Raw genomic sequence first — 131,577 nt, 5'->3', positions numbered from 1 at the left:
AGTTTTTCTATAAAAACAGGCCAAGCGACCAAAATTTCATGTCTAAAAAACACACATATTCTTCAAAAGTAAGCCAAAAAACATCTATCTCATAAAAAAAATTTGTAATTTGACTAAGAACATTGATGTGTGCTTATTAATAGTGATTTTTATAGATAAACATGCGTTTTGTTAAGCCAACAAAATTTTTTTTGCAAAAATCTGCTTGAGCCATCTTTTACCTATGATGGTACCCTACTTTCATGCAAAAAATCAAAAAAAATTAATGATCCAATTTTTCACCAAAGTCCAAAAAACCTGTTTTTTAGCCGCGTTTTGGTCCAAATTTGCCCAAAAATATTTTGTTTTCGAAAATCGGGCTCCGTCACATTCGAGGGTTTCTAGTTTGTTTGTTTTTTTGTTTTTTTTTAACATTATTATTTCCTTGATCTCCAAAAATATTGGTTCTTCTTACAAGAAAAGTGTTATATAATGTATATGCTGTGTGTATAAAATATATAAATAACTAACAACTCGAACAGATACGGTAAGAAGGACTCATCGGAGGAAATAAGGAAAACTAAGTGAAGCTCGGAATCAGAATACTGAGATATGGCGTTTGGAAGTTTGTTCGATTAGTAATAATTAAACTGGATAACGGCTTGTTCGCAAGATAGTCGTCCTAGATAAATTATGGCAGACAGTAAGAAATAAATAAACTATTCTTAGATAAATAATATCTCGTAAATATATTATGATTTTATATAGGCCGAGGACTAGGCATAGAAACAAGATTGTGAGAAGTGTGAAAAAAAAAAACTATTATAGTTAATTCGATGAGGCGTTTGAGTTGAGGAATGTGATACGTCGCTAATAGAATTAATTGCTAATTATTTAAAAAAAAAAGAAAAGCTGAGGATATGTACGAAAATGCAAGAGGAGTATGCTGTCCCAGCCTTATTGTTAAAAATATATATAGATATAGATATATTAAGCATAAATGTAAATAAATTTTAAACTAATTTAAAGCTCAATGTGTCAAAACCTAAGGTAAGCTTCAATGAAAAGGAAAGGATGAAGTTAGGTTAGGATCTTGAAGTGGTAAACATTAGAATTCGTAACACTGTCAAGAATATAGTTATTGAGAATACTTAGGTAACTTCGAATAGGTGATTACTGTATTGAAAAATTTCAAAGATCAAATTGAATTCAATGATTTAGCTAATGCCCTATCAAAATAAAATTTCCAAGCTAGATTTGCAAAGCTATCTTTTGATTCGATATGCTTTATGTTAATAGGTAAATCATTAAAACATGTAGCACCCTCGTGCTCAAAGGTACCAGCCACACGATTTCTGTTTTCAACATCATGCAGAATAATGTTTTCAGAACGCAGCTCTCTGTCAGGGTTGGTTACTTTGGATAGGCGTAGGTAAGATGGCCAATCGGGGTTATGGAGTGCGCTGTGTACGGTTTTTGCCATGGTGAAGTCGATCATTTCGGTGACGGGTAGCCATTTCAGCTCGATAACATCTTTGATGGAGGCGTGGCGCTTCAGCACAAACCAGCCGCGGCGTTCTGAACTTTCTGCAAACGTTTTAGTTGGTATTTTGCAGCATCTGAAAGTAGCACAGATCCATACATTAATTTGCTGAGGACCAAAGACTCCACTAGCATTTTACGTTGGTGCCAGGTTGTGATGTTTTGAAACTGTTTCAAGTTACGAAGTTTAGCAAAACAGCACTTTAGCGTCTGATTAACATGCTCAGTCCAATCAAGATGCTCGTTGAATTTGACGCCGAGAATCTTGAAGTTCTGGACTCTTTCGATGTCTTGGCCGGCACTTTTTATCTCGGTGACCAAGTCAGCAAGCGAGTGGCGTTGTGCTAGCTGTCTGGTTGAAAATACAGTCATTTTTGTTTTCTTAGCATTCAAACAGAGATTATTTCGGTCCGACCACTGGTTAATGTTATCGATCTCTATCTGTACGGATTCGATGGTATTCTGTATCTCTTTGATTTTTGTGTGACGTAGTAGTGTTGTATCGTCAGCGTAGAGAAGATAAGTACTCTGACCATTAGTGTTTATTGTGGTAATGTATAAGTTAAACAGAATAGGGCCGATTATACTGCCCTGTGGAACACCAAACTGAACGTTTAACTTGTTAGACGATTTGTCGTCGATCTGAGCGTACTGATTACGGTTGGACAGATAATCACCGATAAGAAACAAGACTTGTCGGGAGAAGCCAAGATTGTTGAGATGCTCCAGTAGAATACGATAATCAACTGTATCAAAAGCTTTCGAGAAATCGGCAAAAATCGATAAGGTCACTTCACTTCTACTCATAGCAGTTTTAATATCATCTTTCAGTTTAAGTAGAACAGTTGTGGTTGAATGAGATTTTCGGAAACCGGATTGACTGTCGAGGTAAATAGATTTCGTTTCAATGTGGTCTGTAAGTTGTTGAAGAATAACTCTTTCGAAAACCTTGGATAGGATTGGTAGGATGCTGATGGGTCTGTAGTCGACTAGTGATTGGGGATCGTTGATTTTGGGTACAGGACAGATTCGGCTAATTTTCCAGTCGTCTGGAAAAGTTGACGTTGTTATACAGCTGTTGATGATGTGAGTCAGGGGTGATGCGAGGTATTCTGACACTGGTTTGACGAACTTTGATGGGATATTGTCTGGGCCGGTTGAGCAGTCCGATCTCAGTTTTTGGATGGCTTTAAGTACTTCGTCATGAGTCGCATGGCGAAGATGGAAGTTATCTGGATGATCAGGTAACTTGCGAATAAAGGATTGTGAGAGCTCTCCAGCATTCTTCCCCGTCGTGCGAGCAGCAGTTGAATTGAGGAATTTGTTGATTTCGTCTGGATCGATACTCATACGTTTCAAGCGAGGGTGAAGAATTTTATTGATGACATTCCATGATTCTGAGGAAGTTTTATTTGCGAGAAGGTTTTTTAGAAACTTTTTCTTTGCATCTCGGATATTTGATTTGAGATCGTTTCTTGTCTTTCGGAGCTGCTCCAGCTGTACGTCGTTTCGATCGTTTTTCAGACTCACTCGAAGTTCTTCTTTCTGACGCTGCAGGTTTCGTACATCTAGATCTTTCATCCACGGAGATGACGGGCGTGTCAATTTAACTTTTCGTATAGGTGCATGGCGGTCAATACACTCAGTGATTAGTTTATTGAGTGCACTGACCTTATCTGAGGTGTTGTCAAAAGCGTACGCGATGTTCAATGGAAGCTCACGAAAATCGTTAACATAGCTTTCAAGTACAAGGCTTCGCTCGTCTCTAATGTATTTGTGTCGAGGTTCGTATCGAGGTTTATTGATTTTTAATATACAAAATGGAGAGTCATGATCGGATATTTCGTCACAGAAGACAACGTCACTCGCGATCAATTTCGTATCAGTGTTGGTAATGACGTGGTCAATGAGAGTTCTCGACTTTCTCGTGGGTTCGGATACTAGTTGTTTGAGATTGAGCGTGCCCAAGTTATTGTTGTAGGCTTCGTGCTCAGGTGAGGGTACAAGCAGATCGATGTTCAAGTCTCCTGTGATGATTATTGGACCGTGGTGAACGATTGTCGCTTGGGAAATCAGTGACTCGAATTTAACTAACCAATCTAGCTTATCACGAGACTTGCTGCTGGGCTGATAAACAATACCGATTAGGACATTGGAAAGTCGATTCTTACCGGTAAGTTCAATCCACTGATGCTCAATGGTTGTGTCGAAAGATTCGATATCCTTTCGGGCTTTGTGTAGGATGTTTGATTTGATGCAATAGCCGACACCACCTCCACGTTTAGCGTCACGATTTCGAAAGTCTTTTTCGTAGCCTGCGATTTCATAGTGAGACAGCAAGTTTTTATTGTCTTTTAACCAGGTTTCGGACATGGTGATTATATCGAACTGGTGTGTGGATAGATATGATTCGAATTCGGCGAAGGTAGATTTCATTGATTGGGTGTTCAGATGCGCTATGGAGAGGTGCTTTCGATGTTGGTCGAGCAGAGCTACAGAGGGAGGTGTAGTGCCGTTGGTTAGATCGGGCACTGTAAAATCCAAATCAGACAAGTTTCGAATATTGAAGAAGGGCTGGATGGTTAACGTACACGTGTGACAGGTCCATAGATACGGAACACGGGCATTATCTATTCGAACATTCTTACCGGCGCATTTATGGTGAAGCTGTTCTTTGCACGATACACACTCAAGCCGTTTCGAGTTTATTCTTACTGTTTTGTTGCATGAGGCGCATAAGATGGGTCCAGGATTGATTTCGACATCTCCACACAGTAACAGTCTGTTATAACAGCAATGGTTTGCATAATACGTGATTGGAGCTGAGTAGAAAGTTCTTTTGGATGTGTACAGTGCGTACTCTCGTTGTTTTTGTTGAATAGCACACGAGTCAGTCAATGTAAACTACAGAATCAGGAGCAAAAAGTTCATTTTTTCCATTTCCTGTTGATGTTTAGTATGGAAAATACACCAAAAGATGCAGAATCTGTTCGAGAATCTTTTTGATTCAAAAATGCGATGATTTTCTTCTTTTTCTCGACTTAAACAGCAAAAAACTAATTAAAAACTTCACACTTTCTTTTGACGTTAGAAAAAAACGTCCGTTACGCGCGAAGCCGTTGCATTGAGTTATGCTTCTTTGTGAAAAAAATCATAAAGAATGAGAGAGCCAATCTCGAGAAAAGCTAATAACTAAGTAATTGATAATGTGCTAATAAAAAAATATCGAATTTGGCCAGTTTTTCTATAAAAACACGCCAAGCGACCAAAATTTCATGTCTATAAACACACATATTCTTCAAAAGTAAGCCAAAAAACATCTATCTCTTAAAAAAATTTAGTAATTTGACGAAGAACATTGATGTGTGCTTATTAATAGTGATTTTTATAGATAAACATGCGTTTTGTTAAGCCAACAAAATTTTTTTTGCAAAAATCTGCTTGAGCCATCTTTTACCTATGATGGTACCCTACTTTCGTGCAAAAAATCAAAAAAAATGATCCAATTTTTCACTCGCTTGTTTTCGAAGGCTCAAACATAGTTTTACTCCGCTCAAAAATGACTTTCTGACGATAATATCTTACTCTTGGCTAACCCATTTGTGGATAATAAGTTTTGGCTGGACTAAAAAAGTTTAAGTTTAAGTTTAATTCTATCAACTAAAAGCAACAGCCTTTCCAATTACTTTCTGAACACTTTTATGTCAAACAGATGGCTCGACCTATTCCCCTAACAAATAGGCGTTGATTTAGCTCTATTCGTCATAGGGGGGGGATGGGCTGTTTCTGTTCGGAGGTCAAACTATTAGTGATAGCTCCTGAAATAATAGAGCCTTTTGCATGAAATTTTCTGTAAATTCTAAACTTTTATTTAGCTTCAAAATAAAAAAGAATTTGACACCTAAAAATTTTCACACCTTGAGCATGATGACATTTGTGACATTAAGGTGTCAGAAAAATTGACACGTTTCCAATACAAACTTATTTTTTATGTCAAATATATCGTTTTAAACCGTAATTTTTTGAATATTTAGGAACTTTTTTTCGAAAGTCTTTATTATAATACAATAGCTATTTATGAGAAGAAAGAAAATTTTCGGTTTTTGCTTACTTTGAGAATGATGAGTGACGTCATCAAAAAAATTTTTGTCAAAAATTATCTTATATGACAAAGAATCATGTGTGCAAAATTTCATTCAAAAAGACCAACTAGATCAAAAGTTAAGGGGTGGTACAGGAAAAGCCCCCCCCCTTTTTCTGAACCGCCCCTAAAAGCCTAGTATGAATAGGGTTAAAAGGATTAGATTTCTGTAAACATAAAAGAGCTATATCTTTTGCAAGAGAAGTTTTTGTTAGTGGAAAATTTTTGTTCAGAGGTCATTCCTTGTTAGTATATGATGTAATTTAGGCATTTTCCACAAATATGAAAAAATGTCAATTTCCTCTTTAAAATGATGCAAAATAAGATAATTAAGAAAGTAGTATTTTCAAACCTTGCTTTGTTTACGGATTCGTAGTCTGTTGCAACACGAAGGGTCGGTTTTAATTCTTTATATCTTTGTTTTAAAACTTCTTCTGTACAACGAAATGGCCCCTATGTAGAATCAACAGAATGAAAAGCAAGTAAGATATCTTAAAGGTTGTAAATGAAGTAAAAATCTCAAAAACATACTAGAGGCACACTCTTTGGACATTGCAAGATAAAGATAATCCGTCTTATTCAAAAAGATCCTAAGGCTCCAACAGTCACTAAAAAATGAACTTTTACCTGCGGCTTTGATTTAAGAGGTGGGAGCGGGGGATGATCACAGGACGCTTGTTGGCCGTTTGTATCATTTGAATCTAAACTTGTTGGAATTCCATTAGCAGTTTTCAAAAACTTCAATCGTTTCTCTTTTTGAATATTTTGTCTCTCCTGTCGGCTTAAAGGAGGAAGACTTTTGATGACATCTTCTATTCCAATGTTTGATTTGTTGAACGAGTTATAAACCCCTGGACAAACTTGTGTACTGAGCAGATAGTGTCGTCTTCGATTCTTCATTATTTCCGCGCTCTAATGAGTAACAGTTAAGTAGACTAGCAAATACCGCTTAACTCTTCGAACCTATTTTTTAGAAGTGGAAGCATCTTTGAGGGAGGTTTTAAAGTCTAAAGAATAAAAGGTAGTATGACCACCCAATGTACATATATTATAGGTAATTGGACATGCTTTGCAAAATTTTGGTTCAGCTTGGAATTTTAAAGGTCGTTACGTGAGTTTGGCTAAGATCACTAATAGCAGTGGGCTATGAAGACTTTTTTTCAAAATTAAGTTTGCATAATTTTTTTTGGTGGGTTGGGACCCAAATAACATAAATCTAAGATATTTTTTGACTTTTAAATTTTTAACGGTTCTCCGGCCTTCTTTATGCCCGAAATGGGCCAATTTCGAGCATTTTTGCCTGGATAAAAAATCTAAAATCTGTTCTGTTGCTGCTACAAGCCTCAAATTAGGCTTAAAATATTCCTGAGAAAAAAGTAGGATTGGAATGTAACAATTATATACCTCTACCTTAAATATAAAATTTAAAAATTTAGGTATTTAGGCCAAAATTGACCGAAAACAGGGAAAACAGGGTTTTGCCTCGGAATAAAACCTAAAATCTGTTCTGATGATGCTATAAACCTCAACTTAGGCTTAAAATGTTCTTTGGAAAAAAGTAGGATGAGAATTTTGATAATTATATACCTCTACCATATATATAAAATTCAAAGAATTAGGTATTTAGGCCAAAATTGACCGAAATCGGGGATAAACGGGGTTAATTGCCTGGAAATAAAACCTAAAATCTGTTCTGTTGGTAACATGCTTGATGGTGGGCATTGCTATTAATAATGTTTTTGAATGAAAAAACAATTAATTATAAGAAAAAAGTCCAATGAAAATCCAGAAAACGGCGATTTCCGGCAATTTTTTTTCTCAAAAATCGGACTCAGCCATGTTTTGGGCATTGTTATTACGCATTTTTGAGCAAAAAATCAGAAAAAACTAATGATAAAATCTCGAGAAAATGCCAAAAACCCAGTTTTTCCGGCATATTTCCGGCCGGAAATGAATTTTTTTTCAAAAATCGGGCTTCGTCACAATTTAGGTATTGACATTTTGCATCAGTGTGCAAAATTTTATGAAAAAATATAAAGCACAGCTCAAGAAATTCAAGAAATACCGTTTTTCCGGCGCAAATCGGCTGTTCCGGCGATTTTTAGAAAGTTCCGGCTTCAAAAATCAGTTTTATTGACAATTGAGTCATGCTTTATCGTGGACATTGCTATTAATAAAGTTTTTGTGTGAAAAAACAACGAAATATAAGGAAAAAGTCCGATGAAAATCTGCAAAAACGGCGATTTCCGGCATATTTCCGGCATTTTCGACCGGAAAAGATTTTTTCTCAAAATCAGACTCGGCCAAGTTTTGAAAATTGCTAATACGCATCTTTGTGCAAAAAATCAGAAAAAACTAATGATGAAATCTTGAGAAAATGCCAAAAAACCGGTTTTTCCGGCATATTTCCGACATTTTCGGCCGGAAATGGTTTTTTTTCGAAAATCGGGCTCCGTCACATTATGGCCATTGCCATTTTGCATCTTTGTGCAAAAAGCAAAAAATCAGAAAAACTAACGAGCCAATCTCGAGAAAAGCTGGTAACAGACGGACGGACGGACGGACGGACGGACGGACGAACAGACAGAGGTTAATTCATAGGACCTCCACCGGGGCACCCGGAGGTAGGTCCAACAAAATGAAGATTCGTCTCATTTGTGTTTGCATATAATAGAATCAACACAAACTGTGAACTGTCAATGTTAAAAAATTAACTAAAATGATAACCCCGTTTTTCCCTGTTTTCGGTCAATTTGGGCCTATATACCTAAATTTTAAAATTTTATATTTATATGGTAGATGTATATAATTGTTACATTCCTATCCTACTTTTTTCCAAGGAATATTTCAAGCCCAATTTAAGGGTGGTAGCACCAACAAAACAGATTCTAGCTTTTTTATCCAGGCAAAAATGCCTGAAATTAAAGGCCAGAGAACCGTCAAAAATTGAAAAAAATCAAAAAATATCTTAGATTTATGTTATTTGGGTTCCAACCCACCAAAAAAAATTATGTAATTATGCAAACTTAATTTTGAAAAAAAGTCTCTATATGTTCTATAGCCCACTGCTAGTACTAACGATTGGCTCGTTCGACTTCAACATAACTATTACACTGACACTACTACTATTACCACTACTATTATGATCGTATTCACCTTGTAGGTGTTTTTTTTTTCGTGGTTTGTATTTTACAGACAAGTTCGCTTTTTACCGAAAATGCTCACATTCAGCATAACTGGTGGTCAGATTTTACTTAAATTTTGTAGTAGATAATCTAGTTTTTAGAAATCTTATATTCAATTGAGGACTGGTAATAAGATATGAAAGTGTCAGTATTGAAAAATTAATTTTATTTCTTCAACTATCATTACAAGTGGATACCCCTTAAAACCACATACCCCTTAAAACCTACAAAGTGGGATTTTGGGCTTTCTTAACCACCAAACTTAATTTAATATTGTTTAAATTTCGCGTGTTACAAAATTTCGCGGGTACTTAATTTCGCGATTTTTAAGTCAAATTTCACGAAGTTTAATACCGGCTTTATGGCAACTCCTGAACTTGGGCACAGGATGTACCGTTTAAATTAAAAAAAAAAAATCGCAAAACCTTTTTAATACTTATTTCTTATTTCCGTTTTTCCATAGGATAGCATAGTGCTACATTAGTGTTCCATTGAGTTATAAGTGGGGGGGGGGGCGTACAGTATTTCGGAAATCGTACCTCAAAACACCTGTCTAAGTCTCAGAGGAAAGTTAAAAGAAACATTCTATACCTTTAAAGTTTTCAAAAGTATTTATTTTGAAGGTACAATCAGTGCAAGTATTATGATGCTGATTGGATCCGTGCTCCTGTCCTAAATTTCCTGTAAAGTTGGAAAGTCAAGACTTTTAGCTACCTTGTGTTTCATTTCTTTCCATAAAAAATAACAAGGCATCTTTTCGAAAGTTGAATGTATTTGAAGACATTTTCGCGAAGGGGTCTGCTGCTAAGGCCTGACAAAACTTTTTATTGGTCAAAGACTGACGTTACAGGCAAAACTGTAAACTAAAGGCAAACAATGGGTAAAAGATTGACGGTTTTTAAAACTCGTGTTCAAAGGAAACGATTGATACCATCGCATAGAGCATGAAATCCTGAGCAAAAAAGTATACTACAACAAGTCTCATACTCAAATACGGCCATTTTAAGTTTGAAATACTGACAGTGAAAACGATTGACGTCAAATTTTTTCTTGGGAAAGGTGTATTGCATTATGGGCATGAAATCCTGAAAAATACCAATATTGTTTTGGGAATGGATGTCCAGCAAGTATTTGATCAAATGAGTCATGGTTTAGGACCTGAATTCCAATTTCACAGCTTCAGTAAGTTGCGAGCAAGGGGTCAGTGTTCGTTGGTTTTAAGGTACATTTTGATTTTAACGTACAGTTGTAGGTTTTAAGGGGTACATAGTTCACCTCCTCGCTAAAAACTGAAGACTGATTTCTAAAAACATCACTGCTAGGGAAGAAAACCATAAACAGCGTACTTTCAACACAAAAAAAGTTTCAGCCTCAAATCCCACCTAAATCTTAAGATAGAGGTACCTCTATTCTTTGTAGGTTTTAAGGGGTATATATTTTATAATCTTAATTTGATATTGAACAGTTTTCAATAAGACACACATTACCATTTCTTGCTCCTTTCCTTTCTTTTCTTCCTTTTCTTTATTCATCAGTCCAGTCTGTTGTAGTTGCACTCTTAGGTAAAGAACAAATAGTAAACATATTGTCAATCAGTGTTAATCAGTCTCAGAAAAAAGGATATTGACATTACATAACTTTCAAAAACAAAGTGTTCTCAAGACGAGACCAATCTGATAACTCATTTTACTGACCCGGCAAACTCTAGAAATTGAAAAAAATAAAATTAAAAATCTTTTTGGACAAGCAAAAATGTTCAAAGATACCTTATTCTTTCATTTTTTAAAACTAGTGCATCCAAGTAAGTCTTTCTAGTGTAAAAATTGAATCTATATTTTCGAGCGTAATAACCTCTCCATTTGGCTTGAATCTAAAAACAACAAACAAATATTTTTCAACAAATTCAATTCTAACATATTCTATATAGCGCTATAACTTTTGAGAAGAATATCTCGACATTTTTTGGAAATTACAAAGAATAAAAACGAACTGTCTTTGTTTTGATTCTAGAAAATTAATTTTTAGTTCATACTAGTCGTCCCGGAGTTGTCCAGGACGACCCTTTACCACGGATAATTAAGCTAGAACGAACGGACGGACGACCAGACGGACGTTAAAGGTTAATTTATAATAATGATACAAAGTCTTTCTCTTCTTTATGTTACAGACAATTAATTTAAAACATTTCTCGATGTTAAAAATTTTGGCTTCATGCTGTAGTGCTTTGTTTATAAGCAACTGTTATGTTTTTTTTCTGAGACTTGGTCGCGTTATCATTTTTTCATGAATTTCAGACTAAGATGTTCTTTCAATGTTCTATTATGCCTATATTATACACTTTACTTTACTTTACTTGGCAGGGGCTTAAAATTCTCTCAGCCATTTCTATAATCATAGGCTGGGATTTTCTAATTTATTCCTTAGATTTTCGCCACAATTGAGTCTCGCCTTCATAAAGGGGATCTAAGGGCAATATTTTTATTATAAACTATTATTGGAAACTTTATATTGTGGGGATTTAAATGAGCTATTATTATATTAAAAACCTTAACTCAATAGGAAATCATATCCCTTTAACCCTATTCGGCCTAGCTGTTTCTGTTCGGAGGTCAAATTATTGATAGTAGCTCCTGAAATAATAGAGCTTTTGCCAAGAAAATTTCTGTAAATTCCTAACTTTTACCTAGCTTCAAAATGAAAAAAATTTGAAAACTAAAAATTTTCAAACCTTGAGCATGATGACATTTCTGACAGGTGTCACTTTTCCAATAAAATTTATTTTTAATGTCAAATATATCGTTTAAACCGTAATTTATTGAATATTTAGGATAAAATAAGCATTCTAAATTCAGGCAACTTTTTTCTAAAACGTTTGTTAGAATACAATAGCTTTTTATAAGAATAAAGTAAACTTTCGGTTTTTGCTCACTTTGGGCATGATAAGTGACGTCATCTAAAAAGTTTTTGTCAAAGGTTACCTTATGTGACAAGGAACTTGTGTGCCAAATTTCATCCAAAAAGACGCACTAAATCAAAAGTTAAGGGCTGGTACAGGAAAAGCCCCCCTAGTTCTGAACCGCCCGTAAAAGCCTAGTATGAATAAGGTTGAAGATTTGTGCGTGTGACGTCATTGTTGGACTTTCAAAATTATCAGATTTGTCTGCTGAACAAGATTTTCTCTCTTTTTTCTAAACTTTGAGCGAGCTATCAAGGAATTTTTCTTGTATCCAATAGAAAAAAATAAAAAAATAAAAAAATATATTGTTAACATGCATCTATCTTTGCATGTTAGCATTCAAGAAGACTGATGTGAAGTCATCATTAATTTTTGAGTCCTTTTTGTGTGTCCTGCTACCCCGTATACAAAGTAGGGCTCAAAATCAAAACTGATAGCTTGCATTTCAAAACGTTGATAATGTCACTATATTTCTCCTCTGTTTTCTTTGAGATTTTGTCAGCCATGTGTTTGTGAAACATAGAACACTCTTTGGCCATCACTCCTGTTACTGCGAATACCAATGGTGTGAAGGTTCTGTGTTCTATGTTCATAATCCGATGGTTGTAATGTCTCTTTTTCTCGCGTTCATGCTTCTCTAATGTTTTCATGGTGTCGTTGTTCACTTGTGACTTAGAGTTTGTGTTGGTGACTCTAACGTCGAAGTAGGCATTCTGCCCTGGACGCCAGACGCCTCTCGCTCTGATGTCTGGTCTGGCGTTTTCACCCGCAAGTCCATCTACGAGTTCTTCTTCGACTGGTTGAAGCACTGGTTCGGCTTCGACATCTTTATGGGCCTCTGCAAGAAGGTCAGCCTCAAAGTCACGGATGGTGTTGTGTCGAATGATAACGAATCCCCCTTTCTTACACTTCAAAGCATGGTTTACGTCAAATTTCTGTCCACATGGACAATGTGATGGCAGACCACGAAGTTCTTTGCCATAACGCATTTTAAGCGCATCTCTGAACTCTCCCTTGTTTAGCGAGAAGCCATATGCTGATAGAGGGAGTACACATAGCCACGATGATACACCTGGTATCCTTGCATCACTAACTGCTTTCTTCATTTCTGTGGATAGATGTTGATCTAAGTGTTCACATTTCTCCTTCAAAATCTTTTCCTTTTCAGTTTTCTTTTCGTTTTTGATGTTCTTGACTGTTTGAGGGTCGGGTAACGTTTCAACCTGTTCAACGATTACTGTTTTTAATGGAACTGATATTGACAGTGAATTCTCCAGTTGGGTTTCACATGTTTCTGATATGATGGGTATACCAAGTCCTCCTTTCTTAATTGGCAGTGAATACAGACGTCTCTCTTGTTCTGTTACAATGGAATCGAGTAAGTTCGGTATGAAATTTTGTGTGATTATGTCATCCAAGGGTTTGATAAAGTTTTTCATGTCTGGTATGGTTCTCAAGAAATACGTATATTTATGGATTTCGCCATGACAGAAAGCAGCATACGCGGCATGAGGTTGGGTTTTCGCATATTCACATAATTTCTCCATCTCCTGACACCAGATCTTAACTTTCTCTGTAACATACTGTTCTCTAAACTCTTCACTCCCCAAAGCAGCTCCAAGATGCCTCTTCCCTTCCGTTGTGAACTTTATTGCTGTATCATGAAATATCATTTTAGTGTTTTCAAGCTGGCTGTTATCTTTAATAATCAACCAGCTCTTACTTTCATTTACAAAGTAACCATACTTTTTTCCTTCACTAATTACTTTTTCACACCAGAATTTCAGTTCTATCAGATTTCCTGCTCCGGTGATATCATCTGCTAATGCAACATTTTTTATGCTCGGTATTGTCTGTCTTAAACGTTCTATTATGGGTGCTATTCCGATCGCGTAGAAAGACATTGCCAAATTGTCACTTTGGGTTGTTCCTTCCACTGACATGATGTCTTTGGTACCATAAATGATCATTCTGACAGGAATTCGGTATGTGTTCATGAGAATAAACGAGAACTGTGGGCAAAGAATACGCATGTTATGCAAAGCAGCATTTCTATTAAGCGAGTTGAATGCATTGCTTGCATCTACTAGAATAATTGCATCAGTATCGTCTTGCTCGAAAATTTCTCTCATAGAATGTATTGCTGCCTCTGCTCCTGATTGCAAACCTGTAGCTACCTGGAGTGGGCCAGCACAGTCCTGTCTGTCATCTTTTAGCACCCAGCCAACACATTTTCCTACTATTCTCCTGAGGATTTCTCCAACTCCAATCGGCCGGACACCTGGGTTTTTGTCAAGAGGAATTAATCTGCATGCTACATATGATTCCAAACTGTGTGGGTCAATGCATTTGGTGGCTATGAGTCTTGCTAGCTTTGCAATCTGATTTCTGAGCTCTTTGTTTTCCTTCTTAAATTTTTTACTAGTAAGAAGGTGACGATAAAGTTCGGCATCCATGTGGGATGGTCCTCCAGCACCTTTTGTTAGAGTGATGGCTTTTAACACTATATACTTTCATCAATTTCGTCAAAATAAGATGGTAAAACCTTATTTATCGGTCCTTCATACAGGGTTTCATTCGGTATCTTTTGGGTGGCAGGGTGTTTTGCTTGAAGATCTCGAATAACTTGCTCATTCACTTCGTGTACTCCTATTTCCTCCTGTGATAGCATCTTAAGGGCTGCACCCACTTTTCCTTTTAACATTAGATTTGAAAAGATTTTTGCTTTGTCCTTGTTTTGGGAGTGTTTAGATTTTTGCAGTCTCTTTTGAATTTCCTGACCTCTCGGATGAGGTCTTCAAGATTTCCCATCTTCCATAATTTAAGTCTATTTGCAAGCTTTTCAGAGTGATCCCCTTCGATTACTAGTTTTCGATGGCTTTTGTAGTAGTAGGGCAGGAGAATCATAAAAACTTTCAATGCGATGGAGCTCAAATCCTCTTCGGTATTAAAAATTTCTAACCAGTGTGTGAGTTCTGATATAAAATCCTTTCCTGCTTTACAAGTAGGGAGCTTGAAGAGGTTTTTCCTCCGTTGTATTATTGTTTCGTATGTGTTATTAGATTTTTCAATGAAATCTGTTGTTTTAAGTCGTAAATAATTTTGTTGGGGTTGATGATCCCTGATGGGTTATAGTTTTCAAGGTTTGCGACCCAATCATCTTCACGTACTATCTCTATCTCGTCTGTTTCTATGAGCATATCTAGAATATCAATGTCATCTGGGTTATCATCAGAGTTTGGGTAGTCATCAACAAGGGTATCAGTATTTGCAGCAGGGGTGACGATGGCGGTATTTACAGCAGAGGTATCGGTATTTACAGCAGGGATATCAGTATTTACAGTTTCATCAAGGGTATCGGTATTTACAGCAGGGATATCAGTATTTACAGTTTCATCAAGGGTATCGGTATTTACAGCTACAGGTCCATTGTTTATGTTTCTTTCCTCTGAAGGGTCCTTATTTACAATGAGTGTTTTGTTTTTTGTCGTCGTTTCGTATTAACACCGGTTATATTTACGTATGTGAGATTCGAATTCTGTTTCATGTTGAAATAGATTGCCACAATCTTTGCAATCGAAGTCGAATAATTTTCTGTCATGGTAGAGTCAGTGTCTTTGATAATGATAACATGGAATTTTTAACGTGTTAAAGCTTGATGCAATGGCCTTTTTCAAGTTCGTTGTTCTAATTACATTTTTCTCAAAACATTTCTACGACTACACGCTTTTTTTATAAGAATGGTGTAATTTATCCATTTCATCATGGATATTCTTAACTTTGTTGGGAAAGTCATCCAAAAATATTCGTACATCATTCTTAGGTTAGGATCCTGATTCAGACTAGATTTAACATTTAGTACATACGTCTCAAGCATAAAATCGCATTTTTGTGAAAGGAGTGAGCCTTACTTGGGGGTAATTGACAACTTATAATTGAAAATGCTCTAAAAATGGCATTCTTAGCTTGAGTAGCAAAATTCCATGATGGTGATATTCTTAGCATTATTCTTAACTTTTTGGCCATTTTCATCATGGACATTCTTATAAAGTGTATTCTTATAAAAAAAAGCGTGTAATCAGCCTCGTGAGGTGAAAGAAACTACTTCGGCGCTTGAAAACAAGGAATCGGACGAAATTGACACGGCAGAAATGATGGATATTACTACAGAGAATGTCTACAGTCCAAGGAATTTACTGAGAAAGACTACGAAAGCAGCGACTATCTAGAGATGACTTTTGAGACCGACGAACTGGTGAAGAAAAAACCAAAAGAAAAATTTCTTAAAAGTAAAGCAAATGAAAATTTATAGAGGGCATAAATTGGAAAAGTTAGTGGAAAAGAAAGTCGTATCGCATGCTCTGGAACAAAGAGGTGAAGAACAGTGGCACTCAAAACCGCAAAAAACAAAGATCAAAATAAAGTAAATCAAAAAATGAAAAGTGGCGAGCAAACCAAGTAGCATTGAAAAAGGACGATCCTGGAGATGGTACTATTTGAAAAAATAAGGAAAGGATAAAGAAGATTCAAGAAACAAGTAAATCTATAAAGATCTAAATATCAGTAAGACGATGAAACATGAAAGTACAAAGACTTCAATTCTAAGGGTTTAAGAAGCTGATTTATTTGATGAGAGAAAAAGATGCTCTCCGGCAGAACATTCACCGCTTAGAGAAAAAAGAAGAAAGGGTGAAGATCATATGATTTATAAAAAATCATTTCCTTTTCTTTTGAATAGTGGACACTCTTGAGTCTTGACGTTCTTGCATTTCTTCACGCGTTTTAATTTTTAACCACGTTGTGTTTTGTTAAAGTTTGATTATGTACAGATCGTCTCAAATATTTCAATTATTTTAATTATTTAAGAAACATTGACATCAGTTATGAATGAAGGACGAATAAAATGTAATCAATCATGTTTTACAAATGTTTGTGATGGGAAGTCTGTCCATACGCTTTTATTATAAAAATATGAGTTTTTTTGCTTTTCGTACAAATGTACAGATGTTAAAGCAGCATGGACCAGCTAGAAGCAGTTGGGGTACGACTCCGAGAGTCACTCTATCTAAAGAATCCATTAAGCGCCAAACCCCTATCTATATAGCGAAGAAGATATTTCAAACGCGAGTGGGTGGAAAGAATAAAGGCACTATTTATGCGATTAAAACAAAGATTGAAAATGTCTATAGGCTTTCACTTTGGGGAGTGCAAGCTTGTGATGGGTTAGCTGATACCATAAAAAATAGATGTCTATTCTAGGCTTCTTAGCTAGGAGTTGAAATTGTTGTCCAGGAAATGAAAGGTTTCGCAGATCTCGATAATTATGATACTGAAAAGATAAAAACGGTGATAAGCAGACAAGTTGAGACAATCTACAGTCAACTTTGCCTGGAAGTTGTAAAGGACAAGTGACGAAAAGCATTAAAGCTCGAATTCAACGAAAAATTCACTTGCCTTGGAGAAATTGAAGAGAATAGATTTTACTAAATCTGAAATTGAGAGCATCAAGAAAAGATATACCAGCACGCAAGAAAAGGAGTTCTGTGTACTGTGTACTGTTGAAGGAAAATGACTATGATATTCTTTGTATTGTTGAAAGAGAATTAGACTGATATATTTTTTACTTTTTAAGAAAGATATTGTTGAGGATGAATGAGACTGATATATTTTGCACTTTTTCAGGAAGATGAGACTGGATATTCCTTGTATTTATGAGGAAGATGAGACTGATATTCTTTGCACTTTTTTCTTTCAGGAAGATGAGATTGGCATTCTTTGCACTTTTTCAGGAAGATGAGACTGATAATCTTTGTATTTTAGAAGGAAGATGAAACTGATAGCCTTTGTACTTTTGCAGGAAGATAACACGGGTATTCTTTGTATTGTTGAAGTTGTTTTTTGTATATTTTCACATTTCCGACATTCTCTGCATGTTTGAAGGAACGTGAATGCAATTATTGTTTTATGACATCATCAGCGCGTCACGTGACCAGAGAAAGGTAAAAGAAAAATTGAAAACAGCAATTTTTTGCCATTCAATGATAATTTTTTTTATGAAAGAATGGTTTAAACCAATTCATTCTTCTGATAAATGTTTAGCACAACAGTATCTACTAACTGAAAAAAGAATTGTTTAAAATTAGCCCTCATAGAAAAATCATAATGTTTGAAAGAAGTTGTAAAAAATCCCATTTTCGGCCTTACAGATTTTGCCTCCAAAAATTTTTGTAAATACTTTTGTTAACAAAACTTTTTATTCGAACAAGCTTTTTGTACGCGGTCTTTTGCACACGACGCACTATCTTATCTTCTTTGAAAGCTACTTAAAGATTTCTCTTTATTTCCCGCCAAAACATCACAATTTGAAAAAGAAAACGGGGACAGCAGTGCGGTCCTCTGGGAAATAACGATGTGTATAAAGGGACTGCAGTGCAGTATTGTATTTTACTTTGTATAATACTTAATGCAATACAAACTCTGATGTTCTATTTACTTCTTTACTCTTTACTACCTGGGTAGTTAAAACTGGTAAAATTAGCAAATTTTAGCTATTTTTGTAATTCTTTTAAATTTTGGATGACTTTTCTGAAAAAATCTGAAAATTTTTATAATTTGAAAAAATTTTCTGTTGGAAAGTTGTTTGCTGCAAACAAAAAATTCTCGAAATTTTTTGTCAATATAAAAAAGACTTCTAAGGGCAAAACATTAATTTTTGCACTAAGTGAAAAATGTGTCACAGAAATACCTCAAGTGGATAAATTTTGGCAGGGATTAAATTTGGCGAATTAAAAAAATTAAATCCTCGCCAAAATTTCAAAAATCGGCCATTCGCTAAATTAAATCCCCGCCAAATTTAACAAAAAGAGTATTATGTGAAAAATCACACCTTTTTAGTATATTTTATAGTAATTTTCATCCATTTAAGTGTTTCCAAATTCCCAATTCGCCAAATTAAATCCCCGCCAAATTTCACAAAATTGATCAATCGCCAAATTAAATCCACGCCAAATTTAATCCACTTAAAGTAATCATTTTTTAGCTTTTTTTGCAACTTCAGTCCGAAAAGCAACCAAAAAATAGGTGGTCTCCATGACAAATTGTCCCAAAACCTTTTACTACCAGGGTAGTAAAATACCTCTTCCAAGAGTCTGGGTGGTGGTATGTAAAAATTCGTAAAAATCCTTTTACTACTCATATTATGTCTGAGATTTTACTACCGACCCCCCCCCCTGTGCAAACATGGACTTAAAGGAAGAACACCTGATGCAATACATAAACTCGGTATACAAAGACCTGATGTTTTGTTTATGAAAATAACATTGATTTTTCATGTATTTTTTAAGGAGAGAGCACGTTATCTTTGTATTTTTGAAGGAAAATGACTTATATTCTATGTATCTTGATGTTCTTACACAATCTTTGTATCCTTAGTGTATTAATATGAAAGATCTTTTATCATTAGTAGGAAAATAAGTAGTTCTTTTTATCATTTTGTCCCAGCCTTAGTGCTGGTCATCGAGAGGCTAGATCTGTTGAGAGGCATTCCTTGGGTTCAGTACAAAATTTAGATTTTATGTCGACGGATACTGAAAAAGAGTTCATGGATAATTAAAAAGAAATCCTGAATATCCAATGGGTGTAGAGTGGAATTTAAGGGAGTCTGCTAAATGACGTGCCCTCATTCTTTTTAGCGTGCTTTCGTGCCCTACGTGTCTGACGTGCCCAACGTGCCTACTTGCTCACCTACTTGTTTCCATGTAATTCTATTGTTTATAAAGAAGTTTCATATCAAATCAAAACAAGAAATATTTCCTTCACAAATGATAAAATAATTATTGATGTTCTCAAAAGATTATAAAGTGCTTTATCTCAGATAACATCAAGCAACACAAGTCCCCAAGAATTTCAAAATTCGTTTATGTACTCTCGGGTACCTAATAGCCGGGGGGGTTGGAATAAGCAGGGGGGTTGGAAAAAATCTCAAAATTTAATAAGCGGGGGGGTTGGAATAAGAATGTCCTGGGTGGAAAATTTTCGAAAAATTAATTAGCGGGGGGGGACGGCTATTAGGTACCCGAGAGTAATTGCTAGTATTGGCAGGAATATTCCTAAGATGACGAAGGTTCAAAGCTACGGATTACAGAGTATATCCAAGCTGAACTCGACTGAGAGTAACAATGCAGTAACCAAATTGGCTAGACAACCTTTAATTTTCGTTACTCTCGGGTACCTAATAGCCGCCCCCCACCCCCCGCTAATCAATTTTTCGAAGATTTTCCACCCAGGACATTCTTATTTTTACCCCCCCCCCCCGCTTATTAATTTCTGGGAAAATGTTTTTGAAAGTTCCCTTTTTTGTCCCAATTCTGCTGTATAGACCTTTTTTCAAAGAGGACGTCCTGTTGAATAATTTTGTATTCCAGCCATAAAAACAATGATAGAGCCATGCATAATTACTATATCATGTTTATTGTATACATTATGCATGGTTTTATCATTGTTTTTCTGCTGGACTACATAATTATTCAACAGGGTGGCCTCTTTGAAAAAAGGTCTATTAGCCTCCTTTAAAATAATTTGCCACCCAGGACATTTTTATTCCAACCCCCCCCCCACTTATTAAGTTTTGAGATTTTTTCCAGCCCCCCCCCCCTCTAATTCCAATCCCCCCGGTTATTAGGTACCCGAGAGTAGGTGGTCTTTAGTTGGATTTTAGTATTATACTAGCCGTCACCCGGCGTCGCACCCGCTGAGTAGAGTGTTGTGTTATCGAACACATCAAAAGGCCTTGGGATAGTGCATTATATCCTTTTATTTTAAGCTCTTATTGCCAGAAATATTAGCCAAAAAGGGGAAATATCTGAAATGAAAGAATGACAAAAAGGAACAAAGTTGTCATGCCAGGCCAGGAAATCACTTGAAAAAATTGTCAATCGACACCAAAGTTTTCTTCATTTTTTAAATGCATATGTGGAAGAAAATGTCAAGTTTTAAACGCACGTAGAAAACAATCTACAAATTCACAACCAAAGTTTTCCACGTTTTAAATGCACGGGGAAGAAAATCTCCAAATTCACAACAAAAGTTTCCATGTTTAAAACGCACGTGGAAAAAAAATCTCCACGACCAAAGTTTTCCACATTTTAAATGCACGGGAAAGAAAATCTCCAAGTACCAAGTTCAAGACAATGATTCCAATTGTTTAATTCCATATTCAATACAATCAAAATTTTAAGAGTTAACATTCTTCATATTGGCCAACAAGGTGTTCCGGTTATATCAGCTTAAAAAGTTTGAAATTACAGTTCTGTGAACCGCAACAGAATTTTCCCCACAAAAAGAGTTTTCACCAACTGTCACTAACCAGTTAATTCATTGTTGTATATAAAAACACCATGGGAAATTCAATCATTAACCAGTCAATTTTGCTCCATGTTTAAATTTTTAGCTAAAAATCACCAACAATATCGCCATCTGACCATTGCGCATTGGGTGGTGCATACCATAAAAGTGAGTTCAAACTTTTTTGATGTCGCAAGTATTTTTTTTCAGGTATAACATGGTCAGATTTATCCACAATATCACTTTAGGTAAATATACAGGCAAAGTTGAAGTTAGCTTGTTGGTTGTGAAAGGTGACAAAATGTCCTGTTTTTCCAAGACCATCAAGATAAGAGATTGTATCTCTCACACCAAGAGTATGTAAACGAAACATCAAATCCAGACAATCGTACAAAAAACATGATCCAATTCAACTCCATGAAAGCATAAAAACCAAAGAAAAATAGCGAAAGAGCAACATTTGTAGTCTATTTTTTGCCTCCATCTTTGTTATGACTGTTAAAAAGCAGTATCAACATATATCCGATCAACAATACGCTTTCGGACCTCCAAAGATTTGAGTTAATGAATGGCGTATTAAAAAATACACGATTTGTCTTTTGCACCGAGTAGGCTTTTAAATCGAAATATGAAAAAAGTCCGTAGTGGAACATACGCGAATGTCTGCTACGAAGAAGGTCAAATTAGTGGCAAAACGATGGAGCGTTTGACGTCACTCGCTCGTTATTTGTTAATCCCATCAGGCGATAGGCGGTTAAGTAGTCGGCAGGCGTTCTCTAATTCTCTAATCGGCGTCTGGTCATTTTGAATGAAAACAAAAAGTCAAAAAGTTATCAGTGAAACTTATCTTGACATGTTATTACAGAACGTATGATTGATAAACTTGGTGGAGTTATCAAAACAAATTTGTTGTCAAAGAGATTTAACCTTTAACAGTAAGTGAACATACAGGCCAGATATAAACAGTCCCATGTTTCGACTAATGTGCATTGGGGTAAACTAAATGGCAAAAAATCCCTCTAGATCATATTTTTTGATTTTGCTCCAATCAACTGTGTATCTCGAAGGAATATGTCTCGCTTGCAATAAAATAGTAAACTTTTTTCATTATTTCAAATTATACACTACATATCAAATAAGTTGAAAATGATTGTCAACAACAACAAAGTGCTCTACCAGAAGCCTTATAACAAAACAAGTGATACTTTTATGGACCTACCTGGTTATGCATTTAAACTCTAGTTTAGACGGCTCACCTTTCGCCCTGCCTATTCTAATTGTAAGAGTAGGCACAAAGCGGGCAGTTAAATTCTTTGCTTCAAAAAAGTTGAAAGAAGATATTCCATTGACGTCAAAAGAGGGCAATGCATTGACTTTAGACAGCTCACTTTATGCTCACCTTAATTGGTCAGCCTAAGCTGAGCATTCAAATAGGTAAAATTTTCTTCCATCATCATCATCACCATCATCATAAGACGGCAAAAAAAAAATCCGATTTCCCGATATTTGCACGGATTTCTTTTCGAGTAAACACCGGGATAAAAAACGCGCGCGATTGCATCAGCCATTGGGATTATTGCATCAGCTTCTTTTATCTCCCGAATAATGCGCTATCTCTGTATTCATGATAGCATGATTTTCTGCTAAAAATGTATTAGCTTCCCAATAAGTTGCCACTACAGTTGTGAAAATTAAAAGAAAGATCTGGCTGGCTTCTTGCTGGAATGAGAATTTGTACACTTTTTTCAATCATCAAGGTGAGATTTCTTTCCTGCCTTTAACAGTGTACTGGCTTTTTATTAGTGTTTAAAAAAAGATAGCAGCAATTGTAATTTTACCTCAGTTGCATAAGCTACAAAGAAAAGATAGCATAAGCTTGTCTGTGTTCAATATCAGACAAGCAGCTACAAAACCCAGAGGTTGCATGCGAGCTCCTTGCATCCTCTTACAAAGCTTATTAAACCTACTTAACTTGCTTAACCTGCTTAACCTTGAACCTATTATATCTACTGAACTTACTGTATATATACAAACTATTATTGAATCAAATTAAATTGACTATTATAATATTGAATTGTGCGAAGGGAAATCCGCACGTCTTGAAACTTGTGCGAAGGGTAATCCGCACGTCTTGAAACTTGTGCGAAGGGAAATCCGCACCTAGAAACTTGTGCGAAGGAAAATCCGCACCTAGAAACTTGTGCGAAGGAAAATCCGTACCTATACAAATATTCATATACTTCTTTATAAAACGTTCCACGTTACTTTTGCTAAAGCTTACAGAACTGCAATATGATATCTATAGAGGCATATCGTGTGTGTATAGGAAGTTTTGCTCTAACAGCTCAGAGAAATGTGAAAGGTATTTCTAAATCTATTAAAATTGGTTCTAACCTTTCAGACAATGCTTTTACTAAACTATTGAAACCAATCAGATTTTTAGCCCTTTTTGCACTTCTTTTCTTTGCAATTCCAAAGTCGTATGAGACAACTTTTTTTCAGACACACCTAGATTTTGTCCATCTTTCAAAAAATGGTATTTTTTTTCAATATCCAAATGCAGTGTTTAATTCAGGAGATCCAAACCTTATTTTTCTCAAAGTTAACTATACCCTTCTATTATCAGGTGATATTGAACTAAACCCAGGTCCAAGAACAACTAAAGAAAACAAAAGTGATCAAGGGTCTGCTACGTACATTGATTTTACAGACATGACCAATTATCAAGTATCTAAGGCTGTTTTAGGTTCCTTTAACCAGGCTAACATAGATTTATTTGGGCAAACCGCAGGAACACAATGTAGTGCAAATTCTTTGTATGCGATATTCTGGTCTCATTTTCGACGTGTTTCTATTTGGAAAACTACAGACCTAGATAGAATTTTAATTGAAGGTGATAGGTTGTATAAGTTGTTGAATACAAATGATTATTTATCTGTCGATGAAATGCCACGATTTATCGAAACTAATGGTATTATCACTGAACTTGACTTTTTAAATTTAGAGACTGGCGAAGCTAAACTAATTGATGACTACCCCACGCTTCAAATTCCACTGAGTACTACTCAAAGTCCTGAATTTAATACCTTAATGATTATTGGTGGTTTTACTATAGCTATTATGAAAAGGTCCCAATGTTTCTTTGTCTTTGATTCACACAGCCGGGACAGCCGTGGATTACTAGTTGAAAATGGAGATGGAGCTTCGTGCCTTTTAAAGTTTGATAATATTTTTGAACTTGAAAAATATGTTAAGTTTTTTTATTTAGAGTTTCGGGAAAAAGAATTTCAACATTTTCAAATCCAATTTATTCAAATTAATGAACCAAGTGAAGAGCTAAAAAGGATTCTTCAACTAAGTTATTCTCGATTTGTAAAGAAAAATTCCAGTGCGACACCTAAAAAACGTAAAAATAATTGTGCTGATGGAAATACTAGAAAGCGACAAAAAACACGTCAGCAAAGCAATCAAGCCTATTATGAAAAAAACAAAGAAAAAATAAACAAAAACAATAAAGCCTATTATGAACAAAACAAAGAAAAAATAAATGAAAACAATAAAGCCTATCATGAACAAAACAAAGAAAAAATAAATGAAAACAATAAAGCCTATCATGAACAAAACAAAGAAAAGATAAGTGAAAACAATAAAGCCTATTATGAACAAAACAAAGAAAAAATAAATGAAAACAATAAAGCCTATCATGAACAAAACAAAGAAAAAATAAATGAAAACAATAAAGCCTATCATGAACAAAACAAAGAAAAAATAAATGAAAACAATAAAGCCTATCATGAACAAAACAAAGAAAAGATAAATGAAAACAATAAAGCCTATCATGAACAAAACAAAGAAAAGATAAATGAAAACAAAAAAGCTTATCATGAACAAAACAAAGAAAAGATAAGTGAAAATAAAAGAGTTTACTACAAAAGAAATAAGGACACTCTAAAAGAGAAGCAAAAAATTAATGCTCAAAAAAAAAAATCTGCTAAGCAGTCTGATGACCCAGTGAAAAGATTCCAAAAAATTATATATGAAGGTCCTTTTTACATATGCGTTTCTTGCCACAGATGTCTATATCGACGTTCAGTTGCTAAATTTTCTCCTGAAAAATACAACATGCCAGAAGACGATTATTGTTTAGAAGTAATTTCTTTCGATGGGAAACTGTATATTTGCAAAACGTGCCACAATAAGCTCAAAAAAGATAATTTACCATGTCAGTCAGTTAAAAACAAACTAAGCCTTGATGAACTACCAACTGAATTCAGTACTCTTCGCAGACTTGAAAAGGTTTTAATTTCTCGTAGAATTTTATTTAAGAAAATTGCAATAATGCCAAAAGGTCAGTTTCCCAAGTTAAAGGGTCAATTTGTAATGTTCCAATTGACATAGAAGATATTGCTAATACCCTGCCAAGAAAAACTAGTGATAATGGTCTTGTCATAGTTAAACTTAAAAGAAAATTAGAATATAAGGGACATGTAATTTTTGAGGCAATTAGGCCTGATTTTGTTCAGCAAATGTTAAATTATTTAAAAGATAACAATCCTCTTTATCAAGACATAGTGATTGATGTCAGTAACATTTCTGATGATGAAACTATGGTAGGAAATAATACAGATGTTACTAACATTAATACAGCCAGCAATGATAACGAAGAAATTTCTGATGAGGGAAGCAGAACACAAAACGATACTTCAGTTTTAGAACTTGAGACAACAGCAAACCCACTTGATGTGTTTCGCTCAAGTGCAAATGAAACAACTCTTATGTCCCATACTCCCACTGAAACAGAAATAGATAATGAAATTTTAACATTAGCACCTGGTCAGGGGAAAAAACCAATTTCTATTTTGAATGATGAAAATTGTGAAATGCTTGCCCATCCTCATTTGTTTCCCAAAGGTAAATTTGGATTCAACGTTCAACGCAATGTTAAATTGAGTCCCTCAAAGTACTTTAACCAACGATTATTGAACTATACTCAAAAATTTGCCTCTGATCCAGACTACATATTTTTTGCTAACTCTGTGATTCAACAAGTCTCTTTGACCAGTCAAATAAATGTTGCCATGAGAAAAGTTGCAGCCTCTAATTTAAATGCGGGAATGTTAAGTCAAAATTTCAAAGAAACAGTGAAACAATTTATTGCAAATGACAAAGCCTTTGCTTTTATGAGTACAGTTAAAGGAACTCCAGCATATTGGAAAAAATTTCAGCAAGAAGTTTTGGCAATGGTTAAACAATTAGGGCCACCAACTTTCTTTTTGACTTTAAGCTGTGCTGATCTAAGATGGAATGAATTGATCTCCATAATTTACAAACTCAAGGGTCAAAATGTTACTAACGAATTTATTGAGAATCTTTCTTATCATGAAAGGTGTGATTTGTTAAATAGCAATCCTGTTCTAGTAGCAAGGCATTTTCAATATAGAGTTGAAGTATTTTTTAAAGAAATTGTTTTAGATGGTCCACTTGGCAAAACAACTTATTATGCTATTCGGGTTGAATTTCAAGTACGTGGAAGCCCTCATATTCATTCTTTTCTTTGGATTTTGAATGCGCCAACATTAACTCCGGAAACAAAATCTGAATACGTAGAATTTGTTGATAAAATAATTAAAGTTTGTTTACCATCACAACAAGAAGATCCAGAATTGTTTAACCTTGTAAAAACCTATCAATTACATCGTCATTCGAAAACTTGTCGTAAATATAAAAATACGCCTTGTAGATTTCATTTCGGCAAATTTTTTTCTGAGAGAACCATTGTTTCAGAGCCTTTGCCACAAGAATTGCCACAAGAGCAAAAACGAACAATACTGTCACTGAGAAAAGAAGTATTAAGTAAAGTAAGGACATATATAAATGAAAATCTTAATCCAAGTAAAAGAAATTTTTTTAACCCAGATGCTGAAAATTTCAGTCCTGTTCCAACCATAGATGAAATACTTAATGAATTAGATATTCCCAAGAATGATTATGAATATGCTCTGTCAGTATCTGAAGATGATGATTTTCACCTATATTTGAAGCGTGATTCAAATGCGTGTTTTGTAAACAATTATTTTACTGAGGGTCTGAAAGCTTGGCAAGCAAATCTGGATATTCAACCAGTATTTAATTATTACAAGGCTGTTACTTACATGTGTGCATATCTGTCGAAAACTGAAGATGAAGTGTCTCATGCTATGAACCAAGCTGTTCAAGAAGCATTCGAAAACGATTTAGATAAATATCAGCAAATGAAATCTATTGCGCATGCTTATGTTTCAAAACGGGAAGTATCGGTGCAAGAAGCTGTATATCTTAGCATGCCTGAATTATGGCTAAGAAAAGTATTTCCAGGTGTAACTTTTGCAAACACCAATGTACCAGAGAAAAGATTTAGAATGTGCCTTAGTGAAAATGAAATAAGTGAGCTTCCTGAAGATAGTACCTCGATATTCAAAAAGAATATGCTAGACCGATATTGTGATAGACCAACCAACAACTATGCTAATGGAATTTATGTGTCTGTTTCAAACATGTGTTATGCTGAATTTTTGAGGTTTTATAGTATCATGTATGTAGAGAATAAAGAAAATGATTGCCAGCCCAATGAACTTGTAGATGATCTAGTTGAATCAAATCATCCAACAAATGGGTACCCAAATATTGTTCCACTCTTGTCCAGTCGAGATAAACTAAAATGTCGTAAAGTTCCATTAGTACTCCGTCTTCATGAGCCAAATAGAAACAAGCACCCCGAAGATTATGCTCATCATCTGTTAATGTTATATTATCCTTTTCGTAATGAAAATGAGTTACTCTCTCAGGAACACAATTCTTACACACAGAAACTATTTGAACCAGGTGTTGTAGAAATGATTGAAAGGAACAGAGCTTTGATCCAACCATATTCTGGTTTAGTAGATGATGCATTAGTAAGGTTTAGAACTGACATCACGCTCAATATGAATGACTTTGAACAGCAGGAAAATGATGAAACAAATGCTGAGCTTGAAAGTAATACTGCAAATAATAATGATGAATCAGATGATGAAGCTAATGAAGACACAGTACCATTTAGGGCAGCAATACCAATGGAATCTATTTTGCTTCCTGATAATGAAATAAATACTCGTATAAGATCTCTTAATCCTCAACAGAGAGAAATTTTTGATGTAATACACAAGTGGGGAAGAAATTTTGTAAAAAACCTGTCTTCTAAAGATCCTAAAATTGTAGAGCCATTCCATATTTTCTTAACCGGTGGCGGAGGCGTGGGAAAAAGCCATTTACTTACAACAATTTATCACTCATTGTCCAAACTTTTAATGTACAGAGGAGGAGAACCTACTAAACAAAGGATTCTTGTGCTTGCCCCAACAGGTGTAGCAGCGATCAATGTCAATGGAACCACAATTCACACTGGTTTGATTATTCCTACAAAAAAGCTATTTCCCTTGAATGCTATGTCAAAACAAAATTTGCAAAAAAAACTTGCTTGCGTTGAGATTATAATGATAGATGAAATTTCAATGGTACCTAGTCGCTTATTTCGAAATATTGATTCAAGGTTACGTGAAATATTCAGTTCTGATAAACCTTTTGGTGGAAAATCGGTCTTACTTTGTGGTGATTTGTATCAACTCCCACCAATTTATAGAGATCCAATTTACAAAGCTGATTGTTCATCTATGCAAAGTATTGTCGGATTTGAATTATGGAGAAGTTTCCAAATGGCAGAATTGACTGAGGTCATGAGACAGAGAGATGATATTGATTTTGTAGATCTATTAAATCAAGTACGTTTAGGTGAACTTGATGAAGAAAAAGAAGAACTTTTAAAATCTAGATTCATTACAAAAGACAGTCCAGACTACCCTGCTAATATAACTCATATTTATGCAGAAAATAAGCCAGTAGATTTATACAATTTGCAAATGCTTGAAAAATTACCGACTGAAAAGCATCTGATTCTTGCACAAGATGAGGTACCAAAAAATCTGACAAGAAGTGATTTGAATTTTATTGAAAATGCTAAAGCAAGAGATACAGGTGGTCTAGCTCGTATTATTGAAATGAAAGTAGGTGCTCGTGTTTTGATATCAAAAAATATTGACATTGCTGATAGATTAGTCAATGGACAAGTTGGAACAGTTATGAGATTCAAATTTGATTGCAATAATAAAATATCTGGTTTCTATGTAAAACTTGATGATGTCACTGCAGGTAAAAAAGGATCCAATTTGGATAGTGTATGTAGAGAAAACAATTGGACTTTGATCGAAAGAGCAGAATCTACCTTTGCGACTAGAAAAAATAAGCAAAAGTCACCTATGGTTAGAAGAACTCAATTTCCACTGATACTATCGTATGCATGTACTAGTCACAAAGTCCAAGGGCTAACACTTCAATCAGCAGTCGTAAGCTTTGAATTATTTGGTCAAAGATATTTCAATGAAGGTCAAATGTATGTTAATTTGTCAAGGGTAACTGACATAAACGGACTATTCTTAATTGGTGAATATAGTAGAAATGCTATCAGAGTCAACACTGAAGCAGGGCTTGAATATGAACGTTTGAGAAGAAATTGTTGTTTGCAAAAGGTTCAAACTTTTTCATCTGTTTCTACCTCTCCCAAGCATTTAAATATCTCCCTTCTTAATATTCGCTCGATGAATAAACATGCTGTTGACCTAAAAAAATCTGAAAATTTAATGAACAGTGACTTGTTATGCCTTACTGAAACTCAGCTATCACCTACAAGTGATACTAGTGGAATTGATCAAACATTAAATGGTTTTAATATTGAGTATAACAACAATTCAATTAATCGCTTTCAAAACACTGCATGTTGCACAAATTCTTCAATTCAAATTTTAGAGTGTAATAAAGCAGCAGGTTACACATTGATAAAATTCAAAAAAGAGACGTTTAGTAGTCGACCTATTAGCCTGTTAATCTTGTACAGACCACCTAATTCTTCAAGAAACACTTTTCGTGAAGAACTATTGCAACTGACAAGTTATGATGATGTAGACATTATTGTGGGAGATTTCAATATTGATGCACTAGATCCAACAAATCAAGACCTAAACGAAATACTTTCTTCATTCAAAATGATAGTGAATGAACCAACTCATCTTGCTGGTGGCCTTCTGGACCATGTTTATATAAAAACAAGTTTTATTAGCCAGAGAGAAGTGAATTGCTTTATAAAGGATATTTATTTCTCCGACCATGATGGAGTTTGTTTCACTATTATGAGTGATTCTTAAATTGTTTTAACTGCTTGGACTGCTTGAACTGCTTGATATGGGGGAGGGGGGTGTACAGTTTGGAGGGTGGGATACATAAGGGATACAAAATTCTTCAAGAGCAAAGTTTCTAATATTCATTATAAAGTCGATTCAGTACATTTATAAATAAATAAATCACAGCTTATTCTGGTGAATTTTGAATCCCTTACGTATCTATCTTAGAAGAAAAAAATCAAAACTGACAATAAGGAATTTGTCTTAAAAAGGTTTTTAGTGCCTTTAAAAGGAAAGAAACTTTCTTGTAAATTTTAATCTTTTGGATGGTTATGGATTTCTTTAAAACGTCACTTGTCACTTTTGAGTGGACACGATACTAGTTGCAAAAGACATTTTCCTCAGTCACATAATTTTTTATAATTTTATGTACAGTATTTTAAAAATGTGGATTTTAAGAATTTTTTTTTATCAAATTGGAATATTAATTTTGTACATTCTTTATATATATTTTTAGTTAAAATTTGAATTATGATATGCATTAGCTTTTTAATTTATTTTTTGAAAATTCTTTTGACACTTTAGTATTTTAAAATTGTGGATTTTAAGAATTTTTTTTATCAAATTGGAATATTAATTTTGTACATTCTTTATATATTTTTTTAATTAGAATTTGAATTATGATATGCATTAACTTTTAAATTTTTTTTTTGAAAATTCTTTTTACACTTTTTATAGTATTTTTTAATCAACTCATCAATTTATACAAAATTTATAGAGTTACAAAATTAACAAAATGAACAATACAAATAAAAACCCTGGACTAAAACTATGTTGAACTGGACTGGAATGTTATTTGCGTGTTAATCGTTCTGCTGTAACTAAAATTATATGCTTGGCTGGAGAAAATATATGGGCATTTGTATGATATGATGCTGGTAATTTGTTAATGGTTTTGTTGTAGTATTAATTCCTGTTACGTAATAGTGTTGGTAGAATGAGGCAACCTAAAAGAAAAGAAACAAATTTTTGATTCATTGGCAACTTGGAATAAACATTGATTTCACACCACCAAATTCAGCAACTCTAGATGCTACAAAAGTCACAAAAACAAGAGGTTAGTAAGACTTGATAAACTTTGAGAGAATACTACTCGAGTACTATACTTCAAAGTCACAATTTATGATTCTCTACTTAAAAAAAATTGACAAATAGGTATATTCTTAACAATGGTTGGTATTTTTACAGACAATTGGTATAAAATCTATTGAAGTGGTTATCAATTTCTGAAAAGAAGTAATTTATCACACGTTTTCTCTGAAAAGAAAATACAAATAAATACATCGGGGTGTTTAGTGTTTTTTAATTTTATATTTTACTCTGTTATTTTAGATATCAATCAACGATCAACTGCCATTTGGCTGTCATGACTCGTAAACAATTGTCACTGTGTTACTCCGAACTCAAAGTCGATCCTACAAAAGTACATTCAGGTAATTTAATTAAACCTTACAAAATATTTAAAAACCTGAAGGCTTTTCTATTTTCTTACATAAACTGTCACATTTGCCTACATTTGCTGAATGTCACGACATTCACCAAATAACTTGGAAAGTTTATATCATCAGCTTTTATTTTTATTTTTTGTTTTCTCTACTAGATTATATACGATCAACAGTAGTTTCATATTGTATTCAATCAATCGGTATGCTGTTCATTGTCAAATTGTCGTCAAAGAAAAACCAACGACTGACGACCATTTAAATTTTGTTCATAATAGAGTTATTTGTTGCTGATTTTGAAATTCATAACGTTTCTTCGCTCAGTGAATGAAAGTGATCAAAATGATATCATAAGTGTTATCTATCAGTATCTATACTTGTCTATTAACCATTTCGTATTACATTGTTTTGTTTTGCTTGATTATTGCAAAGATGCTGCTGGGATAAATATAATGAACTATTATTTGAAAAAAAACTATTTCTATTTGTAAAAGTAAATGGTCAGTCTATGTGACCTGTCAATTGAATTTTTGATTGAATCTTTGTATAAGTTTATAACAGGACATATCTAAAATTTTGTGATTTGTCCCTAAATTTTTACTTTATCTTCAAAATATTAAAAGTTGAATTTAAATGCTTTAGATACGGAATGTTAATTTTCTATTCAATCTTACTACTAGGAGTTTTGCGTAACCTGGAGAAACATTTAGGCAAAGTGATTTTCTAGCTCAATTAAGTTTTCCAATTTTGCTTAATTCTTTATGCATCTAGTCCTTCCTTCTATCGCAGCTATTTAACTTCTTTACAAACTATCCAACTAATAATCTAACTATATTGGCTGACCTTCCAGCCTCGGCTGGTTTATTCACAATTAGAAAAGGCAGGACGAAAAGTGGGCCGTCTAAACTAGAGCTAACACATTTATAATTGATATCTACGTTACGTGACCATTAAACAATCGTTTCTTATAAAAAAAAGTTTAGAAACCAAAATTTAATGCTCTTGAAATATTCTTTCATATTCAAGACTTCGTGAGCAAAAAAAAACATCTATCTCATCAAAAAATTAATGATCCAATTTTTCACAAGTCCAAAAAACCCGTTTTTTAGACGTTTTTTGGCCCAAATTGGCCCAAAAAAATTGTTTTTCGAAAATCGGGCTCCGTCACATTTTGGCCACCACCATTTTGCACATTTGTACTAAAAATCAAAAGATTCCTATGATTCAATCCTGAGAAAAGTTTGTAACAGACGAACGGACGAACAAACACAGGTTAATTTATAGGACCTCCATCGGGGTAGGTCCAACAACCATTGAATTTCATATCAAAATAAACATCAACCTGAAAACGGTAGATTTCCTAGACCTAACGCTTGACTTACCTACCGGAACTTACCGACCTTACAAGAAGCCAAACGATACACTTCAATATATCCACACATCTTCCAACCACCCTAGTAATATTATCAAGCAACTATCACTATCGATCAACAAAAGATTGTCGAAAAACTCATGAAGTGAAATCATTTTCAAACAGGCGAAACCACAGTACGAGCAAGCCCTCAAAATGAGTGGTTATATAAAAGTACCCAACTGTCATTTAACGACAACGACAACAACATTGACAATACACTGCCAGAACGCCGCAATAGAAAACGTAAAATTCTTTGGTTCAACCCACCGTTTTCCAAGAATGTTTCAACCAACGTGGGTAAGACATTTTTGAAATTGATTGCCAAGCACTTCACCAAAGAAAACAAAGTTTTTAACAAAAAAAACGTAAAAGTTAGCTATTCTTGCAGTGAAAATGTTTACCGCACATAACAAAAAGTTATTATCGAAGAAGGATACCATATCAGAGCTTTGTAATTGTCGCGACAAGAAATCATGTCCGTTAGACAACAATCACGGTCCCAAACCAAGATAAGAAAGTCTACATTGGTCTCGCAGAACAAGAATTTAAGCAACAATATTACGGCCACAACCTATCAATTAACAACGCGAAATACACAAATAAAACAACTCTTTCTACCTATGTCTGGGATTTAAAAGAGAAGAATGATTGGGGCCCCGATTGGGGTACCCTACCTTTTAGGAACACCCCTTTTTATATATCCGTTTGCTACCTTTTTATAAAGTATAACTTAATTTATCTCCTTTTCGGTGTACGACTTTCTTGGGTGCTTGAAATACCCAAATACTGTAATTCACGAGATTGGGTTTACACAAGGCAAATTCATACTTTTTATAATACCATTCGTAAAAATGTAGTAAAAAAGTATCGCCTAATTCAAATGTAAATAAAATCATTTGTTTTTCTGTCGACTTTTACAAAATTTATTGCAAAGTTTTCCTGTGAATTTTAAGTTTTCTTCTTTTTTGATAGATTTACAGGAAAAACTATTCCATTTTGGTTAAAAAGTGTGTTTAATATGTATCTTCGAAAACCCGCTAAGGGTCATAATCTAATTTTATTCTTCCTCTAAGCTACTAAGGAAGCCTAATTACAAAAATACCAGATTTGTTCAAGAAAAAAATATTGAGGCATGTCAAAATTCGAGGGGCAGTGGTGCAACTAGGTTTTGTGAATATGGACGGAAACCTTAGGATTAGATGGTCATTTGAACAAAATCCCTCTTACTGGCAAGAGGGAAATGATATATTTGTATCTCAACTGGACGGATATCCGTCTACAGAGGGAAAAGTTGCAGCACTGGAGGGCACGTCGAGATTTGAGGGCACGTCAAATTTCGGAGGGCACGGAAGCACATGATCACGTCTAGGCACACGAGCACGTAGGCACGTTGGACACGTAAGGCACGCAAGCGCGTAGGCACATTGGACAAGTAAGGCACACAAGCACGAAAAAACATCAAACAAGCTACATGCTGAATGGACCTACCTGAAGATTGATGTAATAAGACAATTGAAAAATGACAACAATAGTATGAAAATGCAGAATGATACAAGAACAACTCGAGAAATTCATGAAATCCGGCGATTCTCGGCTGTTCTGGTGATTTTTTTCCAAAGTCAGTTTCATTGAAAATTGAACCATGCTTAGTCGTGGACATTCTTATAAATAATGTTTTTGTTTGAAAAAAAACAAAGACATAAAACGAAAAAATCCAATTAAAATCTGCAAAAACGGCTTTTTTGGCCGGAAAATTTTTTTTCTCAAAAATCGAACTCGGTCATGTTTTGAGCATTGCGAATATGCATCATTCTGCAAAAAAATCAGAGAAAAATTAGGATGAAAATTCGAGAAAATGTCAAACAACCGGTTTTCCGGCATATTTCCGGCATTTTTGGCCGGAAAAAAATGTTTTTTCGAAAATCGGGCTCCGTCACATTTTAGTTATTGTCATTTTGCATCAGTGTGCAAAATTTCATTAAAAGATATAAAGTACGGCTCGAGAAATTCAAGAAATACTGTCTTTCCGGCGAAAATAGGTTGTTCCGGCGATTTTTGAATAGTTCCGGCTTCAAAAATCAATTTTATTGGTCCAGCGCGCAGCAGAATGGACCTTTAAAAAGCAACTGATCGAAAAGATTTTGTCTTTGTCGGGGCCTGTGCGCGCAATAAATTAACAAGTCCAACCGCCGATCTAGAATTTTTGCCCCGCCTACCCGCGCGATGTTTGACCTATGTTTTGGATTGAATTGGTAGTAGAGTCAAATTTCCCGGTTAGATTAAAGGGTTGTTTCAGGTAGGGTCAGGTAGGGTTAGGGCTAAGATTGGGGATGGGGATGGGAGATGGCAGATTTGTAAATCAGTTCTTTTTTATTTAACTTTGTATTTTAATGACCAGCCGGGTCATACATTTGAGGGCTATGCATGTTAGCCTCCACTGATCCACAACAATTATGTTCGATTGAGCTTCGATTATGTTCGATAAATTTAATTTCAATTAGGGCGAGGGGAATTAATTAACCGGTTTACCGTCGATCACCCGCATGACTTCGAGCTGTCGCTTAAAAAAGTTCTTTATTTCAATGAAAGTTCATTATTTCCTTTTCTTTTCAAATTTCCATGGCAGACACATTTCTATTCAAAAAATAGAAGAAGATGTGGAGCGAAAGTGAACATCTGGACTAAAAAAGATGAGGCATTTTTAAATGAACTTTTTCCAGCTTTTTCTTGTGTGTTTCAGGTAGGGTCAGGTAGGGTTAGGGCTAAGATTGGGGATGGGGATGGGAGTTAACCCCTGGTTAGGGTTTTAGCCCCCGGGTAGAGTTTGGAGTAAATACCATGTTTATAAGGAACTTTTAACTCCTTAATGCAGTTGTGACTCGATGGCCGAGTGGTTGAGGCGCTGGCGTTCTGATCATAGGTGCTTTATATATAGTGGGTTCGAACCCCATCAGCAAAATCCAGAAAAACGGCGATTTCCGGCATATTTCCGGCATTTTCGGCCGAAAAAAAAATATTCTCAAAAATCGGACTCGGCCATGTTTTGGGCATTGTTAATACGCATCTTTGAGCAAAAAATCAGAAAAAACTAATGATAAAATCTCGAGAAAGTGCCAAAAAAACAGTTTTTCCGGGATATTTTTTTTCCGAAAATCGGGCTCCGTCACATATTGGGCATTGCCATTTTGCATCATTGTGCCAAAAATCAGAAAAAGCTAATGAGCCAATCCTGAGAAAAGCTGGTAACAGACGGACGGACGGACGGACGGACATCGGTTAATTTATAGGACCTCCGAGGTAGGTCGAAAAGTGAGGGCACGTCATTTAGACTCAATTTAAGGATAGCAATTGGGTCTGAAGTACAATGAATCTAGGGGTCTAGAAGAGAATGCCTGGATGGTTAGGGTTTGGAACTGAGTTAATAGAAATCCGGGTACAGGAAGAAATATAATACCTGGATAACCAGGAGGTACGGGACAAAATGCTAAAGAGGGAAAGCTCGTAATGAAAGCTCCCCTTATTTCAACAAGCTTGGTGTCAAAGCGAGAAAAAAAAAAGTCATTCGTGTTGATTTTTTATTGTGTTAATTTGAGCCCTTAATAGTAGGGGGAAATTTGTAAAATCGCTCGATTTTTTTAGTCAAAGCACTTGTTGTACATAGGACCTCAAAAAACAAATTTCCCTCTACTATAATACTCGCCTACTTCATTGATCTTGGTTTTCATCAAAACCACGTCAGCTCAACGTGAAGAAATAATTTACCTTAGTTGCCATCTGGTCGTAAAACAAGGTCATCACTCCATTCATTCGTTTCTGTTAGGAAGATGAAATATGGAGTAGACATTATGAGATTGTTGTTGCGATCACAATAATGAGACATCAAATTAATTCATTTGAACTGAACGTCGACCTCCAGGACTAACCAAGAATGATGATCACTGCACTGCGCTTATTCATAAAGGTCAATACAAACATGTAAAAATATTAGATCAAAGAGACGATAAATATTAAGAAAATTTACCCTCACTGCTTCCCTATAATACTTTCTTCCAACATAAGCTCTGTATGTCTTCTGGATAATGGTAGCGCATTCGTGTTGATTTCTAGTAGAAAGATTTCCTTCTTATCAATCAAATCTTATAAGTTACGTCAGACACTAGTCAAACAAATTCGAAACAATTAGACAACGAACCAAAAAAAACGTCTAAATTATCATATACAGGCAATATATTATTGAAGTGGAACATTTTAATAGCAAGCGAATCTTTTTTTTGCCTTATTCTGGTATTCTACCTTCAAATAAAGGATTCTAGAAGAAAGGAAAGAAGAAGATTCTAGTGAAATTTAAAAGAAAAGTTCTGCATTTTGAGTTGGGTATGTGTGAACTTTTTATCATTTTCAATGGGGCCACTTTTTAACTAACATTCCAGTGGGGTGAGTGATTTGTCCTGTGGGCGGAAAAATGGACCATTGTTGGAAAAACCTTTAACAGGGCTTGCCACTGAGGCAGGAGTGTTATGTGGTAGGCTCGCAGGGGTTTCACGGCTCATGGAGGAGAGGAATCGTGCCTGTTTTCGGGCGGAATGGTGGAATTTGACGTCAACTTGGACAAAATTTCGGAAATTATGTCCTTGATTCATTGTTTTTAAATATTTTTTTTAAAATTGGTAGTTTTAGTTTTGTTAAAAGTTAAATGTGTAACGACCTTAACGTTGAAGTGATCCGAATTTATGGTTGGTGTGTTTGATAGTCAAAAATCATGTGCATCAAAAGAAAGTCTAAAATATTTATGTTAGTGTGTGCGGGCTTATTTATAATTTGAGAAAGGTTGAGCTGGAATCCACTTAAGGTAATCTGTAAAAAATGTGATTTTCAGTTGTCAAAATATCTTATATATAAAGAACACAAGATGGTGTGGTTAGAGGATATAAAATATAAAAATTGTTATTGTAGGTGAGTTATTGGTTGGTGTATTGGGGGAATGTTTTCCTGTAGGCGATGTTGTTTGCTGTATAGCCTGGACATTTCTTGTGTTTGTTGAAATGCTTTGGAGAAATGGGTGTGTTGTGGTGGTTTGAGACTTTTTGTGTTTAGCCCTGATTTAGAAGATTTTCTAGACCAATTGAAAAATTAAAAATATGAAACAATTAAAAACACGTCCGTGATTGAGCTAGAAAAAGATTTTTATATTTAATTCTATCTATGGGCAAAAAATATTGTAAATTCATAGTAGCTTGATTTTAGTTTTTTATCATAATTTCTTTCCATTTCCCCAGATAACATCAAGACTGAAAAACTTTTTCCATCTTCATTTCCTTTTGGAGTTTTACAAAAAAAATTTTTGACAGTACAATTTTGTAGATAGCAGAGTTCTTCTTTGAAGTAATTTCATTTAGTTATTCTTTCAAATTTAGAGGCAGTTCTTATATATTTCACCTTTTTTTCAAATTGTAAATGACATGGTATTAAAAATATTTTTACAATGCTTGCGCTTTTAATTTCCCAATTTTCTTTTGATTTGATTCAAGAAAATTTCTGAAATATTAATTAAATTATGAATTTTTAATTGCATTGAATTGCGATGGTACTAATGCTCTGGTTTATATCTGTTTTTTTTATAAAGTTTTTTTTTTTAAGCCAGCGTTTTGTATGGCTTAAAAAAGTTTAAACTTTAAACTCGATTGGCGTTAACTTTGACAATGCTTGGGCAACTGCTTTGGCATTATTTCAAAAGCCTAATTTTTTTCCAAAAGCGTTCAGATTGTTTTAGGACGGATAGATCTTTTGTTAGTTAGGATGTCATGCTGAATAATTAAAAAAATACAGCATCAAAAAATAATAATGATTGTGTTATTGTTTAGTGATGGAATTTTTAATTATTTAAACATGAAATCCTGATTAGAAGGTCTATTGGTGACCGTGACCAGAATCTTGTAAAGAACCAAACCCAAAGCATATTATTGGTGAACCTATTTTTAGATTTAAAACAGTTGTTTACAGTTGTTTGACATTTTTTCAGTGCTCATTTTGATAAATTTGATATTTATACCTGATATAACGCTGCACCTGAATTTTGCGAAACCAGCTATGTATCTTAACGGCAGCATCTCTTTCTTTTTTTCTTTCCAACTCCACAATACTGAAAATAAATGCAAAAGAATGATATGATGAACACTTGATCAATCAATAAATTGAGCCTACCTTAAAACCGTGATTATCAATTTATATACCTACCGTGAAGTTGGGTAACTTGCATCAGTGGAGGGAAACTTGCATAGCCATCAAATGCCAAAGCAGAAAGCAGCAAAAAATCAACAACAAAAAACCAAAGTAGCAAAATTTGAAAACAAATATAACAGTGCAAGAACTACCCAGCTTTGCTCTCAGTGCTCTACTCTACCATTTTAGAATCTCATATTTTCTGTGCGAGTGGTATGTTGGCGAGTTACTCGTCAACAGAATCGCGGTTAAATAAAACAGCGTGGTTGGACAAGAAAAAATTATGCAAAATTATGAATTTTAAGATAGCGGGAATTCAGACATTTCTTGATGGCTGCTGGATCTCAAATTTAATAATGATGTCAAACATAATTATGCATGATATCACTTATGATTAGCAGATATCTGTTTTACAACCTGCAGATTTGTAAATCAGTTTTTTTTATTTAACTTTATATTTTAATGACCAGCCGGCTCATACATTTGAGGGCTATGCATGTTAGCCTCCACTGATTCACAACAAATACGTTCAATTGATTGTTAATTATGTTCGATCGAGCTTCGATTATGTTCGATAAATTTGATTTCAAATTAGGGCGAGGGGAATTAATTAACCGGTTTACCGTCGACCACCCGCATGACTTCGAAAAGTTCATTATTTCAATGAAAGTTCATTATTTTGTTTTCTTTTCAAATTTCCTGTTCCATCATCTGAAATCGCCTATCATAAAACCTTCCATATACACCATTCCCTCCACCATCTTTGAATTTCTAGCGCATCGCAATTGAAAAATTCAATGTTGAAGACATCCGTAGTCACGTGATCGAAAATCTCGTCTTTTGATTGGAAGATCGGAAATATTAATTTAGAAAAAGTTTGAGTGAGCAGAAAGAAAATTAAATAAAAATGGCAGACACATTTCTATTCAAGATGTGGAGCGAAAGTGAACCTCTGGACTAAAACAGATGAGGCATTAAATGGCATGAGGCATTTTCTTGTGTACTGATATTGAAAAATAATGATTAATGAATAATGAAATTTCTTTGAATTAAATGTTTTTTCCAGCATTATGGTAAAACCAGTTCATTAGTTCCCCTCGCCTAAGTTGGCCCACTCTTTTAGAGCTTAAGTGTGGACGGCCGCCAGCAATACGCGCGTACGCTAAAAGTAAATCAGATAGGAGCGAGTGTATAAGCACCACACAGAGATTGATTAAAGCAAGCGAATATAATTGAATCAATCGAACGTAATCGAGCATAATCGAGCGTAATTAAAGCAATCGGACGGCAAATCCTGGGTAATATTTGATAAAGATACGATTATATATTTGACTTAATCGAATTGCAATTATTCAATTGCCTTTGATTGCGTTCAATTGATTTGGGGCTCGCTTCGTTCGATTGATACTGTCCGGACATGGTGGCTGGAGAGAGCAACAAAATAATGTGCGGCCATTTGTTTTGCACATGTAACGGGAAAGGTGTATCGATTGAAATATATATTAAGTTGAAGATTCTTGTTTAAAGGATTCGCTCTTAAGACTAAACACTGCTAAAATAATGTTTTTCGGGAAAAAATGTTGATTGTCCAGACGGTGTCAATCGAACAATTTTAAACAAAAATCACAATCGAACCAATCAAACGTAATGGATCGTGATCAAATAATTTTGCAATTCGATTGTTGAACGTAATCGAATCTCAAGCGAAGCCAATTCCTGGGTAATATTCGATTGTGTTCGATTGCGTTCGAGTAAGGTTAGATTGGTGCGATTGATTGTTGGCTATATGTTCAATTGGTTTGATTGATTGTCAATCACATTCGACTAATCTTATCGAAGATTAGGTGTCACTCACATATCGATTCTTCCCACAACTAACATCACATTGACGCGAAGGGGTGGGGGTTAGAGTCTGTGCGTGATGCTTAGAAATTTCACCAGAAATATCCATTTTTAATACGTTTATTTCGTGACAAATATTACTTTCCATATTTCTTTTCCTCCTTTTATATACCTAAGTATTCGTTCGCTTCGCTATTTTACAGAACAATTTTAACCAAAACAAACGTCCCGATGTTTATGTCTCGAGTTCCTTTTGTTTAGACGGTCTGCGCGTCCCTTGAATTTCGGCGACGGTCGGTCTTTTTGTGAAATGTCGCTATTCTGTTGGTAATGATTACGGAGATAATTAATTCCGGCAACTTTCCAAAAAAGTTTAGAAATTATCTCCATTATTTTTAAAATGTAAGCTGCCTGAGCAAGTTGTAGCGAAATTAAAGATGACTGACGAAACAACGATGAAAGTGAAGGAGAAAATTTAAAGAGTTTCATCGATTTTTGATAATTTTTAAACTTTGACGTTAAGAGGTGATGGGGGGTTTTCAAATTAGCGTCAATTTGACGTTAGTCTTGGGAAGAATCTATATGAGTGACCCCTTACGATTATATTGTTCGTTCGATGAGTTTGATTAAGATTAAATCAAATTTGATCATTCTGTTAGAGCTTTTTAGCGTGGGCAACCGAGCGCTTAGGCATTGTACGAAAGCAAATAAAATGTAATACAATTGAATCAATCGAACGTAATCGAACATATTCGAATACAATCGAACGTAATCGAAGCAATAGAACGGCAAATCCTGGGTAATATTCAATTGCAATTCGATTGCATTCAACAATCGAGTGATAACTATTCGATTGTGTTCAATTACGTTCAATTGATTCGACGTTCGATTCGTTCAATTGACATTGTCTGGATATGTTGATATGTTGAAAACTTTAGTTTAGGCAGTTTAGACTTAAACTTGTATATCAAGATTACGGGATTTCAAGTACGGGCCGATTTTACTTTTGTTTTCTCAAGCCAACATCTTAGCAATGGGGTGCTCGTCGATAGCTACAAGGGTTTGTGCAAAAAAGCCAGACAAAGAAAATTTTCCAAATCCCCTATTTGGATTGAACCCGCAATAAAAAATGAAACTTTTCATGTTTCACTTTTACGCACGTCAATTCTTCAAAATGAAAATATTTAAGATTTAAAGTTCTTCTTTTATTCAATGATTTTTTATGGCACTTTGTTGACAATCTAACTCTCGCATCAAATTCCCGCTTTCTTCAGTAAATTGAAGATGAGAAAAACCTCAACCTTAGGATTACAAATTGAAACAAAAATATCAAGGGATGGATTTTATAGTCGTGCACTGGAGAGGCCACAGGTGCCAAAAGAAGGGCCGTGTGAAATACGGCAATCTCATCGGTGGAAATTTGATAAACAACTGAGAAGTTGCGCCGGGAGGAAGCAATCAGTACAAGAGACCACTTTCGTTTTTGTTGCAGATTTCGATATATTATAAACTTCTCTCGCAGGGTGAATTGCACCAAATCTGTACCATGGGTTAGTAAACAAGACAACTGTCTTCAAATTTCCATAGAGGTAGATGTGTTAGGTATTAGAACTTGATTTGTTGTGGATATTGCACTGTGGCAGAAGGTATCAGTCAGGACTAAAGTCATTTTTGATACTTTGTTTCGTTTTTGAAATTTTAGCAAAAATCTGTGACGGACGGGACGTTCCGTCCGTCACGCGTATGCCTGTCTTCTATTCCCTTTAATTATATATTAGACTTTCTAGAGTCTTGTCAATTTTATGTAAGAGTGTTATTCTATTATGGAAGTATATGATTTGAAAATTTTCAGCTATTTTCTTGAACCAAACTTGAGTTATAACTGAAAATGTTTAGGTACCCCTCAAGAAAATAGGTACCCCCTGAATTTTAGGTACCCCCAAACAACAGACGTTAGTAGGTACCCCCTGTGAATGGAACCCCCTGTGACTTGAGTAAATCTTCAGGTACCCCCAAAATTTCATGAAATTAAGCTTCCAAATATATTTCCAATATAACCATCTTCCACGAAAATAAAAACATCACTTCCAGCATTATATTGACACTTTTGGAAAACTTTCATGTGGCAAAAGGAAATTCTAACATGTTCTTGTAATATTTACATTATTTGTTCACCTATTTTTTACTGTTGTATACTAATGATTTGAATTTCTTTTATTTAAACACACATAAGTATAGTTTTTCAACAAGCTCTCAATTACCAGGTCAAAAATCATGATACACAGAGTGGAACAAGTAAAGGAGAACTTCATTAATGAACAATTGTTTTTCTGTATATGTCAAGAAATGAAAAATTTGTATATTTTCATAATTAAAAAGAATAATGATAGTTAGATAAAAGCAAGATATAAGATATAGTTCCCCAGCCCCCAGACCTTACTTACTGTATAAAAGTTAGATACCCCCAGAGACCATACGTACCCCCTGGAATTAAAAAAAAATCCAACCCCAAGACTTTTTCAGGAAGATTTTGGTTGTAGTAGCCCCCCCCCCCCCCCGGAACTGTATGTTCTGAGGATGCATTTTTGTATTTTGAATATTCTCCTATCAAGATGTGACCAAATAGTGCAGAAAACTGTAAAGATTTTGATTTAGTCTTTCCTCTAAGAAGCTTTGAACACCAAATTTTGCTATGAAAACAACAAAATTGTGTCCCATCCGTCAAACATTTTCATTTATAACTCAAGTTTGGTTCAAGAAAATGGCTTGTAATTTGCAAAGCACATATTTCCATTATAGAGTAACATTTCTACATAAAATTGACAAGAATTTAGAAAAGTCTAATTAAAAATTGAGTGGTAGGAAGACAGGCATGTGCGTGGCGGACGGAACGTCCCATCCGTCACAGATTTTTGCTAGTATTTAAAAGACGAAACAAAATATTAAAAAATGACTAAGTCCCGACTGATACTTTCTGCCACAGTCAGTCGGAACCACTACATAGAAATGGCAACTATTGCCTTAACGGGAAATATTTTCCGAACGGGAAGGTGAAAAACTTCTAGTTGTGACCGAATGTGACCTCTGCGCACTTCGGAAATGGTAGCGGTAGGTAAATAAATGATGCCTATTGTAAAAGAGGGTGAATAAATACCTATCACCAGGTAGTTAAGAAATCCACCGGGTAATCGCTTTTTAATTCTACTTTCCCCATTCCCAATTAAAAACTTCCCTATTGGGAAACTTTTTCTCGATCGGGAAACAAAAATCTGCTTTGTTTAAAAAATTCTATTTCCCGTTTGGGAATAATGAAAAGTTCTCAACCAAAACGGGAAACAGAAAAGTGATGATTCCTTTTTGGGTTATATTTACCTTCCTGTTCGGGAAATACTTCCCGTTAAGGCAATAGCTATAATTTCTATGTAGTGGTTCCGACTGACAGTACCAAATCCACAAAAACTTAAGCTCTAATACCTCACGTATCCCATTCTATAGTAATTTGAATACAATTTGCCTTGTTTACAAAACCACATTACAGATTTGGCGCAATTCACCCTCACAGAGATTACTTGTCAGTGTGTTGTTTCAACTTGTAAGCATTGTATTGTTGTAAAGGGAAAGATAAAAGAGATAAGACTAGCCTAGTTTCTAATCCTGATATAGGAGTTTAAAGCTTAGACCAGACGGTACTTCAGTGAGGCTGGAACTTCAATTTTTGAGGATTACGATTTTACCAGTTTTTTAGCAATTTTTGCTAACCCAAATCTCGCAACCTCTTTACCTTAAGAAAGATCAAAATTAGAGTTTTTCAGCATTCCAAAAAAATATAGCATATAGCAGAAATTTTTTCATCTTCACAGGATCAATTCTCAACAACAAAATACATCTTTTGGTCTTTGGGTTTGTTTGTGACTTTTTTCCTTAAAAGAATATCGATCACTTTCCTTTTCCCCTTGAGCGCGCAGGAAAAAAATGATTGGCTGACGTTTTCGCGCGGGCGAATAATAGAACCCACAATAGAATGATCCAAACACGGAGGTATTCCAAATGATAAACTATGTAGTTCTGTAAGTGTTTATTTTCTGATGAGAGATACAAATAGTATATTGAATAGTATTAACTTATTTATTTAAGTATTTTTGAGCGCAAATTTAAATATATGGTTAAATAAAAAACAAATGATATCAGTTCTCACAAGTGTTTCAACCGGTATTCCAACGAAGCCATATTTTGGTTTGTACAGAGGGTGCTACTTAGTTTCCACCCCATTTTGCGCCCACGATAGAATGGTCCAAACACGGGGTATTTCAAATGATAAGCTTGTTGTTCTGTAAAAGTGTTTATTTTCTGAGAGATACAAATATAGTATATTGAATATTATCAACTTATTTATTTAAGTATTTTTGAGCACAAATTTAAATATATGGTTAAATAAAAAACAAATGATAAATGTTCTGTTTATTCATCAAACCCCCAGGAAAAGTTTTTTTGCCGACTTAGCTATTTTACAAATAAGAAGAAGAAGAACTCCCATAGGAATTCCGATACCTAACCTGATTGGTTAATTTCGGAACGGCAGTCAGGCACATCCTGGCAAATGAACGGGGTATTTTTCACTTGCAAGGGGTCGAAAACAAAAGTGATGTAATAGCACTGAATACCCCACGCAATTGAACCGGGTTGGAAATATTTTACTTCATTTCAAAGAACTACATAGATGAAATTTTTTTTCCATGGGTCAATTTTGTCTTCGAAGATTGAAGAAACTTTTAACGAAAAAATAAAGTTCCCAGTTTTCTTCCTTTTTTCCTTTTTTCAGTTTGAAGTTCATTTTTATTCATTTTCACGTTTTTTGCCTGAGACTTCCTATCTCATTTACACTGGGTGACGAATACCCCATGCAAATGCTCACCCCGTTCATTTACCAGGATGTGCCTGACTGAACGGCTTCAAGAAAGTCATAATGGCAGATAATTTTAAAAGTTTCTGAGGAAATATGTGTGTAATTTATCGATGTTGATGGCTTGTTGATTCTTTAAAGAAAAAATATAACAGGTATAGCTTTTTCTAATCCTGGAATATCGAGGTTCCAGCTACAATGTACTTACTAATCGTACGTTCGATTGTGATCCAAGTAATCAATAATGATCAAATAATCGAAGGTGATCAGTGTGATCTTTAAGAATATATTTATTTGTTAATAGTCAAAATAGTTATTTATATTCTATTATCCTATTATTTTTTAAATTATTTTATATAGTAGGTCCACATCAATGCTTGTAGCAATGCCTAAATTTTAGACCTTCTTGACCAAATAAATTTTACATTACATTACATTACAGTGACCACTAATCGATTAGACCTTTTTTCAACGTCCTGTTGAATAATTATGTAGTCCAGCCATAAAAACAATGATAGAGCCATGCATAATTACTGTATCATGCATATTGTAATAATTATGCATGGTTTTATCATTGTTTTTCTGCTGGACTTCATAATTATTCAACAGGGGAGGGTGGCCTCACGTGCGTTTGCGTAGGGTAAAATGGCGAAATGCGAAAATCGAATTTGGCAAAAAAATTTTGAAAAATGACCCTACAAGATTTGACTATATCTTTTTATTCCATGAAGAGATTACTTTCATAAATAAAAAATGTATTAACAATGAATGGGTAATTTTTCTAGAAATCCAAACATAAATTGCATAGCTTTTACCAAAAAATAGCACTTTAGGATCAGAAACAGTCAAAAACCAGCTTTTTCCAATTTTCTTCGAGTTACAGGAATTATTTTCCTGGTTTGTTTTGATCTGATATTTTTAGTAGGGGTGGCCAACATGGTTCCCTTGCTAATATCAGGGGGGCCTGAGACGGGGGTAAGAGAATTAAAGTTTCTAAGTAAAATCTTAATTATCACCCAAAAAAGTGCCTATTTTATGTCCATATCTTTTAAATAGATTGTCCCAGCCTTATCCCTCTTTCAGTAAAGCTTCCTATAACTTTTTTCCTTCAGAAAAACCAAAAATATTGTCCATAATTGCTTGCTTTCAGTTCCTGTAGCCAGTAGTGTGATCCCCTGTATATCTATTTGTGACCCCCTGTATTTCGCGTGGGTTTTTTAATAGAGATGTCACATGACTCAAATCCTGCAGTCTTGTTGGACTAGAGAAAGCGAAAGTGAAATCGCGCGATTGGATGAAAAAAGACCGCGGGAGCTGGAAACGAATGGAATTCTCTAGAATTCTCATTCGAAAACAAAATGGCGGCGAGAAAAGCACTTTTTTTGCTTTGGACGAAAGGTTGTAAATTCTGGTTGATTTTAAGGTTTTATCTTATCTTATCTCATTTACTTTAATTAGTAGAGGCTTCTTCAATGTTTGGGGAAGGTAAGTCTATAAAAGTTAATTGTTTTTTGGTGGAAAAAAGTGTTTAAAAAAGCATTTTTTGTGCTCAAGGTTTATTTTTCTTCGCAAATTTTTGTCTTCAATCTTAAATAGACGAATGAGTATTTGACTGATGGTTATGATTTTTTCACAGAACATAGTAAAACTATTCAGGAAATTAGACCTTTTTACAGAATTTCAAAAAATCTGTTAGTTCTGGAGATATATTGAAAAGTTTAGACATGGGTAGTTCGCGTTCGTGTATCGCGTTCCCAAACAAACGCACGTGGCCTCTTGCTTTGAAAAAAGGTCTATTCTATCGGTGATCAAATACTCACTCAACTCCAAATCATGGCATTTTCATCGACCATTGTCGATTTGTTCGATCGTTACGATTACTTTCAATCATATTGAATACAGTACCGTAAGTTGGTCTAATGTCGACATCCGTCTTCTAATTTCGACATCCTTCTTTATAGATAGGAATAATAAGAAGGTCAAAATCACTGATAGACTATATCTCATCGCGCTAATCAAAGTCAATCAGCGATTCCGACCTTCCTCAGTTTCTATTGTTCCTATCTCTAAAGAAGGGTGTCGAAATTAGAAGACGGATGTCGACATTAGACCAACTTACGGTACCTTCGATTGTGTCGGAAATGTTTCCTGTCCTGTAGCAAGTACGGTCTGGCTTAGACTGTTTTAGACCATGTCAAAATGTCAGGAAAGAAACTTTAAAGAAGAGAAAATTACTCACTTTTTTGTTCGAAATATTTGGCAGCAATTACCTCCTGACTTTGCCTTTAAGTGTAAGAGGGAAGCCATTGTCTACCTTCACCTCTACAAGTTCACAAATTTGTTTTTTATACATATTGCCATCGCGACTCTTGATCTTCGTTTACGCATTCGTTTCCAGCTGAAGTGTACGAGACTTTTTCTGAACTACTGATTGGGTTATTTGACCTACTACCATAATATTATGTAGTGGCTCGCTCTAGTTTGACCCGACTGAATATTCTATTTGCTGTGATTTCCTTTTGTGTTTATCTAAACCGATTTATCCCGATTCCTTGTTACGCATGCGCAATAGGCAGTAAAAACAAAGCCGAGACGAAACGGGAAGAAAATTAGAATTATTGTAAAAAAAATTGACTAACTGGTCAAGAAAGTTCCATGGTCTTACTGGATGTTTATATCGTGATTTGATGAGTAATATGTAGTGTTATAGCAATGGAAGCATTAATAAATATACTCATCATCCTTACCTTATATTGTTATTTACTATTGGCACAAGAATGTCCGCAGCCAAAAGTTAGAAAGAGAACAATTATCCGTTCTTCTGACTCTATAAGAAATGGTGCAGACCCAATAGGGCAATTTTCTGTTGTGTCTGCTAGGGAATGTTATCAGAAATGCTGTGATAAAGAACTATGTGATGTTGCTGTGATGCATTATAAGCAGCATTATACTGATGATGGCAGGGAAGTGATGGATAAAATATGTTATCTTTTTGATTGTAAAAATCCTTCAGTTTGTTTATTTGACGCACATAGCAGATATGCAATAATTGAAATTCCAAAGTTGTCAAGAAAAACCTCTCCTCAAAAGACGGATATTCAACCAACACAACCTATTGGCAGCACTTCAACATCTAATATTATTGAGCAGCATCATGAAGAAGGTAAGCCTTGTTTTTCCAGTATGTTCTTTGAGGACCCTGTCGAAGCACCGGACTGTCCAGTGTATTTGTCCGGTAGCAAAAAGTATCCTTTCGCTACACCGGACGCAATAAGTCCGGTGTCAGTCCGGTGTTGCATACAGGGAATTTTGGACACCGGACATTTATGAAACAAAAAATTGAGAAACACCGGACGCACCGGACTGGTCATGTCCGGTGTTTTGATTGTCCGGTGGAAAAAATATCCTTCTCCAACACCGGACATACCACTTTCTTAGTAAGTCCGGTGTAGAGATTGTCTGGTGGTAAAAAAAATTCTCATTTTACACACACCGGACTTTCGCGTGTCCGGTGTTCATTAAGTCTGGTGCGTCAGCAGGGTCCTGTTCTTTGCAATCAACCCAGTCACAAAACAGGAAAACCCTAATTGTCAGAGGTGCCAATAGACCTTTTTTCAAAGAGGAATTCCTGTTGAATAATTATGTAGTCCAGCCATAAAAACAATGATAGAGCCATGCATATTTACTGTATCATGCATATTGTATTAATTATGCATGGTTTTATCATTTTTTTTCTGCTGGACTACATAATTATTCAACAGGGTGGCCTCTTTGAAAAAAGGTCTATTCTTGTCTACTGTTCATTTCTACATTGACTTTTCATTTTTGCCTTTACCTACATCAGGACCCTCCCGGCGCTCCGGAAAAAACGTCCGGAGCAAAAAGTGCCGTTTTTTCTGTGCTCCGAAATAACGGAAGATTCCGGAGCACTTCCGGTGTCCGGAGCACGGTTTTTGGCAATTGGTCTGCACCGGAGCTCCGGAACGCTCCAGTTGCATTTCCGCTAGTAAAGTTACTAGCGGAAATGCAACTGGAGCGTTCCGGATATGCACGTGTGCAGTTCTGCACACGTGCATATTGTAAAAAAATCAGCTGACTCATGGTAGTTTCCATATTTCGACCATTGATGCTTTCGAATATAGCTAATGTGATAAATTTGATTTCATCAATGGCTGAACCATCTTCCTCAAATTCTGTAAGTATTTTATTTGACCAAAGTGTCCATCACCTGGAGACAAATATTTTTTTGTAACCATGTTTAAACAGTTTTTTATAACGTGATAAAAATCACTTGCTCCGGAAGCACCGGAAGAGCTCCGGAACTTTCTGGAGAGAAAAATAGTGTTTTTTTAGCTGCTCCGGAAAACTCCGGAAGTTTCCGGAGCGCCGGGAGGGTCCTTTGGCATCCCTCAGTCTAAACTTAAACTCCTATATGTCAGGATTAGAAACTAGGCTAGTCTAACCTCTTTTATCTTTCCCTTTACAACAATACAATGCTGACAAGTTGACTAAATTTAAATATATTGACAAGTAATCTCTCCCTGAGAGAAGTTTATACCGTCAACTGCTCTAACTTAGGACGGTTGGTCGAAACATGGGACTGATTGATATTTGGTCTGTATTTTCACTTACCTTTAAACCTCTTTGACTTGACAACAAATTTGTTTTGATGTTTTGATAACTCCACCAAGTTTATCAATCATACTTCTTCGTTCCTCTGAGAGTGCACAGACACTCGCCGCGTGTGTTCCACTACAGATTTTTGTCATATTTAGATTTAAAAGCCTACTGGGTGCGAAAGAGAAATCGTGAATACGCGGTTCATTAACTCAAATGACTTTGGAGGTTTGGTGAAATGGTGGCCGAATTGCCGTCCTATATTTTGTCAGATAGTTCCAAGTTAGAGCAGTTGACGGTATCTGAATCTGCAACAAAAATGAAAGTGGTCTCTTCTACTGATTGCTTCCCAGCGCTCCTTTGCAGCTGTTTAGCAAATTTCCACCAATGAGATTGCTGCATTTCACACGACCCTTCTTTTGGCACCCATGGCCTCTCAGTGCATTTGTTTCAATCCGTGATCTGTAGCTTAGGTTTTTTCTTATCTTCAATTTACTGAAGAAAGCGGAAATTTGATGCGAGAGTTAGATTGTCAATAATGTGCCGTAAAAAATCATTGAATAAAAGAAGAACTTAAAATCTTAAATATTTTCATTTTGAAGAATAGGTGCAAAAAAGTGAAACATAGAAAAGTTTCATTTTTAATTGCATTAATCAAAATGGGGATTTGGAAACTTTTCTATGTTTAGTTTTTTGCACAAACCCCTATAACTATGGGCGAGCACCCCGTTGCTAAAATGTTGGCGTGAAATCGAAAATGAAACCACTCAAAACCAAAGTAAAATCGGCCCGTACTGTACTCGAAATCTTGTAATCTTGATATACAAGGTTAATTCAATACTGTCCCTCTTCCAATCTTGTCACCCTTTTTTAGAGATAGGAATAATAGGTAGGTCGGAATCGCTGATTGAATGGCTAATTTTCTTTGCTTAGCAATCATGAGGAGTCCATCAGTGATTCCGACCTTTCTATTATTCCTGTCTCTAAAAAAGGGTGACGAGATTAGAAGAGGGATGTCGACAAGTGCTTTGGCTTAAAAAGTCAAAAGATCAACTCAAAAAATCGAACAAATTTCCCCCTACTACAATAACAAAACATAAATCACTTTTGCTTTATAAATGAAGTTTGGAATTTTTGTGGGAAAGGACATTGGTGAATTTCACGTTGAAAAAAACTTACCTAGGTATATTTTTGAAAACAAAAAGTTCAAGAAATGAAAATAAAGGGAAAATGATAATTGAATACTATCCACCGATGACCTGCGGCACTATCATAAGGCTAGAAGCACTTCAGGCTTGAGATGATAATTGACAGATAAAATTTTTTGCAGCCATGCAGGAGCTCGCAGTCGTTTTTTTCTTCTTTTTTTCTATTTCTATTTGGTTAAGTCGCAGGTGGCTTTGAGACCCATTTTTGCAACTATAGACGCTTTCAATTAGCGCCCCGTTAGCACCTTGAACTGACTACCTACATGGCATGGGTTGACCTGGGCGAAGTCTCATTCACTTGTCAAGTGAACCGCTGCGAGTGGGAATCGAACCTCAGTCGCCTCTGCAGCAACCGAGGTCAATGACCTGACTAGTGTGACTAATTGACTGATTCAGATTTTATGGCGATCATTGATTTGTGTGTTTTGGTGGATTAGCTGGTTCCTGCTGAAAAAACAGCCACCACGGCTGACATGTGTGAAACTTTAATTTATTTTTTCTAATTAAATTTCAAAAACCAATTTGTAGTAAAGTCAAGAACTTTCGGAAGCGGTTCAAAAGGGTATTTATTTTTGTGAAAGTATCCTGAAAGTTTTAGCAATTTTTTATACTATTGCTACAAGCAAGGATATATTTTATTTGTTTGTTTGCTGGATAGTGATGTAGGGCTCGCATAATTTGCACTTCCCTATTCTAAATAGGGGGATGCCAACTTTTTGAGGGCCTTTGTAGGGACCAAGATTTGCCAAAAAAAACTGGAAATGTAATGGGTGTCAAAAATTAACATACAATTAACATTGTTAACATACAAAATGGACACTTTGTGACCATTGTGTCGTTATGTTGTGAAATTATTGACTATTGACTGTCATACTTTGTTCTCTTTTTTGTAATATTGATCATTTCTGGGGTGCATTGAGCCATAGTGTCCTTCAGGGTCTCTTCCCCCCCCCCATGCCTAGAATGAAAATTTTCCTTCCCCCCCCCCCTCATTTTTCCCCACCCTGCCTCCCAAAATTTTTCTGTCCCCCCCCCCCTCAAGCATAAAATTAAAAAGCTGTAATTTGATGAACTTAACGCTTATTGTTTTCCCTAAGGTAGTTCTAATTCAAGAGTATATGGAAAGAATGGTTGTTTTTAAACCATAATATTAATAAAACTAAGCATTACGCTATATCATCTCATAAAACCAGATGTTTTTCAATTTTGAATTGATTTTGGTGGGTTCCCCCCCATGCCTAGAATGAAAATTTTCCATTAAAGGACATAAGCTAATGCTCAACTTAAAAAGGAGTAAATATCAACTGAAGATATTTTCTGAGAAATTTTGTGACTTATTGTCAGGTTTTGGTAGACGATGCTATCGTCCGTATAATATATTATTATGATATAACATAGTTTGTATATTATAAAATGTAATATGTTGCGCGGCGGATAGAGTCTGATTCGAAATTATCGAAATTGAAATATCGAAATTGTAATAAGTATATGACAATTTGGGGACCAATTTGATTTGTTGTTTTACGGGCCTGATTGAACCTAAAATTTAGACTAGTACATAGCTTACACTAACATGCCACCGCAGCAATATAATATTTAAAGAATTCTATAATAAATTGTATATTCATAACAATGTCAATTGCAAGATTATAAGAAATGCATGGGGACAAAAAAATAGTAAGTAACTACTGTACACGTTTGGTTAAACGAAGAAATAAAAGATTTTCTTTTTTCCTGAAAATAATAACAATAACACTCCATCTAAATAAATAAAAACGATGGCCTAGTTATAATTAAGGTTTCGACGAAGACATGAAAAAATCTAATTAAAAATAAATGACTCTTAAATTCCACTTAAATTGGCATTCATTTTTGCTATCATGTGGAAACCATATCAGAGTAATTAGACTACTCGAGTACCTAATAAACGTACAGTAGCGAATAAACGTACAGGGTCGAAAATGGAGGCATGCAAACCTAATTGAAGGATCTTTTTAATGAGGTTAGGGGGTAAATATTGGGTAATTTGCTTTCTTTTGACGAGTAGAACAAACCTCAAAAGTCAAAGATGGATATTTATCATTAGAAACAAAAGCAGGCACTTGAAATTGAGGAAAATTTTTGTTAAAATTGAGAGTGGTTTGTACATGGTAGCAAAACAAACTTCCAATTTACATGGAATAGATTTTAAATGTAAGACGGGTTCAAGAAACGAGCTTGTCGGAACAGGTTGACGAGATAAAGCTTTTAATGCTTTAAAGATTGAAACATAAAAAATAATCAGGAATAATTAATTGATTTGATTATTGATTGATTTAATTACTGATTGATTGATTGATTGATTCTCTATTGCTACTTTGCCTAATAAACAATAGTCAAGAGGATACTGCGGATAAAATTTATCAAAAAGTTCTGCGCCATCTTAAATAGGGCGAAATAGAAACCAATCTTAGCTAAGGCCCGGACTCCACTCACCTACGCTTTGATTGTACTTCTCAAGCAAAATCTTTTATGTTGTTGGTCAAAAGAAAAATAAAGATATGCCATTGTGGTCCATTCAGACGTACAGTCGAGAAAAGTTGAAATGCGCCTAATTTTTTTTAGAGTGCATAGTACTTTTTCATGATGCAATCTTTTCTCCAAACTAAAAGCTGATTGAATCCATTAAGATGATCGCAGCGCAGACAATGAAGAGACGTGCCTTCAGGAAGCTAGACTTTTTGAGTTTATAGCTATATACTTTCACTTTATGGTGTTTCTGTATGACTGTCTGTGTGCCTAGTCTAACCACCGTTAAATGCCTTCGGGAAGGTCCCTCCTAACTTGGAAAGCCAGAATTGGAGCTATTTCACCAAACTACTGGAGCGCAAGTTATTACGTAGGCTATCACAACTGAAAAAGGTGAATGTATGCGCCTATACAAACTTTTTTCAGGTTTTCCAAATAGATTTACCACACTGAACAAACAGTGAAAACACTCTAAGTGAGGTAAATCTATTTTGAAGACCAAAAAAAAGTTTGTTTACATCGATTCACATTCAATTTTGGATTCATATGCTACATTCTACTTTTTTGTACTTTGCCGGTATCTTGTTTTACCGTTTCTGTATGACTGTCTGTGTGCCTAGTCTAACCACTGTTAAATGCCTTCGGGAAGGTCCCTCCTAACTTGGAAAGCCAGAATTGGAGCTATTTCACCAAACTACTGGAGCGCAAGTTATTACGTAGGCTATCACAACTGAAAAAGTTGAATGTATGCGCCTATACAAACTTTTTCAGGTTTTCCAAATAGATTTACCACACTGAACAAACAGTGAAAACACTCTAAGTGAGGTAAATCTATTTTGAAGACCAAAAAAAAAAGTTTGTTTACATCGATTCACATTCAATTTTGGATTCATATGCTACATTCTACTTTTTTGTACTTTGCCGGTATCTTGTTTTACCGAGTTAAGAAAGATATTCCCGAGTTACGACCATATAATGGTCTTTAAAGCTTAAGAAGCTCTATAAACAATAAAGGTAGTTATTAATAAAATAACAGACAATATAAATTACAGTTTGATAAGTTTGAACAAAAATATCAACAAAATGTACATTTGAAAACTTGAGCAAATTTCTTTAAAGATTCCCGAAAAAGAATTGAAATCATTGCTGAAATAAACTTCTGACTAAATTACAGTATTTATTCAGTTTTAAAGACAAGAAACAAAATTAGACATACAAAACACTTTTTCTATTCAATGAATCGAATCAGCTCATCATCATAACCAGTCTGCCATTTTGTTTGTTTTGATTTGCAAAAGTAATATTGTAATCCTTGTTATGGTGTAATTATATACTTTTTCTATAATTTGCATTTATAACACTCGCTTCAGCTTTTCAATCCTAAATCAAAACTAATGAAATGCAATATATAATAATGGTAATAGCATATAACGTAATATGAAAATGTGTATAACATTTACCGCTGTATAATTTACCGCCATATTTTTGCGGAACACTTAATTGGCCGGAACATACAATACGAACAAACGCGCGCAAAGATTCGAGATTCCTGTCCAATATCCTTGCGTGAAGCTATGAAGGCCTCCTCACTCGCTACGCTCGTTGCGGGGGCAAAAATCAAAATTAATGTCTATGTCACTCTCATAGGAAAAATCTAAAAAAGTATTTACCTTGATTTTTGGGTGAACTTACCACAGAATTCACTTTTATTTAAAAAGTTGCAATTGTGAAAATGAAATTTGGTAAATTAACCCAAAATATCATGGTGATTTTGAAAAAAAATGCTGTGTGTGACTACTACAGACACTAGTAGACTACTGCTTTATTCAAAATTTTAAAAGTTTCCTCAAGTTTTTCAGAATTTTATGCTCAATTTTTCAATAATACTGTAATTCACCATTCTGTACCTTTATAATCTTTAATTTCACAAGTTTGGTATAATTACTGATTTTTGCTGTTTTTTAGACTGCCTATAAAACAACGACAAATTATATTGGTCTTGCCTGAGCAAGTATATGTAGACAAAAAATCAAAACCAACAATTATGCCATTTATAAAAATTAAAAAGCTTTTGATAGAGAAAAATAATGCATCACACTTACACTTGTAAAAAAACTGTGATTAAAAATGCCCCCCACTCTAATAAAATTTTCCTAGAGCAATCAGACAAAACATGCCACATACACTGAAGGTAAACCTGGCGAATACAAGTTTGTATTTCAAAAAGATGAGTCTTTCAAAATAAAAAGAGCCTTCAAGAGCCTAAAAAGCCTTACTGCTTACCTCTTCTCTTTTTGGACCTACCTTGGAGGTCCTATAAATTAACCGATGTCCGTCCGTCTGTCCGTTCGTCCGTCCGTTCGTCCGTTCGTCCGTCTGTTACCAGCTTTTCTCAGGATTGGCTCATTAGTTTTTTCTAATTTTTGGCACAATGATGCAAAATGGCAATGCCCGAAATGTGACGGAGCCCGATTTTCGAAAAAAAAAATTTTCCGGCCGAAAATGCCGGAAATATGCCGGAAAAACTGGTTTTTTGGTATTTTCTCGAGATTTTATCATTAGTTTTTTCTGATTTTTTGCTCAAAGATGCGTATTAACAATGCCCAAAATATGGCCGAGTCTGATTTTCGAGAAAAAATTTTTTCCGGCTTAAAATGCCGGAGATCGCCGTTTTTCTGGATTTTCATTGGACTTTTTCCTTATAATTGGTTGTTTTTTCATTCAAAAACATTATTAATAGCAATGCCCACCATCAAACATGTTTTAATTTTCAATAAAATTGATTTTTGAAGCCGGAACTATTTAAAAATCGCCGGAACAACCTATTTTCGCCGGAAAGACAGTATTTCTTGAATTTCTCAAGCTGTACTTTATATTTTTTTATGAAATTTTGCACACTGATGCAAAATGACAATACCTAAAATGTGACGGAGACTGATTTTCGAAAAACATTTTTTCCGGCCGAAAATGCCGGAAATATGCCGGAAAAACTGGTTTTTTGGCATTTTCTCGAGATTTCATCATTAGTTTTTTCTGATTTTTTTCACAAAGATGCGTAATAGCAATGCCCAAAACATGGCTGAGTTCGATTTTTGAGAAAAATTCTTTTCTGGCCGAAAATGCCGGAAATATACTGGAAATCGCCGTTTTTGCAGATTTTCATTGGACTTTATCCTGATAATTCTTTGTTTTTCATGCAAAATCATTATTGATAACAATGCCAACCATCAAGTATGGTACAATTGTGAATAAAACTGATTTTTGATGCCGGGACTTTCTTAAAATCGCCGGAACAGCCGAATATCGCCGGAAAAACGGTTTTTCTTGAATTTCTCGAGCTGTACTTTATATTTTATCATGAAATTTTGCACACTGATGTAAAATGGCAATACCTAAAACGTGACGGAGCCTGATTTTGGAAAAAAAATATTTCGGCCAAAAATGCCGATAATATGCCGTCAAAACCGGTTTGTTGCCATTTTGTCGAGATTTCATCAACCGTTTTTCCCGATTTTTGCACAAAGATGTGTATCAGCAATGCCCTAAGTGTGGCCGATTCGGATTTTTGAGAATCATGTTTTTCCGGCCGAAAATCCGGAAGTATGCCGGAAATCGCCGTTTTGCAGATTTGAATTGGGCTTTTTCCATATATTTCTTTGTTTTTCACTTAAAAAATTATTGATAACAATGCAACCATCAAGCATGATTCAATCGTCAATAAGACTTTCGCAATTTTGCAACCGGAACTTTCTATTTCTTTTTTCCCTAAACCCCTCCCCCCCCCCATCAACAATATCAATGATGAAATTTAATGCATTTTCGCTAACCGCTATATTTTCTTAATGATTGTTTTTCTCCTTATTGCTATCTAAGTTTCATCATCAGGTAGGTCCATTCAGCATGTTGCTTGTTATTCTTGAAAAAATATGATACGTGAATCTGAGTTCTGCTTGTTAAAAAAAAATTCTAAACAATTTACATAAAACACCTTTTGCAAAGAAGTTACAAACTAAAGTACTAACTAATAGGAGGCTAAGAGACTCAAATGCTAAAGAATTGCACAAAACATTTCCACACATAGTCTACAGATCAACTTTCTGTCCCTATGTTTTGGTATCATTATTCCATTCGGGTCAATACGTATTAGCAGCAAGAATTGCGGGCGGGATTTACCAGTCAGGCTCGACTGTTTGTTTACATTTGTGCGAACCGGACCGGCCGATCACACCGCTAACCAAAATCCGAAATTTCCGGTTTTTGTCGAGTTGATATAGTCTAAGACAACAGCTACCCCCGAAAAAAACTCCCGTCTTCACGTTTGTTTCTCTTAGATGAAACTTGTCTCGTCTTAGACTATATCATAGTCTAGGTTTTGGTAGAATTATTTGTGTTTTTAGATTTTTTTGAACATCCTTTGCCAGTTGAGCATTTTACGAATATTTTTCATAGAATCCACACAATTTAAAAATTTATTTTTGTTTCTCCTTGTAAAAAATCCTTTTGTACTTAAAATCCTTTGTACGTAAAATATATTCATAGACCGTTCCCAGAGATTCAAGTCCTAATTGCTGCTCAAAATCTTTAAGATATATACTTTAAATGTCCCGTACGTAACAATTTTAGTGCTGTCTTTTTAATGGCATTTCAAAGAAAAGTTACAAATTACCTATCCTAGAGCTATTCATGAAACTTTGTATCATCAAAATCAATTGGAGCTTGAATTAGAAGTTTTAAATGGTTGTTCAAGGGTTTGAACAAAGCCTCGTTTCAGCAGAAATGCTTACTAAGTGATAACTAATCAGAGCCTAACAGGCAAATTTATCTTTGGAAATGAAAATTCTTTGAATAAAAAGTTTTGAAGTGATTCGCACTGATTGGTAAAAAATTTTGATTTTTTTTTGTTACGTATCCCGGGGGGGGGGTACTAGGGTTGGTGAATGAGGGGTATGTGCGGACGGGACCTCCGAAAACCGACCCTTAGAGAGACCAAATTTTAGTGAAGAAGTGACCCTTAGAGAGACTTTTTCGAAAAATTTTCTCTGATTTTCAAAAATTTCCTACCCTTAGTGAGACTTTTTTGTAATTTTTTCTCTCAAAATCAAATTTTTTTTCTAAAAATCGTGATTTCTACCACCCTTAGAGAGACTACTTTGAAATTTCCTAATTTTTGTAACCCATAGAGAGACTTTGAAAGGTGAAAAACCCGACCCTTACCGTCCGCACATACCCAGCACCTATTTTTGCCTAAGTACCCCCCCCCCCCCCGGGTTACGTATGTCTTATGTATGTCTGTATGTATGTCCGTCCGAAAACTTTGGGGCCGCCTGGGGACTTCAAAAATTGTTCGATTTGGTTGAAATTTTGCACACTTGTTCCTTGGGTGAATATCTGGAGGTATTTTTTTCATTTTTCAAAAAACTTTGATTTTTGGGGCCTGGGGACGAGTTTTTCGCCAAAACGAGACTTAAAACTTTGGGGCAGCCTGGAGACTTCAAAATATGTTCGATTTGGCTGAAATTTTGCACACTTGTTCCTTGGGTGAATATCTGGGGATATTTTTTTCATTTTTCAAAATTTTGATTTTTAGGCCTCTTGACAAGTTTTTCGCCAAAACGGGGCTAAAACTTGGGGCAGCCTGGAGAAATTTCAGCCAAAACGGACACAGTTTTAATATTTGCTACCTAATACTAAATATTTGAAATGTTAAAATTGGGCTTTCGAATAACAAAATAACTGAAATGGAGCCAGTGCGGTGCGCACGTTCGACTATGGGATATTAGAGGGCATTTTGTAAAACCGCTCTCACTATAAAATAACCCTTAAAAACAGTGTTTTTCAGCCAAAAACAGCTGTTTTGTCCGGTTTTTGCTCTTTTTGAAGCTCAATATCTCGAGTTAAGTCTGAAATCACCGATACTCGCAATATATCTCTAATCTTAATTTTTTGAGAGCTTTCAAAAAAATACACAACAGGTCTCCGTTTTCTCAAGCTAAAATTTTCATGAATTTTTGACCCTATGATTTTTGCCTAAGACCGTCATATTTGTCCGAAAATCACACCAAAGTTTCCGAAAAAAAAAATTGAAACCTGAGTTATTTTGATTCCCCTACCCCTTAGCTTTCCAAAAATGTATAACAAGTGCTTTGACCAAAACAATCGAGTGACCTCAAAGAAACGAACAAATTCCCCCCTACTAGGACAGCATGTACTTTCAGCTCAGATTTTTTCAAAATCAGGTTCTGTTAATAACTTTGGCTAAAATTTTTAGACAAATAGTATATGCCTACCGCATACAGAAAAGCAAAAAATATAATATTCATAAAGCTATTTATAAAAGAATAATTTTGTGTCTGTTACGTACGAGACATTGACGTAGAACAGTCTCCGATGAGACAAACATCAGGACTTTTTTTCTGTAGTTTTGAAACTTAAACAGGTTAAGTTTCAAAACTACAGAAAAAAAGTCCTGATGTTATAGAGCTATACCACATAGCTCTCAACAAATGATATAGAGAACTTTTAAGCGGATATAGTGCACTTCTAAACGTAACTCGAGTAAATCAACTGGAAATGACGTCAAAACGCAACTCCCGCGTTAATTTTCTCGAAATAGGTTCATGGCTGGAAACACCCCCCCCCCCCTGGCCTGAGGGGGGGCTAAAAGGTCGAGCAGCAATTGGTACCTGATTTTAACCTGTGGCTAGGGGGGGGGGCTAACCATGTTAGGGGTCACCTAAATTCTTTCAGATGGACCTGGAGGCTAGATTCTATGTTTCGTGATTATTTTTCTGAACTTATTTTTCTTTCATCATAAACTTCACTATGGAATGTCTTCTGTCTAAAAAAAGTGTGTTTCTGAGAAAACAGTGTGTGCACTGAGCTATTCCTAAAAATCTGGCATGAACCTTCAGTACTTAGCTTATCTCCTATCTCTTAGGGCATTTATTCTATTTAGCTAAACTAACTGTTGTATTCGTTTGATTGTTTGAAAAGGATTTTTGAAAAAATTTGACGTGTCATTGGCTTAGGGGTCACCTAAAATATTTGGCAATCAGGGGTTACCTAAATCTTAGGGGTCACCTGAATTCTTAGGGGGTACCTAAAACCTGCTGCCAAGCCACGAGGTTGGAAAATTGACTATATCCACTTTAAAGTCCTCCACAGTATATCATTTTTGAGAGCTTTTGTTTGCTATAAGTGGTTTTGGGTTTTATCGACCTTGAAATTTCGTCAAATTTTTGGGATCACGGGGTTTTGCCTCAAACGTCAGTTTTTGAGTCCTACTAAAATATCCTAGGCCTTAGCAGAAACTCCCCCTCGCGAAAAGCTCTTTAAATACTTCATTCTTTGAAATGGACCAGATTTGGTTGCGTCGCATAAAAGATGTCACGAGTCCTAAAACTCTTAAATCCGAACTCCCCCATTCTCGCATGAAGCTTTTTCGCTAGAGACTTTTAAGGTCACGGAAATTCTTTTTCGCACCTTTTCAGCATTGATCTTTCAATTGGCCAATTTTCAGCCTTAGAATTAAAACCGTGAAAACATGTATTCTTTTTGTACCTACCACGTTCGTCCGTTCGTCAATTACCAGCTTTTCTCGGAATTGGCTCATTAGTTTTTTCTGATTTTTTGCACAGTGATGCTAAATGGTGATTCCCAAAAAGTGACGGAGCCCGAAATTTATTTGGGCAAATTTGGGCCAAAAAGTGCCTAAAAATGGGGTTTTTCGGACTTTGTGTGAAATTTATTCATTAGTTTTTTCTAATTTTTGGACAAAGATGGCTGAAGCTGTTTTTCTTGGAAAATATTTTTGGCCGTAAAAATCGGATTTTCTTATTTGGGTAAATTCCTTTTTGCCATATTTTAGGGAAAATGAGCATTTCTCTAAATTGGCTTGGCATTTTTTTCAAATTTTTTGCATAGTGATATAAAATGGTAATATGTAATTTCTGATGGAGCTGGATTTTCGAAAAAATAGTTTTTTTGGCAAATTTGGGCCAAAAAGTACCTAACATGGGTTTTTTGGAAAATCACCTTTTATCGTCAATAGGGAAATCTTGCTAAAGTGTTTATTCACCTAAGTATTTACGACTATTAGTCATACTTCATAAGGTCGATATTAATTTGAGCTGTGATACTCACGGTAATCTATTCAAGCTACACTACACTACACTTTGATTACTCATTCTCTTTTTGGACCTACCTCCGGGTACCCCGGTGGAGGTCCTTTAAATTAACCCATGTCCGTCCGTTCGTTCGTCTGTTGCCAGCTTTTTGCCAGCTTTTCTCAGGATTGTCTCATTAGTTTTTTCTGATTTTTGGCATAAAGATGCAAAATGGCAATGCCCAAAATGTGACGGAGCCCGATTTTCGAAAAAAAAAATTTTCCGGCCGAAAATACCGGAAATATGCCGGAAAAACTGTTTTTTTGGCATTTTCTCGAGATTTTATCATTAGTTTTTTTGGATTTTTTGCTCAAAGATGCGTATTAACAATGCCCAAAACATGGCTGAGTCCAATTTTTGAGAAAAGAATTTTTCCGGTCGAAAATGCCGGAAATATGCCGGAAATCGCCGTTTTTCTAGATTTTCATTGGATTTTTTTCTTATAATTGGTTGTTTTTTCATTCAAAAACATTATTAATAGCAATGGCCACCATCAAGCATGTTTCAATTTTCAAAAAAATTGATTTTTGAAGCCGGAACTATTCAAAAATCGCCGGATCAACCTATTTTCGCCGGAAAGACAGTATTTCTTGAATTTCTCGAGCTGTACTTTATATTTTTTTATGAAATTTTGCACACTGATGCAAGATGACAATACCTAAAATGTGACGGGACCTGATTTTCGAAAAACATTTTTTTCCGGCTGAAAATGCCGGAAATATGCCGGAAAAACCAGTTTTTTGACATTTTCTCTAATATTCGTCCTTAGTTTTTTCTGATTTTTTGCAGAAAGATGCGTATTCGCAATACTCAAAACATGACCGAGTTTTTCTTTGCGAAAAAATTCTTTTCCGGCTGAAAATGCCGGAAATTATGCCGGTAATCGCCGTTTTTGCAGATTTTCATTTGGCTTTTTCCTTAATTCTTTGTTTTTTCACACAAAAACATCATTGATAACAAATCCCACCATTAAGCATGATTCAATTGTCAATAAAACTAATTTTTGCAACCGGAACTTTCTATTTTCCCTACTCCCTTCCCTCTTCCCCCATCAACAATGATAAGATTTAATGTGTTATGCATTTTTGCAAAATGCTATATCGTCTGACTGATTGTTTTCATTTTCCTCCTTACTGCCTTATTATCTAGCTTTCATCATCAGGTAGGTCCATTCAGCATGTTGCTTGTTAATTTCGCCTTAGCGAAAGTATTACGATAGGCATTCAGCGGCGGTGTCCTCGGACGAAAATTTAGAAAACGAAAGTACTTGATACGGTGGACGAACTTACTAAGCTTAATTTACATTTTACATGTTCGTATAACCACGGACGATTTTCGCAGGTTTTCTTTGGATTACGTCATATATCTTTGTGTCTTTAGCTTCACAGTTTGGATTTTTTCTTTATTTTCTTATAAGCATATACTTTATAAGAATCAAATCAATAACTCTTGATAAACGGTGATATACCCTTCGGTAATTAGTTCTTACAAAGTAAACAAGGGATGGCACACAATATGTATGAGCATATTCATTTTTCTTATAAGGATACACTTTATAAGAATCAAATCAATAACTCTTGATAGACTGTGATATACCTTTCGGTAATTAGTTCTTACAAAGTAAACAAGGGATGGCACACAATATGATCATATTTATTTTTCTTATAAGCATACACTTTATAAGAATCAAATCAATAACTCTTCATAGACTGTGATATACCTTTCGGTAATTAGTTCTTACAAAGTAAACAAGAAATGGCGCACAATATGAGCATATTTATTTTTCTTATAAGCATATATTTTATAAGAATCAAATCAATAACTCTTGATAGACTGTGATATACCTTTCGGTAATTAGTTCTTACAAAGTAAACAAGAGATGGCACACAATATGAGCATATTTATTTTTCTTATAAGCATACACTTTATAAGAATCAAATCAATAACTCTTGATAGACTGTGATATACCTTTCGGTAATTAGTTCTTACAAAGTAAACAAGGGATGGCACACAATATGATCATATTTATTTTTCTTATAAGCATATACTTTATAAGAATCAAATCAATAACTCTTGATAGATGGTAATATAGCCTTCGGTAATTAATTCTTACAAAGTAAACAATAGATGGCGGGCAATATGAGCATATTTATTTTTCTTATAAGCATATACTTTATAAGAATCAAATCAGTAACTCTTGATAGACGGTGATACACCCTTCGGTAATTAGTTCTTACAAAGTAAACAATAGATGGCAGGCAATATGAGCATATTTATTTTTCTTATAAGCATATACTTTATAAGAATCAAATCAGTAACTCTTGATAGACGGTGATACACCCTTCGGTAATTAGTTCTTACAAAGTAATCAAGGGATGGCGCGCAATATGAACATATTTACATTATCGGGGAAAGCTTCGTCGGGGAAAAATATTCGTCACTTGCTGGTAGTTGGTAAACGCATTAAGGCCGAGGTAAATTTTCGTCGGGGAAAAATATTCGTCACTTGGCCAAGATTTCGACACTTTTCCCCGACAAAGTTTTCCCTGATGAGGATTTTTTTTCTATAAGAATCAAATTAATAACTCTTTATAGATGGTGATATGCCCTTCAGTTATTAGTTCTTAAGAATTAAACAACCATTGTTCGTAAATTGATCTTATCTTTTTAGCGATTTTGAGCCTCGTTGTTCATATAAAATTGTTTCATCAAGGCTCGATGTAAAATAGACTTCAGATTAGCTTTCATCTCTACTTCTTGTTTTTTCCCATGCAGTTTAAACTTTAGGCGAAATTTTCGACTTCAAGTCGTCTTGTTCTTTTTCTTTTTCAATATATTATCTCATGTAATATTTTCCTTGGAAAATACAAGACATATATAATTTTCCTTGGAGAATACAAGAAATCATTTAATTCATATTTCTCATAAGTAAGAAATGCATTTAATTTCTCAATAACCAGGGGGGGGGTCTTGCAGTTACTCCTTGACACTATGTGGAGTAACTGCAATTTTGGACATATTCTACAGACACCACCACCCTTGCAGTTATTCCATAGTGTACTAACTGATTTTACCCTCAAAATTGGTGTATACCACCCCCAAAAGTGCCAAATTTGGCAATTTTTTCACTGAATTCCTCATTTTTGATACCATTTTACTGGGTTCGTCTTATTAACGACCGTATAAGAGTTAAATATCTCAATTATTTTCCAAGTTTGTTAAAATATCTTTCATGCCTTGATTGAAGAAAAAATTTTGTGATTTTTTTTGACTTTTGAAAAAAATGTTTTGAATTTTTTTACTTCCGGAATTTTTAAAAACCTAAAATTTTAAGTGAAAAATTGAAAAATGTGCTCACTTAGTACACCATATCCTACCAAAATCGACAATTTTGGGCTTAGGCACCACCAATGTTGCAGTTAGTCCACTGGTGGAGTAACTGTTTTCCCAAATTTTGGTTTGTATACCACCACGGTAGTAATTGTCATAGTGTTTATATAATAACTGCATGACCCCCCCCCCCTGCAATAACGACAGCGAGCGAAGCGAGCTTGATTATCATGATAAAGAGCCATCTCGGACGACGCCGGGACGGCTAGTGTAGCATAAGGTTGCTAAAATGATAGCCTGAAAATAAAGATTCCCCAAAAACCGTCCCGTATTATGTTTTCCAAAATGTCCCGTAGGTAACGCGATATCTACTATACGGATACCTTCTGGAAAAAAAAGTTTGACCCGATCTGTCATCCATTTAGGGCACCCTTTAGAAACAAAAACAACTTAGTTTAAACAACGTGAGGCTCAAACCATGGTTTTGTCCACTTTTTTCGCTATTTTACCGGGGGATGGGTAAAAAGAGGGGGTTCATACCCACTGTTAACTATGAGTTGGGCCTCAAAAACCGTTCATCTTGCTGTATTGCACTCTATTTCACTATATCATTCAGGATGTCTTCCGGGTGTGCCAGTTGCAATGTGCTCATCTAATCCTTGCAAAGACAAAATTTGTGAGCAACACACAAATGCAGTTTGTAAGCCGAGCTATTGTGGTGGATGCTTTGCAACGTTTTATGACGCAGAGGGAAATCAGTTAACTTGTTCAGGTATACGTCGTTTGCTCGTTTCAGTTTCTTTCAAATTTTGAGGTGGGCCAAAATATGTAGCCAGAAATTTCCATCCCAGACCCAAATGATTTGACTTCCCTGAATTAAAAGATTTGGATAAAGACTTTTCGGACCTGTGCTGTGGTGTTATCGTTCCTTTTCGTTTGAACATTTTCATCATTATTCAGCATGTACATGTATAATAGTATTTGACTACAGTAGTGTAAATATGATAGTTCTACTCCAGCATGCTCAAACTGAGTGACTCAAGGTGTGAAAAACGACTCAATGTGTGAAAAATGACTCAATGTGTGAAAAACGACTCAATGTGTGAAAAACGACTCAATGTGTGAAAAACGACTCAATGTGTGAAAAACGACTCAATGTTTGAAAAACGACTCAATGCGTGAAAAACGACTCAATGTGTGAAAAACGACTCAATGTGTGAAAAACGACTCAATGTGTGAAAAACGACTCAATGCGTGAAAAACGACTCAATGTGTGAGAAAATAATGCTGAAAATGTGTGAAATCAAATATTCCAAACAAGACAAGTGTGAAAAACGACTCAATGTGTGAAAAATAATGCTGAAATTTTGCTCCCACAAACCTAATTTAAGCTATGGGTAAATATTCTGTCTTTTTCATTAACGAGAAAAATGAGCTTCGTTCGAGTTTGCTCTAAGATCTGGAATACTTGGTTCACTACTAGAGGATTTCTTTACTCCCTTGGATTTATATTTTTTACGCTATCTCTCTGTTAAACAATGGCAACACCAAATCAAAAAAGAAGTTTATCCTGTTCAGATGCTCCAAAGAAGAAACGGTGTTTCAAGAGCAGAATTTCAAGGTGGAAGAATGACCGAACCTTAAATTTCAATGTCGAAAACTACTTTGATCAAGAAGAGGAATTCTTTATCATAACTCAAAAACTTAGTGGGCAACATACCAACTCGATCATTTTCTCTCCTGACAAAGCTGATCTTCTCATCGCTAATGTCACTGGTTATCTTTTGGAATGGAAACGAAAGAAGTTCAAAAATGAAATGCAAAACGTGTTTTTTAAGATCATGCGAGAAAAAGTCTTGCAAGTGCGGCGAGAAATGTGTGAAGGATGTTTGGAGGACTACCCAAGTCAACTTCATCACTACTGTCTCACAACAGGAGACTAAGCAATTTGTAGAAGATGCATTTTCGAATCTCCTTAAAGTGGTCGATGAAGAGGAAGCCAACGAAATTTGCAACAAGACGCTACAGATGAATGGTGAAATCAAATATTCCAAACAAGAACTCTTAGTTGATGAACAATGGGTCAGAAATTTGAAACAATTAATTTTAAAATATTTAAATTGTTAAATTATTTTATTACTCATAATATACCGTTACATAAAATTAGAAAATAAATAAATAAAGCTATAAATGAAATAATCAAATTGTTGTCTTTACATCTGTATTGATCTCTTATAGAAAAATGAATGTCATCAATATAATAAATCAGCGTGTTAATATAATCCACGTGTTCGATTTTCTTTTGTTGGGTACAGTTCTTTACACCTTTTGCTTTCTTTGATTGAATTGAGACCAGTCTCTTTTTATCTTTGTAGTGAGCGTGATGGTACATTGAGTACATCTTCGCTTTTAACTTGATAATACTCTCATTCAGCAAAGCCTTAAAAATAACTCATTTTCGTCTTACTTACATTAAGGCAGCTGAGCTTGATGAAAACCTCAAATAACTTCAATAAAATACCTTGAAGACTTTCAAAAAGCGAACGTTCCCAAATTCATTCTTTACAATTAAAAATAAGACGTCATTGTTTTCTTTAATCTGACTTACTGATTCCTTGGTCATTTTTTTATTACAATACTCCGTTTCATTTATATTTATACATTTCTTCTAGCTTTTGTTAGTGCTAACATCCTTGTCCTGTTACTTTTATTCTTAAACAACGTAGCTGAAACTTAAAGCATCATATATATTATCATGATGTTTCAGTAACCCTACCTTACGCTAAATGCTTGACCTCGGGTGAAATGATTGACCCAAAGAATAAAAGAAATAAAATACAAGTATAATCTAATCAGAGAGCAATATATTCAGAGCTTTAATGAAAATACAAGTGTCCATTACAGAGATCGATTCGTTTCATTCTTTCATTTCATCATTTGAAAATTGAATTATTTGTCGATGAATCAAAAACCGACGTTTTTCAATGGCAAAATCCAATGCTTCCTCAAAGTCCATATCTTCTTCGTCTCTAACTCTTTGCAAAGTTTGCATGATGGCTTTATGAGTTATATTCTTTTTCATTGCCCGGAGAAAAAGGATCTTGTATTTATAAATTTCATTAATTGATAAACCAGTCTCTTCGCATTCGTTGAACATGGTCTCCCAGATATTTATCGTCTCTTCATCACCTTGAGATTGTTCACTGTCATCAGAATCTTCATCATTGGACATTGACTCACTGTCTGGATAATCCTCATCTTCTTCCTCTTCAGATTCTTCAGGGTGGGCTTTTGCAACATGGCGATTGTAGTTGGTTTTTGTGGAAAAGGTCTTTTCGCAATCGTCACATTCGTACATCGTCGCCCTTGGTTTTAAACATTATGAAGAAATGGAATCTTTTCTTGCCAATTTATAGGTCAAATGCAAGAGGAATCCGATAAAGGGTTTCTCTTTAGGATCTTGGATTCTTCTTCTTCAATTGAATACGCTCATGTCTTTTTTTTCTTTTCTTTACAATCGATTTTGGGACTAAGCTAGCTTGATCGTATTCTACTTTTCCTAGTCTATTTTATTAATTATTTTGGGATTATTACCTAGTTTTTGTTTGGGATTACCTTATCCCTATTAAAGATTACCTAATCCCTCTTTGGGATTACCTAATCTAAGGCAATCCTTTTTGAGATCACCTAATCCATGTTTAAGATTACCTAATCTTTAATTGGGATTATACTGAATCCATGTTAATATGTTTTGGAGATCACCTAATCCCTGTTTAAGATTACCTAATCCTTCACTTAATCTCTCTTTGGGATTACCTAATCTCTGTTTGGGTTTACCTAATTCAAGCTAATCCTTATCTCAGATCACCTAACCCCTATTATAAGATTTCCTAACCCCTCTTTGTAATTACCTGATTCAAGTAAATCTTTTAGAGATCACCCAATCCCTTTATTACTAGATTACCTAATCCCTCTTTGGGACCAACTAATCCTCATTTGAGATTATATAATCCCTTGGATTTTTCTTCCAATTCACATCAATAACTGAAATCGCTGGGCGGGGAACGCCTCCGGCGTTCCTTTTTAACAAAAAGGAAAACCTTTGGTAAGTGGTGGTACAGGGAACGCCGGAGGCGTTCCCCGCCCAGCGATTTCAGTTATTGATGTGAATTGGAAGAAAAAATCCAAGGGATTATATAATCTCAAATGAGGATTAGTTGGTCCCAAAGAGGGATTAGGTAATCTAGTAATAAAGGGATTGGGTGATCTCTAAAAGATTTACTTGAATCAGGTAATTACAAAGAGGGGTTAGGAAATCTTATAATAGGGGTTAGGTGATCTGAGATAAGGATTAGCTTGAATTAGGTAAACCCAAACAGAGATTAGGTAATCCCAAAGAGAGATTAAGTGAAGGATTAGGTAATCTTAAACAGGGATTAGGTGATCTCCAAAACATATTAACATGGATTCAGTATAATCCCAATTAAAGATTAGGTAATCTTAAACATGGATTAGGTGATCTCAAAAAGGATTGCCTTAGATTAGGTAATCCCAAAGAGGGATTAGGTAATCTTTAATAGGGATAAGGTAATCCCAAACAAAAACTAGGTAATAATCCCAAAATAATTAATAAAATAGACTAGGAAAGTAGAATACGATCAAGCTAGCTTAGTCCCAAAATCGATTGTAAAGAAAAGAAAAAAAAGACATGAGCGTATTCAATTGAAGAAGAAGAATCCAAGATCCTAAAGAGAAACCCTTTATCGGATTCCTCTTGCATTTGACCTATAAATTGGCAAGAAAAGATTCCATTTCTTCATAATGTTTAAAACCAAGGGCGACGATGTACGAATGTGACGATTGCGAAAAGACCTTTTCCACAAAAAGCAACTACAATCGCCATGTTGCAAAAGCCCACCCTGAAGAATCTGAAGAGGAAGAAGATGAGGATTATCCAGACAGTGAGTCAATGTCCAATGATGAAGATTCTGATGACAGTGAACAATCTCAAGGTGATGAAGAGACGATAAATATCTGGGAGACCATGTTCAACGAATGCGAAGAGACTGGTTTATCAATTAATGAAATTTATAAATACAAGATCCTTTTTCTCCGGGCAATGAAAAAGAATATAACTCATAAAGCCATCATGCAAACTTTGCAAAGAGTTAGAGACGAAGAAGATATGGACTTTGAGGAAGCATTGGATTTTGCCATTGAAAAACGTCGGTTTTTGATTCATCGACAAATAATTCAATTTTCAAATGATGAAATGAAAGAATGAAACGAATCGATCTCTGTAATGGACACTTGTATTTTCATTAAAGCTCTGAATATATTGCTCTCTGATTAGATTATACTTGTATTTTATTTCTTTTATTCTTTGGGTCAATCATTTCACCCGAGGTCAAGCATTTAGCGTAAGGTAGGGTTACTGAAACATCATGATAATATATATGATGCTTTAAGTTTCAGCTACGTTGTTTAAGAATAAAAGTAACAGGACAAGGATGTTAGCACTAACAAAAGCTAGAAGAAATGTATAAATATAAATGAAACGGAGTATTGTAATAAAAAAATGACCAAGGAATCAGTAAGTCAGATTAAAGAAAACAATGACGTCTTATTTTTAATTGTAAAGAATGAATTTGGGAACGTTCGCTTTTTGAAAGTCTTCAAGGTATTTTATTGAAGTTATTTGAGGTTTTCGTCAAGCTCAGCTGCCTTAATGTAAGTAAGACGAAAGTGAGTTATTTTTAAGGCTTTGCTGAATGAGAGTATTATCAAGTTAAAAGCGAAGATGTACTCAATGTACCATCACGCTCACTACAAAGATAAAAAGAGACTGGTCTCAATTCAATCAAAGAAAGCAAAAGGTGTAAAGAACTGTACCCAACAAAAGAAAATCGAACACGTGGATTATATTAACACGCTGATTTATTATATTGATGACATTCATTTTTCTATAAGAGATCAATACAGATGTAAAGACAACAATTTGATTATTTCATTTATAGCTTTATTTATTTATTTTCTAATTTTATGTAACGGTATATTATGAGTAATAAAATAATTTAACAATTTAAATATTTTAAAATTAATTGTTTCAAATTTCTGACCCATTGTTCATCAACTAAGAGTTCTTGTTTGGAATATTTGATTTCACCATTCATCTGTAGCGTCTTGTTGCAAATTTCGTTGGCTTCCTCTTCATCGACCACTTTAAGGAGATTCGAAAATGCATCTTCTACAAATTGCTTAGTCTCTGTTGTGAGACAGTAGTGATGAAGTTGACTTGGGTAGTCCTCCAAACATCCTTCACACATTTCTCGCCGCACTTGCAAGACTTTTTCTCGCATGATCTTAAAAAACACGTTTTGCATTTCATTTTTGAACTTCTTTCGTTTCCATTCCAAAAGATAACCAGTGACATTAGCGATGAGAAGATCAGCTTTGTCAGGAGAGAAAATGATCGAGTTGGTATGTTGCCCACTAAGTTTTTGAGTTATGATAAAGAATTCCTCTTCTTGATCAAAGTAGTTTTCGACATTGAAATTTAAGGTTCGGTCATTCTTCCACCTTGAAATTCTGCTCTTGAAACACCGTTTCTTCTTTGGAGCATCTGAACAGGATAAACTTCTTTTTTGATTTGGTGTTGCCATTGTTTAACAGAGAGATAGCGTAAAAAATATAAATCCAAGGGAGTAAAGAAATCCTCTAGTAGTGAACCAAGTATTCCAGATCTTAGAGCAAACTCGAACGAAGCTCATTTTTCTCGTTAATGAAAAAGACAGAATATTTACCCATAGCTTAAATTAGGTTTGTGGGAGCAAAATTTCAGCATTATTTTTCACACATTGAGTCGTTTTTCACACTTGTCTTGTTTGGAATATTTGATTTCACACATTTTCAGCATTATTTTCTCACACATTGAGTCGTTTTTCACGCATTGAGTCGTTTTTCACACATTGAGTCGTTTTTCACACATAGAGTCGTTTTTCACACATTGAGTCGTTTTTCACGCATTGAGTCGTTTTTCAAACATTGAGTCGTTTTTCACACATTGAGTCGTTTTTCACACATTGAGTCGTTTTTCACACATTGAGTCGTTTTTCACACATTGAGTCATTTTTCACACATTGAGTCGTTTTTCACACCTTGAGTCACTCACTTTGAGCATGCTGGAGTAGAACTATCATATTTACACTACTGACTACCGTTGTCAGGTAGATCATTAGACTGCACGCATCCATCCCCTCTGGTATGTTTTAATATAGGCGATGCGTCGGTATCATGTATAAAATACCGTCCGGAAGTTACCCCAATTTTCGGGTAACCTTCTTCAATTTTCTTTAAAATATTTAGAAACCTAATGATTATATTAACCTCTATCCAGGGGGGTCAAGCAGCTAGTGGATTAGTGCATGACACTCATAGCACTTAGCACTATTGGCAAAATACAGTTATTACAAAAACAGGTGGTCTGCTTGGCGAATAACAGCAAATTTTGTGTACTAAATGCCAAAAATCAAGCTTTTCAGGCAAAAAGACCTACCCCGGTGGAGGTCCTATAAATAAACCTTTGTCCGTTCGTCCGTTCGTTCGTTAGTTATTAGCTTTCCTCGTGATTGGCTCGTTAGTTTTTTATGATTTTTTGCACAAAGATGCATAACTATAAAGCCTCGAATGTGACGGAACTCGATTTTCAAAAAAAAAAATTGGGGGGCAAATTTGGGCCAAAAAACGGCTAAAAAACGGGTTTTTTGGACTTTGTGAAAAATTGGGTAGTTAATTTTTTCTGATTTTTTGCATGAAAGTAGGGTACCATCGTAGGTAAAATATGGCTTAAGCAGATTTTTGCAAAAAAATTTTGTTGGCTCAAAAAAGGCATGTTTATCTATAAGAATCACCATTAATAAGCATACATCAATGTTTTTAGTCAAATTACTCAATTTTTTTTATGAGATAGATGTTTTTTCTGCTCAGGAGGGCTTACTTTTAAAGAATATGTGTGTTTCGACATGAAATTTTGGTTGCTTGGCGTGTTTTTATAGAAAAACTGGCCAAATTCAATATTTTTTTATAAGCACATTATCAATTACTTAGGTATTAGCTTTTCTCGAGATTGGCTCTTCATTCTTTACGATTTTTTGAACAAAGATGCATAACTATAAACCCTCGAATGTGACGAGCCTGATTTTCAAAAAAAAAAAATTTTGGGCAAATTTGGGCCAAAAAACGGCTAAAAAATGTTTTTTTTGGACTTGTTATTCTCTGACTTTTTGCATGAAAGTAGGTAAAAGATGGCTCAAGCAGATTTTTGTAAAAAAAAATTTTTCAGCTCAAAAAACGCATATTTATCTATAAGAATCATTATTAATAAGAATACATCAATGTTCTTAAAATTACTGAATTTTTTGATGAGATATATTTTTTTGCTCTCGAAGTCTTGAATATGAAAGAATATTTCAAGAGCATGAAATTTTGGTTTCTAAACGTGTTTTTTTATAAGAAACAAACGACTAATTTTAATAGATCGTCACTATTTGTGTTCTGAATGATTGTTTAATGGTCACGCTTATGTAGATATCAATTAGATATGTGTTAAATGCATGACCAGGTAGGTCCATAAAAGTATCACTTGTTTTTTCAAAATTCAAAAAAAATTTCAAAAAAATAATTTTCAGATTTGTAAGTAAAAAAACTTCGAATTAATTTACTAATATGTTTTCCCCTTAGTAGTCTGGCCGAAATACAATAAAACAGGGGTGAACGTAGAAAAAAATTCCGCGTAAACTTTCTTGGTACCGTTGGAAGCGGATTTTATGTAGATTATCATACTCAGAGCCTCATGATGAGGCCCTTGGGGAAAACTTTTGGTAAAATCAAGTCTGAAGTATACTTCTTTGCCCCAAAATGTATACGTTTTTGAGCAGTGTACTGGTCATCAGCTACACTAAAAACCTATCAAAGCTATTCGGAGTCTTTGAAAGTCAGCGCTATCCCCATGTGCTTTCGCCTTGCACTTGACCCATTTCATATCATGGATGACACTGTTTAATTGCTTGTGGTTTCCAGAAATGTTTGGTAAATCCCCCCCCCCCAATTTTTGAGACAGGGGTATACATTGAGTGTTTTAAAAGGCACCTACCATTGCAAGGATAGCACTTTTCAAGGCATTCTATATCGAAAATGGGTCCTTAGTCTTTTATTTCACCAATTTTTTTCCCCAAGGGCCTCAATGTGAGGCTCTGAGTATGTTAAACCTCGTAAAATTTCGCCTCCAACGATACCAAGAAAGTTTACGCGGAATTTTTTTCAAGGTCAACTTTTATTTCTGCCACACTATAGGCAAATTGTGAAAAATGCATTGTTCAAAAATGCGATTTTGGGTTATTATGGGGGTGGTTTATTGAAATTTGACCTCAAAATCAGTTAGTACTATTGTGTGCTAAGTGAAAGTGGTGGTGCTCTCTTTCAAAATTATGAAAAGTCAGTTAGTACTTATAGTGTTCTGGAGTACCTGCTTGACCCCCTGCTCTAACCAATAAATTTAATGAAATGAAACCCCGTTGGGGGTTCTTTTAATTTGTTTTAATATTTTAAGGGACTGAAAATATGGGTCGGAAATAATGTTCGATCAGAATCTATTTTGGTCGGACATTTCATCGATTGGGTCATAGTCCGTATAAAAAACCCTGGTCTGGAAGCCTTTTGTTTCTTTCTAATGTTGCGAACTTGAACTTGCGTTGAGAAGTTATCCTGTTTTGCTCACTTTTTGATCATGATGTGATTAACTTTTGAGCCAATCCCAAGAGGAGCATTTGGTAACGTGATCAAAAACTGAGCAAATCGATTTTTATAATCGTTATTAACAAAGGAAAAAGTTAACAAAAAGTTACAACAATAGGCTTCCAAACCAGGGTTTTTAATACGGACTATGATTGAGACATAGGACAATGTTTGATGTCCGATGTCCGTTATTTCAGGCCCTGTAATTATGACATGATGCAAGCCTTAAGCCCTTCATAGCGCCTTGGTTTTTGCTTCAACAATTTTGCTTAAACTTTGAATATGAGATAGAATTTTATCTCGCTGTCGTCGAGGAGCGTATCTTGCTTTTTGCTTACAACTGTTCATATACCAATCTTTCATTACTAAGGTTCCGTTTACAATCAATACCTGAAAACAATATATAAAACTTTGATATATTTGCTACCATGCTATTTCATCAAACCATCTTTAGACGTGCAATCACATCCTCGATAGTATATGCAAGTACTATCATTCCCAAAATTACAAATATTAGATTTCGTTATTGATAGAATTTGATATTTATAAAAACACTGAATCAACTATTTTGAACCTAAAGCTTAACCTTTTGGAACACCTATGAAAAATTCCATAAATTCGCTATAACTTGAGTCGATGTGAACACGATCGAAAATATTGATGTTTGTATAACGAATCGAATGGTTCAATTTTCTATCCCATAAATAGCTAATTTTGCAATCAAAATAACATGAGGGAGACAATCGAAAACCTTTGACAGGTTCATAAGTACTGTCAATGTCTTACATCTGCAATTTTCTTATCATATTCAGGAGGTCGTGCTGAGTGCTTTATCTCTTTCTAAACCCACAAAGGTGTTTGGATGAGTTTTTTGCAATAATTTTCTAAAACCTTTCTTGCAAGACAAGAATCAGACAAATGGGTCTATGTCTTGTTTATCATATGTATGTACAGTCGCCTTCTTATCTTATGGACTAGAATAATATTGGCGGGTTTCAGTTCATCCGGTAATTCAGATAGGTCTACCACACAGTTGTTGACAACAAAAAAGTTTGAAGGAAGTGTTTAAGATTCACTTTTTCAGTATGTCGATAAAAGATTTCAGGGATATTGAATCGAGAAATTAAACTTCGAAAATTTTTTTTTAGTTTTAAAGAAGGAGGAAGTCATAATGGCATCTCCCGATTACGAAGAAACACCTGAGGATACACTTGCTGCGCCTGGAATTTTGAAAGCCACCACCAAGCCAACTGGAGACGACCCTTACTTCAATGGTGAACGCAGAACTTGGGTTGATGGAAAAAAACCTGGAAATTTGATCAATGGTATGAGAATCGAATTCATTTTAAACCAAATAATATTTCAATTGGATCTTCTTAATCGACAATCTTTTTTGCTTACTGATAAAGGTTTTATGCTTGGGTGTCCTTAAATTGTGGACTAATAATGTCATGAAAGAACAGAACAAAATCTTTAACCGCCAGGGCCCGGTTGTTCAAAAGTGGATTAGCGCCGATTAGCACAGAACCGTCGGTTTTTCGAAGAAAATTAGGCTTAAATCTGGATTGTTAACCGGTTACTTTTTTCAAAGCGGGCTACACGGCTTTTTGCGCAATGCAATTGGTTCTTTTCGCTTGACGACGGGCCTACACTGCCCAGAGTTGCCTGTCTTTAGGAAAATTCATTGTGACGTCACTTTCTCAAAGGGAAATTAACAATGCGTTGACATAATTTCTCTCATTTTTTTTTTATCTCTTTTTGCTTATTTTTTTCCCCTTTAATTCATACATCATTTTTTCGGGCTGTACTGAAAATATTGCCCTCGGTCAACGCAACAACCTCGCAAGCTCGGTCGTTACTTGACCTCGGGCAATATTTCTCAGTACAGCCCTCACTAACCGGTCATTATTGTATTATTCATGATATGCACCACTGGAGAGTCTTCTGAGAACTTTTAAAATTTTCCACCTAATAAGTCACTTAAACAATAGAAAAAGTGACGTATTGGGTGGAACAAAAACAGAAAAGTTGCATATTTTTGTGGAGTCATTGCAGTGGTGCATATCACGAATTAAATCCCGATTAAATCGACCAAATTTTAATCCTGCTCTGACCCAGGATTAACGAGGATTAAGAAGCTTTTTCCTACAAAAAAAGTGAAGTCACTGCATTGAAGTGAGAAATTGACGTCAAGATTAATATTTTTGAAGACACGGCAAAATATCCACGATTAGTTAATCTGACGTTCGAGCAACGGAAGTTAATCGCCGGGATTACCTAATCGGAATCTAATCGTGATTAGCGCTAATCGGGATTTAATCTAATCGACTTTTGAACAACCGGGCTGGGGTTGAATCCACCAGGCTGGTGAACGTTCGCCAATAACTCAATGAAAAATATCTGAAATACTCTGAAGTTTTTCGGATTTTATGACCTTATTGTGAGTACATCCGCGAGGAATCCAACAATAGTCCCTTAAAATCTCATACTCTTAAAATGTATATAACTCTTGATAGAGTCAGCAAAATCATTTCAAACTTAATTGACATATCTTAGATATTTCTAAGAGGATTTAGAATAAATTTAATAACAATCAGAAATGACGTCAGATTTTACTCATCTTCAGCATAAATTTTAAATCTCAGTTTTTGAGATTTGGTTAAAACCAGAAGATATTACAGTAATACAGAATTGAAGAAAATTTATTTGTTCACTTTCTACTGTTTTATACAGGGTGTCTACTGGACCTTAAAAATGAACCACCTAACCTTGAAAACTATCAATTTTTTGGGAAAAACCTTGAAAACCTTGAAAAATCGTTAAAAACCTTGAAAAGCACTTCTTCCTATTCATCCTTTTTATCATACAATCTTTCAATAGGGCAGTGACGTGAAGTAGTGGTAGTGAAGTAAAAACCTTTCTTTTTAACAATTATTTTGAATTTGTTTTAAAATTCGACCCTTGCAGTGCAATCTCACAGAAACACACCTTTACAGTGCATTTTGGGATGCTGAAAAACCCCACCCTTAAGCGCGGCACATGACGTAAGCCAGATCATATGAGAAATTTGTTGAGTTAACTCAAAAAAAGCTTTAACTTTGAAATAAATCATTTGTGGCTGAAATTTGATGAGTATTCAGAGGTTCTTCATGGGTCAAAGAGCCACCAAAAAAACCGCAGGCGATTCTTTTTTTAAATATAAAATTGGATTGTTTTATCTGAAAGATCATGAAAAGTAGATAACGAAAGGGTTTACTAGAAACGTATTTTTTATAAGCATACAAAAATTCGAAAACAGGCTCAGACATGCTAAGGTCTAAAAATACATATAAGGATGGTTATATCTCAAGCAAAAATTTTAGGGAAATTCCGAAAATCCGTAAATTCCTATCCTCATCTACCATCACTGCCCTGACATATTCAGGGAACACTTTAGAGTTCTCAGAATGCCGAAGATGGTTCGATATCTGTCAAAGTGTAAAGAAAACCCACACATACAGATCAATACTTGAATTACAATTCAATTCACCTCTCTCAAACTAAAGATGCGGCCGGTGACCGGTAAATACCGGTCATTTTGTAGTTTCTACCGGTCATTCTGAAGCTCAGTTTTTCATTTTGTCCGGTTAAAATTTTAGATTAGAGGCTTCTTAACAGCGATTCTAATTAAAAGAGGAGCAGTTTTTAAATCAAAATAGGTGTTTAGCCAATCTAAAGGTCATTACAGACCACAAAATTTTCTGATATGGTTCCGCCAGACCCCCTGCTCGTCACACTCGAAAGATTACCGGCCAACTGAAATTTCCCTATTTGCAGCACTGGGTTATATCATCTCTATTCCGAAGAGCAAAATATATAGTGAGGGATGAGAAAGATTTGATAGAGGAAAATGAATGAATTGACGATGTATGGATGGGAAAAGGATTACGATAAAAGAGCAATATTGAGGGTTAAACAGCAAGTAGAAAGAGGTAAGCAAAATAGAGAAAATGCCGCAGAAGAAAACGAGCCGACTAGATTCAAGTTACCTTATATTTCAGGAAATGATCAAAAAGACACTTCCATCTCATAACATACAGTGTACTTTCCATTCCACTGAGACATTGAGAAGACAATTATCGAAACCTAAAGACACAGACAGTACCTTTGGACAAAAGGAACAATGTCATATACAAAATCCCTTGTAAAAACTGTAATGCTACACATATCGGTGAGTCTAAGAGATCTTTCGGTGTCAGATACAAAGAAGATAATAGAGCTGTTCGAAATGATGATACAGATATAAAAACGAAATAGCTGATTATTGCTGGGAGAATGACCATTAAATGAATTGGGACGAAAGGAAAGTGATAGATAATGAGGCTCATATCAAGGACAAAAAGATAAAAGAGACGATACATTCCTTAAAGGATGAGAATCACATTAATAGCATTCCATACACTTTACCCAATATTTCGTTTCCTAACATCCAGACAGAGAGTAATGTAAAGCTTGGTCCTCACTTGTTGAAAAAATCGCGTCTAATCACTAGACGCCCGCGTCTAACATTAGACGCGCGCGTCGAGTCCTTAGGCGCGTGCGTCTAGAAATTATGTCTTTGTTGTCCTCACTACCATGAACTTTTTAGAATTAAAGGATTAAAATATGGGAAATGTGAATAAGTGAAGTTATGAGTTTGAGCTTCTCTTCAGTTTATGTTTTCTTATTGAGTGATGGAAAGAAGATGGATAGCAGTGATGATGGAAGCTACTTTGATAATTGTGAAGATTTGCTCCTTCTACTTTTGTTACGAAAAAGACAAAATAGGAGAAAAGCGCGTCGCAGGCGGTTTTGGGTACGAGATATTTTTCAAGAAAGACCAATCCATGGAACGTTTAATACTCTTGTTTCAAACATTGCTAAAAGACAGTGAAATGTTTCTTCGGTATCAAAGAATGACTCCATCTTGTTTTGAACATCTTCTCTCACTAATTCAACATCGTATCAGCAAGAAAACCACTCAATGCGTCAGCCAATATCAGTTAGAGAACGTCTCTTTGTAACATTAAAGTTTCTGGCCACTGGAGAAAGCCAACAATCCCTGTCTCTGAAAAAACCTTTCAGAGACATCATACCAGATGTCTCTGAAAAAACTTTCCCCTGTTTGATTCAAAATTGCGAAAAAGTGAAAAAGTACATTAGCTTGACTTTTTCGAAATCGTTTAGAGGAAGGTTTAACTAAAATTTTGGTATATCAAACTTTAAAATTGCTTCATTAGATCAAAAGTTATGACAAAAAGAGTAAAAAATATTTTTCAAAAAGAGCGAAAAAAGTACGAAAAAGATATGAAAAGATACCAGAATTTACAACTTTGGGGACATTTAATTCTGTTTACATTGCGGTGCCTTTGAACGTTAGACGCGCGGAACAAAATTTTTTGTTCCACGCGTCTAACAAATTTTGTCAAAGTCCAGGCGTCTAACACTAGACGCCCGCGTCTAACACTAGACGCTCGCGTCTAACGAGTGTACTCACTAGAGGTTCTAAACACTTAGTCGCGCGCGTCTTATGTTAGACGCGGGCGTCTAGTGATTAGACGCGATTTTTTCAACAAGTGAGGACCAAGCTTAAATGAGTAATTTCATAAATTCAAGGGATAATTTTCCTTACACCTCTGGTAACATAGGGACCCGGGGGTGCACTGAAAACGACCATACTTTTGGCCCAAAAATTGAATTTCAAAACTGGACCTTTACAGTGCAAAAATAAGCTACGAAATTTGGCACCCTTACAGTGCATCATTCTCTTCATCTGACCTTTTCAATAGAACATCTCCCTTTCAAATAGGTAATTTTTAAGACATACAGATGGGAATTATATACATGTCCAGCGGTCAGTAGAATTAAATGTAAATGAGAGCTGGGACCTGTTCCTAAAGCAAATGATCGAGCTCCGAAACCTTTATGTGCCAACAATAACAACAAAGACTTGTCAAATAAGATCAAAAAAGGCAAATGCCCATTAAATCCAAACACTTGTTACCTAATTAATGAGAAACGAAAAGCACATAGAAAATGGATCAACTCTCTACATGATGAAGACACTGAAAGATATAGAAGAGAGTATGTAATAAGCCGTAATATTGCCAAAAGAGCTCTGACTCGATCCAAAAGAGAATTCGAGAAAAAGATCAGCGTGACAGCGAACAGTCCAAAACGAACCCAAAAAGATTCTGGAAATACATACGTTGTAACCTTAAGGCAAGATCTGGAATCCAACCTCTGCTTGAGAATCCAAATGACGAAATTGAAACTATAAGGAAAGAACTAAAAAAAGTTAAATCCGAATAAATCCCTTGGCCCAGATGAGCTTTACCCAAGAATGCTCGGGGAGCTTGCTGAATACATCGCAGAACCGATTTTCCTGATAATGACAAAATCTTTCAACGAGAGTTGTCTTCCGAAGGACTGGAAGCTTGTAAACGTATCACCTGTCTATAAAAAAGGAAACAAAAATATAGCAGAAAATTATCGTCCAATTAGTTTAACATCATAGTTTGCTGAATAATGAAAAAGATTCTCAAAACCCATATTATGACATATCTTGATCAAGAGAAATTACTATCTAGCAAACAACATGGCTTCATCAACCGCCGGTCAACTGTAACACGATTACTAAACTACCTAGATGCTTGCACCGCAGATATTGGAAACGGTAAAGCCGTAGACGCAATATACTTTGACTTTGCGAAAGCATTCGACTCAGTTCCTCATCAACGGCTCCTAATCAAACTAGAAGCATATGGGATAAAACACAAGTTGCTTGAATGGATCAAAGACTTCCTGAAGGATCGATCCCAGATTGTCAAAGTAAACGGAGTTGAATCGGTGCAATAAGCAGTGTTCAGTGTTCTATGGCTTACCATTTTCGTTCTCTATATCAACGATCTACTAGATTCCGTTAAGTCAAAACTATTCCTTTTTGCTGACGACACCTAACTCGTCAATAAAGTGGAATCAGTTGAGGATGCGCTAGTAATACAAAACGATATCAACCAACTGCGAAAGTGGTCCGAAACATGGCTATTAACTTTTCATCCTAACAAATGTCATGTGCTAACCCTAGGAAAGCCAAATATTATCAAACATGTACACGAATACACACTAGGGGATAAAATCCTTGAACATGTATCATTCGAAAAAGATCTTGGTGTTATCATTGATAAGAATCTCTCCTTTGACCAACACATATCAAATCAGGTGAAAAAAGCTAATTCAATGGCTGGTCTTATCAGACGGACCTTCACGTACCTCACTCCTGAATTGTTTCCAAAACTGTACGTAACATTTGTCAGACCACACTTAGAATACGCCCAAGTTCTGGTCACAAAAACTGAAAAAAACATGCGAGATTGATAGAAGGTGTTCAGCGACGCGCATCTAAAACAGTTGAGACATGTGGACGGCTAAGCTATGAAAATCGAATGCAAGTCCTGGTACATACAGACGCGAGGTAAGTGACATGGTTGAGATCTTTAAACATCTAAACTACTATGACAAATCTTGCGTCCCTAGGAAATGTAACCAGCAAGGGAGACCTATGAGAACGCAAGAATCTGAATTAGTAGTAATCTTTGGGAACGATGGTGTTCGCGGTCCGCAGAGTAACTCCCTATACTATCGGGGCATTAAGCAGTGGAATAGTTTGCCTTCAAAAGTAGTCAACTCATCCTCAGTTGAAGAATTTAAAGAGACCCTTAGTGTGGCCTGGAAAGCTAAAAAGTTTGAATATGATTGAAAGTGCGTGTCATTATTGTTGCATAACTGTCTATATTATAACAATGTAAATAATTAACCCAAAATGTATGAGTGATTCATAGAGGCCCATGTGTCCGCAAGGTGGCCTGCGAATTTGTAAAACTATATTGACAAATAGAATAACCAGAAGCATTTTTGTTTTTTATTAAAAACTATATATTCGACCTCACTCACAAGAGGTCATCATCAGAGTAAAAAATCTAATACAGAATGAGGATTCTAAAATCAAAATTTACAGAAACAAGATAATTAAAATGTTATAAAAAAATTCTTTTAAAAACAATGTGTAAAAATCTAAAATGATACCCATGGGACGCTTAACTGAGAAAACGATGAAACTATATCGATGGCACAATAAAAAAGAGTAATTAACAAAGGAACTATATAATGTTTGTTTTGAAGTTCTGTCTCCATAATGATGCGGGCGAGTTTGCGTTTAAGTTTGTAAGTCCCATTTCGTATTGTAAGAAAGAGAATCTTATACCCACGTTTTGTATGGTTAAAGTTGCAATACGAAATGGGACTTACAAACTTAAACGCAAACTCGCCCGCATCATTATGGAGACATCCCGTATGCTTTGGTTTGGGTACAGGGGTTTTGTGGTTGATCATTTAGTCGTGTAGAATTAGGTCATAAACCGCCAAAACCGGGACAAAAATGGTGTAGGGATCTTCCTGGGAGAGGGGCTTCTTTTTTGTTATTCCTGACATCTCTACACCATTTTTGTCCGGGTATGTATGCAATTCTGCCTGACTAATTGCTGTGTTTTTGAAATGAAGTTAACTTCCAAATCCTTTAAACCTTTTATCGTTTTACATATTTTTGCAGCTACTTCAGACGGGAAGAAGCACGCACTGGATGATAATGGAATAACTGAAGAGAAAGTCATCGTTGTCAATAATACCTTCATGTCCGTACCGTTATTGATTGCATTGTGTATTTGTCTCCTACTTATTGTTGGTCTGATCTATCGTTTCAAATTTGCAGCGAGAGGGAAGCCCAAGAAAGTACCCGTGGATGATGGTGACTACCTAATCAATGGAATGTATCTCTGAAGTACACGCCATCCTTTTGTCATTTTAATGGAATCACTATTATTTATTATTTTAAAAAAACTTAAGTTAAGTCATCCGTATAAAAACGCTGGAGAAACAATTCCTACTAGTAGTAGTCAAGGTTTTTATTTAGGTCGGACTGTTCTTATTTCTTGGCACTTTGAGCAATTTGAGGCTCCATACCTGAATTTTACTACCTTCCTTGAATTGTTTGAAATTCTTAAATTCCAGGCTGAGCGTTGTTCTTAACTTTTGACGATTTTGAGCGTCATTGTTGTTATAAATTTATTTAGTAAAGTAAGTTCTTAAGCCAGCTTAAAGAAAGAAAACAAAATTTCTCCTCGAAATAATGTCATCATTTGCAAACTCATGGTTTGATTATGTTCGTACTTTGGTCTACGTTAAACCTTTGGTTCGGAAATGAGCATTTAATGCGTGATTTAAGAAAATAGATACGTAAAGCAGTGAATTTAAATATTTAACCATAACTTTTAATTTTATTGATGGCGATATTTTTTATTCTGTTTACTCGTAATTCTCCTACCGGAAAAAAATTGAAGACGTTTCAATTTCTCATGAAGAAATCGGGAAACTAACAATCGATGTGATATCGTACAATATCATGACTGCTATTCGAAAGCTCTTAAACAACTAAAATAGAAGACGGGTATAGCCGATTTCCTCAACTGTCTGGAGATAATTTAGAGACAATACAAGTTGTGATCTATAGTTGATTCTGGGCCAAATATAGCGGTAAGTCCAATGTAAATGTAAAGTATGCTAGACGACCTCACTGTATTTCGAATTTCAAAATGAACTAGCTCTTGATTCGCTTTTTGAAAAAGCATGTTCATATTTTTTCATATGTAATACTTTTTATTTTTGTAACAATATTCTTGTCGTGTGCTGGGAAATATATTATTTTTGGGTAATGAAAAACTTACTAAATTTAATTAATTTCATACAACTTGGCCTATTCTCAACTTCAGTTGAGCTAGAATCTGAGAATGTCTATGTCTCTGTGTATGTCCCAAAACTTTGGGGCAGCCTGGAGATTTAAAAAATTGTCGGATTTGGCTTAAATTTGGCGCACTTGTTCCTTGGGTGAATATCTGGAGGCATTTTTTTCATTTTTCAAAAATTTTGATTTTTGGGACCTGGGACTAGTTTTTCGCCAAAACGAGGCTAAAACTTTGGGGCAGCCTGGGGACTTCAAAAATTTTCGGATTTGGCTGGAATTTGGCACACTTGTTCCTTGGATGAATACTTTATTGCATGAAAATTTCGCGAAATTAAAATGCCCCAAAAAAACAATTTTTCGGTCAACCGCGAAATTGAAATGCATAAAAAAATCCTTTTTTCCCGTTTTTTTCCGAAATAAATAAAAAATCCCGCTTTTTTGGCATAAAAACAATAAAAACCCGGATAATTAATGACTGGCTTCTGTGTACTTTATTTTACACAAATAGAATCATCAGTAATAGTTATAAGCAATAATAATAATTACTAGTCAATCACAATAATGTTGGATTTTTTCGAATTCTTATTTCACTTCTCTACTTTTTTGGACCTACCCCGGTAGGTAATTTGTCATTATTAATAACGATCGATTCGTTCACGTCTGGTTGAGCATTTTGTTCCTCTATTAAAACCACTACTCGTCGTCGATCCACATTCGAGTCACATCTCTTTCGGTGTTGTCTTGCAAGATGTTTGTAATTACTTTTGTTGTTTCTTCGTTCTTTTCTTTAGTTTGTTTTTCCCCATCTAAGATAAAGTTAGCATATTTCAATGTATCGTTTACGAGCTTTTGTTGATACCCTCTGCGGAATGGTTCCTTCTTCCGGGTGAGTGGATTCATCATTTGGGGAAGGGGTTGTGGGGCTGTTTGAGGGAAAACTAGTGGGGGAGTTTGCACTGAGGGTGCTTCAGGAAAGGTAGTCTCCCCATGATGCTCCTCCTCTATTAACTGCTTTGCTGCTTCTTCTAATTCCAGGTTGCTCTGAGTGGTTTTGCGCCCTTCCTGTTGTCGTGTGGTGTCAATGAAGTATTGGCATTTTTTGACATCATCTAGGTGCCTTAGTAGGGTTTTCGTTGAGAATAAATCTCTTTCAAGAACACTTTTCATTTCTGCATTTATTTCCTGTATCTGATAAGGAGAGGTAAAAATATTGGATCGAATTTAGATCTCCTTGTATAATTTCGAACTAATTCCAAGTCCCCTTGCATGATATCAGAGGATTTTCGGTATTTTGAGGCATTGATAACCTCTTCATGTTGAATTTTCTTTTCTTTGTCTAGTACCCGTGCTTTTTTGATGTCATTTTCAGTCAAGGCCTTTCTTGGAAATTTTTCTTTCAGCCCGTCTCTGAAAATCATGCTTGCAGGCGGCACACCCGTTGCTGGGTGAGCGGTCTGTCGGTATGTTTTGAGCGTTTCTTGTAAGATTTCTGCTTCATTCGTTTTTGAGTGATGATTTATCTTCATTGCTTTTCCCACTGTTTTCATGAATGTCTCGGTTAGGTTTTGACTAGGAAAATGAGGGGATGAGAACCTTGTTGCAACACCATGGGTTTTAGTAAACTCCTCCATTTTTCTGCTATTGAAAGGAGGACCATTGTCAGATATTTGATTTTCAGGATATCCATATTCATCATAGATCTCTGCTAGTACAGGAATAAGTTTTTCAGCTTTAGTTGAGGCTACGAGCTTTACTGCTGGGTATCTTGATCCCAGATCTTGAACAACAACAACATACTTTGATGATGGCATGGGACCAAAGAGGTCTACGGCCACTGTGTCCCAAGAGTTTTCAGGTGTCCTGTACGACTGGTTATAGGTTCCTTTGTCTTTTTATCAACACACAATGCGCAATCACTGCAAGAACTGACAAAACTTTTCACCTTATCGTACATTCCATGAAAGAAAAAATGGAACCTAAGTCTCCTTTCAATTCCACTTTGTCCTGGGTGAGATCCCCTGTGTGCTAGTTAAATAGCTAGTTTGTGTAGTGATTCTGGAATAACAATTCTTTCTCCACCAATTTCACGTGCACTTTTCGATGCACTTTCGAGACGCATGCCTTCCTTTCGTAGTGTATTGAGTTTCCAGGAATTTTTTAGTGCTTCTTCTCAAATCTCCTCATTGGACTAACCAATTAGTACTATTTGGTCCCTGACAGCAGTTGATAGTGCAGTACAGTCATCATTCGAGCATTGAAACTGGCAGTGTTTTGCTTCCTTCTCAACTCTGTTAGAAAATGCGATAAAGGTAAAGCTGAGAGGGATCTGAATTGGAAATGTTTCAATGTGAGGTTCTCGGTAGGCTTGTAGTAACTGTCCATTGTGTCCTTAAATTGGTTCCACGTTGCATCCTTTCTTGATTTTTCAGGCCATTGTCCAGTCACTAACCAAGCGCCTTGATGAATAGATGCCCAAGAATTTTGCAACCATGTCTTTGGCTTTCCATTGGTCGACTATATCATCAAATTCTGCCATTGTAGGGTTTTTATCGTCGTTTCCAAGTTTCCACCTTTGAAAAGCGGAGTCCAAGGATTTGGAGGATCTGGATACATTGCTGCGTAACGTAATTCATAGTCTTGGGTGAATTCAAGAAAAGCCTTCAGTGTATTATCTGGGTGGCAGTCAGGGTCAAAGAATAGCGAGACTGTGGCATTAGTACCAACAGACCAACCTTTGTAAGGATGGAGGCTCACCAATTGGATTGGTGAAAGGCTGAGGCAAGCGTTTATCAGACCAAACAAATTATCTGGTGGTTCACCGTACTTGGTGAAAGCCTGAATAACTTTGAGTAATGCACACACCTTGGAAGAACCAAACAAATTGTCTGGTAGTTCACCTATGAAGGAGTGTTACCTTTGTGTTTCTAGTCTTTTTTTTTTCTTGTAAAGCTTTATCTTCGTCGCCAAGAATAATATGACCAAGTGGTGTTTATTTATGTTATATTCTTTGTATTTTATTAATTGACCCTGACTCTAAAGATAAGAAATATACGAAATATATTACGAAGTCTTAAATATGAAAGAATATTTCAAGAGCATGAAATTTTGGTTGATGGTCACGTCATGTAGATATCAATTATGAATATGTTAAATTGCACAACCAGGTAGGTCCATAAAAGTATCACTTGTTCTTCTATGGCAAAACCTTGAAAAAATTTATGATGTCATTTCTGCTGCTACTGCTGGGTTGGTCAGTTTCTTGATTCGACTTTTTGCTGGCTTTTTCGTTGACAATGTCGACAGGTCAACCTGTAAATGAAAGTAACGTCGCCGCTTATCTTGAAATGTCATAGGAAGACCAGCAGCTCCATGGTTACTGACCCTGTAAATCAGATGAGGATACCGATGATGATGACGATGATGAGGTTTTCGAACCAGAGAGGAACTATTTGGATGCATTTAACTATGATTCAACTTGTTTTAAAGGAAAATATAGTTAAAATGATAACTAAAACAACGCCTTATTTCTTGTTTGTGATAAAAAATAGCTAAAATGTTTTGAAAAAATGCAATTTTTTCCTTTCAATTTTTCGGAACCGCGAAATTAAAATGCCGCAAAATACACTTTTTCTCCTGGGCCGCGAAATTAAAATGCCGCGAAATTCGCATTTTTGCTTGAACCGCGAAATTAAAATGCTGTGAAATGCAATTTTGGGCAAAAAAAAACAGCGAAATTTTCATGCAAGAAAGTATCTGGGGTATTTGTTTCATTTTTCAAAAATGAACGCATTCGTGGCATGGGGAGTGCAGTGAAATGATTTCAGAACCAAGAGCGAAACCACCTCCAACCGAACTCCTCAACAGCTAAGAGAAGATTCGCATTTCCCCAACAATCCGCAAATTAGCAAGCCTTTTTGAAACGATCGTTTTCCAATTCAAAATCAGAGGGCGCACCAAGAACCTCCGCCAAACTTGTTTGCCCTCACTGGGCACCAGATTTCCTTCCTATTTTCCACTCCTACTATCTTACTCAAAGGGTTCAAAACACATTGAAATACACATATTTGTTTTCTCTGGGCATTTGGTCTTTGGCTGGCGTGAACAGTGTACAGTATATTACATATCTTACTTCCTACCTAGGTGTTAGCCTGGTTGCAACATTGTGAAACGTACTTCTCTTTGTCGTGTTCTCAAGGTTGACGAATCAGACTAACTTTCGGATAGGGCTGAAAAGGGGGCCCTAAGGCTAGATGGGCCCCAATTCCTCATGGACTAAACCCTCAGTCTCTTCCCGAACTACAGAAGTACATACCAAGTATGAATATTTTGACAGGGAGAAAGAACCTTTGAGCTACCGTTTATCCGAAAGCCAGCAATAAACTAAAAATATTAATACAATTCAAAAACATTTATCTTTGTCGTTTGTTTGTTGTCTTTTCCTTGGCGCCACTGAACTTTCCGTTCGACCCGATTGACACGCTCTAACCATCGTTCTTTCTTCTTTTGAAGTCACGATTTGCCAGTGATACCGGAAAAATAATGTTTAAAGCTTGCATTAGATTAAATTTTTTTTTTTTTTTTTTGATGGTGAAACTGCACAGATGTTCAAGTGAGCCGAGGGCGATAATGAAAAATGCTACTATTTTTATTTATACACGCTACACATGACAAACTCGTTCCCAAACCGTAAGGAAATCCGTTTCCAACTCCCTTCGTCCGTCGGAAACTTCATTTTCAACAACGGTCAGACGAACGAGAACATTTCCAACCTAATCTACACTACAACATCAAACAGAGCAACCGCCACGAAAACACAATCAACCATTCGCACCGCGACCCAACAACCAAGCCATGGGAAGACTTCCTTTTAATGAACATTTTGAACAGAACAGACCACCTGCTAATAGAATGCGAACCCAACAAAACTTTAATCATTGCCAACCACCGCTCAATATACGTCCTCCATTCTTTAGAGGGTTTCCAGATCAAGGGCCGATATTACCAGGTCATCCACCTCCCATGCCTCGTGGTCCAGCAACCTCTACGATAGGTAATCGTTTTGGACAACCAGATGAAAACTTCCATGATAATAATGAACTCCCTTTTGATGGCAATCAAAACGATAATTATGGTCAGCCCGGCACTCCCCACTTCCGCCCTCAACAACAGCACAGGCCTCGCTTCCATGGCAACAATAACAAAAGACGTCGGGGCCAGAACTATCGATAAATTACCGCTAGTCTTCATCTTTTTATCAAGTTTTTATAATTTTTTTGTACGAAAGTCTTATTTTGTTTATTCCAAAAACATTAATATCTGTCCTGAGAACTTATTCTTCTGTTTTTGGCTAATTATTTGATTTCTGAGTGTAACAAATTACATGGCATTGGTGGCATTGGTAAAAAGTTCGCGCGCCCAAGGATTTGTTCCCTCGTAACTGTCTGTAGAGTGAAGGGCTAGAGGTAAATTCACTTATTTCCTACGTAAAAGTTTCTAAAAGAAATCACTCCCAATAAGCGGATACTAACCCGCTTCTTCCATGGTGCCCGCCAATTATCTAGAGGTTCTACCGATTCCAAAATACTTCTCGCTTTCCGAGGATTACCGAAATTCTGAAGCTTACAGTAAGGGTCAATCAAAATGAAAAATACAGACGCGGTCATAGATTTCTCACCAGCTCTAAGGAAATTAGCGAATTAACCCAAGAAAAAGTGAAGCCAGGTTGTAACAAATAATCGTTGTGTCTGCAAAACACGATCGACAGAGAATTCCACTTTACTTGATACTTTTCTACAGCAAATAATTTCGTCCTACTATAGTTAATGGGGGGTTGTAGGGGTTAGAACTACCGTTTTCCCGTAAGAATTTGGCTGAATCCCGAGGGATCCCGAATAATGAAAAAATAATAACACCGTTACGGTTAACAAAATAATTTTTGTAGAAAATAGTCTTCAACTTAGGTAACGACAACAGAAAACCTACTAAACATTAAAGTGAACGGATAGAAGCTGTGTAAGGATTTCGAAAGCCAGCGGTTACATTCAAATGAGAAATCCATTCACGCCAGAATCCCAAAGGAAAAACCAACTCTCTTCAGTCCAACGATACAAAAGCGTAAGTCAAGGGAAAACAAATTATCAGAGGTTATCAAGGCAAACCAAAATATCTTGGGAAAATTACCAACTAACGGGCACTTATCACATGCTACAACGATAACAAGAAACGTCTCTACTTTTATCATCGATATGATTGCACACTACCGTACAATATCGCAAAACCTTCCGGGAATATTCAAAAGGTATTGGATCAAGAAATTCCTAAGAACCGTCCATAATGATGAGAGAATATGATCGTGGCCGACATCGTGGCCGACATCGTGGCCGACAAGTATAGAGACTTCAGTATTAAGAGCTTTGACCATAGTGAATTTTTCATAATTGCCGTGTTTAAAATGTGTTTTCTGACTGATATAACCAACAAAACTATGGCATGTTATACATTTTCTGTTAGACAAACTATTCCTGAATCTGAAAATTCAAAAATTGCATTGAAAAAATTTGATGAAGAAGAAAATGAAGACTTTTGCGAGGAAGAGTATTTCAACTTTGGAAAAAATGTTCGCAGTAGATGGTGTATCTTTTACCGAACAATAAAAATTTTTGCGGAAAATTTTTGTAAATGCTTCTTTTCTCGAAATCTTCAAAATAGTGGTTTTTCATCAATTTTTCATCTGGATTTTTCTTAAAAAAACAGTCATAACTTTTGACACATCTTTTTAGAAAAATTTTCCGTATAATTTAAAATAGTTCAATTCTAAGCGGACAGTGTAAAGAAATTTTGAAACAAAAAAGTTAATTACCCATTAAAACTAAGCACTTTTTGTAAAAGAGGGTGATGGAACATATTATTAACATCTTTTTAAAGTTCATAACGTCATTTTTACAATTAAATTCTTAATAACTCTTAAGGGATTCGATTAAAAAGCAATTTATAGAGGCAATTCTTTGTTAAAAAAAGTGTTAAGGAACCTGAAATATAACTTTTATGTTCAAATACCAAAATCAATTTTTAGGCTATGGTCAGGTGAATGTGTAAAGAAGGGTTCATCAGACAGAATCCTAATCAAGTCAGTGGATGGAAAAATTCCCAGGGACATTGAAAGTTCCTTTGCAAACAACGAGAACAAAACGCGTTTAATCAAACTCACGTTTGACTACATAAAAAACAATGCTGATGAATGTTTCGAGATCCTGAATTGTGAAGAAATTGTCATGTCTGAAGATGGCTACTGCAACACCATGACTAAGTCTGAGTTTAAACCATCTAACAAGCTTGCTAGTGACCAAGAAAAAGCTGACACGAAAGTCATCCTACATGCCCTGAATGTTTTGTCAAAAAGCTGCGACCCAAAACAATGTGTTTGCATTCGTTCTCCATCAGGTGACACATATATCATTGTCATTGCGTTAGGAAAAATTGTCGAAAGATCCAGAGTGCTATTTGACTGTGGACCAGAATGAGAGAAGATTTGGCTTGATGAAATATAGTCGAACGTGCGCAACGCACTGGGCTCAACTTCAGTGGCTTCAAACTTTTCATAGGCCCAATTGTAGACCCCCAGATATTCACCCAAGGAACAGGTGTGCAAAATTTCAGCCAAATCGAACAAATTTTGAAGTCTCCAGGCTGCCCCAAAGTTTTAGCCTCGTTTTTGCGAAAAACTCGTCCCCAGGCCCCAAAAATCAAAATTTTTGAAAAATGAAAAAAACACCCCCAGATACTCACCCAAGGAACAAGTGTGCCAAATTTCAGCCAAATCGAACAATTTTTGAAGTCTCCAGACTGCCCGCCCAAAGTTTTGGGACATACACACAAACAGACAGACAGACACACACACAGACATTCTCAGATTATAGCTCAACTGAAGTTGAGAAAAGATGCCAGCAGATCAACGTCAAGCATTGATCGGCTTTCACGCTTTGAAATGATTAGATTTCTTCGTTTTTTCGGAAGGGTAAAGCTACGTGCTGGGAAGTTATGAAGGATGATAATGCTGTTGTCGAAGTACACTCAGCTTGGAGAAGATTGGGATATTACAGATAGTGTCAAAGAGGTGTTAGAAAGATACATTTGTAAATTGTACGGATCAACCAAGAAAAATGTCAATGATGCACGCTTTCAACTCTTTGAACGAAAACAAAGGAATGGTGTCATCGTTGACTTATCCTTAATGCCGCCATGTAAACCATCGTTACGCAACATTACAAAAGTTTGAAAGAGAAAACTATGTGGCAAGAATCTGCGAAGTTGGCAGTTACAGCGATGGTTAACCCCCCCCCCTTCATCCAGAAGGACGTGGTTGGGATATTGATGGTGATATAGAATGGATCGACCAAATGCTTCCTGATGACATAACAACATTATTGATCTCAGCACAACGTGACAGTGAGAGGGAGACAGATAGTGAAAATGAAGAAAAATCTGACGATGAAGAGTACGGAGACGAAGAAAGCGATGATGAATAAAGTGCTGATGATGATGATGATGATGATGATGATTATGTTGAGAATAGTGATACTGACGATGAAGTCTTTGAATAAATGTGCTGTTTAGAATAAATAGTAAAGTTTTATAGGTGTAAATAAAAGGAGAAATCTGACAAGATTACCATAATCTATTGCCTATCTAAATCTTTTGAACAATAAGAAACTCCACAAAACCTTCTTCAAGAAAGATGCAACCGAGATTTAAAGAAATGTCGATATTCTGGTCTGTAAAATACACATTTTCCATCCGAACAACCTGAAAGTTTGTGATATTATTTTATCAACCATAATCAATTTTCTATTTCAAATATTTGCTATAGTGAATTTGTGATTTTTAAAAGACTTTGAAAACCAAAAGTGACATTTTCTTGGTAGAGGTGTAAATATTATAAAATACTGAGTTAACCTTGTGGTCTGTAAAATGCCAACAAAGCCTTGAAAATTCACAGAAGCCTCAAAAGTGTCTCAGAAAACATTATAGTTCATAAAAATTCACTTTTTGAAAGTTCTATGCTTTTTAAATCAACTTTTTTTTTTCAAAAACAGCTATTTTTTGAAGAATTTTCCATAGTCTGGTCTGTGAAATACACAAATTAGAATGAAATGACTAAAAAAATTGTAGAAATGTTTTCCAATATATTCACTACCATCATGCAAAATTCCATCATCATAGCTACACTAGTTTTTGAGAAATTAAAAAAATAAGTGACCTACCCCAGGTAACAGATTTGACCAACATTTCTTCCACCTACCCCCCTGGTTAGCCTGAAAACCATCGTGATTCTCAAAATGTATGTTAGAGCCCAAAAACAGTTCCAACCTTTTTCACCGTCAAGTTGGTACATCATGCCCCATCATAGTGCCTGGACTACCAATAACCCTTGAGAAATAACGACGAAGAAAGAAAAAAAACGGCAATTAAGAACACGAAAAAGAATACGTGCGCGAAAATAACCGCACTTGACCGCGAATGCGCGAATTAGTAATCGTTCTGAACGTGTAGAAATCGCATCTTGGGGCTCATTTAATGAAATGGGACCTCGATTCATGTTAAATATGCCTCTAGGGTAAAATCCAGCTTAAAATGAACACTTAAACTGCTGATTTCATGGGTTTTGTACCCTCTTTACCTACCTTCTTAAGGGAATAAATTTTCGCGGGGATTATATTTCGCAAATTTTCACGAATTTCGCCTTTTTCGCGAAATATAATCCCTCGCAAAAATTTCCAAAATCTCTTCTCACGCTAAATTCGCGAAATTTAATCCTCGCGAAAATTAAGTTTGTTACATTTAACAATTTTTTAGCTAAGAAACTCTCTTAAACGAGTCTCCATTACTTGAATGTTTCTGTAACTCGAATAAATTTTCATTACTCGTAGCCGTTTGAGTTATATGGAGACTCTATTGTACACATAAAATCTCGTAATCAAACTAACGAAAAATGTGAAAATCTGAAAAAATTCGCCAATTCGCGAAATCAAATCCCCGTGAAAATATATAGTCGAACTTAGTCGCGAAAATAAGTCCCGCGAAAATTAAATTATTTCGCGAAGGAAGCCTTAAGGTATAATTGATAATTATCGTAAAAAATACTCAGAAAATATCCCAAAAATTGCAAGATGCGCAAAAATTAATGGAATTAAGGTACCTTATCGGGGAAAAAATGTCGGGGCAAAGCGACGTAAATTTTTCCCCGACGAGATATTTCCCCGACATTTTATCACCCTAAATTTCTAAAATCGGCCTGAAGTCAGCAATCAGAAAAATGTTCTACCAAAAGAAAACCGCCCACAGAAAGACTGAAATAATGTAATTTTATTTCGTTACATTACGTATTGGTAAACTATTATTTGTCCTAAAAGAAATTCTCTCAATATGGCTAAATCACCAGTCATACTTACTGCTAACTTAGAAGATCAAAAAAATAATAGCAAAAGGCATCTTGAATTAGAAAAACTGGGGACAAATTTGAGATGTAATCTGAGCCATATAGACTGATTTTATTCAAAGCAACAAAAGAAAGGATATCGCTACTGTTTTAAGAAAAGGCTAGCTACCAAAAAACTCATCTTGAGATCTTCCAAAAATTGACTAAATAAAAAATAGACAACAGGCTTGGAGACCAATAAGTACGGGACAAGCTGGAGTTTTTACAAGCCCTTATTTGATTTGGTTGGTCGTTAAGATGTAATAAAAGAATCTCATTACTTTTTCTAAAGAACGCGTCATCTCTATCACTTTAAATGACCAAGTATCTTGTAAAAACTCCAGCTCATCCCATAAGTACTAAGCAAATTAAGCCATCCTAAGACACAAACAAAATAAAACAAGTCAACCACCAAACCTTGCTCATAAAACTTTTGAGCCTTCTCTGTTGAAAAAGTCTGTACTCCTTCAAAAACATATGCTTTTGTTTCAAATATTTCAGTGCAAAATCATATCTTTTTTAAATATGTTGTTTCAAGGTCAGGTAGCTTGCTCCCAGTTTGTTTTGACTGAGGAAAAAATCTATACAAATATACAAACATAATCAGCTACCGTGATTGATAAAGTTTTCAGATTTTAAGAATTTAGGAGAATTTGTTGAATTTTAGGAGTTTTGACTTATTTTAGGAATTTTAGGAGGATTGGGATGCCTGCTATAAGCTATCACCTTTTACAACGAGCTTTCAAGGTTTGGGATCAAAGGGTCGATCTCGCTTGCATTCTTGTCAGAGATGTGGATCCTTAGAGGGGGGAATAATCGAGATCAAAAAGGAACATATAGCAATAAGGCTTTATCTTCGAATATTACTGATTGGAAGGTACAGGACTGTATGGATGTATGGAAACGGGTCAACACCGCTTCAAAAACACAAAAAACTCATCGTCAATCTCATATATCCACCAAACACTTCCAAAGACTATCATCGTCTTGCCGCCAAACATAATTCTAAGTAGCTTTTTTAAATATCACGGACGGGAAAGTCTCAGGAAGTAATTTCGCTGAAAACCAGTATCCACATTCATCGCATCGCTAGGTTCTCACTTTTATTTAGTTCGATGTTTTACTTATCCATTGAATAGCAACTATCGCTCCGTTCCATGAAATTGAACATCAATAATTGAAGATCAACGAGGATGCAAACATATTGAACCGATCAAATGAGGGTCGATAATCAAGGAGCAATGGACTTCAAATATTCCTCTTCTTCTCGGTGCATTTTACTTGCCATGTGCATGTTGTAGGGTGTGGGACCATTCAACTGCTTATCGCAAATGTCACAGTAGTATAGTTTCTTGCTGCCAGGTGCGGGCTTCACTTGGTTCTCCGTATATGCTAAGAAGAAAAGACCATTTACGAGAAGTGTAAATACAATCGATTGGCTCTCATTTCTTTAGAAGACACCTAAGTTTTAATAAGTAAATACACTACCCGCGTTGAAAAGATTGTTGTGAGTATTTTCAATTATGCTGGTTGAGAAACACGTAAGTTCGGCAGATTTTTGACGCCTTAATGCAAACTAAATGTCCCAGAAAAAGAGCTTTTTAATGATTTTAAAGATGGATGGATGTAACAGACCCAAACACGGCATAAGACCGACCTCTCTGATATTTACCTGATTTGTACTGCTTGATGACAGTTTTGCGGGCGTTGGTGTCTAGAGGTGCACCGAAAACACCTGGTGTAGTTTCTTTCCGCCTCTTTTCTTCTTCCTGTTGACTTTTTTCTTCTACAAGCCTTTTACTTTCCAACCACGGTAACTCTGTTGGTTTCGTTTCGAGAATCTAAACGATAACAAGTGATACTTATATGGACCTACCTGGTTATCAAACTAATTAATGAACATTGAGACAATGAAACACATAAGACATAACTGGTCAAAATACAAAAAAAATAAAGAAAAATGAAAGGCATATCTATTGGGAGAAACTATCAACACTATCGAAAAAGACTTTTGAAAAAGAAATAAAAAAGCTATTAAACACTTTTTTTTATAAAAACAATCCACTATCAGCAAAATGCACAGCTTAATATAAATAAGGTTTCCAGAAAACTCAAACCAAGGAATTATAAGAGATACTGGATAAATGACTCATAAAACGGTGGAGTGCGACCATTGTATTTCCTTTTTTCAGAAAACAATTGATGTTCTAGCTTTGTCCGCAAAGGACAACTGTCTGATTTTTGTGAGAAAAACATCATTAGACAAGAAAAATCAAACAAAATGCTTATAGTAACACGAAATTTTCAATTGAGAATATCTTTCCAAAACTGTTACCACAAGAGCTAAAAGTAACAAACATTAGACTTGAGTGTCTTGGTGTCACTGTGGTATGAAAATCTTTTGGAGGCACGTGGTGGCAAGGTGTTTTTTTTGTGGTTGAAGTTTGAAAATTTCCGGTGTCAACATTCAATTTCTTATACACGACACATCTTTTGTATCTTTCTCACAACTTGAAACGTCATAACGACTTATAATTAGCAATTAAGTATAGAACAGTCTGACTCTCACAGGAAAGTTTTAAGTCTTTTTTGGGAATTGGATGAGTGATTTTCGATAAGAAATGCAATAAAAATGCTTCGAAAAATCATCTGATGAGGGAAGGAGAGTGAACAATAATGTCATTACTGCGGACATAGCCAGAACATGAGAAATCAGCAAAAATCAGATACTTATATATCCAGTGTACTTTAGGCGTACAAACTTTCGCGAGCAGAAACTTTCGCGAGAACGAAAAATCGCGAAATTCACGACATTTACTTTCGCGAATTTAACGGAAAAATATTTTTCGCGAGCATAAACTTTCGCGAATCAAGACGTAAAATTGAGAATTTTCACATGAAAAAATGGCTTAGAGACACAAATACTTCTTGGGTTGGCTTGAAACATTTGTCCTTTGACTTTTTAGTCTTTTAGCAGGCTAAAAAGTGCCATAAAAGTTACATTTTATTCAAAGTTTGAAGTTTTACAGATTTTCTATTTTGTCAAGAATTTTTCGCGAGCATAAACTTTCGCGAATGGCCCTTCCTAGAATTCTTAAAGACATTTACTTTCGCGAAAAGGGCCAAAATTCGCGAAAATCGCGAAAGTTTCTGCTCGCGAAAGTTTCTACGCCTAAAGTATAATAAATCCTTGCTCAAACCATCGCGCTCTACCGTGACATTTTCTTCTTTTAGAAAAAATAAAATAAAAATAATAATTTGGCCAAGAACATTGATCTATGCTTATAAATAGTGATTCTTATAGATAAAGATTAGTTTTTCAGCCAAAAAAATAATAAGTGTTTCTAGAAAAATCAAACCATCGCGCTCTAAGGTGACATTTTCTTTGTTTAGAAAAAATAATAATAAAAAAATAATTAAGGCTAAGAACATTGATCTATGCTTATAAATAGTGATTCTTATCTGTTCTCATAGATAAAGATTCGTTTTTCAGCCAAAAAATAATAAGTGTTTTTATAAAACACTTTGCCCTCTACCGTGACATTTTCATCTTAAAAAAAAAACTAATAAAAATAATAATATGCCTAAGAACAGTGATGTAAGCTTATTAATAGTGATAAACATGCGTTTTTTGAGCCAAATTTCTTTGCAAAAATCTGCTTTGAAGAGGTGAAATCAGCAACTTCCAAATTCCAGAACTGGAAAAGCCCAGGCATAGACAAAATCCATAACTTTTGGTGGTGTCACCTACACCCGAAGATAGCAGACATACTTCACCAAACTATCAACAATCCCAACGATACACCTCAATGGCTGACAACCAAACGTACAACCCTTGTTCCGAAAAAAGCCGAGACCAGAAACCCTGCCAACTATCGACCCATCACATGCCTGCCAATCATATACAAAATCATGACAAACATTATAACGAACCGGATGAAGAACCACATCAACCAAAACCATCTGGTCCCGACGAGCAAAAAGGATGCTCGAACAAAACCTACGGTACCATATCGATCAACTGGCAGTCAATGCGATGGTGATGTCAGATGCCGTCAAGAAATGCCACAATATCAGCACTGCGTGGATTGACTACAAGAAGGCATTTGACTCCATCCCTCACGACTGGCTAATTGAATTGAAGTTTGATCCTACCACCATCAACTTCTTTTCGAAAACTATCCAGAACTGGCAAACATCCCTACATCTCCAAGCTGACGAAGTTGAAATCGCGGGCGAAATGTTTCAAATCAAAAATGGAATATTTCAGGGAGACAGCCCATCCGGTCTTCATTTCGTCATATGTCTACTTCCATTAACCTGGCTCCTCAACAAAACAAACACCGGTTACAAAGTATCCAACTTCAACCAGAAAGTCAGCTAGTGTTCATGGATGACCTGAAACTATATGCACCCAACGATAAACTTCTTAACAACCTCATCGATATTGTTAAAAATCTGACAATACGAGACTCGACAACGGAGATGAGATTAAATCGTTAAGCTCTAGTTTAGACGGCCGACTTTCTGCCCTGCCTATTCTAATTGTTAGAGTAGGCAGAAAGTGGGCACAAAATTGGCAGTTAAAATCTTTGCTTGGAAAGGTTTGAAAGAAGACATTGCATTGACGTCAAAAGAGGGCTATGCATCACTTTAGACAGCCCACTTTATGCCCTTTTTAATTCACAATCAGAATAGGCAGGGCAAAATGTGGGCCGTCTAAACTAGAGCTAAACAATCAAGAGCCCGAACACCAAAGCCGCTCTAAAAGTTGAATATTTCACGAGAACGATAAAAAAGATACTCAAAACTGAATTGAAGTCAATCACCGGACTAGAAACAATCGACAGGTCCACACGTATTATTCTTCAACAGTACCACCTGATGCATCACCAAATTGACTCCTAATCTCCTTCCGAGAAAGTCCAGCGGCCGTGGACTCATCAACATAACCATTACAAAAAGACGATCATCAACTTCAGCCACTACCTTCAGAATACCAATGAACCCTTGCACCGAGTCGTCTCCAACTGGCAGCTTACTCGTGGCCAGAAATCTATACACGCTAAAGCCAGTCAGTACTGTGGCGAATTAAACATTGATCATCAACAAACTCAAACTCTCTCGAAAATACAACTCAAACAAACCGTTAAGAAACAATTTATTGACTCCATGACAAACTCCCTCCTACAAAAACCACTCCATGGCCAACATTCCAGGCAATTCCAACAACCCCACATCGACCATACCAAATCAAACCTTTGGCTTAAATCATCAACCCTTAAACGTTCCACCGAATCCACTATTTGCACCATCCAAGAACAAGCAATCACCAATTATATCAAGAAGCATGTCTACCACATGGTAAAGATCGTTCCCTTTGTATTTGGTGCAACTTGTGTATTTACAAACAATTTGATAAAGACATTACATTGAGAAACTCGAACTGAATGGTATGTTGAGGCATGAAATGTGCCAGAAAATTATTACTAAAAAACTTATTATTAAAATTATTAGGTACTGCGCATATAGTCCGAGCATTTATGCAAATCTTGTAAAATATTCGCCAAGTAGTAGTAATGCAGACTTTGAAAAGTTAAGTTTATGAAGTTTTTCAAATGCTTTCGAGAAATCAGCAATCACAGAAAGAGTGACTTCACCACTATCCATCGCCTTGATGATATCACTCTTGATTTTCATACACGTTGTGATCGTACAGTGTCCTTTTCGAAATCCAGATTGGTGGGTGGATAGAAGTCTACGGGATTCGATGTGATCGACCATTTGAAGCATTAGAATTCTTTCTTATACTTTTGAAAGGATTGGGAGAATGGATATCTGTCGGTAATACTTGCCTAGTAAGGGGGCCCTAGTAATATTCGTGTAATAAGGTTTGTCTCTTTGAACTTGTTTCTTTGTATTTGTGTGCGATTTTATGTATATTTTTTATGTTTATTTGTTTGTTTGGACTGCGGGTCGGTTCAGGGTTATGGAATCTGGGGGAGGCTGAGTGTTGGACGTCCTTAAAACATGTTTAAAGCCGCTGAACCTGTCGCAAGTCGGGGACTCCAGATGACATTGCATTTTTGTTGGGCTTTTGGGTAGTTTTTAGTGTTTGTATTTTTGTGCGGATTGATGTGTTTATGTTTCTGCTTAGCTTTTTAAACATTATATATCTATTGGTTCGTTGGCTCTCTCTTTTTTGCATAAAATTCTCATTTCTTGACAGAATGCAGGCGGTGCGACACCCCTGCAAAACATGCACTCGCAGGGTAAGCTCCGGAGTCTTTTTTGTCGCAGCTTGTTTTTAGCCTACCCGGAGTTGTTTTTCCGGATCATTCGTTAATGTCATTAGATTTATTTTACTGACTTAAAGTCCGCGGTAAATATAAGAAAACTATTTATCAAGTCGTGTTACAAGAAGCGTGAATTCTGTATTTTAGATTTTGTGTACAAAAGAGTTTTGCAGGCCTGCACCCTGCAAAGTTTTGCAGAAAGACCTGGATGAGGTCAAAATGCAGGGTTTGCCCGGGATTTGATGAATGTTAGTGTCAAAACGTTTAAAGTCAAGACTCGTTAAATGGCTTTAGATGCTTGGAGAAGAAATAACAGAATAGACAGTCCTGATTTTATCTATTTTGTCGCAAATTCTGTAGAATTTGAAGCCTGCATATTTTCGATCTTCTCCAAATTCGTCGTCTGAGGGCTGCCATCAAGGTTATTTCAATGTTTGTTTTTCTTCTTATGGTTATCTTCTGAAATCCATTGCAACAAGGAAAGTCATGTATTTTTTTTCTATTATTTTTCATGCCTGCATGTTATCAACTATAATCTGGTAAGTGCAGGAAAAACTGCTTCCCTTCCCCCTCTTTCTCTACTTATCTGGCTATGGCCTACTACGACCTGTCATAATTTTTGGTAATCAACAAAACCACTTGTTGTGTGTAGTGAGTGAGTGGCCAATCATGAAATATTATAAGATATTTGATCAATCGGGGTAGGTAGCTACTGTTTGTTTGGTCAATCACTCTGGCTAAGAAAAGGTTGACGACAGGAGATGAATTTGTGGCAATTTAAGAGGCAAAGGAACAACCAACCTATTGTGGTTTTATTTTGAAATAAGATAAAAAAAATAACATTGAAAATTTTGTGATTCCGACCTTGACATCTTAATGTTTTTAATATGTTTTGGCCGGTTAAAAAATTTTTCTGGCGAGAGAAAGAGCTGGGTGGGTTTTTCACACACTATTTTGAAGTACACAAACAAATTGTATTTGACTATGTTTAGTTTGCGGGCCAGCACCTGCCAGTCAAGTACTGGTCATAAAAACTGCACGACAATCTTAAAAATGATTTCTCTATTTTGTTTTAGTTCTCTTCCATATGGAACTTGCCTGTACACTTCCATTTCTCTCCATCTTGTGGACAAAAATTCTTTGATGGATACACTTTGATGCCTTGCACGTGTAAAGAACTTTTCCTGAATTGTAAGTATTATTTTCAGAACCAAAAAAAAACATCCAAGAAGTTTAGTAGATAGACTCATGAAGCATTGCGGTTGGCGGTTACCCAGAGTCAGCCGGTTATTATATAAGATTAATTTCATTGGTTGTCCAGTTGTCGTTTGACTTAAATTTTGTTGTTTTGTGTTTGTTAATGTAGGTGTAGCTTGCAAAGATCCTAATTCTCTCTTCATTATATACTTTCAGGTTAGTTGCCATCATACTGTCCAGTAGCCCCTAGATCAATGGATTATTTTGCACATTCACGTGGTTGGTACGAAATCTTTGTAAACACTGACAAAGTCTGCTAATAAGATGAGTGGAACCATATTTAACTTTAAGGAAACAACAGAATGGAATAATTCAATCAAAATGATGGTGTGTACCTAACATTTAGTTTCTTGGAAGTTTTTGGATTCAAAATTTTTCCTGTTAACTGGATATCAATATTTGTCATGTTAATCATCTCTGGAAAGTACATCTTGATTTGATTTTGACATGTAATTGCCAATACAAATGAATTTGGATGCATAGTGTATATATAAAGTATAAAATTTATAACACAACAACTGAATTTTGATACCAAACATAACCATGCTGCATTATGTACATAAAGAATAAATGAGTTTCTGATGACATATGGTTTGTTTTCGATTCGGATTGGGGGCTACCTCTGGTACAGGATTCCCTGCTTGATTTGGCAAACAGTTCCAAACGAGACACTAGAATGGAGCTAGACTACAATTTCAAGATGAACCAACTATAGAGATTTCAGCTTCAGCGCAAATTCTACTTTAATGCATCACATTAATCAATTTTCTACTGAAATACTCTTTTCTTGAACAGTCTGAATAAAATAGTTTTGCTCTTTTTCTCTAAATTTTCATTTGAAATAGCAAAAGGCTATTATAATTAATCTGCTTGAAATTATTAAGTCACCTTTTGGCAGCAATAACAATTTTAGACAGTTTGGTAAATATTATTATTATTGTTAATGATATGAACACGATCAGATAAAGATTTTTGTATAATTTATAATCTTTTGTGTGCTATTGTATTATTTTGGTATCATTTTTCACTTTTTTGTGTAAAGTTCAAAAAGTTCTTTAAAAAATTCATGATAGTTATGATTTTTGTCATTGATATAATGAATTGCCAATGTTGTACACCTTTCCTTAATTTTTCCATATTTTAGAGGCCACTCTTTTTTGGTTTTTAAAATTCTTTAACCCAAAAAACTATCTTAGTTTTACCAGCTTCATTTTGTGTTTAAATGAAATGAATTTTAATTCTTTATATCTGGTTCATGGTACATTGGGCATAAAAAGGTGGCTGTTTTAGCCAATCTAGAGGGTCGAAATTAAAAAAATTTGGGCCCTCCATGGTGGACCCTCCTTAGACACCATATATATCTGATTCACTATATATAGCTGAATCTTTTTTGCAGGGTGTCCTAAAAATCTTAGATACACCCCTGTACCCCAAGAAAAATTGAGAAAAATAGAAACAAGCAACATGCTGAACGGACCTACCTGGCGATCAAAATTAGATAAAAATAGAACAAATAGCAAGAGAGTAAGCAAGAGAGTAATAAAGTGTAATTAGCAGCTTGAATAGATTACCGTGAGTATAGCTCAAATTACAATTGGTCCAAAAAGTCCAAAAAACCCATGTTAGGCACTTTTCTGCCCAAATTTGCTCAAAAAATTATTTTTTCGAAAATTGGGCTCCCTCAGAAATTAAATATGACCATTTTATATCACCATGCGAAAAATTTGAAAAAAATGCCGAGCCAATCTCAAGAAATGCTCATTTTCCCTAAATATGACAAAAGGGAATTTCCCCAAATAAGAAAATCCAATTTTTACGGCCAAAAAAAATTTTCCGGAAAAAACGGCTTCAGCCACTTTTTAGAGAACCTCGCCCTTCATCTTTATGCATAAGATCAGAAAAAACTAATGAAGCAATTTCACACAAAGTCCGAAAAACCCCATTTGTAGGCACTTTTTGGCACAAATTTGCCCAAAAATTTTTTTTCTCGAAAATTAGGCTCCGTCACTTTTTGGGAATCACCACTTTGCATCACTGTGCAAAAAATAAAAAAAAACTAATGAGCCGATCCCGAGAAAAGCTTGTAACAGACGAACGGACAACGGTCAAATTAGGTAGGTAGGTAGGTCCAAAACCGCATAATTCTAAAAATTTTAGTTTCTTTTTATGTTTCACTTTTATTGTATTTAGTATTTTCAACACTTGCTCTCCTTGATGTCAGATCTCTGATCTTCACCATATATACATTTGCTCTGAAGTAAATTTTGTAATACGATGTTACATGGAACATCTTAAAGAGAATAATTCGATTAGGATTTTTGAAATCTTTTGAAAACTTTGATTCAGATTTTTCGATTCTTTCTCAGATAAATAAAGTTACAGTTATTTGTCTTTGAAAGTGGTGTGCAAAATTGGGTAAAAACTCTGATAAGAGGGTACATAAAATATTGATATTAAAGTTGAAGCCTAAGAGGTCGGCATGAACCTTACCAAACAGTAATTAGCAGGCACGAAGCCTTGTTTGCCATCGTCATTTCGAACTTCCCACCAGAGATAATTTCCACTTGGAGCATGACCTTTGTTGAGTAACGTTAACTTGTCACCTTGTTTCATACACAACTCTTCAAAACCACCTGGTTTGTCAGGGTTTCCCGTGAAATTATACTTTGCCAATATTTGAAGTCCTGGCGGCGATAAAAAGATAAAATAACCTTTCTAAAGCAAAGATAAAAATACTTTTTGCTACTAAGAGATAAGAGACTAATTTTTGATGCAAAACCTTTCTATAGCCGTATCTGAATGAATTAATGATTAAGGTTTTAATAACTATACTACTTTTGAGTTCTTTGTTACTTAGTTAGATCCTCTCATTTAATAAAAAACTTATCAAGAAAGTACAATCTGCTATTTAAGCTAGGTTGATTTATATGACCTTATGAACTTTTTCAAGCTAACTCGAATTTGTTTCACAAAACCTTTTTTCCAGTTATCTAACTCGGAGTTTATTTTTCGTTCAATCTTGGATTTTTTCCCAAAAAGTTAACTTTTTTTGTGTGTTGTATTGGCAAAACGGCCAATATTATTAATTTATGTTTGTTAATTTTCGAATCCGAATTCAATTCATTTGTAAAATTAAAAAAGTTTTGCGAGTGACCCTAGTAACGAGATTGAGTTCTTACCAGACTTAGTTAGAGTAAGCAAATTCGAATAATAGTTACTAGAACAGTGCTCACATCACTGGATAACGACCGCCTTAAATTTGATGAAGAATTCATCGGTTTAGACAATGATCCACCTCGACACTCTCGTTTGCGTGATTTAACTTGAAGAATGGATATTTTTTATAAGCATTGCACTTATAAGCATATCTAGGCTCAGATATGGGGATAAATTAGGCATGTGGCAAACATTACTTGAGCCTACGAAAAATGTTTTTTCCTGATTTTGGCTGGAATTTTGCGGAATTTCAGTATTTCCCTAAGTTCAAGTTTTAGATTTAAGCATCCCCTCAAGCATTTTTCTGCCTTATAAAAAAAAATACATGTATACAGTAGTTCCTTAACAAGGTAAGTGATTTTGTTAAGATAGTATATTTTGAGTTGTTTAATCACTTGTGGTTTGAATCAGAAGCTAATAAATACTTAAGTTTTTTTATTTACTTAACATTTATCTCCCTAGCGGGGCGCCACAGCATGTTTTTCATCTATTCATGATTAACGTCGTTATCTCCGAAAAAATGCTTTTTTTATCTCCGTAGTAAAACGCCACACATTTCAGAAAACCAGCGATTCTACAAATATCTCAAATTTGTCTCAGCTGCTCAAACCTTTAACCGACAAAATTCTGCAAAACGTGCAGAATAGGCATGAATGGGCGAGTCAAGTTTTAAAATATTCAAAAGGATAGCACAGTTGTGACAAATTTTGAATCCAACTTTTTTACCCGTATACAGCTCGGAAAATTAACCGCCTTCGGCGGTCGATAATAGTTATAAATATTTTTTCTGCGATAAAATCCGAGTTAGCTAAATCGAAAAAAGGTTTTTGGGAAAAAAAATTGAGTTGATTCTAAAGGCTTGGGAATACCAGAAGTTTTTTTCGCGTTGGTGCAATGTAATATGCTCCATCCCATCCATCCCACCAACCTGAAACGCTTTCTCGTGTCTCCACCCAATTTCTCTTTTCATAACATTCGTGCTTCTCTCACTTGTTGTTCCTGCAGGGACAAAATCAATCAAATGTCTTTTGGGTATTTCCCTCACTTTTTGTCCCATGAAACAAAAAAAAGAAACCATGACACATGCACTTTTTTCTTGTGTTGGTGGGATGGAGCATGTTGCATTGCACCAACACGAAAAAAACTTCTCGGGTCCCCAAGCCTTAACTCGAAAAAAAACTTTTTTGAAAATAAAAAATCGAGTTAGAGTCGAGTGACGTCATAATTTGCACTTTTATGACGTCATAATTTAGCTAACTCGAAAATCGCTAACCCGAAGTTTTCTAGCTCGAAGATTCCGGGCCTCAGGCTAGACAGGTGATTAAATCAGACAGATACCCAGCTACCTTAAAAAGTTTAATCAGAAATCAGGTTCAATATTATGCTTGAAGCACAAACAGGGGGGGGGGGGTCGGTAGTAAAATCTTTGGGACAATTTGTCATGGAGACCACCTATTTTTGGTTGCTTTTCGGACTGATTTTGCAAAAAAAAGCTAAAAAATGATTATTTCTGTGACACATTTTTCATGTAGTGCAAAAATTAATGTTTTGCCCTTAGAATTAAATAAAAGTATTTTTTATATTGACAAAACATTTCGAGAATTATGTTTGCAGCAAACAACTTTCCAACAGAAAATGTTTTCAAATTATAAAAATTTTCAGTTTTTTTTCAGAAAAGTCATAATTAAAGGATTACAAAAGATAGCTAAAATTTGGTAATTTTACCAATTTTAACTATCCAGGTAGTAACATTTTTTCAACATTTAACACATAGATACCTCCCATTTTAGTATTTAACTACCCTGGGTAGTTTTTTTTCGATTTTTCGTCACACCACCACCGTAGTAAACGTCATTATGTCTGAGATTTTACTACCGCCCCCCTGGCACAAAGCAATCTAAAAAATATAATATGGCATACCGTCAATATCATGTTTGTTTGGCGTGTTGATTTTATGTACTGTTACATTTGATCGAATATCCTTTGTTGGTTTTTGGTTACCATTAACTTTTTGATCATTGTTAGTTATGTTATTTAATGGCTTGTTGTTAGATTGTAGTGTTTTATTAGGACGAGGTAATGGCTCAAAAGAAGTTAATGCTAAAACACCACGTCCTCGTCCTCGACCTTTCTTAATTGTTGGGCTTTTGATATCCATTCTTCATTTAGATAATCTATGAAAATGAAAACAGATGAAACAAGCTGATTGGTTAATTTCAATATTTTTTATTTATGATTATTAGAATGTAATAATAACCAAGTGGGCTACGGGTGTTATTGTGTACGTTTAAGAGTTTTCCGAGTCCTAAATGCCAAAGAAATTTTTTAAATGATCCCCAGTAGTTCAGTGTAATATCCAAAAATAAGAAGTTGAGACATGTTATCGCTTTGGGAAAAGGAAATTTCAAACCACATTATTTCACACACGATTGATAATATTTAGAATTTGAACATCAATTTTCAAAAGAAGCAATCTTATTAAAAGAAAGAAACAAATACTGTACATAGATATTCTACCAAACATTCGCAAATAAACTTGAAGCAAACGCGAAGATTAGGAAACCTTTTTAGTCATGTACGCGTTTTTAGCCAAATCCGATCGCTCATATTTTTCATGTTGACGATAAGCGTAAATAAAACACACAGTACAAACACACATTGTAAAATTAGCAAAATGTGAAAAATGACAAAAACAGTAAACATTAGCTAATGCCATGTAAACAATAGGAGTACAGTATACGGCTTCAAATGACAAATATGATTATTTGTAAAAACAAAACAGGTATAATAGACCAGCGTCCAAGATTCAAAAAAAGGCCTTAAAAATGGTTTTCGTAGGGCACCTCTTAGACCAGGGATGTATAATTGACAAAAAAAAATTTGCCCTTCGAAACAACTGCAGTTTTCGAGTGAATCGATTTTTAGTTAATCGATAGAACTTATCAAGGGCTTATTTCGAAGTCTGAAAATCAAATATCTGAGGCTACCAACGGATTCAGAGTGAAAAGTAGATAAAGAAAATGGGGTTATTTGTTAAGTTTCGACCACCTGGTGCCAAGAAATGGCATTTTAAGGCGAAAAATAGACGTTTCGGCGTTTTCCGATGACGTCAGCACTTTCCTAGGAGCATTTTCAGAAAAAAACATTCCCACAGCTGGATAGCCCTGAATTAGTAGTATCCAAAAATGGTATGGTTTGTTAACTTTCGATGTCTAGATCTCGATTTTGGTTTAAATATTGAAAATTATCGATATTTTTTGCTGAGTCAGCAGTTTATCAGCATATTTACCCACCTTAAAAATGAATTATCTCGAGATCTAGACATTGAAAGTTGACAAAACATACAGTATGTGGCCCCAAAACGTCGATCAAATTCAAAATTTCTCTCAAATCTAGGGGAAAAGAGGTTTTACAAAGATTTTTGCTGCATGAAAAACTTTAAGATCTCTACTTTATTTCCCGGAAGTTCTTTTTCAAAATTTTCAATTTCAACAACATTTTTCAATCGCTTAAAGATAAGTAGCTTTATTCTGATGGCCCCCAAAACGGAGGTTTGCAATTTTAGCGATTTCTCGAGATATCATTATAATTATGTACACAAAGTTTGAAAATAGTTTGGAAATGTGATTGAGAGGGTTTTGGGCATAAATTTGTTTGATAAAATTTTTACAGTATACCCCTGGTTGTCAAAACGCAGGTTTAGGGCCCCCAAAACGTAGGTGTAGTTAAAATCAAATCATTTAAAGCCCAGTGGTAATAGGGGGAGAAACTATGAACATATTCGTGTTTATCCTTAAATTTACGACCCGATGGATGTAAAATTTATGATTTTTATAAGATGTTTCAAGATTTTCGATATTGCAAAGTCCCAACTGAAAATTTAGAAATTTTCAAAATGACAATTTCGATTTAACAACGTCTTAATCAAGTTTCTGAAAACCAATCTCTTTTGAAAATAGTTCCATTCATGTATGGAATATGCTGTGAAATTTTTTAGAAAAACAGCTTTTAAAACTGAAACTGAAAATATTAAGCTTTAAAGGTATTTTTCTCCTATATTTTGCAAAAAAATGACAGAATTTGCAGTTTTTGCTGATTCAGCGAAGATTTTTATATAATGTTAATTTTTTGTTATAAACTATTAACTCAAGGTGATAGGAATAGAATTCCAAGATTTTTTGCTATTTCTCATATTTAGAATTTTCGGTTTTATCAATGCTGATTTTAGGGCCCCAAAATACTGGTTGACCTTTAAGATGCTATATCTTTTACCCATCCTCTAAAGTCACAGATCTATCTGCATTTTCTGAAAGGCATTAGGTGTAGAAAGTTTGCTATACCCCATTTTCATAACTTATTTTCACTATCCAAGGAGCTAGAGTGAGTTATATACAATTTTTATCTAATTTTGGTGTTGAAATATTACCTTCAGACGCAAATTATGTTATTTTGAATCTGTCTCAAACCATAAAAAACATGCTCATTTTTAAGTATGACCATCATTCTTTCAAAATAAACAAAAATCGTCTAATTCTGATAAATCTACAGGTCAGAATCCTCATTTTAATGACGACCTCATTTTGGGGGCCATATACTGTACCATTTTTGGATACTACTAATCCCGGGCTATCGAGCTGTGAGAATGATTTGTTCTGAAAATGTTCTCAGGAAAATGCTGACGTCATCGAAAAACGCCGAATTAACGTCGATTTTTCGCCTTAAAATGCCATTTCTTGGCACCAGGTGGTCGAAACTTAACAAATAACCCCATTTTCTTTATCTACTTTGCACGCTGAATCCGTTGGTAGCCACAGACATTTGATTTTCAGACTTAAAAAAAACCATTAGTAAAAGGTGACCCTTGATAAATTCACTCGAAAACTGCAGGAGATTCGAACGGCAAATCTTTTTTGTTAATTCTACACCCTATTAGGAGCATAATATAAAAAATTTGCCCTGATCTAAGGGGTGCCCTACGAAGTGACACAATTCACTGCCTTGACCGCTGGTCTATAAATAAACAAGGCTATAAAATGAAAATCGCTAAAAAAGGACTCCCGAGATGCTGGGGTGTACGGAGGAGCAAAAAATACAGCAGTCAGCACTAAAAAATGTGGAACTGAAAAAGGGCCATGGTGAAGAAACTGCGGCCTTAAAAAATAGGTCAATGAGAGTGAGGTTGAATGAATATTCCAAATAAAACCAAAACAAACCATGATATACAAATTAATATGGCGAATGACGAAAATGTGATTTTTTGCGGATTTAATTTTGCAAATGGTCAATTTTGTAAAATTTGGCAGGCATGGAATTAAGCGAATGGGCCATTTTTGAAATTTTGGCAAGAATTTAAGAGCCATTTTCTGTAAGAATCAGGCAGGTCGAGGAAGTGATATCCTCAGATTTTGCCAATTTTTGGATATTTTGCTCAAATACATGAATATAACATCCTGTAAAAATTTTTTTGAAAAATCTTTTTTCGTTCCCAAGATATGGGCCTTTAAAATTTGGGCTAATTTGCCCAAAAAAGTGCACTTTTGATAAATCTTTGACTTCAAGAGCAATTTTAGACATGATCAAGCCTAAGATTCATTTCAAAACAATTTTTCCTGGAAGAAATCCATGGGTACTTTGAAAAAATGGCATTTTGAGAAATTTTTTTTGACCCCATGGCTAGAAATCATTGCCTGAAATCGCAACATTTCTAATTTTGAATAGATTTTGAGAGCAATTAGCTGGCTTGGCCACAAGTGTAACATTGATATTTTTGTATTTTTCTGAAGTCTTTATGGTCATCTTTAACTTTCAATTAAAATTTTCATGTGACACTTAAGGCCACGCCCTAAAATGGCGGTTAGAGATAGCTTTTCGCTCAATTTTTAGTATTTTCAATGAGCTTTTAAAGCCATGGCCCTAAGTTCCACCACTGAAACAAACCATTTTTAGTTAGTGTTTTGGCCATATTACCCGATCCTAAAATCAAACCCATGTGCTCCAATACCATTTTTGCACAATTTATCTTCGAAAATATTTTTAAGTCATCAAGACTTAGACAATTTTTCCCTTAGCAACGCATTGCTTTTCCCTAGCAACCAGGCATCCAGCTTTATCAAAATTTTCCAAACTGTTTCCTAGTGGTTCCAGACCATGGTAAATGTCTTAGATTGCAATATCAAACTCTTGGACACAATTTTCACTGAATTTTAGGGCAAATTAGGGTCGCAGAGACAGAAATAGCAGACCCCAACAGGTAACGAGGAAGCAACTTTGGCTGATGCTTGTTGCAAGACCCTAAATCAAATCAAATTGATTCTAATGTTTTTAACATTATTGCAGAGGAAATACTAAGAGAAAATTAAGTGGGGGTACTAATCATAGAAGTTGAAGGTTCTTTTAACAGGTGAAATGAGGCTTTTGACAAGAAACTTCATCATAAGGAAAAACGCTAAGTCTCTTGTTTTTCATTGTTTTCAAATGCCAAAAATTATTTGCAATTGATCTTTGAAGGGAAGTCTCTTCTTGCATTTCATACCTTTGTACTGTTTTATCATTATATATACTACACAGACCTAGAAAAGAACTTTGAAGAAAGTTATGCTGCCTTACAGATTGACTTTAACTACAGTAAATTCTGTATCCTCTCCTCCTCTTAGAGTCCATCTGTAAAAAAAAATGGGATTCAAAGCAAGCTGCAACTCAACCTTATAGAAACATATAGAAAATACCATTGGCTTGCACACTGGGAGCAAATAAAAAAATATATATACAGTTATAGAGCCACATGAATTTTGGTGGTCCTTGACTGGTCCAACCAATCCTGGTATGGCGCATTCTTAGACTTTTTTTAAAGAAAGATCTTTATTCATCGTAGTAGGAGAAACATGTTGATTCTAGGCACCAAATAGGGACACCACACACCTGTTGTCAAGTGTGCTTGGGAGACAATAATAATAATGAAACCTAACAACCAACTCCACCAAGACTAATGGCCCCAGGGGGGGGTCAGTGCTAAAATTTCAGACATCATGACTTTTAGTGACGTGGTGGTATTACAAAAAAAAGCCTTAAAGCATTTTAGTACCATGTGTACTAAAATCCAAAATTAGGTGGGGTCTTCAAGAAATTTAAGAACAATTTTAGTACATGAGTACTAAAAATCACCAAATTTTAGGAAATTTAACTATTGACCAAGCATTTTTGGCAAAATGATGAAAAAAAATAAAAAATTTCTATATAAGATTTAAACACCCCTGTGTCACAATTTAAGCAAAGATTTCGTCCCCGGTGGGAAAATACCCTTGAACTTCATCTCCACTAGGAAATTGACTTTGATTTGATTTCAACCCCACTCGAAATTCCATGTTAAAAAATTGCACTCCAAAACCACCCTAACTGGGTTTTTTAACCTTGGAACAATAGAATTTCTATCCCATTACAGTAGCATTTCAATAGGAGTTGTTATCCCCACTGAGGAAAAAGGTTCCACAGGGGCTGTATACCCAAGCTCCAAAATTATTTTCATCAGAGAAGAAATCCAAACCAAGAGACAGACAAATTTTGATGCGAAAAAGAAAGAAACTGAGAAAAAGATTTCATAATCTTTAACCCTTTCCGGACGCATGATTTCACGGCTATATGACGCAAACAAAAATTAGATTTTTGACTGGCTTCACTAAAATTGCAATAGAAAGTGATTGATAAAAGATATCACGATAAGTAATACCTCGTTTTTTTCACATGTAATAGGGGTTTTGAAAAACCAAAAAAAAATTTTAAATAATGGCTGACAACCTGGTCACGTGACCGAAAAATCGGCAGGTTTTTTTTCGGAAAGGCAAATTTTTTGACTTTGAATAAAGAAATAGAGTAAAAGGCCTTTGCTTTACGCCTTGAACTTTGAATATGATTTAGAGAATTGAATTACTGGCCGGGTAAAAAAAATTTCATGTCAAAAGCTTTCCAAGAATCTGAGTTAGTGATTTTTTGTCCAAATTTTTGAGCAATTTTTCCCTTACAGATTTAGCCTGAGTAAATTTACAACAAATATTGAAAATTTATAATTCTAGTTGTAAACAAGATATTGAAAAGCGGTTTTTTGCAGGTTACGGGAAATTTATCTCAAAATCATTATTCAAAACCATGTTATTGTATTTTGGCGCGAAAACGGTTAAAATCTTTTACAAAGCTATGGGCCACCCGGTGGCCCGTGCGTCATATAGGAACACGATTCATGGGCCACCCAGTGGCCCGTGCGTCCGGAAAGGGTTAAACTACAGAAAAACTTGAAATTGAAGTCCAGTCGAACCAAATCGAACACAATCGACAGATTGAAATTCAATTGTTGAACTCAATCGAATCTCAATCGAACGTCAAAATTCTGGGTAGTATTCGATTGGTTCGATTGTTGTTTGACAGTTCGAGATCGTCTGGCTTTATTCTTGCAGCTTCCTTACATCCAAGCTCTCAAACATCACAAGCCAAATGAAATTACTTTCGATTTCCCATAGAAATTATGCGATGAACAATCCGGGGGTTACTCGTACACTAATCACTTTTCAAAATCTAAACCAAAATTTGGGCCCTTACTCTCGGGTACCTAATAGCCGCCCCCCCCCCCGCTTATTAATCTTTGAAAATTTTCCACCCAGGACATTCTTATTCCAACCCCCCCACTCCCTCTTTGGTCCTAATTCTGCTGTATTAAAGTCTATTCACAATTAGTGTGAACTCTTTTTTCTTTTACCTATAACTTTTGAAGGAATTCTTTAATCTTTATAAATTTGGCATCATTGGAAAGATATTAGTGAGTGGAACAATTTGAAATAAAAAAATTCTAAAAATGAAGATGAAAACGAAGAAGAAAAAATGAAGATCTAATAGAAAAGTGTTATAACTTTCATTTTCACTGACAGTCTAAACTTAAACTCCTATATCAGGATTAGAAACTAGGCTAGTCTTACCTCTTTTATCTTTTCCTTTACAACAATACTGCCGTTTCAGAGCCAAAGGAGGTAAGTTACAAATTTTCAAAAAATCTTTTTTTTCAAAAATCATGGGTTTTTGACCTGCTCTATCAGATGGTGTTACTAATTTTCATTGAAAATGCCTATTTTAGACTTGCCAAAAGAGGTATGTTACAAAAATTCATAAATTTCTCATTTTAAATGATGAAAAAATGTTTTGGAAGTGAAAAATTGGAGGTAAGTTACAAAATCTGTTTAAATAAAAAGCTGTAAGTAACAAAGATTTTCCAAAATTTTGCTTAAAAAGATGTAAGTAACACATTTTTGAACAAAAAATGAATTAATCAAAATACTTTCAATAAGATCTGAATAAATTTTATGAAAATCGATTCTTTGCTAGATTCTTTATATTTAGTGTAAAAATTGTAATTAAATGGTCAAAATTGAACCTGCTGACACGTTTTTCTTGATTTATTCCAAATCCAGAATATTCAAAAATTGTTACATACCTCCTTTGGCTCTAAAACGGCAGAATATATATACAATGCTGACAAGTTGACACAACACATGGTACACTACAACAAAAACGAAAGTGGTCTCTTCTACAGATTGCTTCCCAGCGCTCCTTCGCAGCTGTTTATCAAATTTCGACCAATGAGGTTGCCGCATTTCAAACGGCTCTCTTTTTGGGAGGCCCGGAATTCCCGAGTTATTTTTTCCGAGTTATGTAAACCGAGTTACGAAAAAACCGAGTTATCTCGAGTTATGATTTCATTTTTGGAATTTAGTGACGTCATTTTACATTTCATAACTCGGTTTATTTTAATTCCTTTAACTTTCCGTGTTATTTTTCAATTTTTAACTCGGGAATTTTTTCTTCCTTTAGCTTTCCGAGTATTTTTTGAATTTTTAACTCGGGAATTTTTGCTTCCTTTAGCTTTCCGAGTTATTTTTCTTCATAAAAAAACACCAGCTTTAATCTAGTGATCGAAACCACAAGCACAAAAAAAAATTTTCCAAAGTAGGCGGAGACCAGTAGGCCCAACCTGCCCAAAAAGGATTGAAATCCTCAATTCTTTCAAGAACTTTTCAAGAAAAATGAAGTTGAAATTATTATTGATATTAATTGCGTTTATGTTCAAGATATGTTTATAGAGGAATAAAGTATCACACTGTACAGTGCTAAAAACGCGGCTACCGCCTTACTCTCGAATGAAACCACTCGAAACGAAAGTAAAATCGGCCCGTATTCGAAATCCCGTAATCCTGAGTTTATTAAGTCTACAGAAGCAGCCACCGACCTAAAATTTGCAAATATCTGTTCTGATTTGCCAGCTGGAAGGATTTCCACGAAATTAAGAACAGTTCCTCGTTTTCCAGGCGAGAAATTTTTACTTCAGAACAGTTATATTTTTCCAGCTATGAGGTAAAAAAACTTTCAGAACAGGTACGAAATTACCAGGCGATTGATTTTACGCGAGTTAACTGTTCTTATCTACCAGGGCTGACAAAATCTTATAAGAACAGATCGCTAAATTCGAGCTTGACATTGAAGGACTTTTAAGAACAGAAACTTAATTTCCAGCTAACAGTTCGAACAGATCCACAATTTCCAGATGTTTTGTAGAACAGATGGAGAATTTTCAGCTGCCACTCCAGGCAACCACATTCAGGACTTTTTTTAATTCCCTCAGAACAGATAGGAAATTCTTAGACACGTTATTTATAAATATAAGATATCAGACTATTTTTTCATAAGAACAGATCATATTTTTCCAGCTGGTACCAATCTTCAATAGAAAAGATCATATTTTTCCAGCTGGTCCCAATCTTCAGTAGAACAGACCATATTTTTCCAGCTGGTCCCAATCTTCAGTAGAACAGACCACTTTTTTCCAGCAGACTTTTTTCTTTAGTTCGGTAAGAACAGACCGCCATATCCAGCTGGAACGTGCCTTCAGAACAGATATTTTGAAGTCCTCCTTCGGTGGATGCTTTCGAGTCTACACTGCATGAAATGAATCCTTGATCATCGAACGTCACTCCTCAGGTAAAAGTTATGGCATGTCTCAAAAACATGAAAATTACCATAATTTTTGAAGGCCATTAGCCGGCAGAAAATGGGGAAACCAATGATTTGCTACGAAGGGTACCATGATGAAGTTTCGCTGTAGAGGTGTTACCTAATTGTTTACGCCCTTATTTTCGCGAAAAACCGCAAAAACTAAAAAATGCTGACGTCAGCAAAACTTGTTTTTTAAATAACTCCAGTTTTGCTAATGGTAGAAACATGAAATTTGGACCAACGTCGAATATCATTAAAAGGATCATTTAACAAAAAAAAACTTTTCGAAATTTTGCTTTCGTCAGCAGAAATCAACAAAATACGAAATTTTGCAATAAAGTGCTGATGTCAGCAAAATTTCAAAAATATTTTTTTGCAAAATGATCTTTTTAATGATACGCAACTTCAGTCCAAATTTCATGCTTCTATCTTTAGCCAAACTGGAGATATTTAAAAAACAAGTTTTGCTGACGTCAGCACTTTTTGGTTTTTGCGGTTTTTCGCTAAAATAAGGGCGTAAACAATTAGGTAACACCCCTACAGCGAAACTTCATTATGGTACCCTTCGTAGCAAATCATTGGTTTCCCCATTTTCTGCCGAATAATGGCCTTCAAAAATTATGGTAATTTTCAGGTTTTTGAGGCATGCCATAACTTACCCGAGCTGTGAAAAAATTTCTCAAAAATAATCATTCAGTCAAAAGTTATATATAAAGGTGATTGACGTCTAAAAAAGCTGTTTTCTGCTGTTTTCTGCTGTTTTTTGAGGTCAATCACTTATTGACTTTGTATCATAACTTTATAATTAATAAATATTTTAGTGAGCCTAGACTGAATCTTATTCTACTTAAACTGATACGCTTCATTTGAGCCCAAAATGAGCTTCTAGAATAATGATTTTATAACGTTGCAAGAATTTTGACCCTGCTTTAATCCCTTGGAGGATAAACTGAACGTGCATTTTACTAGTAAACTTGAAAAACAGACAGAATTTTGTCGAAGGTAAGTGCCAAGCGTGGATTCGATCGCCGATCTCCCGCATGGAAGGCAACACTCGTAACCATAAACTAAACCACAAGGCCGCGCGCTCTAAGAGGCAGAGAAGTGAGCCAAGAGCCGCTTGAATGCAATATATTTGAATGGAGAGAAAAAATCAGAGGGGGATATTTAAATTTAGCACATTCGTCAAAGTATCAGTAAAGTATCAGATAACACCCACTGGAAATTTTGAGGTGTTTTTTCAGCTGTTGGATTTTTAAAGGTGTTTTTTGTCGTAAAGGCTCCTGGATTTTCAGAACAGATGAATTTGTAACCAATTTCTGGATTTTCCTGAGGTGTTCTGGAAGAAAGTCCCTCCTGGATTTACCTATAAAATTTACTCTCCTGAAAAAAAAGAACAGATATTTTGAAAAAATCCGCCAGCGGCTGCTTCTGCTATTCTCTCATTGCGTTGGCCTTCAGGTAGGTCCCGGGGGGGAGTCAGGCAAATTGGTCGGTAGGCTGCTGGCATCCACTAACGGTTTCGTGCTCCTTATATTACCTACTGGTACCGTGAAAAGCACAGGTCAAAATCATATATTGACGCTGTGCCGACGAATCGAGATTCTATTCATCGCGCAATTAATGAAGACAAAAGTAACCATGACGACCATCCAAGATCTTGGATGAGGTTCAAAGTTGATATTTTTATTCCCGTCGTTGAAAACACAACAAAAAATATCATCAACGCTTTTTAAAAAGAGTCAGTGATAGAGAATTATAACATAAAGTCTGTCTATTATTTCGATTCAATTAAAGTGACATTTCCATAATTAAGAGTTTAGTAATTACTGTTATACATTTGGGGATCATGTAAAAGATTTCTTTCGAAAGAAACTCACTTCAATTACACAGGTTTCTGGGGAATTCGTAAATAGTAAACTGCATACTGATACAGTCTGCTAGACATTAATAAGGTAATATTTGCTCTTCATCGTTAATTATTTCTACAGTGATTAGATTGACACATGCGCGATAAAATTTCTATTATTGGTCTTCAGAGGTTAATATGAAAACTTAACCTCTGATACTCAGGTTAACCTACTGGGGTTTTGTAGAAGTCTGCGATTCAGACTATACGTGCGGCGGTTAAGGGTATATTTTTGAAAATAGCAGAAATACTCTGTAAGGGTGGAAATTTCAGCAAATCTAGGGAAAATTGCAAATTTTTGCTTGAAAATCTTTTTCTGCACTGTAAAAGGGTGCGGATTCTAAAAGCCAATTTTTTCGCCGCACATACATTCAGTTGGTAAACCAACTGCCCCCCCCCCGGGGAGGTAGGTGCGCTTGTTTCTTGATTCAAGTAATTTTAAAACGAATTCTTGCCATAAATCACGCCACATCTATGCTTAGAATAAGGGCTTTTCATACTAGGCTATTTGGGGGCTTTAGGGGCGTTTCAAAACCAGGGGGGCTGTTCCTGTACAACCAAGGACACTTGTATAGCGTAGCTGGACTGAGCACAAATTTATTTTCTTTGAACCATGTGTGTCGTCGTAATAATAGATATTGTCTTTCTTTGACCAATAAGAGGTCGTTCCTCATGTTTTTTCATCCAATCAGAAATACTTTTTAATAAAAGTACTTAGACAATGAAAAACCATCGTCAGACAGATGGAATTTGCACGGAAAGTTTGTTGCTAAAGATATTTTATGAAATTCCTTTGACATGATAGCAATAATAAGAAAACAACAATCGAACAATCACTTTATAATGAGTTTTATCACACCTTTATACAATCAAATCATTAAAAAAGAGAAAATTTTCTTTCTCGTGAATGATGTTTAGATTTTGCTTTTAGCAGCTGTAGTATGATGTATTCCGTTCCTTGTTCGACATCTTGCTATAGCCATTATAAGATTTGGGCACTTTGGTGAAAGTTTAGGCGAGTTTAGGCTATTTTTTACTAATTTTTTCTTCGTCATTTTCAACTTCAACCTTCTAAGAGTTGTTTAAAATATTTGAAATAACTTACGTAATTTACAATTTAACTTTTTCCAAGGACCCTTTTTTCAAGGTTTTTGGCTTATAAATTGATCAAACTTATATTTTATTTTAAAAATCTTCATTCAAGATAAAGTCAAATATAAAATCTTGCAAAAAAGTCCCTTATGGAAACTAATAAACTTTGCAACAACTAATTATTTCAATTAATTAAAAAAAAATATTCTCAACCGCTGACCGGGGTTCGCGGATTCGCTACGACAGACATGTGTTAATAAGAGAAAGAGAAATAGCCGTTGTACTCAGTCCAGCTACGCTATACAAGTGTCCTTGGTACAACCCCTTAACTTTTGGTACAGTGGGTTTTTTTGGATGAAATTTGTTACTTGTCATATAACATAAGGTAACTTTTGACAAAAAAAATTGTTGACGACGTGCCCATGCCCAAAGTGAGCAAAAACCGAAAATTTCCTTTGTTCTTATAAATTAAATAGCTATTGTATTCTAACAAAGGCTTTAGAAAAAGGTTTCCTGAGTCTAAAATGCTTATTTTATCATAAATATTCAATCAATCACGGTTTAAACGATGTACTTAACATAAAAAATAAATTTGTATTGGAAATGTGTCCATTTTTGTGACACCTTACTGTCAGAAATGTCTTCATGCTCAAGGTGTGAAAATTTTTAGGTTTCAAAATAAACAAGCTGGATGCTGATTGGACCTACCTGATGACGAAAGTTAGCCAAATGAGAGAAACATAGACATTAATGGAAAAGCTAAGCGAAAAAATGAGTGATCGAACGAACGAACAAACGGACGTGTAATGTAAACGAATGAAAGAGCGAGCGAAAGAATAGAGCAAAAATACATAAATGAAATATTGAGTAAGACTTGGAAATCGGCTGCTCATCCGGCAATTTTTAAAAAAATATTGGGAATTAATTGCTATCAACAATATTTTATGTGGAAAAAACTAGAAACAAGGAAAAATCTGCAACAACGATGATTTCCGGAATATTTCCGGCATTATCGACCGGGAAAAAATTTTTCTCAAAATTCGGAGTCAGCCATATTTTGGGCATTGCTAATACGCATCTTTGTGCAAAAAATCAGAAAAAACTAATGATGAAATCTCAAGAAAATGCCTAAAAACCAGTTTTTCCGGCATTTTCGGCAGGAAAAATATGTTTTTCGACAATCGGGCTCTGTCACATTTTAGGTATTGACGTTTTGCATCAGTGTGCAAAATTTCATGAAAAAATATAAAGTACAGCTCGAGAAATTCAAGAAATACCGTTTTCCGGCGAAAATCGGCTGTTCCGGCGATTTTTAGTAAGTTCCGGCTTAAAAAATCAGTTTTATTTACAATTGAACCATGCTTCATGGTGGGCATTGCTATTAATATTGTTTTTGTATGAAAAAACAATGAAATATAAGGAAAAAGTCAGATGAAAATCTGCAAAAACGGCGATTTCCGGCATATTTCCGGCATTTTCGGCCGGACAAGAATTTTCCTCAAAAATCGGACTCGACCATGTTTTGGGCATTGCTAATACGCATCTTTGTGCAAAAAATCAGAAAAAACTGATGATGAAATCTCAAGAAAATGCCAAAAAAACAGTTTCTCCGGCCGGAAATTTTTTTTTCTCGAAAAATAGGGCTCCGTCACATTTTGCTTTGGGCATTGCCATTTTGCATCTTTGTGCCAAAAATCAGAAAAAACTAAAGAATCTTATTACTTTTTCTAAAGAACACGTCATCTCTATCACTTTAAATGACCAATTAGTGAAGTATCTTGTAAAAACTCCAAGGCATCTCAAAAAACATGATGAAAAAAAATGTGATGACTGGTCAAGGACTACATGTTTTTTTTTTATAAGCATAACGCTTATAAGCATATGAAGGCTCAGATTTGCAGAATTCCTAAGCATAACAAGAGCATATATGTCAGCCTAAAATATTTTTTAAGTGGTCATTTTTATCTGTTTTTGTTTCATTTTTATCTGGTTTGGTAGAGGCCAAGTAAAAAATAAGACATTCCACGGCTAGCTACATTCCACTGCTCCCAAAATTTGAACAAATTTTTTACAAAATTTCTGAAATTTCATTAAAAAACTTGGCTCGGGGTGAATCATAAGCATAATTCTTAAGCATGTAATAAGCATAAACTATGCCTGGATGCTTTGAGAACTTAAGCATACACGAGCCTGACCAAGGGGCATACACTTGCTTATAAAAAAAAAAACATGTAGCAAATGAAAAATCGAGCGTGTATTCACAATGAGAATACATGTTTTTTATAAGCATACAAAAATCCAAAAGCTGGCTCGGAATTGCTTAGATCGAGAGATTTACAAAGCTGAAAAATGCTTTGAGGGATGCTTGTATCCTAAGCAAAATTTTAGAGAAATTTCGAAAATCCAGCCAAAAACAAACAAATTCTGAAAATGAAGGCTCAAAGTAATGTTTAGCATATGCATATGCTTAAATTTTTGCCATTTATGAGCCTAGATACCGGGTGCAGCAGAAAAAACATTGGACGTTTGGTGAGCCACTGAGGCCGAACAAAGTCTTGTTTAGACTCAAAACCACTTTTATTAGAAAGAGGACATGCTAATTTAAATTTTGCGGTATAACTTTTTAAGTTTGGTCAAGTAGTTGTTAAGTTATAAACTTTTGAAGTCAAAATTCACTTTTCGAAAAGTGTAAAAAACACGTAAAAAAAGGTGTATTAAATTTATGCAAATAATGAAAAAATAGCTCAGTATTTGACTTATCTAACGACTTTTACGACATAATTAATTGTTAAAATACTTTTAAAAGCAGTTTTCGTTTACAACATAGTCAGTTTTTAGTAAATAGTCAGTTTTTAGAAATATTTGAAAAAAATTCTTATCGAAAACGCTTAAAGATGCTTAATTTAATACCCTTTTATTACGTGTTTTTCACACTTTTCGAAAAGTGAATTTTAACTTCAAAAGCTTATAACTTGACAACTACTTGACCAAACTTAAAAAGTTATACCGCAAAATTTAAGTTAGCATGTCCTCTTTCTAATAAAAGTGGTTTTGAGTCTAAACAAGACTTTGTTCGGCCTCAGTGGCTCGCCAAACGTCCAAAGTTTTTTCTGCTGCACCCGGTATGTTTATAAGCGTAATGCTTATAAAAAAAACATGTATTCAAATATATTAATACTTTTGAAAAATGAAAAGATGAAAAAAATTGATCAATTTTTAGGGGATATTGATAAAATGATGGGATTCAAATTAGATGCAGACGACAATACTTTTACGATTTTAAAACAATTTGATACTAAAAAGAAAATTCACTAAAAACCATTACAAAAAATAAAACCCTATCAAAGTTCTGAAGCTTATTTATTTGATTTCCTCTTTTGCATTTTCTTTTTGTGATAGTTCTTTCCACCTGCACCTTTCTTCAATTCATATTCAATCATCCTTCTCTTATTTTTCTTTCGGAATTCAGCATCAGCCAACAATTCATCAACCATTGTACGTTTTCTATCCTTCTTAGACATTCGACTTGAATAGAACTCATGTGACCCTTCAACGATTGTTCCCATTTGAAAGAATTTAGGAAACTTTTTGGAATCACTCCTTTTGTAATGTTGTTTACTGTCAAGAGTACTTCTCATTTTGATCACTTGTAGATCCCGTTTCACTTCATCAGTCAATTCAGTTTTTGGTAGATTATACCAGCCAGGACCAGCTGTCTCTTTAGTGTTCTTTTTGATTTCCTTATTTTTTGCAAGTTTGGATTTGTTGAAGACTGGACAGTTCTTTTCTTTCTCCATATCTACAGGCAAAGCAGATTGTTTCATTAATTTTTCAACTTCTTTATCAGCTGATGATTTTAAATTTGATTTCAGACTTTGTAATTTTAACTTAGATTCAATCTTAGGCTCTTTCTCTGTCTCAGAAAGCTGCACACCGTGCAAACCACAGACATCATTCACTTCAGGCTCCTTTTTTTTCATTCGTCTCAAATGGTCTCTGAAAGGTGCACTATTTTTCAATTCCCAGCCCAGCTTTGATAATGGGTTAGAGGATTGAAAGTTGGATTCATATTTCTTCAAGTCAACTTTGAATCTTGGTATCCTTTTGACTTGGATGTCTTCCTTTATGATTTCATCAGATTTTTCATTTTCTGGCACATTAGCAGCTTCTGTCACAACTTCATTATCACTTATGGAATTATTCTTCTGCTCACCCAAAGTATCTTCATCGTTGTCATCTTTATTTTCCTCATCAGATGACGAAACAAGTTTAATAAAGTTAGTCTCTTCAGATTGCAAGGGTTTTAAAAATTCTTGATTTTCAGTATTCCTTTCTCCAAGTTTTTCTAATGGTTTATCTTTTTCACTTTCTTCTGAGTCTATTGTGATTGACTGGATAGGACTTACGTCTTTGGATTCTTCTAGGGCGGGGTCATCTGAAACACAGTTAATCTTTTTCCTTCTTCTAGTCTTTTTCGTAGACTTAGACTCTTCTATCTCCTCAACAATTTCGGTTGACTCGGTTTCTTCTTCAGCTAGCTCGATAACCGTAGGTGGGATGTTTTCAACTTGATGCGATATATTTTTGGTGCTTTTCGAAGGAGTTGATTTTGACTTTCTTCGTGGGGTTCTTTTTTTATCTGAAACTAGTGATGTAGACTCGTCATCTGTGGTATTTATATCGCTGGTCTCTGAGTCGACAATTTTCTGCTGGATCCTAGCACTTCTGCGTCTGGAACTAGCCATTTCAAGCAATGTTTTGGCCAAGTTTTACCAATTTCTTGTCAGCTTTTATTCCAGTTCGGAAGACATGTTGTTTTGGAATGTTTTGACCTCGTGTGGTCTCGATTACCCAATAAATTTTCAAATGATTTAGATGGAAAGTATTGAAAACATCGAGAAAATTCAAAATGGTAGCCTGTTCCCGACTCAGTCTCCTTTAAAATTTTATCAGGAAATGATAAATTGGACAACAGACTGGGTACTAAATTGGAACCCTAAAATCAAGATGGCGGTCGCATGGAGGTAAAATTTTAGGTTTTCCAGGTCAATTGTTTTGGTTCAGTCTAGTTTAGATGTAGGGCTTTACACTATTAGAATTTTCTGAACTTCTGTGGTAGAGTTTTTTTATGCATCATAACTTATTCAATTAGACTATACTTATATTTTTGCTAAAAATCTCCAAAATCTCCCTTGCATTCCACTTTGTACCAGGCGTACCCAATCGATAACATCGATTGTCGATTTAATTGATGTCAATCGATAAAAGTCGTTCGTAATCGATGATCGATCGATTACTAATCGATGGCCAATCGATAGGAAGATAAAATTTTATTATCGATTGGTATCGATTTTCATCGTTTAAATTCGATTATTATTGATTATTAGGCGGTTCTCTAGAAATTGCTTGGTTCCCGTCATTTCGACTTTACAAAGTGGGTCGGTCGGTCGGTCGGTCGGTCGGTCGAAAATATTTTTTTTTACATACATACTATCTTTGTTCATTGATTGCGAGCCCCATAATCATCATGCAACATCTTGTTTTTTAGAAAGTGATGCTTCGCGAGCGTGGTCTGCTTCCACGAAGGTCCGAATTATGAAATCGGGTTAAAAAATCGGGAAATCATGGATAAACTGGTTTTTGGTTCACTTTCCGCTGGCGCGCCGCGCTCGCTATTTCGATTTGAAAACTTGTAAACACTGAGCACGCAGAGGTTGACAATTAGGAATCCAGAAGTGGCGAAAGGGGTCTCCGACTCTAACTTCAGAGTAAAAATCAGGTTCAGTCGGATGACGGGAACCAAACAATTTCCAGAGATCTGCCTTAGTCATCGATTGAATTCGATTGTTATCGATTAAGATCGATTGCGATCGATTGTGCTAATTTTCTGTATGTATGATCGCTATTCTGTGTACCAGAGTGTATCTCACGATAATATCGTAGCGTACTTTAAGGGAAGAAATTTTCGCGGAATTTAATTTTGTGGTTCACAGCTCAAAATTCTGAAGTTTTGCGGGAATTTAATTTCGCGGTTGAGAGAATTTTCTGTTCATAATATGGCCTATTTTGCCCTAAAAATACCAATTTTCGGGTGATTTTTTTTAAATCCTGAAAATAGTCGTGTTTCGCGGAATTTAATTTCGCGGATTTGCCAAAAAACTTGTTTGTTGAAAATTTGTTCCGTGAAAATTTCTTCCCCTAAGGTAGTACGACAATGAATTTTGAAATTATCCATGGAAATCGGGTTTGTGTACAGACTATATGATCGCTTCCCAGCCGGCACACAACGTTTTCAAAACGTTTTTTTTAGGTTTAGATTACGTTGTGAAAAAACGCGTTGCCAAAAAACGTTTTAAAAACGTTTTTTCAACGTTGTAGAGAAAACGCGTTTTTTCATAACGTTTATAGAACGTTGTTGAAACGTTACAATCCAAACGTTTTTCAAAGGTTTTGCTAACAACGTTTAAGAAACGTTTTTTCTAAACTTGATTTAAACGTGATTTTGATCAACGTTTTTTAAACGTTTATAAAACGTTTTTTTGAGACGAAAGTGTAGTGCCCAGGATTTCTATTTGAAATATATAAATATAACCTCATCGACTCTCAGCTTTTATCCCAAGAAAGTTTCTGAGACTTTACCTACCTGCTCTGAGATATAGGAGAGATATTCGATATATCTTTTCCTCTTTTACTTTATTGACTTCTCTTTAAGTGTTAAATATATTTTAATAAAACGCCCACTCCCTGTTTGAATACCTCGTAAGATCGCCCACCCGTAGAATAGAAACTTGTGAAATTCTCTCCGTCACGCCCTTTCCAAATTACAAACCACGCACCCGCCCCCGTCCCATCTACTCTACTCGCCCCCCCCCATCGTCCGCCGAATTAACAATGGAATGGCTTCTTTTCTGGACAGCTTTCGAACGTTCGAACGTTCAAACGTTCGAATTCGAAATCACTTGTAGTTCAAAACAAAAATCAAACAGCAAAGTAAAACGTAAAGGTTCTGTAAAAGTTGGATGTTTCATGCACGAAGACTGGAAGAAACTGGTTCTCTTACAAAAATCAACTAGATAATGTAAGTAGTTTACATTAAACTGAAAATGCTTTTGATATTTAACTTAATTCTTAGAAGCTTTATCGGTGTAGCTTATTTCAGGTTTCAATTTCTGATGATATTTATGTTTGAGAGCAAACCTTGGAAGAATTACATAATCTTCAGTAAACTTTATGTTAAAACTTTTTATTTTAACTTCTTTTCCCTCAGATTCAAGCTGGAGTGTATTATTGGTTTCCTTATTGCAACTATCCTCAGCTGACTTTGTGTGTTCGCCAGCAGAAAGTACCGAAAATATGCTAGTAAAGGTAGGTGAAATGTAACAAGACTTTAATGATATCTTTCCAAAACTATGCTAATTTCTTGTTAATACCCCTGCATCACTGAGTGAGCTTGGTACTTCAAACTTCTGAAATTTGACTTGGAAACACCCATGTCTCAACGACAATAATTTAGCAAAGTCCTTGGTAGAATACATTTCGTGAAACATAAAGTTTGGCCATGAAATTTAATATAAGAAGTTTTTTCTTTATCCTTCTAGAGCATTCTTTTTCCCTTGGAAAGAAAAGATAGTTTTCAACGTCGCAACCGCAGCTAAAAAATCTTTAAACATCAAATTTACTATTCGTCTTTTATTTTTTCAGGATCGCAAATGTGTGAAGGAGAACAAAGAAATCGCAATCTAGATATCGTTTTTTAACACTTCAAATAGCAATCATACTGGAAACGTTTGGAATGATTATCACAAAGATGCCAGAAAGGAAGGACGGAAGAGAAAGAACATCAAATTTTTGATTTCATTACGTTTAATTAATACTGATTGTAGATTTTCATACCCAGAAAATTATATAGAAAAGAGCATTCAAAGAAAATTCAAATGTGTGTACGGTCTTTCTCATAATAGTGCAATGAATAGGAATTATTTTGGCAAAGAACGTCTTAGAGACGTGTTAAAACTAATCTAAAATAACTTTTCAAGACGTTTTTAAGTCGTCTCAGAAACGTACCATACCGAAATTAATAAAATTAAGACGTCTCGGAAACGTCATAGAGACGTCCATAATTCGTTCCAAAAAGACGTTTTTCAAGTGGCTAGAAGAAAACGTAGAAACAACGTTTTTCAAACGCCTTGCAAAAACGTAATCTATAAACGTTTGAAAAACGTTTTTTTGACGTTGTGAAAAAACGTTGTAAAGTGCGACAAATACAACCTGAAAAAAACGTTTTCCAAACGTTGTGAAAAACGTTTTTTAAACGTTTTTTAAACGTTTTTTTGCCGGCTGGGTTGCAGTGCCAAAAATCATCGTTTTGTCCTTATTCGAGGTTATAATTAGCGTCTTGTTTCCTCAGTCATAGAGTGCAGAGGGGTTGAAGCCCCCCCTGAAGGTTCACCCCCCCCCTGAGATTTAGCCCCCACCAAAATTCGAAATAGACAGCCCCCCTACCAAAATACAAAAAAAAATATTAATTTATGCTTATTTTGGGTCCCAAAAATCCATAATGGCCGCTTGAGGGCAAGTTGAAATTTTGGACTTTTTTTGCCAAGTGTAAAAGTCTGACTTTGAGAGCAGGCATCGAAATAAGGGATAGAAAGTGCATCGCAATTTTTTGATAAGCATGATTTTGCATCCTAAAATGGATCAATTTTCAATTTTTAGCTTGTAAGTAATCCAAAAACGCATCGCGAATTGCGAAATGCGATACGCTAATTCGATCCCTGGAGAGGAAATATTTCAAGTTGCAACTAAGGTCACATGGGTTTATTTTGATTTCCTGAAAGTACTCACAGTAAAGTGTCAAAAAATCCAAAAAAACCCATGTGACCTTAATCGCATTTTTCATAATGGCAGCCTAGATATGGAAAAAAACTCACTTTTTAACAAATTTAAGCCTCAATTATTCAGCCTTGGAGCATTCTAGGAATTTTATTTTTGGCAAAAAGTGTTCACCAACTAACAAAGATCAAATGTTGAAAATTTGAAGTATTTCACTCAACCTGGCTGGGCTCTACAGGCTCTACAAGAAGGTGCAAATCTCAAAAATTGCGATATTTGCCTCGATTATTCAAGAGTTGTGACTAATGTTGGGAAAAACTGTTAATTGTTCCTGGTAGAGAAAGTTGCCTAGTTTCAGGAACAAAAATAATACCCATGTGATCTATAAGCAGATTTGAGAAAAATTAAGCCAAAAATTTTTTTAAGTGTGATTTTTCTAGGCTGGCAAGACAAAAATAAGGCCCTGGTTACACCAGAAAACGTTTTAAGGTTTTGAAAATCATTGAAAAGTATTATTTTCCACCCCAGGAATGAAAAAAATCCAAATTTCTAATCATTGTGTAAGCCTGGAATTGTCAGTACCCTCTGTAAATCCCTTGTAAAGTAACTGGATTTTCGATAATTATGGGGGGTCTGTTGTTGATATAGCAAATTTTCAGGGACATTAATCAAATATTTGAACAAAAGGAATAGCTGGAAATGATTTTCTGAGGAACCTCACCAATATCTCTCAAGATTTCTCTTAAATGTAACAAGTCTTACAAATCAGTATCTGTTTCCTGGGTAACTGAAGGTTGTTTTAAACTTGAGATTTTGTAGATTTTTGGCTACATGAGGTTTTCTTAGTATTTGTAGATGGCAAAATGGAAATTTTGGGGTTCAGTAAATATCTGATTTTCAATAATATGTCAGTATACCATGGAAACTTTAGAAAAAAATCAACAACATGGGTCAGAATCACTTCTAATCAGCTCACAGGACTCATCCAAATTGAACTTAACTCTATGAAGCAAAGAGCCCTATAAAAACTAAGTCCTAGCAATCTAAGCCAATATTCAGATCCTACTATGAGAAGATTGTTATAGGTTTTAGGTCTGGATCTTTGATATTTCAATACTATTCCAGGCTATGATTTAAAAGATTGAGAAGTACCTATCTACTATTCTCTGTTTTACAAATATTTTCATTTCAAAACACACTTAAGATCATTAAAATGAATGCTGCAAATCGATGAGTTGAATATGATAAGACCCTGAATCAAAATCAATGTAGGAATTGAACACCTGAAGTCTTTCCTAAACTTCTCAATAATAGCCTGGAAAAGTATTGAAATATCAAAGATCCAGACCTAAAACCTGAAACAATCTTCTCATAGTAGGATCTGAATATTGGCTTAGATTGCTAGGACTTAGTCTTTATAGGGCTCTTTATTTCATAGAGTTAAGTCCAATTTGGATGAGTCCTGTGAGCTGATTAGAAGTGATTTTGACCCATGTTGTTGATTTTTTTCTAAAGTTTGCATGGTATACTGACAGATAATTGAAAATCAGATATTTACTGAACCCCAAAATTTCCATTTTGCCATCTACAAATACTAAGAAAACGTCATGTAGCCAAAAATCTACAAAATCTCAAGTTTAAAACAACCTTCAGTTACCCAGGAAACAGATACTGATTTGTAAGACTTGTTACATTTAAGAGAAATCTTGAGAGATATTGGTGAGGTTCCTCAGAAAATCATTTCCAGCTATTCCTTTTGTTCAAATATT

General features: G+C 35.3%; 4 protein-coding genes and 1 long non-coding RNA gene across 6 annotated transcripts; 3 read left to right on the top strand and 2 right to left on the bottom strand.

Moving 5' to 3' along the window:
* Positions 1 to 24,656: 24,656 nt before the first annotated feature.
* LOC136797563 (uncharacterized) lies at positions 24,657 to 32,536 on the top strand. The gene is made up of 3 exons (XM_067054146.1): positions 24,657 to 31,510; positions 31,786 to 31,886; positions 32,054 to 32,536. Exon 1 carries the CDS (start codon positions 25,672 to 25,674, stop codon positions 30,415 to 30,417), a length of 4,746 nt encoding a protein of 1,581 aa, XP_066910247.1. The 5' UTR covers positions 24,657 to 25,671; the 3' UTR covers positions 30,418 to 31,510; positions 31,786 to 31,886; positions 32,054 to 32,536.
* Positions 32,537 to 48,891: 16,355 nt separating this feature from the next.
* LOC136797566 (uncharacterized) lies at positions 48,892 to 85,682 on the top strand. 2 transcript variants are annotated; one of them, XM_067054152.1, is made up of 4 exons: positions 48,892 to 49,433; positions 66,715 to 66,870; positions 77,039 to 77,215; positions 84,517 to 85,682. In XM_067054152.1, the coding sequence occupies exons 1-4, from the start codon at positions 48,983 to 48,985 to the stop codon at positions 84,741 to 84,743; spliced, it is 1,011 nt and encodes a 336-aa protein (XP_066910253.1). In that variant the 5' UTR covers positions 48,892 to 48,982; the 3' UTR covers positions 84,744 to 85,682. The 2 variants fall into 2 exon arrangements, with proteins under 2 accessions (XP_066910253.1, XP_066910254.1); XM_067054153.1 differs by lacking the exon at positions 66,715 to 66,870.
* Positions 85,683 to 96,225: 10,543 nt separating this feature from the next.
* On the bottom strand, positions 96,226 to 115,928 carry LOC136797562 (tyrosine-protein kinase CSK-like). Its single transcript, XM_067054145.1, has 5 exons — positions 115,908 to 115,928; positions 108,868 to 109,121; positions 106,222 to 106,415; positions 97,851 to 98,019; positions 96,226 to 97,570 (listed from the first exon to the last, which is right to left on the bottom strand). Exons 2-5 carry the CDS (start codon positions 109,103 to 109,105, stop codon positions 97,410 to 97,412), a joined length of 762 nt encoding a protein of 253 aa, XP_066910246.1. The 5' UTR covers positions 109,106 to 109,121; positions 115,908 to 115,928; the 3' UTR covers positions 96,226 to 97,409.
* An 8,297-nt stretch (positions 115,929 to 124,225) lies between these two features.
* Positions 124,226 to 125,843, bottom strand: LOC136797561 (deoxynucleotidyltransferase terminal-interacting protein 2-like). The gene has a single exon (XM_067054144.1). It carries the CDS (start codon positions 125,719 to 125,721, stop codon positions 124,333 to 124,335), a length of 1,389 nt encoding a protein of 462 aa, XP_066910245.1. The 5' UTR covers positions 125,722 to 125,843; the 3' UTR covers positions 124,226 to 124,332.
* A 2,000-nt stretch (positions 125,844 to 127,843) lies between these two features.
* On the top strand, positions 127,844 to 128,911 carry LOC136797481 (uncharacterized). The gene is made up of 3 exons (XR_010845258.1): positions 127,844 to 128,054; positions 128,244 to 128,341; positions 128,678 to 128,911. It is a non-coding gene; the product is annotated as an uncharacterized lncRNA (long non-coding RNA).
* The last annotated feature ends 2,666 nt before the right edge of the window (positions 128,912 to 131,577 follow it).

Source organism: Clytia hemisphaerica, unplaced genomic scaffold (assembly GCF_902728285.1).
Source record: "Clytia hemisphaerica strain Z4C2 unplaced genomic scaffold, Clytia hemisphaerica genome assembly, whole genome shotgun sequence".
In the NCBI taxonomy this organism is placed as follows: Eukaryota; Metazoa; Cnidaria; class Hydrozoa; order Leptothecata; family Clytiidae; genus Clytia; species Clytia hemisphaerica.
This window is presented reverse-complemented; position numbering and strand designations above follow the sequence as displayed.

Coding starts and splice junctions, on each gene's coding strand:
- LOC136797566 (XM_067054152.1), top strand. CDS start 48,983: ATGGAAGCATTAATAAATATACTCATCATCCTTACCTTATATTGTTAT. Junction 49,434..66,714: donor TGAGCAGCATCATGAAGAAG/GTAAGCCTTGTT, acceptor TATATCATTCAG/GATGTCTTCCGGGTGTGCCA. Junction 77,216..84,516: donor ACCTGGAAATTTGATCAATG/GTATGAGAATCG, acceptor ATATTTTTGCAG/CTACTTCAGACGGGAAGAAG.
- LOC136797562 (XM_067054145.1), bottom strand. CDS start 109,105: ATGGATATCAAAAGCCCAACAATTAAGAAAGGTCGAGGACGAGGACGT. Junction 98,020..106,221: donor TGCCTGCTAATTACTGTTTG/GTAAGGTTCATG, acceptor GTTATCGTTTAG/ATTCTCGAAACGAAACCAAC. Junction 97,571..97,850: donor CATCAAGCAGTACAAATCAG/GTAAATATCAGA, acceptor TTTTCTTCTTAG/CATATACGGAGAACCAAGTG.
- LOC136797561 (XM_067054144.1), bottom strand. CDS start 125,721: ATGGCTAGTTCCAGACGCAGAAGTGCTAGGATCCAGCAGAAAATTGTC.
- LOC136797563 (XM_067054146.1), top strand. CDS start 25,672: ATGTTAAATTATTTAAAAGATAACAATCCTCTTTATCAAGACATAGTG.